The following is a 144,179-nucleotide window of genomic DNA, read 5'->3' on the forward strand; positions in this document are numbered from 1 at the left end:
ACAGCGACACGAACAATCAATTTATTCGACCAACACTATCACACACGAACGACCGAAGCGCCAACTTGAGCACCAACCACCAAAAAATATATGGGGGTTTGTGCAACTTCACTACAAATGCTCAAACATATTCGACGAACCTTGACTCCGCCCCCGACAACTCAAACCAAAATCAAACCGTTTTAATTTTTTCCAACCGAGCCGCCAACTGTCAAATGGTTGTTCGAACAACTTCACACACGTTCAAACAAAGCAGCAACCGAAGCGTTTTCTTGGGGGCGGAGTCAATGTTCGTCAAACTGCTTGACTGGTGTGTACGTTGCGTAAAACAGATGGGCTGAAATAAAAAACGTACACAAGTTCCATTATTTTCAATGTAGAAGTCAATATAAAATCTACTGTGAATTTTGAGCAGATTGGTATCGTGTCCGGAGAAAGTTAAATCAGATTAAATGCTTACCAAAAAAAAATTATTTTTCTATTGATTTTGCTTTCTCACGTTTTTTTTTGCTTCAACAGAAATGGAACACGCCGCTAGAAGTTCTGCGTTTGACAGATGGGTATGCTGAAACTCGGTAAAGTTTCGAATTACCGATCGCTATGGCAATCTCGATTGCCGATTTTCAGTGAACCTGGGAAACGTCATATTTATTAACGAGATATCAGTAAAATAAGCCTCAACGATCATGTTCGTCAATTTATTTTACCGAGAAAAAAACGTCGATTAAGTGTGAGAAAGCGCGGTGGTACATTTCCTGAAGGGTACGCTGCGTGCAATTTTGATAAAATCATGCAATATCTCAAGCATGCCACATCGTTATATTCGCGAAGTCGAAGCAAAATTCTTCACACAAACAATGACAGTTCTTTATGGGTTTTTACAGTAGAGCAACAGAGAGGAGGAGATGGCGGCCATGTTTCACTCAAACTCTGAGTACTCTGACAGATAGCAATGGGGTTTCCCATAGGAGGGAAGAGCAGAATTTGCTTCGACTTCGCGAATTGCATTGTCTATCCGGAACAAAGTTATACCGCCTTTTATACCGAAGTTGGATTTTTCTCCAGATACAGGCAACTTTCCCAACTTCGGAAGTAGTGCGCTGGATTCGTCTAAAGATGCGCTAAACAACGCATCAATTAGTTTGACAGATAAAACTTCGGAAGAAAGTTCGGTTCGGAAGTCCCGACTTCCGAATTCTAAGTTGGTGCTACGCCGACAATATTGCTGCATGATTGAGTGTTTGATTTTGATAAAATATTTATCGAAAACAAAAGCGTGCATAAAAATTGCCTCGCCATAACAAAAAGGTGGTAGAGAATTAACACTGTTGTTTACATTTTAGAACCAAATTCAGACGTCGCACATGTCGGGGTAGGGCTTCAGTGCTCCGCCTTCTCCCCTTGCACGGAGCAACACGTTTATTCATTAATGGGTACTTTTTCTTTGCTATCTCTTTCCCTCTGCTGAAAAATTTACCACTTTTGGGAGTGTAAATGAGTAAATCCACTTATTCTCCCAAAATGGGTAAATTTTTCAGCAGAGAGAAAGAGATAGCAGAAAAAAGTACCCATTAAATGAGTAAATGATTTTTACCGGGTGCGCATTACAAAAAGATATTTTAGTTATGCTACGTTTAGACAAGGCAAGTGAATTGAGCAAGTCGCATGTATTGAACGCGAACTAATGCTACGTTTTGACAGGGCAAGTGAATTGAACAACTCAGTTGAATTCAATTGACTTGTCAAAAGTTGAACATGTTCAACTTTCTTTTCGTTCAAGTGAATTGAATTAAGGTGTTTACACGTTCAGTTCGCGTCCGTTTCAAGCGACTTGCTCAATTCACTTGCCTTGTCTAAACGTAGCATAAACGTGTAAACACCTTAATTCAATTCACTTGAACGAAAAGAAAGTTGAACATCCCCATAAAAAATCCTCCCGACTTTCCCCCAGACTAAATCGGTTCACGTCGGTAGGGTCGACCGATCTTGTTCCCGACGAATTTATAGATTGTTTCACCGAGGCTAATGGGAGTTTTCCAGGGGAGCCTACCGACGCGACGCCAAACGAAATCGGTAGACTGACATCGACTAAATCGAATGAATAATAGGTCAATTTCGATTTAAATGACGTGAGACGAAACCAGACGAAATAAAGTGATTAATCGACTTATTAACTTTTATTATTGAGCAAACCAGATTAAATCTATAGATTGATCATTGTATAACATAATGAAATTAGACAAAATAGGGTGATTTATCGAATTATCAAATTTCATCATGAAGCGAGTTAGACTAAATCTATAGATTGATCGGTGCGGAAAATAATAAAATCAGATGATATAGGGTGTTTAATCGGTTAAACTCATTTAATCACGGAGCAGATCAGACTAAATCTGTAGATTGATTGGTTTGGAAAATCATAAAATTAGACGAAATAGGTTGTTTCATCGGTTTATTTAATTTTATTGTTTAGCAAATAATACTTAATCTATAAATTGATCGGTGAGGAAAATGATGAAACCCGACGAAATAGGGGATTTCATCGGTTTTTAAAATCGGGTGGCATGTCTGATCAGTCTAAAAATACCGTAGACTTTTTGTGATCACGCAGGGACGTCTCGATCTTCATGGTTCTGTAAAGAAAAAAAGTAGATATTATGAAGTTATTAGGGGGTATTTGCTCCATTCAATGAAACCACGGAACACAGCACAGTGAATCTCCTGAGGAAGTAACTATACTATAAGATTCTGAATCCTGTAGTCTCATGCCTCAGAAATTTGGCGATGAAAAACTCCATCGCGGAAAGTAAAGATTCGGGCACCATTTAAAATACAAGCGGAACAAAATCCGGCAAGATGTACGAGGCACTGTTTCTGAATAGTCACTCAAACTTCATGTTCACGGAATTAGTTCCCATGTGAAAAAGTAAGATTGCGAAATGTTTGCGCGGGCTCTTTTTTCGTTCCGAATTGTGACCAGTTTAATTACTTTTTAGTAAAAAATGAAAAAATACAGATTGTATTTATAATATTTCACTTTGTCTGGGAATCTGTAATTCTAACATATGTTAAAATCGATCGCAAGTAATCACTTACCTTTATTATCCTCTTACTACCGGAAGACCATTCTTCTGAGATGTTCCGGAATATGCCAAGCGCTAAAGAATTTACAAATAAAAGGTCATATTCACTTAATTAAATATAAAATACTCACTTTGCTTTACTCAATGTTCATAAGCACAGGAACCCGATTTCGTCTGTTCATTATTCAGACGATCAAAATAAACACCAAATACAAAATCAATCGATTATTCTACCGATGAAATAGGCAATCGATTGCTCGTTCAATAAATCTGGCGACGAAAATATGTAGCCTACGACAATCGACGTCGTCGGTGTAAAAATAGGTCGATTTGGTAGGCACCTGATTTCGTCGGGTGATCGTGAAATTTCGGAACTGTCAAATTTTTTATGGGGATGTTCAACTTTTGGCAAGTCAATTGAATTCAACTGAGTTGTTCAATTCACTTGCCCTGTCAAAACGTATAGCATTACCAGATAAAGATTCGCTTTGACGAAGCTGCGCTGTTGCCATCTAGCGGAGACGGACGTGTGCGTGAAATCACTGTATTTCAACATGGTGAAATATAGGAAGTATATTTTAAAATGCTTTTAAAATGTTATTAACAGTGATATATCGAAAGCTTTTTAATAATTAGGATTAGAAATTTGAAAAACTACATGTTAGACTATTTATCTACACATGTTTTTTTAATTAAAATATTTCTATTCTCGTGTTGCTTATTTAAAAGAAAATTAAATTTCTAACCCGAAAAATCTAACTATTTTTAGCTAAAATGTGTTTTAACGTTTTAAGAAGCGTTTTAAAATTGACGTCCTATATCCCTTGCCGGGTGAAATAGAAACGCATCATCCGGCCACCATTTTGTTTTCTCGCTTTCGTCAGGGCCAATTGTCGCTTTCGTCGCTGTCCAGAACATCTTTTGCTGGCGAGGATAGGGGATCTAAATGTCAATGAAGGAAAAATACATACGATTTGACAGTTAGGTACCACACATGTTTCGGACAGCATAACAAAGGGAAGTGAAGCGACAATCTTTATCTGGTAATTAAATAAAATATCTTTTGCATTACCACTCGCGGAAAACGTATATAAATAGCTGTTAGGGCCGATTTCTTCACCTCCGCTTAACTCTTAAGCGGTGCTTACCCATACGCTTAAACCTGGTTTAAGCCCTAAGCGGAGGTGAAGAAATCAGGAGGGTGAAACGCCTGTCATCCGCGGTACAATGGCACTCTACCCAACATCGTTTTTGGTACTTCTGTTTTTGGTACCCAGTTTCTGGGTGGTATACCCGAATTCAACGCTCATTTTGGGTGATTGGTTCGTTCGCAGTTAGTGCTTATTATCGGCAATTAACTTCTCCTGGCGAGAACTTGCATTTAGTTGAGGTACATCGAGCCTTTTGTGTTTGTATGGCTTCTTTATGTCGAAAAATAGCTCGTCGATACTTCCGAAGTTTTGTTATCATGAATTAAACGAAATTGAAACAAAAACATTGTACGCCATATTGAATGAATGGTGGGTAGGCGTATTAGCCTTCTCTTCAGTCCCCTGGAAGAAATCGACCCTTAGTGATATAAGTCTTCTTGAAATGTTATGCGAAAAACTATGGCCCTTCAGAATTCTATAATGAAACATGTGTTGTCTGGATCAATGAGTATTATACAGGTTCGGTGAACGGTTACGTTCACTCGATGCTCGTGGTTGTATATACACGGTTAGAAAAAAGTACCTAATTTTAGGTACTTTTTTTCTCTTGCATCTCCCTTCCTCTTCCCTTTGTTGTCATAAAATTAAGAGCAAAACCACTCAACAAGGGCATTAAAGTGTGGGAACCCAACGTTGAGTAATCTCATGTTTACAAAAGTTGAGTGAAATTTACATAACTTTTGGTTAGTTTCTATTTAAAATTAAGTATATTTTGCGTAATATTAAGTGAATTTCACTTAATTTCAAGAAAAAATTACTTAATTTTGGGTTCCCACACTGAACCCCCGATTTGAATGAAAAGTACCTAATATTAGGTACTTTTTTCTAACCGTGTAGACAAACTGAGTAAAAGTGTGAGTGAAATGTGCACACGCTCGCAAAAAGCCTACACTGTTAGATGACTTTACCCATTAATGGGTACTGTGTTATTGTTGATATTATTCCCACCGTGAAAAATTCACCCATTTTCTTGAAAAAGTGCCACTACCCATTTTAATGAGTAGTGGCGCTTTTTGAAGAAAATGGGTGAATTTATCACGGTGGGAATAATATCAACAATAACACAGTACCCATTAATGGGTAAAGTCATCTAACCGTGTAATGAAATTTAAAATTGTGTGTGCGAGATTGACGTCACCAATCAACTGATCAGAAATGTTTACACTTTTCAATTTACTAATACGGACAAAAGGCACGGTCAACTGGACCTGTGTAAATAAAAGGCATTGTCTGCCGATCACTGTCAAACAATAAAACAAAAACACGTGCGTGCATCAAGATTGAACATCAGAATATTTAACTGCAAGCGATCAAAGAAGTTAATAATATTTTGTTGACTTGAAGCCATCAAATATCCGTAAAATGTATTTAATGTACACCTTGAATGAAAATGGGGAACGAGTCTACACCTTAAAGGTAAGGAACCAATCAGCTTCAATATTTTGTTGCTTTTTAACAAACTTATGTTACAGAAAAATGATGCCGATGGTAATCCCACCCAATCCGCGCATCCTGCGCGTTTCTCACCGGAAGATAAATACTCTCGCCATCGTATAATCATCAAGAAACGATTTGGTTTGCTACTAACTCAACGACCCGAACCAGTTTATTAGATAAAATGTAAATTAGATTTGAATAAAAAAGATGATCAAAATATATTATTTCCTGTATAGGTTTTTAAATGTGTTTTACCACAAACCCCCCTTCCAACTTTAACTTCTCATCATTACGAATTATTTTTGTAATTAAATTGACTTATGCCAATATAGCTTGGTTTACAACAAAATTTTAATGAATGCCATCACTTCTGTTTAAGGTATTCTAATGAAAATCTAGAAGTTGATATGCATTGCTCGTTTACCCATGTAAAACGAGTCGGATTCGCTCGAAAATATCGGTCGTGTGTAAGCAAGAATCATAATTACCTAAAAAAAAGAACTCAGTTCAATAAAGCACTCGGGAATTGGGTTTTACATTAGTTTATCCGATTTTCTTTCCTATATAAACCAGCTAACATTATTCCATGATGATGAATCTATATTGGACTCATCAAATGCTACTTCAAGTTTCGTCTCATTCCAACAGTATAGTCATACAATCGCCCATTTTTAAATTCTCCTTTTTTGTCCACAACGAAGAAAAAGGACCGGTTCTTAATTTTCAAAGGTATTGTTACTCGGGCAGCCTCTCTGGATTCTTGAGCCGAAATGCATTTCAAGGGAACTTCCATTATTCGATTCTTACCGAACGGAGTGTATGTGACCACACTGACGAGATCTCCACCCTTTCGGAGGATTAAGAACCTTACGGATCGTAATGTAAACATCCACGAAGTGAACAGAATTCCGTATCCTGAAACATTAAAAAATATAATGTAATGTTGTTAGATCTAGAAATAATAACGTGACGAATTAGCTAAAAGTTTAAGCTAGTATTTATAAGGCGACAAGAATATTATAATAATATTAACTCTTCCTTTAGACAATAGTTTATAATATGGAATACGGGTGGCGCAAACCCATTGATCTTGTCATTTTATTCATTCTAGAAAATGATTTGAACTTACCAATAAAAAACGACAGAATTGTTATCCCATTCCGGTATTTATTTTCTCCTAAATTGATGCGTTTGTACCAAGGAAGTTCGTCCCTATTATCCTCCGGAACTGGTGCATCTCGCAGGGTAGTGTAGGAGAAGTGGGACACATATACCCAAAAAAAGAACTGACTTATGGCAAATACGTTCAAAACTCGGTAGAAGCGTGGATTTTCATACTTGAATAGTATCACATCTTTGACCACTTTCGTGTTGATGTCGTAGATGCGTGTTGTCTCAGAATTGGCTGTCTTGAGCCGGCCAAATGTGTTCAGATTGGCCTTGAGTTGAACTTTTGAAAACTGTGATTGAATACGCGTAAGTACGTTTCCTGGGGATGAGCTGGCGCGCTGCTGGAAGGTACTGCTCAACAACCGTAATATCATAATAACGAAAAAATATATGCTTTGTAATATTAAAATTGTTGCTGCAATATTATATTATTTATTATTATTATCTAACGTACTCTAATCAATCTCGATGTATACAAGACTAATGCAAAATTAACTTATTCGTGAATTTTGACGTTTCAGAGCATTATATTTGAATCAAAATATACTTTCTACGCTGACATACCCCGCTTCAAAGTCATAATCCTCTGAGTGAGTGAATGTTCGGTTATCTACTGCCCTGACGAATACAACATTATGGTCCAATGCACCGAGTTCATCATTGACGTTTGAGACGGGCGCTGTTTACTTAGAATGAATACTTTTTCATTCATCGAGTTCATGCAAGTGTTCATTTTTAATAAACAGCGCCCGTCTCAAACGTCATTGTGTTCATTCGGTGCATTGGACCATTGGCGATTTGATGTAGCATGAAGAAAAAACAAAAAAAAAATACGAAAAAAATAATGCACCAGGCTGCATTATTCGAAAAAATGTTTAAAATCCTTCTGTAAAACTATGAAAGAAATTTTATTAAAAATGTTGTTAAGCTGGTTAAACCAAAAACTATAGTTAGCAGAGGTTAGCAGTTTGGGGTTACACTTGCATTTCCGTTTCTTTTTCTTCATGCAACATCAAAGCGCCAATCGATGTGTATCGACAAAGCTTTTGAAGCTTTGAGTTCAGAAGCTTTGAAACGAACCTTTCAAACAGATGTTTTTGTTTTGTAGCACATACCATGTTGCATGGGATGTTAGACTGGTCCACAAATCAAAAGGTTGATGCTGGGTGGTGCGGATAGAATCGATTTGGTTGTCAAACTGAAGCCAAAATTTTCTATTGTGCCGGAGCCAAACATTGAAGATTGTGGTTATGTTCGTTTCTGATTTAATATTGAGAAGTATTGTTATTATTTGGGGAAAAAAATAAAAATAAACTTTGTTTGAGTTATGTATTCTTTGTAACTAATATTCTCACATTATATTTCGGGTGGAAAATTGTTGGAATATCAGGTAGTGTGCGACGCTTCGCTGTAGATCGAAGATGGATAAGAAGCGGGCGCTGGTTAGTTGTAGTTGCTCTTTGGGTATAGATTAAGGAAGTTTGTTATGGATTATTGTATATACCTATTGTTGAATAAAGAGAACTGCAGCTGCTGGCAGAATTATCAGTCAGTAGCCTGCCGTGGTGTAGAGAGGGAATTCTAGTTGTTATTCTTTGTGAGGGGGTTCCCTTGTCTTCGGCCAACAGGTTATGGGCCCAGGAACGATTCCCGTTCTCCATCTTAGTGGGATGTTATGGCCGTCGACGTTATCGCAGTGGGATCATGGATCGGCCGCATAAGTCGCGTGGCGCAGTGGGATCATGGATCAGCCACGTAAGTCTTGGGTAGCGCCGAACGGAATTCATCAGGAGGTTGGAACGTTCGGTAGGATGCTGGCTGGTCGGCGTCCAGGAGGAGCGTCGGAACATTCAGGAGCTGGTCAACAGAGGGTGCTGTGCAAACGTCGGATAGAGGCCATTTGTACGGGCAACGGATTGGGCCAGGAGGAATTGTTCAGCGAGAAGAAGCTCTGGACGGGAGGCTCGGTGTTAGAAGGAGCCAGGAGAGTGGCGAGGCGTGCACACTAAGGAGGAGTGTTGGAATATCAGGTAGTGTGCGACGCTTCGCTGTAGATCGAAGATGGATAAGAAGCGGGCGCTGGTTAGTTGTAGTTGCTCTTTGGGTATAGATTAAGGAAGTTTGTTATGGATTATTGTATATACCTATTGTTGAATAAAGAGAACTGCAGCTGCTGGCAGAATTATCAGTCAGTAGCCTGCCGTGGTGTAGAGAAGGAACTCTAGTATTTTTTGTTCTTTGTGAGGGGGTTCCCTTCCTATAGCCAACAAAAATTAGTAGGAATGCAACTAAAAAGCACTCGTTACGAAATTTCACGAGATTCAGCAACCGATTGGAGCATGAATGTATGTAAACAATCATAAAGTCATGTAGAGTCTAGCGCATTTGTGCGCCCTCCTGCAGCGTGGAAAGAGAAATTCGAAGAGCGGGAAATGTTTGACAGCCAAGTAACTGCAAAATAATTTTGTTTATGGGAGTAATTTCAAAATATCCCTCTACTCGCTTGAGCGCAGAAAAGCGGCTCTATCCGCAGCACCCAGGGTTGATGGCCCGTTTACATATTAGCTATATAGCGGGTGCGGGTGCGGGCATTAGCGTGACCAATTCCAAACAATTATTTGAACAGCATGGATTAAAAATATTACCATCGACGATTCGAATTTGTACAGCAGACAAAACCAAATATTCATGTGTTGGTTATACCAATTTGCCAATAACTTTCAGAGGCATTACTAGGATATTTGCAGTAGTAATTGTCCCGGAAACATCCAGAAGGTTGATATTGGGAATAAATTTCTGGAAGGCCTTTGAAATCAAACCCATGATGCAAGGAACCAGTCTGAAAGAGATTTCAGAAATAGGTAATATTGAAGAGACCGAATTACAGTGATCGTTCGCTAATTGGGCCACGACCTCACCCCAACTAGCGAATGTCGTTCGCTAATTGTGGCGTTTTGACAAGCGTCAATGTTGTTTACTTTTTGCATTGAACAAAAGAAAACTTTACGCGCCAAAAAATATCGATCCCGCCAAACACGGAAACAAAACGTCAACGCGTTTTTGACATCACATTCTGACGTTTAGCTGCTTTTTAATTGGGTTTCGCCCAATTAGCGAACCCCCAACCAAAAAGCGCCCCAACTAGAAAAAAAAAACAATCAGCGAACGTTCACTGTAATGCACACTTAATTTTTTTCGCCGAGGCCGGCGAAATAAATTGCCGAGAATCCAACAGCTGATATCTCGGTAAAAATCTCGGAGAAAGTTCAAATTACCGATTGGTCGTAAAATGTTCGACACCACCCAGCTGTCAAACTTTACCGGCCGCTCGGTAGTACGTTTTGCCGATCAATTCGGTAAAGCGGTTTGCCTAAATTCAGTGAATTATTTTTATTTATTTTCAGATGAATCAAAACAAAAAAGAAAACCGTTATAAGTGTGAAAAGAGATTATATTCAAAAAGTTTTTTTTTTGCGAAAAACAATATGAACATGTTAAATAAAACGTTAATTATACGGATTATTTCTATTCGCTATGGCAGTCATCTAATTATATTATCCCACTATTCCGTATAGAGAACAGGAACAATTGGGTAGCAAGATCTGTCCCAGTTTTCAACGTTGGTTACGTTTTCAATGTTTGTTATATTAAAACTAGATAATTAAACTTTTTATGCATGATTAGAAACTTAAAGAAGCTGATCGTGTACTATAAAGAACAATTTCTGTTGTTGCTTGAGAACGAGAACATGGGGTGCTGCCCAAATCATCCCTGTCCCTAGATCGGTTCCTGATTCCAACGACGTTTAGCGTGTTTATTCCGGCTTCTTCGTGGGGGGTGAGAGATTTCCATTCATCTTATTTGGTATTTTTTCCTGAAATACAGCTGGATCTGAAATTAATCCGGACATTATTTGTGCGAATTTCGAACAGATTATACCAAGATGAATACACAGCTAGGTGTTTCAACCTGCCCAGTTTATGGAAGAGAAGAAGGCGGGGGTGAAAAATTCATTTTCGGTGCAAAACATAAACAAACCGGCTGGCTCTCCCATACTAAAATCCAAGATGGCTAAATCGTGAATTTGGCAGATTGGAACACCTAGTGGTGTATTCATCTTGGATTATACTGTCCTGCTAGTAGTGGGAATTGAATTCAGATTGTATACTTACAAAAAAAAAATTGGAGATGTAATTTTTATTTTTCCACTGCTTTTGTTCCTTCACGTGGTTTTAACAGAGTACGCTAGAAGTTATACCAACAGTTATACGTTTGACAGTTGGGTTTACCGAAACTCAGTCAAACTTCGAATTACCGATTACTATGGCAAACTATACTGCCGAGTTTCAGTAACTTATGTAAGCGTCATATTAATTAACGAGATATCAGTTAAAATAAGCTTTTACGATCATGTTCGTCCGAGATAAAATTTTCTTTTAAGTGTGTGCATTTTTTTGCATTCATCCAATTGAAACACTTCCAATTGTGGGGAATTCAACTCCAGATGCAAGAACTAGATTTGCCCAAAGCCTCAACGACCACACCCGAAACGGAGGAAATTGAGCGCAATTTTAATGCACAAGAGCAAGATCTTCTTGAAGGAATTATCCGACATTTTCCATGCACTACTGAGAATGTTTTGGGGCGAACAACCTTATTGCAACATGAGAATGTTCTAAGGGAAGATGCAAAATCAAGGTGAAAACCGATTTATAAATGTTAACCAACCATCCAAGCTGAAATGGACCGCGAGATTGAGCGCTATAGAAGACTTGACGCGATTGAAGAATGTTCAAGTGAGTGGGCAACCCTCTAGTCCCTGTTCGAAAATCGAATGGCAAACTAAGAGTATGTTTAGACTCACGCAGAATTAATGGTTTAACAAAAAACCTGGATTAATCCAACTAGCGGTGATGGTGCCTTTCTCGTGCGAGTAAAAATAAATTTTGGTCATAACTCCGAATCCCAATGCAACTTGTTGCGAGCAAATCGGTTGAGGATAAGTGCCCGAAAAATGAGTGACACTTAGGCTACATTTTGGTACGTGGATGCACACATACACACACACGGGCTGCGAAATGGTGAGTTGACATTTGGGAAGGAGCGACCTACACAACTCTGGTCCTAAAAAGTTCCAATCTCACGCTTCCATGGGTCTTTCGATGACATTCGGCCGCCATCTAACCGCCATCTAAAGTCGAGTCAAGTACGAGACACTGAAGACGGCCTAACCTTTGAGGTCGAAATACGTATCTGTCAAGATACAATTAAGTGGTGGAATTCAATGGGATTGTATAAACTCGTCTTATGACAGGCGCCATCTAACGGTTTTGTACTTAGCTGGTAGTGCAGCCTGGGCACTGTTGTCCTTCTGACATCAGCTAGAGTCAGGGGGGACCAAGGGGACTATCGTCCCTAACCCCTAATCCCAAGGCGTTAAGCGACCCGTGCCGAGGGGATGCATGGCCAGGGGGGTGAAATATCGAGCTAGGCCTTTAACGGAGCCTGTGGGGTACCTGGGCACCCTCCACAGTAATTGTCCCTTACCGCGTCATGCTAGGCTCTGGCGTGGTGGACCTCTTTTCCCGAGCAACTCATGGGATCAAAATGGAAAACCAAGTCAATTCTTCTTCAATTAGTGGTAGTAGTGTAGGCGACAACCCAACAAACAACGACAAGCTACAAATAAGCATCTAGGTTGAATTATTGTTTATTTGTGATCTTCGTAGCTGAATAAAATGGATGCTGAATAATTCGCTAGACAGATTTCATTTCAGCATTTAATCTAACTAATATTTGATATGGTCTATTTATTTATTTACTACCTTTATTTGAAGTTGAACTAACGTTTTCGTTTTATCACATTTCAGCACATTGGGGAAGTTTAACAATGTGCTGAACTAATGATTTTTTAGGTTCCCTGTTCGACTGTGATGTGATGCTCTGAAAGGGTGGTCGAATTGAGTTTGAATAGTAAGTTAATAAGCAAGCATTAGCCATCCTTCTTAACCTTTGTTCTTCTTAACCATTGGATTTCACATTTATCTGATCTACCGCACAGTGGAAAAAAACATTAGAGTAGAGTGGGGCAAGAGTGCGCGTGGGGTAAGAGTACGTTTTCGATTTTTTGAAGTAATAAAAAAAGATAAACTAGCAGCACTGCATCAGTTTGACAGGTATTCTGGCCAACTATTATCATGTGTAATTGTAAACGATTTGAATAAACAACAAGGGAGATATGGAGTTAGATAACTTTTTGGTCATTTTGCTAAAAATAATTGGATTTCCGCAACTAGTATTTCATTACCATATATACGTTCAATCAGGTGAACATTATACCATTTCGATAACCTATTGTATAAAGTACTTTATGGTACAGAACACCAATCCGGTTGGTTTTCCAAGAAGTCAAAACCATTACTTGCATAATTTTTTGGGACTGTGGGGTAAAAGTACGCAGGAACCGGTGGGGCAAGAGTACGCATATGAATCTTCAAGTTATGATGTCAAACCCGTATCACCGGCCGAAATAAGACTTCTTCCAAAGCGTAAAGATCCACAACTAAGAAAAAAGGGACAGAGTTTGAAATCATCACAAGTTTTAGGATAAGTTGAAGTAATTCGGTTGTTAGAAAGGACTTGTGAACAAAGCACTGAAGCGAAATAATGAAATTGTATTAGGACTTGTTGTACACCTAAACATAGTACGAAAACACAATTTCATCTTGATGATAATTTCATTTAATCAAAAGAAACATTCATAAATTACGCAACGTTTAGTTGGGAGGGGTTGTGAGATCTGTGACGATCCATATAATTTTTAGAGGATTCATACAAATAGTGTAAGATAGGGGGGGAGGGGTGATGAAATAGCCAAATTTTACGTTACGTGATTGGTGGACTTTCTTTAAGGAAAATGACTTTGTATACGCCACGCGAAACCTGATATATATTTTTACCTCTGTAGTATATATAAAAAACAATGGTTTTTCGTATGAAAGTGCACATTTTTAGGACCCCCTCCCCCTTTAAAAGTTGCGAAATCTTTGAACATTCCCTAATATATGCTCATTAAACATCAATTAAATGTTATTAACTCTTATTTGTGTTAATATATACTTAAAGCACATGATTGGATAAATGCGTACTCTTACCCCACCCGATGCGCACTTTTACCCCACCGGTGGGGTAAGAGTGCGTTTTTCACTTGTCTTGCAATAATGGTTCTACTAAAACGAATCTCAATAATTTCAATATTTTTTCCACTGGGTAACATAAAGGAAGAGTATATAAATCTTCGACACTGATTTGATATGCAGAAGCTTGCTTCATAAGGGCCACATGATCGATTGAAAACTAAGTGCGTACTCTTGCCCCATTCTACTCTATGCTTTTTCAGTTTGAGAAAAAAAATCTGGATTCTAGATCTGGAAAATTTGATTTATAGGAAAATAAAGATTTATTTTCAAGCCAAGCTTTTTATATTCGTGATTTATTAAGCTGTCGGAGATTAAAACCAATAATACAGCTGGAGCAATGAAAAAAATCATGCATTCATGCGGAACTAAATTTACCTAAAGCCGGGCATAACGCCGTTGAATAACGTTGAAAATTATTGAATCTTTGAGTGTGGAATCCCAATATTATCGCATGGATGTTGATCTTTATTGCGGCGAAATTGGAATAATCTTACCATTTGATAATCATATCGCAACCGTTTATCAAGAGATTCTGAGGAAGGTCGAATATACATTGATATTATTGTAGTGGATAAGATTGGAATGAGGAGTTATTGCAATCTTATCCACTACAATTATTTTCATAAATTCATAAATAGTATTTTCCTAGTGTGCGATGGTTATGACTGCCTGAACAATGGTTGAAATAAAAATCTTGTACAGTTATTAACAAACTGTAGTTTGACAGATTGACTAATTGAATAAGAGTCCAATTATGATTCATATTCAGCAATAAGATTATTTATGTTATGCATTGAGGGAGCCATATCTAACAAATCAAGGATGGCGCGGATGGCAACGTTACCGGCGGATGATCAAATGTCAGCAGTTCGAGACCCGATATAGGAAAATTTTAAAATGATTATATGAAAATAGCAATTGCTTCAAAATACGTTCATTTGGAGATCTTGGTGATGTTACCTTCTATGCGTTATTATTTTCGAAGAATTCACATGTAGCTGAATTGAGGCTTAGTAAAATGCTTATTAAAGGTTTAACGAATCAGTTAATAAAGTTGTTTTTCAAAATGAGATGTTGTAGTTGTATAACTTCGCCAAAATTGTGTGAACAAAGCTTGAACAGAAGTTGTGATAAGAAATAGTACAGACATAATTCAACACATCGCTGAATTAAATCATCACACTGATGTTAGTTCAATTAGGGAATGTTTGTTGGGAACCCCTTCGCAAGAGGTGGGTTGTTCAGGTCTCCGCCTAGGAGGCCAGAGGCAATAGTCGGCAGCTCGGTGCGCAGCGCCAGCGTGGGTCACGTAACCTTCTCCCCGGCTACGCCGGTAGAGGTTATGGACGGCCCATGGCTTGTGAGGGCGATAAACTGCAAACGCGAAAGCTTTCGGCCTTCGAGGTGGCGACGGAACAGCTGGACGCCACCATCGACTTTGCGTCATCGAAGCATAATATCAGCAAGGACCTCAAGGGGGGCTTGCTGAAACTTCGAAAGTCGATGTCGGACGCCAAGCTGGAGAAGGCGGCCGGGACGGCCAAGTCCAAACCCGTGAAATCCGTGGAGTCGAGGTCTACCCAGACTGATGCCCAAGAATTCGCGGACTCGGGCAAGGTCGAATCAACCGAGGGCGTGCCAGCGAAGACGGTGGTGCCAAAGTCTACCCAGACTGAGGCTCAAGTATTCGCGGCCACGTCGGGGTGAACTGCTCCAATGGGGCAGTCACAAAAACGGGGGAGACAGTCTCCAGGGGATGAGCTCCCTGGGGGCCGCTCCAAAGCGCGGAGGGTTACTACTCTGAACAAGGGTGGTGGGGCTGGGAAGCCGAACTCCGGCCAGATACCGGGGGAGGAAGGACAAGGAAAGGTCCGTCCACCCAGGATAGACGGTGGTAAGGGGTTACGGCAGGCTGAGAGCTCTCAGCTTCCCCAGATCAGAGAAATATAGGGGGATGACGCCTCCTGGACCTTGGTCAAGAACAAGAGGAAACCGAAGACGTCAAGGGCCGAAAAGAAGGCCCAGGCGAATGAGGGTAGCAAGAAGTGTAGGGTAGGCGCCAATCGCTCCAGGGGCGATGCCCTAGTCATCAAGACGGACGAGGCTTAGTACTCAGACGTCTTGTAGGCGATGAGGAGTTACGTCAACCTCGGTGAACTCGGCGCCGACGTACGTCGAATAAGACGTACCCGGACGGGCGAGATGATCCTCGAGCTGAAGTGGGGCATCTTGCAAAAGGGCGCCGCCTACATGAAGTTGGCGGAGGAAGTCCTAGGCGAGACGGTCAAGGGGAGGACACTCACGACGGAGGTGAATCTAAGGGTTAAAGACCTGGACGAGATCACCGAAGTCGAAGAGCTCGTCCCGGCCGTTTGGCTACGGAAAGGTCCGACAGGGACGCAGGTAGCACTGGTTCAGCTATCTGCAGTGGACGCCTCCAAGGTAGTCAAGTTAGGGAGCGTCAAGGTGGGATGGTCGGTGTGCTCTGTGGGCATATACGAGCAACCCGAAGTTTGCTTCAAGTGTCTGGAACCGGGGCACAAGCAATGGGACTGCGAAGGCCCTGACAGAAGCAAGCTCTACCGACGCTGCGGATTGCAGGGACATAAGGCACAATGCTGCACGAACCCTCCCGATTGTTTGATTTGTTCCAGCAAAGCTGCGAACAGCAAGCACCCCATGGGGGGTTCGAAGAGCCCGACGTTTAAGCGTGCTGTAAAATCACAGAGCAGGTAACGCAGCTAAATCTGAACCGCTGTGATGCAGCCCAGCAGCTGCTGTGTCAGACAGTTGCTGAATAGGGGACGGATATCGCCATCATAGCGAATCCTTACCGGGTACCCGCCAGGAACGGTAATTGGGTCACCGATGGGTCTAACATGGCGGCGATATGAAGACACATGAGGGCTTCGTCATTGCCAAAGTCAACGGGGTCTTCTTCTGTAGCTGCTATTCGCCTCCTCGATGGTCGGTCGAGCAGTTCGGTCGTATGCTGGATTGTTTAACGGCTAACTTGATTGGGCGTAGGCCGGTGGTGATAGCGGGGGACTTCAACGCTTGGGCCGTGGAATGGGGAAGACGATCGACGAATAAACGAGGCCAGATACTGATACATGGGCAGCAGGGACTATGTCCAAGGGCTTGACGATCCCTCCCCAGCCCATCTGCGAGTTGTGGGGCTTGCCTAGGATGTGGTGGGGTTTGACAGTGGGCCCTGTTAAACCTCTATAAAAAGCTGCATGTATCCGCAAGTAGGCCCCACCAAAGCGACCGTGTGCCGCTCAAAGCGCACAAGCCCAAGTCCTGGTGTTAGGTGGGACGCTAAACAGCCCTGACACGACGGCCCTCCGACGAGACAGGAGGTTTGCGCAGGCCCAATAAGCCGCCTAGAAAACCAATCATTACGAACAATATAAGAGATAATGCGACTCGATATAATCGGCAAAGACCTAGGCGACGAATACAGGATCACGATTGGAAGCTTGGAACATGGAATTGCAAGTCGCTAGGTTTCGCAGGTTGCGACAGGATGATCTACGATGAATTACATCCCCGCAACTTCGACGTCGTGGCGCTGCAGGAGATTTGCTGGACAGGACAGAAAGTGTGGAAAAGCGGGCATCGAGCGGCTATTTTCTACCAAAGCTGTGGCACCACCAACAAACCGGCTTCATAGTGCTGGGTAAGATGCGCCAACGCGTGATTGGGTGGCAGCCAATCAACGCAAGGATGAGCAAGCTGAGGATTAAAGACCGTTTCTTCAACTATAGCATCATCAAAATGCACTGCCCACACAAAGGGAGACCCGAGGACGAGAAAGAAGCGTTCTACGCACAGCTGGAGCAGACATACGATGGATGCCCACTGCGGGACGTTAAAATCGTCATCGGTGACATGAACGCTCAGGTAGGAAGGGAGGAAATGTATAGACCGGTCATCAGACCGGATAGTCTGCACACCGTATCGAATGACAACGGCCAACGATGCATAAACTTCGCAGCCTCCCGCGGAATGGTAGTCCGAAGCACCTTCTTTCCCCGCAAAAATATCCACAAGGCCACATGGAGATCACCTAACCAAGAAACGGAAAACCAAATCGACCACGTTCTATATCGACGGTAAATTCTTCTCCGACATCACGAACGTCCGCACTTACCGCAGTGCGAATATTGAATCCGACCACTACCTCGTTGCAGTATGCCTGCGCTCAAAACTCTCGACGGTGTACAACACGCGTCGAAGTCGGACGCCGCGGCTTAACATTGGGCGGCTACAAGACGGTAGACTAGCCCAAGAATACGCGCAGCAGCTGGAAGTGGCACTTCCAACGAAAGAGCAGCTAGGCGCAGCATCTCTTGAAGATGGCTGAAGAGATATTCGATCCGCCATTGGTAGCACCGCAACCGCTGCACTTGACACGGTGCCCTCGGATCAGAGAAACGACTGGTATGACGGCGAATGTGAGCAGTTAGTGGAAGAGAAGAATGCAGCATGGGCGAGATTGCTGCAACACCGCACGAGGGCGAACGATGCACGATATAAACAGGCACGGAACAGACAAAACTCGATTTTCCGGAGGAAAAAGCGCCAGCAGGAAGATCGAGACCGTGAAGAAACGGAGCAACTGTACCGCGCTAATAACACACGAAAGTTCTATGAGAAGTTGAACCGTTCACGTAAGGGCCACGTGCCACAGCCTGATATGTGTAAGGACATAAACGGGAACCTTCTTACGAACGAGCGTGAGGTGATCCAAAGGTGGCGGCAGCACTACGAAGAACACCTGAATGGCGATGTGGCAGACGAAGATGGCGGTATGGTGATGGACCTGGGAGAACGCGCGCAGGACAGAATTCTACCGGCTCCGGATCTCCAGGAAATCCAGGAGGAGATTGGCCGGCTGAAGAACAACAAAGCCCCTGGGGTTGACCAACTACCAGGAGAGCTATTTAAACACGGTGGTGAGGCACTGGCTAGAGCGCTGCACTGGGTCATTACCAAGATTTGGGAGGAGGAAGTTTTGCCGCAGGAGTGGATGGAAGGTGTCGTGTGTCCCATCTACAAAAAGGGCGATAAGCTGGATTGTAGCAACTACCGCGCAATCACATTGCTGAACGCCGCCTACAAGGTACTCTCCCCAAATTTTATGCCGTCGACTAGCACCAACTGCAAGGGAGTTCGTGGGACAGTACCAGGCGGGTTTTATAAGCGAACGCTCCACCACGGACCAGGTGTTCGCCATTCGCCAAGTACTGCAGAAATGCCGCGAATACAACGTGCCCACACATCATCTATTCATCGACTTCAAAGCCGCATATGATACAATCGATCGGGACCAGCTATGGCAGCTAATGCACGAACACGGTTTTCCGGATAAACTGACACCACAGATAAACAGACATAACACTCGTCAAATTTCCATCGTTCACTGATTTACTGGTCAATTCAAATAATCATTAGTTGGCCAATCGATCACTCGTGGCGCGCGCATCGGATTTGCTGGAGTTTGACGTTTGCTCCTGTCGCCATCTGGTTCGTGCTTTGCCCAACTAACTGAAATCAACAGATGTCGTTAGTGTTTGAACGACGATGAATTTGATAAGTAAATGTTCAATGTGTTATGTCTGTTTGTCTGTGCTGACACGGTTGATCAAAGCGACGATGGATCGGGTGATGTGCGTAGTTCGAGTTTCAGGGGCATTCTCGAGTCCCTTCGAAAACCGCAGAGGGTTACGGCAAGGTGATGGTCTCTCGTGTTTGCTATTCAACATCGCTTTGGAAGGGGTAATACGAAGAGCAGGGATTAACACGAGTGGTACAATTTTCAATAAGTCCGTCCAGCTATTTGGTTTCGCCGACGACATAGATATTATGGCACGTAACTTTGAGAAGATGGAGGAAGCCTACATCAGACTGAAGAGGGAAGCTAAGCGGATCGGACTAGTCATCAACACGTCGAAGACGAAGTACATGATAGGAAGAGGTTCAAGAGAAGACAATGTGAGCCACCTACCGCGAGTTTGCATCGGTGGTGACGAAATCGAGGTGGTAGAAGAATTTGTGTACTTGGGCTCACTGGTGACTGCCGAAAATGACACCAGCAGAGAAATTCGGAGACGCATAGTGGCTGGAAATCGTACGTACTTTGGACTCCGCAAGACGCTCCGATCGAATAGAGTTCGCCGCCGTACCAAACTGACAATCTACAAAACGCTAATTAGACCGGTAGTCCTCTACGGACACGAGACCTGGACGATGCTCGTGGAGGACCAACGCGCACTTGGAGTTTTCGAAAGGAAAGTGCTGCGTACCATCTATGGTGGGGTGCAGATGGCGGACGGTACGTGGAGGAGGCGAATGAACCACGAATTGCATCAGCTGTTGGGAGAACCATCCATCGTTCACACCGCGAAAATCGGACGACTGCGATGGGCCGGGCACGTAGCCAGAATGTCGGACAGCAACCCGGTGAAAATGGTTCTCGACAACGATCCGACGGGCACAAGAAGGCGAGGTGCGCAGCGGGCAAGGTGGATCGATCAGGTGGAAGATGACTTGCGGACCCTCCGTAGACTGCGTGGTTGGCGACGTGTAGCCAAGGACCGAGCCGAATGGAGAAGACTCTTATACACCGCACAGGCCACTTCGGCCTTAGTCTGAATAAATAAATAATAATAGATACTGCTGGAATCACTGGCCATGTTGGATGTGGATCTGGCCAATGTCGGTACCAAAATTACCTACATACAGCTGGAACGGGACCGAGTCGATTATCGACGTTACGTTCTGGAGCCCTGGCCAAACGAGTAGTTCAAAGTGGAGGGTAGATGTTGGCTACACTCACAGCGACCACCTGACGGCTCGCTACAGTATCGACTCTACGACCAGCATTCAGCGGACGGAAGAAGGGGCGAGGCCTAGCCCTCGTATGTTTAAGACATCGTACTTCGACGACGAGGTGTTTAAGGAAACGCTCCGCCGCGAGCACAATACTCTCGGAAATGACACAATTTCAAAGATGAAGGTCTTATTTATGAAATAGAAATTCGAAATGGGCTTCAGTTATTGATAAACCGGTGAAATTTGCCATTTTCTGAAATAAAAATATTCTTCGTTTTGGACAGTGCAACAAATGTACACATTTTGGACACCCCCAATTTAGTTTCTTCAAAGTCGAATTTATTATTTACCCTGGTCAATTGAGCCGAAGCAAAGTCTTATCTTCAATTGGCATGCATCAATGAGAAGATTCCTACGTTTTAAATTCACAATTTCGACAAAAACTTATTGTGTACGTTCTGAGATTTTCAGTGATGTGAATTTTTAAGCGTAACGCATTGTAACGCTCGCCTTCTTGAACAAACTAATTTCCTCGAATTTAAATACATCTAAATATCGCTATTTTTGCACGGGAAACCAGTGGAACAGATGCTGAACAATATTATTTTTCTGAAGCCAATGGGGGAATTAGCAGCGGCATTGATTTTAGTTCAGAAATCAAGAACATATCGCCAGGAGGGTCCAAAATGTGTAGGGGTCCAAATAAAGTTGGTTACCCTATACCGGTTTGGACACTCGGCCTCGCCTGAGTGTCCGGTGTGCGCAGGTTTAGAGGAAACGGCGGATCACGTGTTTTTCGTGTGCCCACGTTTTCGCACAATGCGTGACCACATGCTTGCCACATGTGGCCTGGACACTACCCCGGACAACCTAGTCTGGAGGATGTGTAAAGATGAAGTTGGCTGGAACGCCGTTTTATCATCTATCGTCCAAATCGTCTCGGAGCTACACAGAAGGTGGCGCGTGGACTCGAGGAATGGCTAGTTCAGGCGCAAATAAGAGGTGGTCCAAGGGTTCGGAGTCAGCTTCATGAGTCATACTGGTGCCCTGTGGTCGAACTCGATCCTTTTATCGAACAAGTGGCCGCGCGAAGAACAACATGGTATCGTCGCTTTCGCGGCGTCGGTCAACCGGGCGGGTTCCGAGCCCAAAGACGGAAAGGGGTCCTCGTCAAGGCTGGGGCAGGCGTAGGCACCGCGTCGGCAAGTCCCTCTGTGTGTTGGCGAATAGGCCCTACACGCAAAAAAGCGTTCCCAAATTCGTGAACCAGAAAAAATACATCGTGATTTAATTCATGGATTCGGGAACACCAGTCACTTTTTCCAGAACGTTCTAGAAAACGTGACTGTATTCCCGAATCCGTTGTCCCCGAAAAAAATTCACCGTGAACTCGTTAGTTCATGAAGGCTTTTATTGCGTGTATCGCAGATAGGTTAATTTGGGGTGCACGCGGCATCATCATTCTTGATACCAGCCGTGCAGAGGGAAGCAGGCGCGAAGTCGACCCCTCCCACCTTCCGAGGATATAGGGCGTGGTAAGGCCACCTGGAAAGCCGGCAATGCGCTGGCACAATACCATGGTGTTCTTCTAAAAAAGCGAGTCACGATGTTCGGTGCTAACCGCAGCTAACCTCGAGGGTGCGTTGTGCACTGGCCCCTTTTTGAAGATGTGTACTCCAACTCCAGATGTGTACTCCAAAAGAAAAAATGAAACTAAACATCTAATTTATGACAAAATATTCCGAAAAAAACGTATTAATTATAATACTACTTAGACTTCTGTGTGTGTATGTGTGTGTACAAACTAACCCCCACTGTCTGGCTACTTAGACTCCTCCATCAAAATTCAAATATTCTATAACTTATTCAAGCGTTCCTAGGTTCGAACTGTAGTTGGGCGCCAGATATAGCCGCACGAACAGAGCTGTTCGTGACAGGACATTAATTCCTACTGTGGTTCAGCAAAACTGTTTTTATAAAAGCAGGAAGCTTATGCGCCACCTCGTTGAAGGACCTCCCGCTAGCGTTTTATTGTTGCCCGGTCTGAGACTCGCCGAAGTAAGCCCATTGAAAAACTTTTGGAGAAAAGGTTCAAAAAACAATTCTACCGGCCCACTTTCCTAGCGTCCGACTTACCAGAATAAAGAAATCTGAGACGAACATTACTCTCTAGACCCTAACGCAACACCTTGAAGCTGAACTTTCCTATAAAAGTTTAAATTATCATCATTGGCACTCTTACACAGATGGCGACACCGGCCTGAAAGTGTGGGACTACTCATTCAATACCCAATTCATTAATCGGTTGCGTTCAGTTCAAGTAAATAGCACGACGGAAGAATCAACAGTCAGGGGGGTAGAAAAGGGGATTACATAACTTTTTTAAATTCACTCTCGACTTAACGCGGATCACGGAAAAACTCTCAAGTCGCTTCTTACTATCAGGCAAAGTGATTTCGGATGAGGCGGATTTCTTATTCGTCCTCTGGTTTTCGACTTTTCGCTCCCATCAGTATTCGCCAAGCCGGGCTTCCTTGTTCTTATCCCCTGTCCCCAAGGTTTTTCTCCGAACTTGATCTTCGGCTAATCCCCGATCGCGGGCAATCAATTAGTTCTCCCGAGAGGGTTAACGGTTAATAGTGGTTCAGGTGTCATGTAAACCGATGGCGCGTAGGCGTAGGCGCGACTCAAAATCGTGTCAAACGATGGTACATACTGGCAGTGCTGATACGGGTAAAAAATGCCTGGTAGGCAGAAACGTTGAGAGGAAGAAGTCCCCTCCAGTAGACCTTGTTGGGTAATACAAGATCAAGATGCCGACACACTAGGGGGTGGTGGACTTTCGATTTCGATGTGACCAAGAAATGCCAGTTCACATCCAAGACTGGTTAACCCGGGTCCCCGTAATGTCCAAATAGCGTTAGTATGCTTTAAGAAAACAATCAAATTTAGCAGTACTAAACTATTGCAAAATGTACCCAATTGATTGAACTGATACACGTTGGTACGTATACCATTTCAGCGCCAGTGCTTGTCAGGGCCGTTTCTCAATCACGTAAATTTTCACGTCTGCTGTTGGCACGTACGCGTTTCTCGCTCAAATTACTCAATGCTCATACATTTCACGAGATTTCATCAGTGAAATGGTATTTAATTAATACTAAAAGTATGTAATATATGATAATGTGTTATGTACTACATTATTATATAATTTGCTTTATTGTAAAACAATTTATTTAAACTCAAATAGCTACATATATAAAGTTTGTTTCATTCATAATAATTAGAACATATGAAGTGTCGTTTAACTTGTGAATAGTTGATTCTAAAATTTCAAACTACTCCACCCAACAGATTGAAGGTGTGTTAGGGCTGTCGTATACAGCCGAGTGCATCGGCCAGGGCAAACGGGTAGAGAGATATCAAGAATACCAAAAATAGCAGAATGCTGAGGCCTGTGTACCTCTGTGTATATGCCGTATATGCGGTTTGCATGCTAGTATTGGTGAAGTGGTGATTTCCGCATATTGACGAATGCGCAATGTGTGGAATTTCTCGTAGGCTGTAATTCAATGTAGACCTCGAGTAATTCAATGTTGATAACTGGTTAGATTTTTTTCTTTCATTACTCTAGCCGCCTTTCCCTATTGGAACTTTGGTTGCCTCTTGATTGCTTCTTATATATGCGACATTGTGTTTTGTATGACAAGCACAAGGACATGGCTATTCTAAGGGAGTTGAGAATCTTTCCCATCATCAAAATATCTCAGACCGGACAGAGAATAGAACACACCAACGCCAGATTGACTAAGGGTTACTGGAGATTTTCTTTCAAGCAAAGTCCACATTTCAATCTCATGATTCGAAAACATTCGCACGAACGCCTGTGGTTATCTGCTATTCCTACAGCTGCATTCTCTCTTGGGATTGGCAGCTAGTGGGTGAACTCGTAACAAGGAACGAAGGATAGTATATTCATTTGGATCTACATATTCGTTGATTCCATTGTTTACCATTGTTTATTTTTGAAGAAATGTTGTACTGTTCGTACTCTTTGATTGTGATATGTTTATGGACAGGAGAAAGCAGAGCTTATTTTTTAAAGATAATTGACCGTATAAGAATAATAATAAATAAAAAGAGAAAAAACCCGGGTTGGAAATTTAATTGCTTTTTATTGGCTTGGACAAAGTTAATGTTAGCCACTTGGATGCATGATTGAAGTTTGGTAGCTCCTCTGTAGGTTATTACCGAGGTCATACCACAATATTTCTATAAATAGACGCTGTGGTTCTGCGATACTAATTAAAAATCATAATAAAGGGAGTGCACAATTAATACTACGCTTTGAATCAGAATGGTGCCAGATTGGGGGATGTAAAGCCAGTGAAAAGAGAACTTCCATTGACTTATTTGGCACCTCTTTCGCTTAGAAGCATGTCGTAATTTATTGAGTTATACGGAAGTTAACGACTGTTCACAAACTACGTAACGCTATGCAGAGTAGGGGGGGGGGTCAGTTCATCCATTATGGTCCGCACAAATAAATTGAAATAACACAAAAAGCGTTACAAGGAAGGGGTCAATTTGCCCAATTTCACGTTACGTAATTTGTAAACTGCCTCAAAGTTACAATACTAAACATTTATTCACATTTGTTTTTAATACTAGTTATATAATTTACAAAAAACCTTTATTGAAATATTCACAAAAATGACTGTCGACACAAATTATAAGGAAGCCAAACCGTACAAGCGGACCTAATAAATTAATCCCGTGTTCGTACACCTATATGTACGTTTTATTTTCATTTACACTGCTTTTCGCTGTGCTGTATTTGATTGTTGACGAGGTTACTAAATTCTCGCGGAATGAATACAGGCAATTTGATTATGCTATGGAAGCGTGAGTACGTAATTTCGTAGTAATGACATTTTCAAATTATTAGATACTTTTAACGAAATGAGGAGTTATATTCCTACAACCTAATTTTCGTAGCAAAAACTTGTTTTACTCTTTCATACTTTCATTTAAAGAAATACTATTAAAATTGATATATACATTAGGCTATATGAAGCATCTATCTATCAACACTAAGTTCAAAATCTTCCAAGTAGTTAAGTTGGATACAAGTTTTAACTACTTTTTTCACAGTAATGAACTTTCGGGCTGACTTCGGGTTTTGTTCGGCTGAGCAGCCGAATGAGGGCAGTAAAACAAGGGAAAATCGGTGCCGCTTGCTGTCCGGATGGCTGCCAGCGTTGCTAGTGTTAGTGCAGTGCTGCTAGACATAAGACGTACTTTGTGAGCTGTCCCAGTGTACAGGTTTCAGGCACCGCACATCCCCGCGTTCGTGTTCCTTCAACCCTGGTTCCCCTACTGTGTGGACCTATGCATCGCAGCCGTTTCCCGGTGAGTCTTTAATCGAGCAGCTGCTACGTGGCTATTGTTTCTTGCTGCTCGGGGCACTGTTGTAGTTCGAGTATTGAAATGAGAAGTGATTCGAGGGGTTTCTCTACGTCGAGCGCCGGTGCAAGGTGGATGGCAATGGAATATTATTTCAGCATTGGTGGCACGTGCTTGGGTGGCAGAGGTGGGATGAGCATCAGCGCAATGTTGCTGTGGTGCAAAAACGAGAATTTGATTGAGTGGCGCGGGCCGCGTTTCTAGGTTTTTATATGCTTATATACGTTAGTTAGATGCGACGCGTCAATGTAGGTATCTGAATTATGACTAGCTGTTCAAGAGATGTTGTAATAACTAATTTTATTGCTGGGGCTTAAATCTTTGATTAGTGTAATTTGAAATCCTAATTCTTATATTGTATTAATTGCGTATATACCGCATGTTCACATTAAATAAATACAATATTTGTCATGTTGATTATATCTCAGTAGTTTGTATTGACAGTTTAATAGACTTTACTGGCAGAAAAGTGCCTTAACTTTTTATTTTATCTCAGTGTGACTATTTATGCTTTGTCTTAAGTAAAATTCACGCAGATTGTATTTTACTTGCTGTGATCAACTGATTTTGAATAGTATGGAACTAAGGTAACTAAAATAACATTCAAAAGTGTTATGAACCATATTACTGAATACTATTCCCGATTTAAAACTGAATAAAGATGATGTTCATTAGATGACCAAACAACTTCAAATCTGAAACGATTTGATTGTCTGGCTTCAGATAGAAACCAACAAAGAGAAAGTTGAAGAGCGAGGTTTGAGGATGTCCTGGAAAATTAATCTTATTTAATATAAAATGTTGGAAACGGTAGCCAATGGGTTCTTATTTTTTCTTTTACTGGCTTTGCGTCTCTGCAGCGGCAATGTCTCGGCTGCCTCGCAGTGTAGTTTCATTGAGATGAATCCGGGAACGTGAAGCACTACACACCGTGTATTTTTCCTATACCTATCTTTTGTTTTAGGTTTATGCAAATTTATGTAGAGGTCTCCAGTTAGCATTACGTGCAAATCCGGAAATGGCGAATTCGATTCTCGATCCGGTCTAGGATGTTCCCGGGTGGGAGACGAGTTGTTTGTTTCATCCCATATCATTCCACTCCTTGATTAAAATTTTGCAGATACGCAATCCGCGCTAATCCTAAAATATGCGTAAAAACGACCCTCGTAATTAGTGACTCCAGTGCACACTCTAGCAACTTGCATATAAGAATAAAACAGCACTCACTTGTCATAAGACACAATCCACGCACTTCTACACCAAGGGACCAAAATTTCAAACTGAAAATTAGGATCCAATATCTGTAGGTCAGGAAAACATACATATTGTATTACAAGAAAAACATTTCTTCCACTGAAAAATGTTTTCGGAACATTGTTTAATAGCCAATCAAAGTAGCAGACTTTTAGTATAAAAAAAGACTCCCTAATCATTTTTTTTACAAATGTGCTCTATCGCACCTATTTGGGTGAAAATGTATTGATGAATACGTAATTAAATACAGTTTTTAATGATCTTTTTGTGTGCACATTGTATTGCTTCGAAAATTTTAGTTTACATGAAATATTTGTACTTTAAAAACAGTGACATTGAAATGGTGTCGCGTTACGAAAATAGTCGTATAATTGATACTAGACAAAAGGTACAAACATTGGAAATGTAATATTTCGGATTCTCTTAGTACTCGTCAAGAGCTTTCTTTTCGTGTATTAAGATCCAAAATCGGACCATTTTCCATGAAGTTACACTAGGTACAAAAATATGGTGTCGCGTTACGCGAATTGAATGTGCTTCTGTAATAAGGGATAAAATGCTTTCGGTTTATTGATACAGTATCAAAATGGTTTCTTTCAAGTAATTTAGGGCTTGTACATGAATAGCGTAACAAAATTGGGGGTGTAACGGGGTGTGTCATTTGGTAACTCTCCATACTACAAAAAAGGTTACCATACAAAAATGTTACGGAGTGGTGGGAAATTACAAATGTTTGGTGTTTGGTGGCCCCTTTGGGGTCGTCCGTTAATAAGTCACGTGAGACTGAGTTTTTTTTTTCGAATAAATTGTGAGGCTTTTTTAATCCTCTCTCTTTTCCACGCAATATCACCATGCCACTCATATGAGTAAACGTAACTAACAGTTTGCTGACGAACACGGTTTCCTTCTACCATGTCACGAACCGTCAAACTTGTTTGTGGATGCCAAGTATGATTATATTTTTTTCAATGGTTCGTTTATTTGAAAGGCTCATCTGACGTGAAGCGTTACGGAGCCGCAGTTATGTTTTTAATACAAGTTTTATCTTGATTCTTAAATATATGTTTAGCTTTGACGAACCGAAAGATTCGTGTTTATTTTTTCTCCATTTAATTTGATGATTTTAAATATTTTAGTTAATTTTCCTTTCGTTCACTCTGACTAGCTCGGCATTTTTTATTCTTTGAACAAGATCGTCACAGCCGAGTACGTCAGCGCTCAAAGAAGATGCTGTGAACATACGTCAATTTAGTCGATATTTCATCTTAATAAATAACAGAGATTTTCACAGTCAATATCGGTGAAATAATTTAGTGTTAGTGAGTGTTGGTTGCCGGTAGTCGAAAATATAATGAATAGCGTCAGGCAAAAAACTTCACCAAACCAATGCAAGAATAAGGGCCTATCGAAAAGGGTTAACAGAGAGTTGCTGAGTGATATAATGAAAAAAAAAATCCATTTTATGTTAATCGAAATGAACCAGCATTGGGCTGGTTCGTTAATAAAGACATATTATGTCAGGCATCCTAATGAACTTCGCTTTGACCCGAATGAATATACAATAATAAGACAATTATTTTACACCACGATACAAACACTATTTTAAAAATTGAGTAATTATTTTCTGAGTAGTGTTGATGATAGCGTAAAGATTGCAAATGCAGTTAAAAGTAGTGCACTCAGGGCACGACGCATACGTTCTTGTGATAAACATTGGTTGAGACATAAGTCGTATTCCAATCTTTTCGGAAATAAATAAAAAGTTGAAAACAGACAACGTTCCAGTAGAAACGTAGAATAAAAAACGACAGAAATATTCCTCTTCAACATTGCTGAGCTTCTTGGGCCATCATAACCTTTCAAAATGGTTAACGTAGAAAAAAGGCAATATAGAACTTTTCAGTGTAAAAAAAACTCACTTCTAGGGGGATCGATCGTCTGATCACGTACTTAAAAACCGATCCGGGTCATACTTGGGTGTGACTAATATAAAAATAGGAAAACCCATTACCATTTAATTGTTTCTAAAACTGAATATGTGATACTAATGGAATTGGTTCAGTTCTATATTTGTGCCGGTTAGTCCCACAAACTTTAATAACTGAAACTCCAGATCGTAACCACCAACTCGAACTACATTCAACGATAGATAATGTGATATGTAGTATTCTGTGTCGAATATAACATGTCGCATCGAAATCGGCTGAAAATACGTATTCTATCAACGATAAACACGTTTGCGTAACGCGACACCATTTGCAGGAGACTGTTTGTCGATCAGCGTAACGCGGCGGTGTTCATATCAATTCAGTTATTTTCACTAGAATTTCCGTTTTTCCTGCGATTTTAATTCACAGCCTCATTTCTGTTGATGTATACGAGAAATGCTTAGAATAAATCGAGACTCAAACCATATACCAGAGCTGAAAAACGCAATTGCATTTCAAAATGCGAAAAAGTGCAATTCAGCGATGGTGTCGCGTTACGAAATGCAGCGCGCTATATTTATCATATTCAAAGCGAAAAATCTCAAAATGAATATTCTTTCAAATATGAAATATAGTGTGGATAATTTTACACCTGTTTTATCATATGTCCCCGAGGCTAATTTTCGAATGCAGACCCAATTTCTCGATGAAAGTCGGCTCCTCATGGTGTCGCGTTACGCTGGAATGTGTCATAAGACGAGTTTGTACAATCCCATTGAATTCCACCACTTAATTGTATCTTACTGATACGGCCTTACTGTTGAGGTCGAAATACGTATCTGTCAATATACAATTAAGTGGTGGAATTCAATGGGATTGTACAAACTCGTCTTATGACAAGTGAAGACATTCCACTAAAAAGTTCAAAATAATTTTCTTAACAAAACAGCACTGTTGGATGGATAGGACCGGGAAGTGATAATTCACTTCATCGTACCGTTTGACTTCTCTCAGTTAGATGGCTTCACAAGAAGATAAGCAAGTTTTTGCCTTTCTCGTATACGAAGTATACGTAAAGGATATATGATCACTCCAAAACCACACTTTTGATAGAAAGCTCGGAGACCCATAGTGTTATATATACTAATCGACTCAGCTCGACGAATTGAGGTAATGTCTGTTTGTGTGTATGTATGTACTGCCGCTAACCGCAAGTCGAGCACATCTGTATATGGGCCTCCATATACAGATGTGCTCGACTTGCGGTTAGCGGCAGTGTATGTGTTTTTTTTTCTTCCTAAGCAATGAAGGGGGAATCTGCTCAACAGACATCCTGGGTTTTCCAGGAAGTGCGGGGTTAGGGACCACCTTCAACAGCAAACGAGAGAGGGAGGACTACATCCCCGACCAGCTAAACCGTTTCCATTGCCGCCAAGCCCATCGTCCTTTCGGTACAACCAGAAAGTAATGCTTCAAAGGGGAGCCAGTGCACAACGCACCCTCGAGGTTAGCTGCGTGTCCTTGCAGCATCGAACATCGCTTTTTTAGAAGAACACCATGGTATCGTTCCAGCGCATTGCCGGCTTTCCAGGTGGCCTTACCACGCCCTATGTCCTCGGAAGGTGGGAAGGATCGACTTCGCGCCAGCTTCGCTCTGCACGACTGGTATCAAGAATGATGATGCCGCGTGCACCTAAATTGACCTCTTTGCGATCGGGCCTATTCGCCAACACAGAGGGACCCCTAGCAGCACAAATGTTGCACATAGGTGACTGCAACTGCTATGTGACCAGATTTAGTCACATTGAAGTTGCTGCAACCATTTTTGTCTGACTTGTGCTGCTCGGGACTTGCCGACCCGGTGCCTACGCCTGCTCCAGCCTTGACGAGGACCCCTTTCCGTCCTCGGGCTTGAAACCCGCCCGGTTGACCGACGCCGCGAAAGCGACGATACCATGTTGTTCCTCGCGCGGCCACTTGTTCGATAAAAGGATCGAGTTCGACCACAGAGCATGACCACCGGTATGACCCATGAAGCCGACTCCTATCCCTTGGACCACCTCTTGTTTGCGCCTGAACTAGCCATCCTTGAGTCTACGCGCCACCTTCTGTGTAGCTCCGAGACGATTTGGGCGATAGCCGATAAAACGGCGTTCCAGCCAACTTCATCTTTACACATCCTCCAAACTAGGTTGTCCGAGGTAGTGTCCAGACCACAAGTGGCAAGCATGTGGTCACGCATTGCACGAGAACGTGGGCACCCGAACAACACGTGTTCCGCCGTTTCCTTTAAACCTACGCACACCGAACACTCGGGCGAGGCCGAGCAAGCTGCGTTACTTGCACTGTGATTTTGCAGCACGATTAAACGCCGGGCACTTCGATCCCCCCATGGAGTGTTTGCTGTTCACAGCTTTGCTGGAACAAATCGAACAATTGGGAGGGTTAATGCAGCATTGTGTCTTATGTCCCTCCAATCCGCAGCGTCGACAGAGATTGCTTCTGTCAGGGCCTTTGCAGTCCCATTGCTTGTGCCCCGGTTCCATGCACTTGAAGCAAACTTCGGGTTGCTCGTATATGTCCACAGGGCACACAGATCATCCCACCTTGACGCTCTCCAACTTGACTACCTTGGAGGCGTCCGCTGCAGATAGCCGAACCAGTGCTACCTGAATCCCTGCCGGACCTTTCCGTAGCCGAACGGCTGCGGTGGGCGTCTCCACTTCACACTGTCGCCGTGACGAGCTCTTCGACTTCGGTGATCTCATCCAGGTCTTTAACTCTTAGATTCACCTCCGTCGTGAGTGCCCTCACCGTATGTATGTATGTGTCTATGTGTACAAAATTTTCTAGACACACTTTTTGAAACTTAGCATTGGCCGAATTACTCGCAACAAGTTCCATTCGACTGAGAATCCTGTCCCATTGTTTGCTATTGAAAATTTTCTATACGCAAAACACGCTAAAAACACTCACTCATATTTTTCAGTATTTTTTTTGCACAAGAAAGGCACCAACACCGCTAGATGGATTAATCAGGGTTTTTTTAAAAGAACTGGACCAGAACTTGCACGGCTGTAAAACCGCAGGTACCGTAATCAAGGGGAACATTGAACAGCGGGGAAACATTGATCAGTTTCACCATTTTCAAGAAGTGAATAAAATATTTCTTTCTGTTATCACAATTACTTACTGTGAGTTAGGTATCTCACTCTTGACTAAATTTGCTGCTGAATGATATAATATTCGGATGAATTTAAATTTATTGTTCAACAAAATTTAATAAAAATTAAATAAAATCAACAATAATTTTTGAACTCACAGCAAGCTGCCTAAAAAGCATTCAAAATAAGTATAAAAACAAGAATAAATCAGCTCGTACCTATAGTTATGTGATAAGTAATCCTATTTTCTTGGTAAATCCATAGTTTTTGTTTCGAAATTTTGATATATATATATTGTTGAAAAACCAGATAATTCCACTAGCGATGATGATGTCTTTCTCGAAACAATCGATGTACATCGCTTCAGCGTAAGAGATTCCAACTATAATTGCCTACCTTAAGACGTTTGCATACGCTTTCTCTAAAGACAAATGATTGATCAAAGTTACCCCAAATGGAAAAATCAAAAAACTCGACAAAAAACATTTTTATAACAAGTTTAAAATCATCAAGTAATCAAGAACAACAGCCTTATATGTTCTACATGTAGCAGTACTAAAAATATGAAAAAAGCTATGGCTTCACTTACGGGGGAAATATTTACAAAACAAGTTAAAAAATGATCTATGTTCTCCCGGATTACGGTACCACCAACCATACACTGATTACTTGAGGATTTTTCGACCCCCTCCCCCAGGTAAATTTATTTTATACAATTTTTTTTATTTGGAGCCTAAGAAAATAATAGACCCCTCCCCTAAAAGCCCTTACATGGTAAGTGTACCATTTCTAGCTCGATAAATTTTATGTTTCAATACAAAAATGTATTTCTTCTAGCAACACCTTGGTTTTTACGCGGTTGGAATTAATTAATTTCTGGTTTAACTTGAACTAGCTTTTTAAATACCCCTGATTTTTTATAAATTTTTTGTGATTTCTTTCGTGGGCTTAACTATTATTTTCATTGACGCTGACTAAACTTAACGACTAATACCAAACCGTGTGAAAAAAAACCTGGGTGTACAGCAATATTCCGATTTTATGACCTTCCTGGTGAACTTGGGGTGATAAAATAGGGAATGTGACAAAACCGTTTTTTTTTTTAATTTTATGTTCTTTAATTCATTTCGCTTATATAAGTCAGTTTATGCCTTGGAAAGTCAAAATGCGTGAACGGTACCTGTTATTTCTTGTTGAAAATGATTACAAAATCCTTGATAGGTACTCAGAAGTGATTTATAATAAACCACAGGCGGTGAAAGTTATTGCATGAAAATCATTATTTACAAAATTTAAAAGAACGACTAAAATTTTCAATTTTTCTTGCGGTGACAAAATTGGGTCAAAACGTAACAAAATCGGGTCGTGATAAAATCGGAAATGTGATAAAATCGAAAATGTGATAAAACCGGAGGTAGACAAAATCAGGGAGTGACAAAATCGGGTCAACACACGGATCGATTTGCAAAACTAGATGTAGGACTGAGTTGTATACATTTACAGAACATTAACATATATATTGCTGCATAAAAATACAAACCCATACAAACAACCCCAATCATCTATTATTCAAATTTAAGTTCACAATTGTATTTACTTGGATGACGACAAAAAATATTCAGTAGTTGTATACACAGTTTACGTCATTAAATAAAAAAACGTCGGGAGAATCTCTTGATTATCAGGAAAATACTAGTGACATGTTTTTATGATTTCTTTTTTAAGAATTCGATGGAATATAATGTTAAAATTTCGAAAAGAATCCATAAGTTTTCAATATAATATGAATATACATTTATTCTCATGACAAAAATAACTTTTGCGTCTTCTACTATTTATAATCAGTAACGTTTACAGTTTCATATATTATAAATTCAGGGCTGTCATAAACTGAGCAAATTTCAATCCGTGAAATCCGCGACTAACAAAATGAAATCTGCGACTGCAAAAACAAAACCGTGACCAGCATGAATAATGGTCAAATTACTCAAAAACACATTTCAATGCGAAACTTCAATACATTTCCTTTTCATCTGTCGACATTGACGACATATTGAACAATAAAAGAAAAAATAAGCTGTACTATACACAATGGCATAGTTGACGTATCAATCATAAGCATCATGTTACAACAAATCAATGTTAAACGTAAAGATATGCCAGACAAGGATGTTATCGATCATTTAGTAATCTGCCTTCGATCATTTAGTAGTTTGTCAATAACTCATTCCAGAGGCTAAATTTCAAAATGTGTTGTATGGTGGACATCTAGTGCAAAGGTTTTTCTACAACTCTTCCTAACAGTTCGTTGTTTGAATTTCACTAATAACGGAGCTATAGCGCTAGTAGCAGTAACTTAGACTAAATGATTGCATATTTTGTTATCACTAAGTATAAGTATAGAAACTAGCACCGTAACTCCTTTAATAGTGGAATTCGAACATCGACCTGTTAAGGAGAGTTGTAGAAAAACCTTCGCACTAAAAGTCCACCATACAACACATTTTGAAATTAGGCCGGTGGAATGAGTTATTGACAAACTACTAAATGATCGAACGCAGATTACTAAATGATCGATAACATCCTTGATGCCAGAAGTAAAAAAGTAACATGATATTCGGAGTAGAATCAACTTGAAATTTCTAATGATTTCTACGTTTACCTTGATCTAATATATACAGAACGATATAGCATAACAAATATGATTTATATAGATCATTGCATTACTCCGGGAAAGAATAGCTAGAATTTGAAATCTTCTTTGAAATCGAAAAGTGCAGATTCTTTGAGGTATTTCTAAACCTTGTGCGATTCTTCAGAGAGTTTCAAAAATCCTAACCAACAAAGCTTGAAGAACTCTCTGACAAAAGGATGCGAGGAACGGCCTGAAAGATCTGCGGTTTTTCGGACAAATTGGACAATATTACAATTAATTGCATATTATTCGGCAACTCGGCCGTACGAAAACCATTTTTTTGTTAAATATCTTGACGTGCATATGCACAGCATATGTTTCGAAATGGACAAATTGATATGAAATTTGCAAAAAAGCATCCACGTGTCTTGGAGGGACTCGAACCCTCAACCTCATACTCTCTAGATAGGCGTGATAACCCCTACACAACAAGACCACTTAAAGGTCACGTTTGCGGAAAAGCCATCAGAATCCGAGTACCAACCTCCACCGCGGTTAGCTCTCTTTTTTGCAAATTGAATATCTTTCGGATGCTTGATTTGTCCAATCTCCACATGTGCTTTACTGTTGTATATCCACAGTCAAGCAAGTGCACATTGCATTGTTTATTAAACGAGCAAGCAAGCCCTTGGCACAGCAGAGTGCGATTGATTCGCATTCTATACCATCCCGCGGTTCTTCTACTTCTAGCTCCATCCTTCGCCTAGTGTTAAGGCAGGTTGACCGAATGTCTGAAATATCGGTGCTCCACCAGTATATCGGTAGAACCTTCCTCGGGATAGTGGCGTCGCCGGCGCGATAGGACAGCATAAGCACATTCTCAATTAGATTGTCGGTATCAACCTCCAATCCAGATAGTCGGTCCCAGGACTTGTGACCAGACTCGATAAACCTAAAGCACCTTTCGCTGGAGACTTACGCCCTCACCCAGGACCTCTTGGGCCAGGTTCCTATCCAGTTTTACGCGAGCGGTAATGGCCACCTGCTTGCCTGATGCTTCGCACGTTTATCTGTTTATCTGTTCTGTGATATTATATTTGCTGCTTGACTGGTAACGTTCAGTTATGTACCGAGTGAATGAAAAAAAAAGTTCATATACGTAGTCAATACCAAACTTTTAAAACGGCTTATCTGCTTTTGTAAGCAAAAATTCAATCGTCGATTTGAGGTATCTGATGGAAATTCCACGCAAATTCATGGTGTTGGTTTGCGTGGGAGTGCTATCAGACTCTTCAAATCGACGTTTGAATCTTTGTTCACAAAAGCAGATAAGTCGTTTTGAAAAATTGGTATTGAAGTCCGAATTGAATTATTGAATGACGATACGTTTCATCCATTTCTTCTGCATGTACTACTTTCTAGCTACACGCATGCCTACATATAATGCCATTTGGCCTCATCGGGGGTGACAAAGCGAGAATGCTTTCAACACAGCGTGTTGAAGGAGATCTGACTGTACTAATATCTAAAGAGGCTGCACTCAAATCGGTTGTTCCAATCGAGCACAAGGTTGTTAAAGGTAGGAGTATTGCGCCTCTTTGTTTTTAATCCAGGCTCGTTACTAATATCTATGCTATCTGATTCTGATTGCAAAAACGTGACAAACGCTATTATATTATGACAACTTGAACATTAAGAGAGATTGACTGATCTGTTCAGTTGTTATTTTTCAATTTCATTACTGGGATAATTCACGGGGCGCAACCACCAGAAACTGTACTGAATGTACATTCATTAATTATGTTTTACACGATTAGCGAAACGAGTTTAGAAGCCCTTCAAATGTAAGCGATTTCATCGCCGCAACGGTGACAACTATTCGCCGCGATTCTATATAACTTGGTTACTGCATGCGACGTGAGGGTTTATGGAAGGGGGGTGGTGTCTGGCTTTTGCCATTCTCTTACGATCCGCATAAACAAACAAACAAATATTCGAAAAAAATAATTTGTAGGGTATCGGCAGATATTCCCGGCAGGTTATTGCACTTCGGCACACCCCTCTAATAATGCTGCAATTGCATCTTTAAGTTCAATAAATTACCCTCTTTGGGCGTGCTTAGAGTTGCAAACTAGAGTAAGCTTTCTAAAATCAGTATCGCGAAAGGTTTCAAATGATGAATTTCTCAAAATTAAACTTCTTTATCAAAAAAGTATCAGGTAGGTGTAGTAGTGGACACTTCCCTGTATAACTGGTACCAAATATATGTATTTTCGAAAAAAGTTCTCACTTTTGAGAAAATCCGCGAGAGATGTCTTGCGCCATACATATTCCTGGCGTATAACTTCATGTTGCTATCTATACATTATATGTTAGCCACTGGATGCTAGCAGCGGCGGACAGGAAAGCAGCTTCTGTTGGTAATTCATTCCAACTAGCTGCATCGTAAATTCTCGAATGAGCACACACGATTACGGAACTGCTATGGCAAAATAATATTTCTATATTTGATTTTCGAGGACCAGTGCCGGGAATACAATCCGTAACCCTATATTCTGGGAAATACTTTTCGTAATTGACGTACCGCCTTTATATCAATCATGTGGGCTTAAGCACGGAAAGTAGCCAAGGAAATTTTTCACCTCAAATTTCATAGACCAGGACCTAGATTCGAACCCAATATCTTTCAGAATAGTGTGCTTAGTAGCTGAGAGCTTCAACGCTGAGCAACGGAAGTGTCCCGTTATTTTATTGACACTTTTTCTAAGGTTGTGTTGTATTCGATTATAGCCATCGGATAAAAGGAGAAATCAAAATTGAAAAAACCTCATACATGTGCTATTGAAAAGGTTGTGAAAAATGAATGGAACTCAACCACGTAAACCACGAATTTGATAAAATGTAATAATTCGTCCGTGAACGAACTGGCCCTATTTTTTTCCTAAAGCGCTTGGTACAGTACTGCAAAACGGAATTCTATCAACAACTGCTCTCTCATAGAGGCAAAACTTCTGCTTCCGATGTCGTGTTTTTCGTAACTTGGTTGTTCTGCTGCCTGTTCATGGCTTGCCTCAGTGTGCGCCACAGCCTGCTGCGATCGGAGCGGAGAGCTGTACGCTGTTGAATGGGTGAATACTTGAAAGAGAAATAAAACGCCACTCGACGGTTTCTAGGCGGAGACTGAATTTATTACAAGTTTTTTGTATTGATTATGTTTTGAATGATATTTTGTAATATGGATTGATATAGCTTCGTGGGAGCTTTATGTAATATTATCAGCTGGGTGGATCCTAGGTCATTTCGGTACCACACCTCCCCCCCTTCTTCCGTTACACTTTCATATCTACGCCCCTGAACTATTTGTAATTCCTATGCCAAAAGCCAGATGACGATGAGGGACAACTCAATTATGACGTCCACTACTTTTTGATATTTCTAGAACCCCCTCCCCCTCTGTTACGCTTTTTTGTATACCTAGTATATGTAGTGTCACACAATCTTAGACCCCTCCCCCATAAAACCTTTGACGTAATTTTTTAATGACCCCTAATCACTGAAAAGTTAGAGTATATAGATTGCCATATTTTTAGGCGTTGGTTAAAAGGAACTTCAGAGACGAAATTGCCTTTGTTTCTCTTTGAACACTATGGTGTCGCTACATTTCCATATTTGCTTGGGACAGTAAAGCCTTCATGTGGAGTATAACAGTAAAAGTTTTTTGAATAATATATTAAATGTGATCATACATTATATTGGTTCTAATTATGATGGCTTTGGCCCCGATTCTGGATTTAATTAGGTTCAATGACGACAGGCAGTTTGCCGCCCTGGCTTGCTCATAAAAAATACAGCCTGAAAAATGTTTAAATCATACAATCAATGATTCGTTTAAACAACAAACAGAATGGCATGCTCGTGAAACAGAACTTTCAACGTTGTGCACGTTGGTTTCGTACATTTCACTTAGACGGAGCGTTATTTCTCGAGGAAACTAGTTTGTCTTAATGCTATTGATAGAGATTGAATCATGAAAGTTTTTGAAAATTGAAACTGTTTGCAAATTTTAAAATTTAAAGAAAAATCATTTGAAAGCAATTGGGAACAGAAACATCTAAAGTTTCGTTACTATTATACCGTCCATGATTCAATTAAATATTAACAAAATCAAACTTAAGCTCCTAACAGAGAATTACCTTTTATACAGTATTCTAAAAAGTTTTAAACAAATAATGAAGTAAAATGCTAGCTCGTTTTTGCTCATTCGACTTCGGCTATCTTCGGCGTCGACACGAATCTCCGGGAAGAAAAATAAGGTTGCGCTGAATTCCTCGGTCGACACGTTACACGTTAGTATTAGTGCAGGGCTGGTAGCAATCGGACGTGCGAGTTCGTTTGCCGTGTAGTGAGTTTGCATTTCGGCATTTCGTCAGCTTTCCTTTAGCGGTGAGTTTTTTTTATTGCTGTTATATTTCTAACAACTGGGTTAACATTTGGTGTTGCACACATACTTATCTTAAACAATACGGGACTCACACATATGGCAATATATCGCACACCAAGATGAATACCAGTCAGAGTAACAGTAGTCAGCTCCTGTTAATTCATGAAAACAAACGCCTGCTGCTTGGCTGTGTTAGCAAACGTGTTTTGCTGGTGCAGAGAAGACGCGACCTGCGGGTTGTTGATTTGGTTTTTATTTCTACATGCTTCTTTATAACATTTTGCTGTGTCGATGCGGACTATTCGTTCGTTCGCGTACAGTTGCGCTTAAAAGGCGAGGCCTGATATGGCATAGCTTGTTGTTGTATCACGGTACTTAATTATGGATTCGAAGAAGTTTGTTCTTTAAAAACATATTGAATCAATGCGTTTTTATTGACTTATATTAGTTTTTTAAAATAATGTTATTTATTTATTGTTGGTTTCTTTTTTAATTTTGTTTTTTTAGTTGTTTATTATTAAGTTTTTCTTCTACATATTACTAACCCTTACTTTACTATTAAAACAATAGAATTAGTATTTTTAGCGACGCGATGGTTTTATCAGATTTAGTTGATATTTGTCTGGGAATGATTCCCCTTAATTTTCTTTCACGGGACAGTTAGTTTGGGTAAGCGGGCATCACACGGTTACTTTATATAGCCCTAGGCAAGATGAGCACATGCGTGATTGGGTGGCTACATTATCAATGTATACCGTCCACTTGAAGGATAACCCGAAGGTGAAAAGGAAACGCTCTACGTTCTGCTAGAGCAGACATAAGGAGATTCGTATTGCAAAGCAGGAAAAGTATTGGACGCTGGACGGGATGTGCTGACCGTATCGAATGAACCTATCGAACACATTTTTATCGTCGATCGATTCTTTTCCGACATTACCTATAGCATAGCATAGTTACGGGTACTTCGTAGATTGGACACTAGTGATACTCATGTTTTTCTTTTGAAATCCTTATCAGAAATCAAAGTGGGTGTGGTCTTTGATTTCAATCTAGGATAAAAATCACAAAAGCATGAGGATTACTACTCCTGGCTACGCCCATCTTCACCGTAACTTGGGAGGGGAAGGAAGTGTTTGTGTAGTACTTACTTAACGAGAGGCCCCCGACTCAGCGACACCCTCATAATTACCACGGAGTTGGATATTGGGGAAGGTATTCATTGGGTCAGGATTTGCCTGTAGCTGACAATGTGACCGTGGTAGATCTTACACCGTAACACAGATTCTTTTCCGACATTACCTATACCGCACTAACTTTATTTAGCAGTATATGTTTGCGTTAAAGGTGATAGAAAAAATTGACGAAGAAATTAATCTTGCTTCTTCTGTAAAACCCGGAAAACTCGTCATCTATATTCAAAACGTGGTAGCTTTTCCTTTTCTACTTTTTTACAACAATTGTTGCGTTTTGCACGCGTTCATCTGTCAGTCTCTGCGTTTTACTCTTGTAAGCACTTGATAATGGAATCCATTCTCACCGTCCTTATCGTGCTGCTTTTTTTTCTTTCGTCGGTATAATCCGATATCCGCTAAGGTTGTAAAGATGGGAATAATGTCAGTGATTCCGTGTTGTGCACACATTCTTCCTCTATAATGGGACTACTTCCAACTGAAACTTGACATGCTTTCAACTTGCTGTTCTATAGGCATACTTGCAACTGCTGTTCTTTAGCATATTTACAGTTATTGTCAATCCTACGCCTTTGCTCGCAAGGTTAACTGGAGACCTTCTCCCCCCCTCGTAACGTTTATTGTACAGTTGATTTCATTTATTTGTAGGTAGACACCGTTAAGCTTAAACTGTCCCCTCCCTTGTCTTTATTGCGTTACGTAATTTGGGAACAGCTCCTTAAATACTAAGAGCGTCTGACTAAATAGTTCTGTCAGCACTGGTTGATCAGTTTGACTCAGATTCGTTTTGTACGGAAATTCCGTTCTTAACTTTCGATGTTGAAACACAACCTAAGGTGCCGGCCAGAGTAAACGCGATGGGACACGTCTCCCGTAAAGGAATAACATTTATTATCAATGAACTGAACTGTCAAATTGCACTGTCGCATCGCGTGGTTGCGTTTACTCCGGCATCCCTCTAAGTTCCCCACAATACAAGGTTCGAAGCCGCATCTCTCCATCCTCGAATGCCCCCACGCTCGCCAAGTCGTTTTGCACCTGGTCTGCCCACCTAGCACGCTGTGCTCCACGCCGTCTCGTACTTGCCGGATCGGAAGCGAACATCATCTTTGCAGGGCTGCTGTCCGGCATTCTTGCAACATGTAGCATCCTTCCGACTTTAGCTACCTTCTGGATACTCGGTTCGCCGTAGAGCTGCGCGAGCTCATGGTTCTTCTTGCACGCCGCCAAAGATGGTCCTAAGCACCCGTCTCTCGAATACTCCGAGTGCTTGCAAGTCCTCCTCGAGCATGGTCCATGTTTCGTATCCGTAGAGGACTACCGGTATTATTAGCGTCTAGTACATGATAACACATTTGGTACGGTGGCGAATCTTTTTTGACCGTAGTTTCTTCTGGAGTCCGGCATTCTTGCAACATGTCCTGCCCATCGTACCCTTCCGGCTTTAGCTACCTTCTGGATACTGGGTTCGCCGTAGAGCTGGACGAGCTCGTGGTTCATTCTTCGCCGACACACACCGTCTTCTTGCACACCGCCAAAGATGGTCCTTAGTATCCGTCTCTCGAATACTCCGAGTGCTTGCAAGTCCTCCTTGAGCATTGTCCATGTTTTATGTTCCTAGAGGACAACCGGTCTTATTAGCGTCTTGTATATGACACATTTGGTTCGGTGGCGAATTTTTTTCGACCGCAGTTCCTTCTGGAGCCCGTAGTAGGCCCGACTTCCACAAATGATGCGCCTTCGTATTTCATGACTAACATTGTTATCAGCCGCAAGCAAAGATCCAAAGTAGACGAATTCCTCGACCACCTCGAAGGTATCCCCGTCTATCGTAACATTGCTTCCCAGGCGGGCCCTGTCGCGCTCGGTTCCGCCCACAAGCATGTACTTTGTCTTTGACGCATTCACCACCAGTCCAACTTTTGTTGCTTCACGTTTCAGGCGGGTGTACAGTTCTGCCACCTTTGCAAATGTTCGGCCGACAATGTCCATGTCATCCGCGAAACAAATAAATTGACTGGATCTGTTGAAAATCGTACCCCGGCTGTTACACCCGGATCTCCGCATGACACCTTCTAGCGCAATGGCACGAAAGTCCATCACCTTGTCTTAGTCCCCGGCGCGATTCGTACGAACTGGAATGTTCGCCCGAAATCTTCACACAGTTTTGCACACCATTCACCGTTGCTTTGATCAGTCTGGTAAGCTTCCCAGAGAAGCTCGTCCATAATTTTCCATAGCTCTACGCGGTCTATACTGTCGTATGCCGCCTTGAAATCAACGATAGATGGTGCGTTGGGAACTGGTATTCACGGCATCTTGAAGGATTTGCCGTACAGTAAAGATCTGGTCCGTTGTCGAGCGGCCGTCAACGAAGCCGGCTTGATAACTTCCCCACGAACTCATTCACTAATGGTGACAGACGACGGAAGATGATCTGGGATATCACTTTGTAGGCGGCATTAAGGATGCTGATTGCTCGAAAGTTCTCACACTATCCAGCACGTCGCCTTTCTTGTAGATGGGGCATAAAACCCCTTCCTTCCACTCTTCCGGTAGCTGTTCAGTTTCCCAGATTATGACAATCGGTTTGTGCAGGCAAGTGGCTAGCTTTTCCGGGCCCACCTTGATGAGCTCAGCTCCGATACCATCCTTACCAGATGCTTTATTGGTCTTTAGCTGTGGATGGCATCCTTAACTTCCCTCAAGGTGGGGTCAAGTTGGTTTCCATCGTCCACTTAACTTACGTAGTCATCTCCTCCGCTGCCTTGACTTTCACTGCCTGTACTCTCAGCGCCATTCAAATGTTCCTCGTAGTGCTGCTTCCACCTTTCGATCACCACACGTTCGTCCGTCAAGATGCTCCCATCCTTATGCCTGCACATTTCGGCTCGCGGCACGAAGCCTTTGTGAGATGCGTTGAGCTTCTGGTAGAACTTGCGTGTTTCTTGAGAACGGCGCAGCTGTTCCATCTCCTCGCACTCCGCTTCTTTCAGGCGGCGTTTCTTCTCCTGAAAAAGGCTGCCTTCGCTTCCGTCTACGTTCTGCCGGAAACCTTGCTGCAGCGCGACCGCCCGCGCTGCGTCCTTCTCCTCCAGAATCTGTCTGCACTCTTCGTCGAACCAGTCGTTCCGTCGACTTCGTCCCATATACCCGACGTTGTTCTCCGCTGCGTCGGTAATGGCTGCTTTGAATGTATTCCAGCAGTCCTCAAGAGGGGCCCCATAGAGCTCACCGTCTTCCAGCAACGCTGCCTCGAGGTGCTGCGCGTATGCAGTGGCGACATCAGGTTGCTTCAGTCACTCTAGGTCGTACCGCGGCGGTCGTCGGTACCGAACATTGTTGATGACGGATAGTTTCGGTGCAGTTTCACCATCACCAGATAGTGGTCAAAGTCGATGTTAGCGCCACGATATGTCCTGACGTCGATAATGTCGGAGAAGTGCCGTCCATCAATCAGAACGTGGTCGATTTGTGATTCTGTCTGCAGTGGTGATCTCCAGGTGTACCGATACGGGAGGCTGTGTTGGAAGTAGGTGCTGCGAATGGCCATATTCTTGGAGGCGGCGATATCAATTAGTCGTAGGCCGTTTTCGTTCGTCAGCCGGTGAGCGCTGAACTTCCCAATAGTCGGTCTAAACTCCTCCTCTTGGCCAACCTAAGCGTTCAAATCTCCTATGATGATTTTGACCGAGTTTCCAATCGCTAGTCCCTTTTCGTCGCGGTGGTCTTCGCCGATGGTTCCGGTCCGTACTCTCTTGTTGATTGTTCGTTGCCTATGTTTTTTTAAAGGCTGGCTTGCAGAACCTGACACCAAACCCCATAACATTTCCGGAGGACCATCCCTCCTTATTCCCGGTGGCCAATGTTTCACAGTTTCACTTAGAGTCCCTTGCTGACATTCGGGCGATGGTCAGCCGCCCCTAACATGGAGAACAGACGCTGTTGTGAGCCGATCCTGACATGGAGAACAGACGCTCAGTAAGATTTGCACTTCCGGAGAGGAGCGAACCCCCTCTTCCCTGTCAGCATACGACCAAAGTTCCCACCGGGGTTGGTTACGCGATCTTTCCTAAGGATGCTCGTATCCCGTCCAGCACCACGGGGAGGTAGGGATAGGAGTAGCAGGGTAAGAGGCTAAGGACCGCGAGATAGGGTCTATTTTAATCCTTCAGGTACGCGAAGTACCAATGGTACGCTTTACCCAGCATTTGCCCTGCCATTTTTAACCATATTAGCTACATAATTAAACAAAACAAAATTAAAGAAAATATAGTCAAAAGTCCAAAATATATTCAGATGTCCAAAATACTTCATTTACCCTATTGTGACACACTGACACTTTTTAAGTGGATTTTGAAATTTAAGCATCTTTCTTGAAAAAAAAAAACTTTTTATGCGGTTTTTAACACGGTTTTTTACGCTGGTTTTGATATTTAAGCATTTTTATTAAACCAATACCAAATTTTCGAAATAACCTAGGGGGAAAGACGGCTTTGGCAGGTTTTGTTCTATTATTGGAAGGGGGGTTTTTATCGACCAAATTTTATGAAATTTGGCCACAATATTCTTTGATATGCAAAGAATGTTTAGGCCAAATTTGAGCCTAGTCAGTCAAAACCCTGCCAATAATAGAACAAAACCTGCCAAAGCCGTCGTTCCCCCTATTTGCTTTCCACTCAGCGAACTGGACTATCGAAATTCATAATTGGCGCCTTATGAATCTTCGACTGATTATTCCACCAACAGTGCTTCTTATACGCAGTTACCTTCCCGAGTAATCAAGCGTCGATGGGCGTGTGGTCTACATACCGGCCTCCCGACCCCGACGTCCATGGTTCGAACCCAGTCTGCCGCACTTCACTCTTTTTCAAATAAAAATCATCAATTATAAGGCAACATATTGAAATTCATACCGATTCCTTGTGGCAAATTTTCATAAGGCGTTTGATTGAAAATCATCCGTACGTTTTCCTCAGTGTCTAAAAACAAAGATTCAAACGTTGATTTGACGAATCTGATAGCACTCCCATGCAAACCAACACCATCAATGGACAGGCTTGAACTACCTGTTGGTGGTGTTGGTTTGCGTGGGCTGCAGGGAATCAATATTCGAGCAACGCCCAATATACCCTTTGTCAGAACCTGAACACAATATGACAAGAATCATTTGCCTTGCATGCTCTAATATTTCCGAGAATACGAGACTATTTTTGTAATCAGCGTTAGATTCTCGAATATTTCCATGAAAGTAGAAACTACGATAGCATAAAACCGAAATTTGCTCTAGAGAGAATGCAAAATAACGGAATGAAAAGTTAGCAACAAAATTGTGTTCTTTTTTGTCGTGGACAAAATTTTTCGGATCTTTGTCACGCTCATGCCCGTTTGTTGACAAAAAAGAACGAGCAGGACGGGAACAACTTCGAGCTACTTAGAGCTGCTCATTGGACAGCACTATTATCTCTGACAAAAACAAAGCTTTGTCGTTTGTTCTCTTTTGTCGTTTGTTTCGTATGGGCATCGACGAAAAATGGATTCCCTGGTGGGGTGCTATCAGATTCGTCAAATCGACGTTTGAATCTTTGTTTACAAAAGCAGATAAGTCGTTTTGAAAATTTGGTATTGAAACGTAAAATAATGTCGAATGTCTAATGTCGAAGATAATCAGTTGCCGTTGGTGAAAGACACCAAATTGGCGGTCAAAACTGAAAAAGTACGACGGAAAGGGTGCGCACCTATTCGCCATCGATGAGTTCTTTGATAGGCTGTCGTGTGATAATCAGAATATCGAAAGTTCGCTACAGGTCGCGATAATCTACCGGAGTTTGTCAGAGTCGTACGACAGTCTGGTGACGGCAATGGAGAGCCCGTCAGAAGCGGACCAGACGATCGAGTTTGTGAAGCAGCGGTTGGACATTGGACATTGAATGTGCACAGAAGAAGAAGCGAACGTACGAAGAAACGAATTTGTTACCAATACCGAAAAACGGGACACAACCGGACAAATGGTCTGGTGCTTCGATATGAATTCAGCCGGAGGCGAAAAGGTAGTGAAAAGGGACCCCCAAATTTGATTCGGTGTGGGAGGTGATCAGCAGGGAAACTGGTACGTGGATAGTGGCTGTTCGGCTGCATGACCAGTGACCGGGGGCATTCTTCAGCAAAATCAATATGAGCGTGAAGCGAGATGTGACGTTGGCGAATGGTTCTGCCGTGGAATCTGCCTGATAGGCGAAGGCACGCCAAAATGTATTGATGTTAAAGATAAAGTGAACGAGGTGATCAAGAGAAGTGTTGTACGTTCGGGGACTGGACAGTGGCTTGATTTTGGTCCGGAAACATGCCCAGGGAAAAAATGGGAATGAACTTCGACTCAGACAAAGAGTGGAAGCCGTTGGATATCTGTGTGAAGGATTGCATGCCTTGATATCTGAAAGAGGCTTGAGAACATGGTGAAGCGGAATTGTCGTGCTGACGTGCAATGAAGCTAACGAGCGTTTGCTTGAGGAGGATCGCCTTAAGGGAGAAACAGAAGATTCTGACTATCAGTATGTGCAGACAAGTAGCCAGCTTTTCCGGGCCCATCTTGATGAGTTCACAGTAGTAGTTCAATCAGTAGTCATCACCGGCCGCCACCTTGGTGCTTAATGCCTTTGATTACAGTGACATTTAAGTGTTCCTCAAAGTATTGCTTTCACCTTCCGATTACCACACGTTTATCCGTCAAGATGCTCCCATCCTTATCCTTGCAATTTTCAGCTCGCGACACGAAGCCTATGCGGGATGCGTTGAGGTTCTGAGGTGATAGAACGTGTTTCTTGATAACGGCACAGCTGTTCCATATCCCCGCATTCCGCTTCTTCCAGGCGGCGGATAAGGCGGATCTGCTGTCGCCGCTGCCGTTAATAGCGTTCCACGTTCTGCCAGGTCCCTTGCTGCAGCGCGACCTTCTGCGCTGCGTCCTTCTCCTCCAGAATCTGTCTGCACTCTTCGTCGAACCAATCGTTCCGTCGACTTCGTCCCACATACCCTCAAAATAATTCGCTATCCTGCAAAAAAAGTTTCGTGGGGGGAGGAAGGGAGTCAACAATTCCATAACTGCACCCATGTATCACATATGTTGCCCCAACTGATATGTGACCAGATTTAGTTACAATCATGTTGCTGCAAGCATTTTTGTCTGACTAGTGCTGCTCGGGTTGGCCTAATTTGCGTTACGTAATTTGTGAACGCCATTAGGCCGAATACCGTTTGCCGAACGGGTCGTTTGGCCGAATGCCCTTTGTCCGAATAGTTATAAAATTTGAACTCAGATTACGAGTAGCGAAGAGTGAGAAATGTAACGTGAGTAATGAGAAGTAAGAAGTGGGAAGTGAGATGTGAAAAGTAGGCAAAGAAAAGTGAACTAAGAACTTCTTACTTCTTTTCCCTTCTTCCTTCTTTCTTCCCCTTTCTTCCTTCTTTCTTCTTCCTTATTTTTTTCTTCTTCTTCCTCCTGCTTTCTTCCTTCTTCTTTATTCCTACTTCCTTCTTCCTTTCTCTTCTTCCTCTTCATTCTACCTTTTTCCTCCTTCCTTCTTTCTTCTTCCTCCTTCCTTCTTCTATCTTCCTTCTTCCTCTCTCTTCTTCCTTATTCCTTCTTCTTCCTTCTTTCCTTTTCCTTTTTCCATCCTCCTTTTTCCTTCTTCTTTGTTTCTTATTCCTTCTTCTTTCTTCCTTTTTCCTTCTTCCGGCATTCGGCCAAATGACCTCAAACCCTCTGCATCGCAGTGTTCATGCCTCGACCTCGATGATTATGTCCAGCCTTTTGCACTAGACTACCTCAAATGTTTAAAGGGCTCTGACCTAGCTTTGACGATAATTGCCTAGCCTCTGTATTGGGGCTTACCCACGTTGTCTTGGAACATCTTCATTCTTACGAGTACCTCCTCTCATTGGGCATGGATCTCTTTTTCTCTCCCTTAACCCTCTTTAAGTTGATAACCTTCCTCCAGAGCAGGTTATCCTCCAGGTGAACTTCAGTATCCTTACTTGTCGTTGATACTGGAACACTCGTCGTTTTCGTTTCAGCACCCTGCACGGCTATACACATCACACTCTTTGGAAAGCGGGCTGACGACTACGCACGGCGCCTCTCATATATGTCGTATATTTCTCTGTTTAGATGTGTGCGCTTATGGCGATGTTGATAGTCTAAGCAAAATGCATGGTTCTGGGTTCTGGTAGCTACAATATCAAGAGTTTTATTTCGAATATTCCGGATCATGATTTGTGACAAAGCACTTTAAATTTTCGTAAACACATGAGTGCAACCTACTTTTATTTGTTCATTTCATTCATAAGGCCAATTTTAATGAATTATTCAATTATAAATGAATTAATTATAAATTACGCAACAAATTAACATGGATGTAAGTACTGGACTTTCGACTGAAAAAAATGCACGTATAAACGCAATCAGTTTTAATTATCTACGAACCTCAAATGTACCATTCATAAAATACGTCATGCTACATGAGGGGGCGGCACCAGACGAATCTGTATCTGTAAAAAATATTAAAGATGTAGCACAAAAAAGTCATCTTAGTCTCACTTCTGACGTCCTTTATCTACCACCCAGGCGCCATTTTGTTTCTACAGCACTTCTGTACAGTACTGCAAAATCGATTCATATCAACAGCTCCTACAGCTACAGTCGTTCAGCTGGCTCGCTTCTGCTTCCAATGTAGCACATGACGGCAAGCAGTGCAGCTTGCTGCTGTTCGTCCTACATGTCAGCGTTTGCCTCTGAGAGCGCGGCCTGCTGCGATCGAAGAGTTGTGCGGTGTTGATTGTGGGGGAAGGAATGCTTGAAAGGTAATAAAACGTGTCCGACCAATCGCGGTACCCCAGCTGGAGTTTATACATTTTTTGAATGATTTTATTAAAAGTTGGATGAAATTTGACTTAGAATACAAATTGTCTAAAAGATTAGTAGGTGTATGGGGACATCAACTTTATAACGTTGTTTGTTATACACGGATAAATTGGCTAGGGAATGTCCATAGCTTACATCACGTTTTCACTTAACTTTCATTTCTAGAGAACTCGTCTCTGTTTTTTTGTTGTACCTTTACGCTTCTACTGGAGCTTGGCTTTGTATGTGTGGATTCATTGCATCAATACGGTGCCAAGAATCGAGTTTGCCCTATCCGCATTGGCAATACATCGCATGACTAACTGGAGATGTACAAAGCACTATCGCGTGGCTAAGGCATTTCCCACAAACCACGCCACGCGGTTTCAGTGTGATTGGTCAATTGATTATAATTAAAAACCACGCAGAATGCCTTACGAAGTTCTGAACTGCATCATCATGGTTTATGTTAGCGTTACGTAATTTGTATAAAAATACGTCAGGAGAGTTTTAAATATGTTGTGAACATTAAATGTTTAACATGCTTTTGGAAATTATCTTTAGTCAGCAAGTAATGCGATTATCAGCGGCTGGGGGGCCATACACAAATTGCGAAGGGGATTGTTATAGGCTCTCTAACCCCGCTTCCCCCATAGGTTTTGTTTTCTGAAAAACATATTTTTTGTATGGAGCTTTAAAAAAACAGAACACATTCCACACCTCCCCCTCCCCCCTTCCCTCATAAACATACGCTTAATAAGTGATAAGTGTATGTTAAATGTTAAGGTCCTGCCTGACTGAGTCAGCAAAAATGCTAGTGACTATAGCTGCTGTATTCATTTATAGTTAATTACCTCCCCTTTTTCTCTTCATCATCAGTACCTATGTGAGGGAGCGGCCGTAACGTAGATGATCGATATATGTAATTTCGGAAAATTGGAACTGGAATTGCCACCGACCGTAATAACCTAAAAAAATCAAATCTGAAAGGGTGGGTTGAAGGGGGGGGGGGTGTAATGGTGGGAGAGGGGGAATTTATCGATTTTATGACATAGTTGAAGTAAGTTAACTAACGTTTTTGCTTAGTGTATTCGTAAATAAAGCCGTGTGTTAAAAAAGCGAGTTTTCAGTGAAAAACGACCAGAAGAGTGCTTCAAACCAGTACATGCCACTCCTACACAGCAAACAGTTGTATTCGAAACGTTCCTGCAACAAAACCAACAACTTTGTGCACACTTGCTTCACTCATTTGATTGAGCGCAATCACTGCCCGATGGAAACCTGAATGTGATATTTACTGATAGGGGTTAAATAAAAAAAAATGATATCAGTTGTACACCAGCCGGGATTTATTGTTAAAGAAAAACAATACTGCAATTTGGATCCATCGATCAATTAGATTTAATTATGATTTATTAGGTCTAGAATATTATCTAAAATATTTAAAAATGTTCCAAAAACTAAAGAAAAAATGTGCTCGTATTTATTCGGGTAACTTCGGCTCTTCTCGTGCTCGACGTTTCTCCTCGAGTGAGAAATGAGTTTCTATTGAATTTGATTGCCGCCACGTTAGTATTAGTGTGACGCTGCTAGCAAACGGACGTGCTGTCTTTGTTAGCTACGCTGTGAGTTTGTTGTTAGCTCGGTGCCTGTGCTTCACACCGGTGAGTTAATTTGAAGCGTTATATTTATAACAAGTAGATACACATATAACAGTAGCTCGCACACTGTGATGATCGTTAGCGAGAATCAAACAGAAGTCAAAGCTATGGGAATTGTTAATTTGGTTTTGGCACACAGGGAAGTTTTCTCTTGCTGCGCTGTGTTAGCAAGAGTGTTTCGACTGTACGAAACAAGCGGCGGATTGATTTCATTTCACTTTTTCCCTATGTGATGTTTTATAACGTTTTGTTGCCTCGATGCTGACCGTTCACTCGTTCGCGAGTAGTTACGGTAAAAAGGGAGAGGCATCGTGGTAGCGTAGCTCACAAGGTCATAACGCATCGCTGTTGCTTTATTTAGGTGTGATCGGTGTAGATATGTTTTTGAGTGTGTTTTGCTTATAATTTGGGGCTCATAATGCATTCGGTTATCTTTTTAGCTTTCAGTTTTTCTAACATCAATCATTTATATTTATTATATACATATTTCTTTTTATAGTTTTATTCAATGTTCTATATGTGCGGATTTATATACTATTATTATTCATGAACTGAAATACACTTTAGGCTATTTTTTCAGTTATTGGAAAAGTGGCTTCATAACATTCTACAACGGTATTCCCAATTAATTGAAAACAAAATAACATAAAATATTCGACGAAACACCTACCGTCGAGCCAACGTTCCCAACGAATTCTCGTGCATTGTTGCCATTGGTAATGAGCATAGAGCTTGCTTCGTTCATTTAATTTTCGCTTTTCAGAGCTGTTAGATGTGTACCGTTTTGACTCAGGTCCCGAACATTTTGTCTCAGTTAAGAGTTTGGGGGTTTTTGTCTCGTGGTTAAGAGCAAATTTGGTTTTGTCTCATTTAAGAGCTTTGATTTGTCCCGTGTACGGAGAACCATGCCGTTTTACCTCGTATCGAAGCAGACTACCTCATGACTCAAATTCCGAGCCCTTTCAAAGCGAGTGTTTGCGAGTGAAATCGCGTAACGTTCGGAATATGATTCAAAACTGTACTGTCTTTGATAGCGGATTACTTATGCAAATTTTAGGTGTAGTTGCATTGCAACAGATGAATTTTTTTATTAGCCGGAAGATGGGGCGTGGCGGCGTTCACACGTAAGAACGGTACTACATAAATTGTACATGAATTAACTGCCATTGTCGTTGTATTGTTACCGCCTTGTCTTTAAGCTTTGTGATGAAACAATCTACAATGTTTACTCCTATGCGTGAGAAGGTGTGGGGCTAGACATTTTTCTTTTAATAAAATGTCGACTGGAATTGAACCCAGGGTCACTGGATTGAGAGCTAGGCATGCTCACCACTCAACAATCAGCGCCGTTCATTTGGAATTTGTTTGCTATCATTTAGCACGTCCGAAATGCTTGGGATGTATTTTTGCTCATTATTGTAGGAGTGCCAATTAATTTATTTTAATGGAAAATACGAAAAAAGAGATTTCTGAACAAATCACTACATGTGGTGTGACTTTTGTTATTATTCTTTCTCTGCAAAACCGCAATCGTTATAATGAAACATGAATGCACCTTGATGGCTCGAAAACAAAATGGGGGCTGGGTGATGCTTTTTTATTTTACCCGGCAAGGCATATAGATACCCCCCTTCACAGCGTGGACATTTGCTCATATAAATTTTCAAAAATTTGTATGGACCGTGGACAATCGACATACTCCCTCTCCCTCCTAAACTGTCCTCGTGGTATATGGACAGCCCCTTTAAGGTGGGGCTATTGCAAAAAATTATAATTGCGACACGTATATCATATATAGTTATTTTTAGCTGTGTGATAGTCAGAATCTGGGAAACAGAACAACTACCACAGGAGTGAAAGAAAAAGGTCATATGCCCCATCTACAAGAAAGGCGATAAGCTGGAGTGTTAGAACTTTCGAGTGATCGCTCGACAACGGGCCAGATTTGTACTGTACGGCAAGTCCTTCAAAAGTGCAGTGAATATCATATCCCAACGCAATATCTGTTAATCGATTTCAAGGTTGAATACTAGTAAATTACTAGTATTCAACCTTGAAATCGAATGAATGAAATCGAAATCTAGTAGTAATACGACGTATAGTTATGGAAAACTATGGACGAGAACAGCTATCCCGGGAAGCTGATAAAGACTGAAATCAACGGTGAGTGATGTGCAAAAGGTCTCCAGTAGCCTTGCAAGCAAATGCGTAGGATTGTCAATCCGGAGATGGCAAGTTCGATTCTCGGTTCGGTCTAGGATGTTTTCGGGTTTAAAATTTTATCGAATTCCTGGGCATAGTGTATCCATTGTACTTGCCACACAAGATACATACTCATGCAATGGCGGGCATAGAAAAGCTTTCGATTAATAACTGAGGAAATGCTAATAGAATACTATGTTGAAAAGCCCGCCGGGACTACGACAAGGAGACAACACAAGTATGACTGGTGATGAATGCGTCGAAGACAAAGTACAAGCCAGCGGGTGAAACCGAGCGCAACAGGGTCCGCCTGATGAGAAGCGGTTTTATGGGGATACCTTCTGGGTGGTTGATGTATTCGTCTATAATGGATTCTCGTTTATAGCTGATAATAATGTTAGTCGTGAAATACGAAGGATCATCATCTGTCATCTACTACCGGCCCTAGAAGAAACTGGTGTTAAAAAAGATTCACACCCGCACCAAATGCATCATAAGATCGGAGATCATAAGATCTCTGAGTATTTAAAAGACGGCTTCTTAGGACCATCTTTGGCGGTGTGTGGCGCGAAGGATGAATTACGAGCTTGCCCAACTCTACGCCGAACCATGTATCCAGAAGGTAGCTAAAGCTTGAAGAGTACGATGTGTTACAACATGCTGGACACTGGAAAGGAAACTTGCAAAGATGGTGTTCGCTTCGACCCGACAGGTAGAAGAAGGCGGAAAGCTCAACAAGCAAAGAGGGTCGACTAAGTATAAAACGATTTGGCGAGCGTGAAAATTCGAAATCTTCATATAACGTATTTACCCTCCACTTGTGGAGATAAATAGAGTTCCTAGATGTCTTGAAGAAACCATTCCTGAATATAATATTTTCAGTGCATACTATGTTTAATGAATTCACTTGTTAGAAGCTTTTTTATTTAATTGTAGTTTGTAGTTTAATTTGATTGTAGTTTTACAACTTTAGCAGTAAGGCCGTTCATTCCTGTTGATATTTACTGTAAGGACGTGGCCGGTGAAATATGTGAAAGTAAACTCAGTTCAATAGATAATCCGATTTAATTCTAGTTTGTTCGTGGAAACATATGACGCCATAAAAATTAAGTGGAATAAACACACAAAAATCCTTTTTAAAGAAATGAAGATAGAACTACAGAGAAATAGACCTCCTCTTATAACAAAATGCAACCCAAATCACCGTTACGAAAACATTATTACCCAATGCCAAATGCACTGTGTGTAGACAAGCTAATTGCCGCTTGTCTACACATGGCGGCAGTGTGCAAAAGTCAAGCACAAGCAAAATCGTTGGCAGCGCCAATGGTGGCCTACCGAAAAACTACGAAGAATTGAAGCCATCGTTTGAAAGGCTAACGAGCAACATGTGTTAAGTGAGACGTCTGTTTCTCTGTGGTACATCGCAGGTTATATTTACGTCACATACATGCTTTCGTATTAAATTACAATCAAATAATTCTCTGTATCCAGAGACGATAGTATGGATGAATCTATGACAAAAGGTCTACAAACAAGAAGTCGAAAGGACAGATGGTCGAAAGACAAAAGGTCAAAAATACATAAACACACATACACATAAATACAAAGGTTCGAAAGGGACAAAAGATCGGAAGCAAAAAAGACAAATGAACGCAGAAAGAATAAGGAAGAAGGAAAAAGGAAGAAAGAAGAAGAAAGAAGGAAAGGAAAGATGAATAAAGAAGAAGAGGAAAGAAGAAGGAAAAAATAATAAAGAAGATGAAAGAAGGAATAAGAAATAAAGAAGAAAAAAAGGAAGAATAACTAAGAAATAAGGAAGACAGGAGGAAGAAGAAAAAAAGACAAAGAAAGACAAACAAAAATAAGAACAAAATAAAAAGAATGTAGAAAATGATATAGAAATTAAGAAGCACGATGAAGAAGGAAAAAATGAAAGAAATAAAAAAGAATTATAAGGAAAAAAAGGGAAGCAACCAGCAAAAAAGAATGAAAAAGGTAGAAAGAATATGAATAAGAAAGAAGGAAGGAAGAAAAAAGAGGAGAGAAGGAAGAAGAAAGAAGACAATATCTAAGACGGAAAAAGGAAGAGGAAAGAAAGAAGATAAGAAATAAGAAAGAAGAATAGGAAAAAATAAAAGAGAAGGGAGAAACTAGAAGGAAGAGCACAGAAGGATAAATTAATAAGTAAGAAGGAACAGGGGAGAAAAAGGAATAAGAAAAAATAAGAAAGCAGAAGGAAAGAAGAAGAAAGAAGGAAAAATGAGGGAGAAAGATGGAAAGAAGAAAAAGAGGAAAGAAGAGAAATGGAAGGAGAAAGAAAGAAGACAGAAGAAGGAATAAGGAATAAGGACGAATTAATAAGGGAGAAGGAAAAAGGAAGATTGCAGAAGGAAGATGGAAGAAGGAAAAAGGAAGAAGGAAAAACAAAGAAGAAAGGAGGAATTAAAAGAAATCCTTTTCGCTTTTTTACCATTCGACCTTTTATCACTTTCGACGTTTTGTCCTTTCGACCTCCTGTCCCTAATCCGGTTAGGATATAGATTGTTGGGTATTGGTGGTATATGATAAAGATGTTGATAACAAATTATTTGTCGTTAACACCTTCGTACCCGACCCCCAATTTCATGGAAAACTAAATTTTCAAAATGATGTTTCTCAGCACTTTTTAATCAATTCTGAAATTCTGGAATGCTGGATTTTTAAACAATCCTGAAGTACCTGGCTTGCGACGCTTTATGATTTTGCAAATCAAGTCCATAGGAATGTGTTTTAACGGAATTTGGTTCATCTGGTCAAATTTCGGAGCATTCTGGAATGCTGGTTTCCACGTGGAAGTGACAACTTTTTATTCAATTCTGAAACCTGGCTTGCGACATGTCAAACTTAATTATTTTACAAAACAAGTCCATAGAAATGTGTTTTGAGGCTGATCCATCTGGACACATTCCAGAACGCCCTGGAATGCTGGTTCCTTGGTGGCCAATTTTCGATCGGTTCTGGGCAGTGCCAAGGGCTTGACGATCCCTCCCCAGGTCATCTGCGAGTTGTGGTGCCTGTCTAGGATGTGGTGGGGTTTGACAGTTGGTTCTGTTAAACGTCTATAAAAAGCTGCATGTATCCACAAGTAGGCTCCGCCAAAGCCAACGTGTGCCGCTCAAAGAGCACAAGCCCAAGTCATGATGTTAGGTGGGCCCTCCTTAGCCGTGCGGTAAGATGCGCGGCTACAAAGCAAGACCATGCTGAGGGTGGCTGGGTTCGATTCCCGATGCCGGTCTAGGCAATTTTCGGATTGGAAATTGTCTTGACTTCCCTGGGCATAAAAGTATCATCGTGTTAGCCTCATGATATACGAATGCAAAAATGGTAACTTGGCTTAGAAACCTCGCAGTTAATAACTGTGGAAGTGCTTAATGAACACTAAGCTGCGAGGCGGCAATGTCCCAGTGTGGGGATGTAATGCCAATAAGAAGAAGAAGATGTTTGATATGGGCAGCAGGGACTATGTCCAAGGGCTTGACGATCCCTCCCCAGGCCATATGCGAGTTGTGGCGCCTGCCTAGGATGTGGTGGGGTTTGACAGTGGGCCCTGTTAAACCTCTATAAAAAGCTGCATGTATCCGCAAGTAGGCTCCACCAAAGCGACCGTGTGCCGCTCAAAGCGCACAAGCCCAAGTCCTGGTGTTAGGTGGGACGCTAAACAGCCCTGACACGACGGCCCTCCGACACACAGGCCCAATAAGCCGCCTTTAAAAACAACTATTACGAACGACATAGAAGATAATACGACTCGATACAATCGGCAACGACCTAGGCGACGAATAAAGGATCACGATTGGAAGCTTGGAACATGGAACTGCAAGTCGCTAGGCTTCGCAGGTTGCGACAGGATAATCTACGATGAATTACATCCCCGCAACTTCGATGTCGTAGCGTTGCAGGAAATTTGCTGGACAGGACAGAAAGTGTGGAAAAGCGGGCATCGAGCGGCCACCTTCTACCAAAGCTGTGGCACCACCAACCTACTGGGAACCGGCTTCATAGTGCTGGGAAAGATGCGCCAACGCGTGATTGGGTGGCAGCAATCAAAGCAAGGATGTGCAAGCTGAGGATAAAAGGCCGTTTCTTCAACTATAGCATCATCAACGTGCACTGTTCACACGAAGGGAGATCCGACGACAAGAAAGAAGCGTTCTATGCGCAGCTGAAGCAGACATACGATGGATGCACACTGCGGGACGTCAAAATCGTCATCGGTGACATGAACGCTCAGGTAGGAAGGGAGGAAATGTATAGACCGGTCATCGGACCGGATAGTCTGCATACCGTATCGAACGACAACGGCCAACGATGCATAAACTTTGCAGCCTCCCGCGGAATGGTAGTCCGAAGCACTTTCTTCCCCCGTAAGAATATCCACAAGGCCACATGGAAATCACCTAATCAAGTAACGGAAAACCAAATCGACCACGTTCTAATCGACGGTAAATTCTTCTCCGACATCACGAACGTACGCACTTAACGCAGTGCGAATATTGAATCCGACCACTACCTTGTTGCAGTATGTCTGCGTTCAAAACTCTCGACGGTGATCAACACGCGTAGGAGTCGTCCGCCGCGGCTAAACATTGGGCGGCTGCAAGACGGTAGACTAGCCCAAGAATACGCGCAGCAGCTGGAAGTGGCACTCCCAACGGAAGAGCAGTAAGGCGCAGTATCTCTTGAAGATGGCTGGAGAGATATTCGATCCGCCATTGGAAGCACCGCAACCGCTGCACTAGGCACGGTGGCTCCGGATCAGCGAAACGACTGGTATGACGGCGAATGTGAGCAGTTAGTTAAGGAGAAGAATGCAGCATGGGCAAGATTGCTGCAACACCGCACGAGGGCGAACGAGGCACGATACAAACGGGCGCGGAACAGACAAAACTCGATTTTCCGGAGGAAAAAGCGCCAACAGGAAGATCGATACGGTGAAGAGACGGAGGAACTGTACTGCGCTAATAACGCACGAAAGTTCTATGAGAAGTTGAACCGTTCACGTAAGGGCCACGTGCCACAGCCCGATATGTGTAAGGACATAAACGGAAACCTTCTTACAAACGAGCGTGAGGTGATCCAAAGGTGGCGTCAGCACTACGAAGAGCGCCTGAATGGCGATATGGCAGACAGCGGTGATGGTATGGTAATGAACCTAGGAGCACGCGCGCAGGACATGCGACTTCCGGCTCCGAATCTCCAGGAAATCCAGGAGGAGATCGGCCGGCTGAAAAACAACAAAGCCCCTGGAGTTGACCAACTACCAGGAGAGCTGTTTAAACACGGTGGTGAAGCACTGGGTGATTACCAAGGTTTGGGAGGATGAGGTTCTGCCGCAGGAGTGGATGGAAGGTGTCGTGTGTCCCATCTACAAAAAGGGCGATAAGCTGGATTGTAGCAACTACCGCGCAATCACATTGCTGAACGCCGCCTACAAGGTACTCTCCCAAATTTTATGCCGCCGACTAACACCAATTGCAAGAGAGTTCGTGGGGCAGTACCAGGCGGGATTTATGGGTGAACGCTCTACCAGGTATTGCAGAAATGCCGCGAATACAACGTGCCCACACATCATCTATTTATCGACTTCGAAGCCGCATATGATACAATCGATCGGGACCAGCTATGGCAGCTAATGCACGAAAACGGATTTCCGGATAAACTGATACGGTTGATCAAGGCGACGATGGATCGGGAGATGTGCGTAGTTCAAGTTTCAGGGGCATTCTCGAGTCCCTTCGAAACGCATAGAGGGTTATGGCAAGGTGATGGTCTTTCGTGTCTGCTATTCAACATCGCTTTGGAGGGAGTAATACGAAGGGCAGGGATTGACACGAGTGGTACGATTTTCACGAAGTCCGTCCAGTTATTTGGTTTCGCCGACGACATTGATATCATGGCACGTAACTTTGAGAGGATGGAGGAAGCCTACATCAAACTGAAAAGCGAAGCCTAACTAATTGGACTAGTCATCAACACGTCGAAGACGTGTCAATGTAAGCCACCCACCACGAGTTTCTATCGGTGGTGACGAAATCGAGGTGGTTGAAGAATTCATGTACTTGGGCTCACTGGTGACCGCCGATAACGATACCAGCAGAGAAATTCGGAGGCGCATAGTGGCTGGAAATCGCATGTACTTTGGACTCCGCAAGACGCTCCGATCGAATAGAGTTCGCAGCCGTACCAAACTGACTATCTACAAAACGCTTATAAGACCGGTAGTTCTCTACGGACACGAGACCTGGACGATGCTCGTGGAGGACCAACGCGCACTGGGAGTTTTTGAAAGGAAAGTGTTGCGTGCCATCTATAGTGGGGTGCAGATGGCGGACGGTACGTGGAGGAGGCGAATGAACCACGAGTTGCATCAGCTGTTGGGAGAACCATCCATCATTCACACCGCAAAAATCGGAAAACTGCGGGCACGTAGCCAGAATGTCGGACAGTAATCCGATGAAAATGGTTCTAGACAATGATCCGACGGGAACAAGAAGGCAAGGTGCACAGCGGGCAAGGTGGATCGATCAGGTGGAGGACGATTTGCGGACCCTCCGCAGACTGCGTGGTTGGCGAAGTGCAGCCATGGACCGAGCTTTTATGTGCAGCACAGGCCACTCCGGCCTTAGTCTGATAATAAATAAAAAAAATATTTGATATGATATGATAACAATAACGCACTTTCGTTTTGTTTTCTCCTAGATTTGTAGTAGTAGATAAAATATCGTTTAGGATGAATCTCATTTTTTTGTAATATATAGGGGAACTGCTCCGTTTTCCATCTTACTGAACATATATTCATCTCATAATAAAGAAATACGGCACCAATCATTCTAATCATTCTAATCATAAATTAACATCTTCATAGTAGGTAGGCATAATTTAATCTGTTGGTGTTTTTATAAATCGGTTCCCATATCGTTTTACGTTGAGCATAAATGCGCTGCTCTACAGCGAACACTTGAATAAAGTACAGTGCTGCAAAGTGTCACCGTACAAGTCACGCAAAGCGTGACAATAACAAAATCCAGGTCATGTGTCAAGTACTCAATTGTGATGCTCAATGTGGATCTCACATGCTTGGTGTAACGATCACCATGAAAGCGACATTTTAGCAACTAGCGCTTGGTCACTCACCATGTCTTCACTTCTTCTGCCTGTGATTACCAGCATGAATGATAGGAAAACTTTCCTGATGTTGTGGTTGTCATATCCATGTCATCTTGACTATCGTGATGATCACTTGACCTATGCGGTGTTTGGTTCGAAATCAACGCTCGACAGCAATGGAATAATCCACTTAGCGGAATTAATGGATTTTGCTGTGATAAAAATGCATGAAGCCAAAATAGAATTTTTGGGAACATTTAAGTGTTCTTATTGTTTATATTGACTTCTTGTACAATATTTTAAGAGGTGCTATTAAAAGAAAAGTACATACATAGTTTTTCCAAATTTGATCCATACTATCTTTTAAAAAGGCCAAATTTTTTATTGATTTTTTCAAATGGATACAATTAAAAACGACGCATCCTACAAAAAATGTTGTATGGGTGACTATCGCAAAATCAGTCAAAGTTTCTAATAAAGATATCGGAAACAATTCAAATTGAGCCCTACACTGAAAAAATCAGTTTCAACAGTTTCAAAAATTAAAACTCGATTTGCGAAAAAACGCTTTTTGATTTGTATGAAATTGTGTCTCAAGATAGCTGATTATGTTCCCTACCAACCGTCCATACATCGCAAGCTTGACACTTTTAAGGGAAAAAGTTTTTCTAACAAAACATTTTTCTTGTCGGAATTGATTTTTTCTCAGTGTCAAGGAGTGCCAGTGGATTTAACATATACATACATATATTTAAATATTCCTGTACAGTCAAGCAGAGTACAATATTTAGGTCGTAACTAATCGCAACGGATAAAAATACACTGAAAATAATTTCGACAAGAAAAAGTTTTTGTTATGAAATTTTTTTTCCTTCAAAGTGCCCAGCTTGCGATGTATGGACGGTTGGTAGGGAACATAATCACCTATGTTGAGACACAATTTCATACAAATCAAAAAAAGCGTTTTTTCGAAAATCGAGTTTTAATTTTTGAAACTGTTGAAACTGTTTTTTTTTTCAGTGTAGGGCTCAATTTGAATTGTTTCTGATATCTTTATTAGAAAATTTGATTGATTTTGCGATAGTCACCCATATAACATTTTTTTTGTAGGATGCGTCGTTTTTTTATTGTATCCATTTGAAAAAATCAATAAAAAAAATTTGGCCTTTTTCAAAAGATAGTCTGGATCAAATTGGTAAAAACTTAGTTAGAGCCATTCACAAATACGGCCCATACAAATTTCAGAACCCACCCATACAAAATACGTTACGAGAGGGTGGGTGGGGGCTTTCAGCCCCAGGTCCATTTTAGCGTTATGTAATTTGTGAATGAACCCTTAATTTAACTATTCAAGACAAAATTTTCAAAACGACTTATCTGCTTTTGTAAACAAAGATTCAAACGACGATTTGTCGAATCTGATAGCTCTCCCACGCAAACCAATACCATCAACAGGTAGCGGAAACCTTCACCTACCTATTGGTGGTGTTGGTTTGCGTGGGAGAGCTATCAGATTCGTGAAATCGTCGTTTGAATCTTTGTTTACAAAAGCAGATAAGTCGTTTTGAAAATTTTGTCTTGTATTGGTTTATCCAATTTATCAATTAAAAACGACGTCAGTCCAATCAAACGACAACAAAATCAATCAATAACGGTGCTCACCTGCACTTTTGACAGCTGACCGACCTGATGCTCTTTATGGCTCTCAGCTTGTGGTTGTCAATCTGGGTGTCACGCTTACCGAAGGTCCTCACGTGTCAGCTTCTACATGTCACGATGCGCTTGCAGTGATTGTCAGTAAAGAACATCGTTTAAAAGCGTGGTGGTTTTTGATTTCATATCTGATCATCTGGTGATGGTCACGACATTTTGCAAGACTGATTAAAAGTAAGCGAGATTCGTTAACCCATCTTCGCTAATGATGTGTTGTATTAGCATTTCATCAAGAGATTAGCGCACCACTAGCAAAGTTAGGTTCAACATATGTATTGCGAGAATAACAACTTCGCTTGTCGCCCATTTCGGTTAACAATAACTCAGGACAAATTTAGAATGAGCTTCATATTTCATTTCTATAAATATTTGTCACAAGTCTATGTACAACACAGCGTAATGCAGTATGGCGGCATGAGTTCAGTGCTGCAAGCTGCTTCGTGTAACCATTTCTCGCTTAACTTTTCAAAAGGTCCTAAGTAACATTTTTTTCATGAAATAATTTGAATAGCGCAATCAACAGAACAACATGAAAGCTATTGATTGCAGTATTCAAATTAATTCATGAAAAAATGTTACTTAGGACCTTTTGAAAAGTTAAGCGAGATTTCGTCTTTTCATAGCTGTTCAATTTGTACTTAGTCGATAAGTGATTCATCCTTGCGGTTTTCTTTTTTTATCATCATCTGGATTATGGAGGACCATGGTATATATAAAAGTTATGGTTATAACTTTTGTTATATTATCAATGTAATTTAGTTATTCAGGTGAATGGACATTGTAGGCAAATACATACTTCCGAACCGGGTTGATTCAGTGATCAACACTTCTACCCGTAGCCATTTTGTTTCCTATAGCGCTTGGTACAGTACAGCAAAATCGATTTCTCTCCACGACTTCCCCGGACAACCAAGTTGTGTCGGTTCTGCTATCGTTCGATGTCGTATTTTTGTAGTCTGCTTGTTCGTCCGCCACGCGTTTGTTATGTGCCTTTGCCTTGCACCACCAGTCTGCTGCGATCGATGGTGTGCCTGCGCGAGGTCGAATGTGGGGCATGTTTGTAGGAGAATGGAAACACTTCTGACGCTCGTTCGCCTCCGGACGGAGACTGAATTATTTGTATGAAAGCTTTAACACGCTTTAATATCCATATAGGTATTCAGGCCTCATGGATGATCCTCCATGGATTCATCATTATGGTCAATATGACATTTCTTCTGCGTTCAGGCATGATATTAGACTATCTTGAAGACATATTGATTATTTGATTTTCATGTTTATACTAAGCATTGACTGTAATCATTCGCACCAATTATTATAAATTGAGTGTCACATTGATTTGTGTTGTCCTGTTTCATTGGAAACATTGTCTTGCCGCCTTCTAGCATGGTACGAATACCACCAGCCTGACTCTAGTATAATACTGCATAGTATGTGTTACATAGCTTCACAAGTACACGGACAACTCAATTTATGATAGAGTTCACACTGTTTGTATAAGTATACGAAAACTTATTTTAATCGATATAAAATTTTATATAGTTTATCTGAATTTTTCAATTTTAGACACATCTCAATCTGTAAGTGCAGTTTCTGACAGTTTCTGAAACTTTATGTCTAGTTGTAAATTATCAGAAGCATCAGAAAAATACTTAGTATACGAGAAAGGCAAAAAGAAGTAAATTATATTAAATTTGTACACGAACTTTTAAAATAGTTATCGAAAACAAGGAAAAAACATGTCTTAAATAGATAGCAAAACGACTCAAACACACGTAGCAAAAATCTCCCCTCGCGTCACGTATCTACATGCAACAAGCAACAACATCAATAAGATAAAACCTGTTTCACTCTGGAAAAATGTGCGCTATCGCGTGGTGTGAAACCTGTGTGCTTGCTTGAGTGCTTGAGGTATGATTTATTCGAGGAAAATTCTTCGCTTCATTTAGAACTATCAATCCAATACATCATTGGAGTTTCATTAGAAAGCTTCCATTGAGGACGACTGGGATGATGTAATATTCGTCAGAGTCGTTTCACCGAGTTAGATCTAGAATGTCCTAATGGAGCATCCTTAAAATACGCTTAGAGGGGAGGGGGGGATTTGTCCGAAGTGTGACAATGAATACAAACATTTTCATTGATTCATATAAAAAGTGTGACATCGGGGGAGGAAGGGAGGGTTGAAAATGGCCAATTTTTTGCGTTACGTAATTAATGGATCTTCCCTAACTGGTCGGAATTTTTACCAAGTATCTATATTGTTGTAGTTTGTATGCCTGTTCCGCCTGTTCATCGTTTCAATCATTGTTCAAGGCTTTTCTGACATCGGTGCAGGGATTTTGGATAAAGACTTGTTCCGTCTGAGGTAGCTGACTCGCGTAAGTTGGTGGAAGGTTGAAAGCGTGCACGTTGCGTCAAAAATACGCATGTGGGCTTCGGTACGGTGACTCTACGTTACCGCATTTTCCTGATGCACACCGCCGCGTGCACGCAGCATCGAGAAGACGTTTCCTACGTGGGCTAGAGCCCCAACTCATTTTTTACGCAGTTTTTGTGTAACAGATCTAATTTATTACCTACAACGTTTCGGATATCTCTCAGTCTCAAAACTGAGGAATCCTACAACAAATGTAGGCATGAATTGATAAGGAATAATTAACGTTTACCTTTTTGCCTTTCTCGTACAACAAAGTTGTACCGAAAAGCTATTTTACTCTCAAATCGATTTTTTAGGACTCCATTCCCCTCAAGCCATGGACGTCATTTTTGAACGACCCCTAAGTGTCCGTAAATCGTCTTCCACGCGTCCAAGCTGCTCGTCTTATCTCGCCTTCTCGTACCCGTCGGTCATAAATCCATTATCACCGGCAAGTTGTCCAACATTCTGGCTCTATGTCCTGCCCACCGCAGCAATTTCCGCGATTTGAATGATGTTCAGTTCCCTAACTAATGATGCAATTGATGATTCAATAGCCTTCTTCGTGTACCGCTTTTTCATTAAAATCCACTATAGGAGGCCGTACACGTATTACGATTATTTTTCTGGGTTTTGAACCCCTTTCCTCCCATGTCAGATTAAAAAAGGCCTTTTTTATTTATATGGTGCATAAGAAAACGACAAACGACATAACAAGCGACAAGTTACATAAGCCCCCACAAGTGCTTATGTAACAAAAGTACGACCACTACGCCCGACTTCCACAGATGATGCGCCTTCGTATTTCACGACTAACATTGTTATCAGCCGTTAGCAAGGATCCAAGCTAGAAGAATTCATCGACCACCTCGAACGTATCCCCGTCTATCGTAACACTGCTTCCCAGGCGGGCCCTGTCGCGCTCGGTTCCGCTCACAAGCATGTACTTTGTCTTTGACGCATTCACCACCAGTCCAACTTTTGTTGCTGCGCGTTTCAGGCGGGTGTACAGCTCTGCCACCTTTGCAAATGTTCGGCCGACAATGTCCATGTCATCCGCGAAACAAATAAATTGACTGGATCTGTTGAAAATCGTACCCCGGCTCTCCGCATGACACCTTCTAGCGCAATGTACAACAACAGGCACGAAAGTCCATCACCTTGTCTTAGTCCCCGACGCGATTCGCATGAACTGGATTGTTCGCCCGAGATCTTCACACAGTTTTGCACACCATCCACCGTTGCTTTGATCAGTCTGGAAAGCTGTTCTCGTCCATAATTTTCCATAGCTCTACGCGGCGCCATTCAAATTTTCCTCGTAGTGCTACTTCCACCTTTTGATCACCATACGTTTGTCCGTCAAGATGCTCCCATCCTTATCCCTGCACATTTCGGCTCGCGGCACGAAGCCTTTGCGGGATGCGTTGATTTTCTGATAGAACTTGCGTGTTTCTTGAGAACGGCACAGCTGTTTCATCTCCTCGCACTCCGCTTCTTCCAGGCGGCGTTTCTTCTCCTGAAAAAGGCTAGTCTGCTGTCTCCGCTTCCGTCTATAACGTTCCACGTTCTGCCGGGTACATTCAGTCGCTCTAGGTCGTACCGTCGCAGTCGTTGGTACCGAACATTGTTGATGACGGATAGTTTAGGGCGCAGTTTAACCATCACCAGATAGTGGTCAGAGTCGATGTTAGCGCCCAATATATCCTGACGTCGATAATGTCGGAGAAGTGCCGTCCATCAATCAGAACGTGGTCGATTTGTGATTCTGTCTGCAGTGGTGATTTCCAAGTGTACCGATACGAAAGGCTTGTTGGAAGTAGATGCTGTGAATGGCCATATTCTTGGAGGCGGCGAAATCAATTAGTCGTAGGCCGTTTTCGTTCGTCAGCCGGTGAGCGCTGAACTTCCCAATAGTCGGTCTAAACTCCTTCTCTTGGCCAACCTGAGCGTTCAAATCTCCTATGATAATTTTGACGTCGTGGATTGGACAGCCTTCGTACTCACTTTCCAGGTGCGCATAGAATGCGTCCTTATCATCAAACAAACAAACCTCCTACAGCGCTACGATGCCGAGTCCACGGTCCTTAAGCACATCGGCGAGTATGCATGTGCTCCCGATGAAGTTGAGAGATTTGCAGTTCCACGAACCGAGTTTCCAATCGCTAGTCCCTTTTCGTCGCGGTGGTCTTCGCCGATGGTTCCGGTCCGTACTCTCTTGTTGATTGTTTTCGTTGCGTGAGTTTTTTTTTAAAGGCTGGCTTGCAGGGCCTGACACCAAACCACCTAAATTTCCGGAGGACGATTCCATCTTATTTCCGGTGGACCATGGTGCACAGTTTCACTGAGTCCCTTGCTGGCACTCGGACGATGATCAACCGCCCCTAACATGGAGAACAGACGCTGTTATGAGACGATCCCAGCATGAAGAACAGACGCTCAGTAAGATTTACACCTCCGGAGAGGAGCAAACCCCCCCCCCCCTTCCCTGTCAGCATACGACCATAGCTCCCACCGGGGTTACCCGATCTTCCCTTAGGTTACTCGTATCCCGGCCAGCGCCACGAGGAGGTAGGGACCTCAAGCTAAGGACCGCAAGTTGGGGACTATTTTATCCCTTCAAGTACGTAAAGTACCAATGGTACGCTTTACCCATTATTTGCCAACCAAAATTTTGCAGGTTTTGAAGATCGGAGCTAGCTGCTTTGACGTGTAGAGGGGTGCGGAATCTCTCAGAGGTTCGACTTCGGATGGTGTTGAGGCTGTTTTTGGTAGCGGTTTCTGGCGGATTTCACAGAACGCTTCGGGTAGGTCTTCGTGGCGGCCTCGTGATTTTACCCATAGTTACTTGGAGCTTGCTTCTTCCATTTGCTCGGATTCCTTGACTCCGTGTTTTCGCCACTGAATCAAATCGAGCGTTCATGAAGCAGTTCCGAGTGTCGTGGCCTAAACGGAGACAGTGCACACAATGGCAATGGAGGGGGAATCTGCTCAACAGACATCCTGGGTTGTCCAGGAAGTGCGGGGTTAGGGGCCACCTCCAACAGCAAACGAGGGAGGCAGGACTGCATCCCCGACCCGCTAAACCGTTTCCATTACCGCCAAGCCCACCGTCCCTTCGGTACAACCAAAAAGTAATGCTTCAAAGGGGGGCCAGTGCATAACGTACCATCGAGGTTAGCTGCGTGTCCTTGCAGCATCGAACATCGTGACTAGCTTTTTTAGAAGAACACCATGGTATCGTTCCAGCGCATTGCCGGCTTTCCAGGTGGCCTTACCACGCCCTATGTCCTCGCCCTAAGGGTCGACTTCGCGCCTGCTTCCCTCTGCACGACTGGTATCTAGAATGATGATGCCGCGTGCACCCCAAATTGACCTCTCTGCGATAGGGCCTATTCGCCAGCACACAGAGGGACTTGCCGACGCGGTGCCTACGCCTGCCCCAGCCTTGACGAGGACCCCTTTCCGTCCTCGGGCTCGGAACCCGCCCGGTTGACCGACGCCGCGAAAGCGACGATACCATGTTGTTCTTCACGCGGCCACTTGTTTGATAAAAGGATCGAGTTCGACCACAGAGCACCGGTATGACCCATGAAGCCGACTCCGAACCCTTGGACCACCTCTTATTTACGCCTGAACTAGCCATTCCTCGAGCCTACGCGCCACCGGGCTAGGTTGTCCGGGGTAGTGTCCAGACCACATGTGGCAAGCATGTGGTCACGCATTGTGCGAAAACGCGGGCACATGAACAACACGTGTTCCGCCGTTTCCTCTAAACCTCCTCACACCGGACACTCGGGCGAGGCCCCATGGCGCCTTTTGATCCGCGTACCTATCTCCGGTATCAACCTATGTGTCCATCTACCCTTAGTGGCACTGTCCCACGCACGCTGCCATTTGACCATTGAGGCCAACCGACGGATGCCTCTCGTGCCGCGCATTTCGAAGCACTCTATGTCTTCACCGATAACGATGTCAATAGGCCGGTGATGACGCAAAGTGCATCGTGCGACACGGGACGGTACGCGCTCGCAACTTTTAGGCACATGAACCTATACGTACTTTCTAACTTCGTTCTGTAGCAGTTAATACGCAGGGTCGTGCCCCAAGCTGGCCCCCATACCTCAGTATGGTCAGAGCAACGCTAGCCAGAAGCTTGCGCTTGCTGGCATAAACCGCAGAGCTATTGGACATCATCCGGGACAATGCCACTATAAGCTGTGGAGGCACGCTTGCAGGCGTAATTGAAGTGGCTACCAAAGGTGAGCTTATCGTCGATCATTACCCCCAAGAGTTTGATGGAGCGTTCAGTGGTGACCGTGCAGTTGCCTGCCCTTATCACCGCTTGTTGCTCCGACTTTCGGTTGTTAACAACAACCACCTCAGTCTTGTGGTGAGCCAGTTCTAACTTCCTGGAACTCATCCACTCCTCCACAATTGCGATCGAGTGGGCTACAGTCAACTCACCTCTTCGATCGATTCGCTATAGACCTCCAGCGTAATATCGTCAGCAATGTCGACGATTACCACGCCCACCGGGAACTTCAACCCCAAGACACCGTCGTACATGACGTTCCATAACACCGGACCCAGTATGGAACCTTGCGGTACCCCTGAGGTTATGTCAACGCACTTCCGCCTAACCTCTGTGTCTTATACCAGTACTCGATTCTGGAAGTAGCTTCCGAGAATCTTGTACAGGTACTCGGGAATTCCAAGACGCAGGAGCGCATCTGCAATAGCTGCCTAACTGGCACTATTGAATGCATTCCTCACGTCGAGAGTCACTACTGCACAATAGCGAACTCCCCTCCTCTTACGCTGGATAGCTATCTCCGCGGATTTGGTAACCGACAAGATAGCGTCTACCGTCGACTTACCCTTTCGGAAGCCAAACTGGTTACTCGATAGACCATCCGCACCCTCCGCGCGTATCAACAACCTTCTCGAGCACCTTCCCCGCCGTATCAAGAAGGCATATTGGTCTATATGCCGACGGATTCCCGGTGGTTTTCCTGCCTTTGGCAATAGGAGCAAGCTCTGCCTTATCCATGCCTCAGGGAAGACTCCCTCGTCCAGGCATCTCTGCATGACAGATCTGAACATCTCGGGAGCCTTAGCGATGGCCGCTTTGATGGTCAGGTTCGGAATACCATCCGGTCCTGGCGCCATACCTACACTAAGGGACTGTGCAATCCCCGCAAGTTCCGCCACAGTTACTCTTTCGTCGTCGGTCACCCTGGCCTCTGGCAGCTCCACAAAGGGAGGCCAGGGACTTGGGTCGTGACGTGGGAGGAGCCCCGCGATGATCCTCTCTAGCATCTCTGGAGACCGCTCTGTAGGGGCCATCGCCCCACGTGTCTTGGCCATTACGACCCTATAGGCGTCACCCCATGGATTCGCGTTGGCACTTTGATACAGGCCCTCGAAGCAGGCTTTTTTGCCTTTTTTGCTCCCCTTCTGTGCGTGCTCGCTGCATCCGCCTCCTTGCCCGTAGGCAGGCGCGTCGCTGGTTCGGAATTGCTTGAGTCCACCAGTAAGCCGGTGGCATCCCATTCCTAGGGTGGACTTTCCTAGGCATGGTGGCATCGCATGCACGCGAGAGTACTGTTACCAGCTGCTCGCCGCTCAGACCGAGAGTATTGTGCTCGCGGCGGAGCGCTTCCTTAAACACCTCGTCGTCGAAGTATGATGTCTTCCACATACGAGAGCTAGGCCTCGCCCCTTCTTCCGTCCGCTGAATGCTGGTCGTATAGTCGACACTGTAGCGAACCGCCAGGTGGTCGCTGTGAGTGTAGCCATCATCTACCCTCCAGTTCGAACTACTCGTTTGGCCAGGGCTAACGTAACGTCGATAATCGACTCGGCCCCGTTCCAGCTGTAGGTACTTTTGGTACCGACATTAGCCAAGTCCATATCCAACATGGCCAGTGATTCCAGCAGGATCTGCCCCTGTTGATTCGTGGATCGGCTTCCCCATTCCACGGCCCAAGCGTTGAAGTCCCCCGCTATTACCACCGGCCTACGCCCCATCAAGTTAGCCGTCAAACAATCTAGCATTCGACCGAACTGCTCGATGGACCAGGAGGAGGCGCATAGCAGCTGCAGAAGAAGACCCCGTTGATTTTGGCAATGACGAAGCCCTCGTGTGTCGAAGACACCAACTCTTGGACTGGGAATTTCCCCGTTGTCCATATCGCCGCCATTTTAGACCCATCGGTGACCCAATTACCGTTCCTGGCGGGTACCCTATAAGGATCTGCTGTGATAGCGATATCCGTCCCCCATTCAGCAACTGTCTGACACAGCAGTTGCTGGGCTGCATCACAGTGGTTCAGGTTTAGCTGCGTTACCTGCACTGTGATTTTGCAGCACGCTTAAACGTCGGGCACTTCGAACCCCCCATGGGGTGCTTGCTGTTCGCAGCTTTGCTGGAACAGATCAAACAGTTGGGAGGGTTCGTGCAGCATTGTGCCTTATGTCCCTCCAATCCGCAGCGTCGACAGAGCTTGCTTCTGTCAGGGCCTTTGCAGTCCCATTGCTTGTGCCCCGGTTCCAGGCACTTGAAGCAAACTTCGGGTTGCTCATATATGCCCACAGGGCATACCGAACACCCCACCTTGAAGCTCCCTTACTTGACTACCTTGGAGGCGTCCACTGCAGATAGCCGAGCCAATGCTACCTGTGTCCCTGCCGGACCTTTCCGTAGCCGAACGGCTGTGGTGGACGCCTCCACTTCACACTGTCGCCGCAGTGACGTGACGAGCTCTTCGACTTCGGTGATCTCGTCCAGGTCTTTAACCCTTAGATTCACCTCCGTCGTGAGTGCCCTCACCTTGACCGTCTCGCCTAGGACTTCCTCCGCCAACTTCTTGTAGGCGGCGCCCTTTTGCGAGACGCACCGCTTTAGCTCGAGGATCATCTCGCCCATTCGGGTACGTCTTATTCGACGTACATCGGCGCCGAGTTCACCGAGCTTGACGTCACTCCTCATCGCCTTCAAGACGTCCGAGTACTTAGCCTCGTCCGCCGTGATGACTAGGGCATCGCCCCTGGAGCGATTGGCGCCTACCCTAGACTTCTTGCTGCCCTCATTCGCCTGGGCCTTCTTTTCGGCCCTTGACGTCTTCGGTTTCCTCTTGTTCTTGACCAGGGTCCAGGAGGCGTCACCCCCTCTATTTCCCTGGTCTAGGGCGGCTGAGAGCTCTCAGCCTGCCGTAACCCCTTACCAACGTCTTTCCTGGGTGGACGGACCTTTCCAGGTCCTTCCTCCCCTGGTTTTGCAGGTACCTGGCCGGGGTTCAGCTTCCCAGCCCCACTACCCTTGTTCGGGGTAGCAACCCTCCGCGTTTTGGAGCGGCCCCCAGGGAGCTCATCCCCTGGAGACTGTCTCCCCCGTTTTTGTGTCTACTCCGTTGGAGCAGTCACCCCCGACGTGCCCGCGAATACTTGAGCCTCAGTCTGGGTAGACTTTGGCACCACCGTCTTCGCTGGCACGCCCTCGGTCGATTCGACCGACATCTAACATCGGCTTTCGAAGTTTCAGCAAGCTCCTCTTGAGTTCCTTACTGATATTATGCTTCGATGACGCAAAGTCGATGATGGCGTCCAGCTGTTCCGTCGCCACCTCGAAGGCCGAAAGCCCATCGCGTTTGCGGTTCATCGCCTTCACAAGCCATGGGCCGTCTATAACCTCTACCGGCGGAGCCTGGGAGATGGTTAAGTGACCCACGCTGGCGCTGCGCACTGAGCTGCCGACTATTGCCTCTGGCCTCCTAGGCGGAGACCTGAACAACCCACCTCTTGCGAAGGGGTTGTCGCCTACACTACTACCACTAATTGAAGAATTGACTTGGTTTTCCATTTTGGTCCCACGAGTTTCTCTGGAAAAGAGGTCCACCACGCCAGAGCCCAGCATGACGCGGTAAGGGACAATTACTGTGGAGGGTGCCCAAGTACCCCACAGGCTCCGTTAAAGGCCTAGCTCATTATTTCACCCCCCTGGCCATGCATCCCCTCGGTACGGGTCGCTTAACGCCTTGGGATTAGGGATTAGGGACGATGGTCCCGTTGGTCGCACTCACTCTAGCTGATGTCAGAAGGACAACAGTGCCCTGGCTGCACTATCAGCTAAGTAAGCAACCCTTAGCTGGCGGTCAATTGTCATCGGAAGACCCGTGGAAGCTTGAGATTGGAACTTGTGAGGACCAGAGCTGTGTAGGTCGCTCCTTCCCAGATGTCAACTTACCATTTCGCAGCCCAACATTGAGTAACGTCTCGATGCACCGGTTTGTATTTGGTGCACTCGATCATTATGCGGTTGATGGTCTTGATCCTTCAATGTGGTTGTTCCGTGCTCCTGGTGTACCAGGTACAGCTGATCACGGTAGATCCGGTATGTGTCATGCCGGCGGATTTTGAAAGTGTTGAAAGGCACTTCTCTTTCCGCTCGGGTGTTTTACATTGAAACAGCGGTTGCTGCTTATTTCTCTTCTTGGTGCTTGGTGCTTTATCAGCGGATTGCCGACGTTCCCGTCCTTCAACAAAGAAAACTTGTTGCTCGAGAGAGGCTTTACACTGCTCTCGTCAGAAGCAACTTCTTTCGATGTACGCCTTCGCATTCTATTCGCGACCCAGCTGGCCACTGTGTCTTCCATAACGGGACTGGGTGATGAACACGCCAAAGCGCGCACGTCAGACAACTTTTGAAAGCGTCAGGCAAAAATAAAACCATGCGTTCAGAAGGACAGCTTACTTGGAAATGTCTGTAAATGTTTTTAATTGCAACATACAGTAGTAGAACAAAAACATGTTATGTAATGGCATTTTTCAAAACTTGCGGGCACGGCGGGTAAGCTCGTCACCCGTAGGAAGTAGCTCTGTCGCATAGAAAGCATGGAGTTTTATTTTCATGCATGGATTTTTGTAGCTAACAGTTTCGGCACACCTCTTTAAAACGGCAAGCTTACCGTAAATTTCAACAAGTTGGATCGTGTAAGTTTATAGTGGGCACAAACGGCAATGGTAAAGTTTTGACTATATAACATCGCTATCATTTTGCCAGAGGTTCTTTGTGATATGTAAGAAGGTTTTTTTTAATTCTGTACGTTCCTATTTGATTACATCACATAGCAGCTTGGTTTATGCATGCCTGTTCGAAGAGTAGTTTTGGTCATTTGAAGTTACGTTTACCGGTTGAATTTTATACCTAGTTGACTTCTAAATAAAAATATATTTCGCTCACTCTATAAGTTATGCGAATATCCATAAATTACCTAACGCGTGATGTGGAAAGGGGGGTGAGTGAACTGCGATAATCCAAACAAAGTATACAACATTTAAAAAAAATCAAATGTTTCATACAATACAGGGATAACAAGGGGGAGGGGGTGCAAAATAGCCATTTTTTGCGTTACGTAGTTGATGGACCTTCCCTTGTAGAAACCGTTCGTATCGTTCCTATAGTGATGCGTTACGATACGAGCCACTTTTCAAGTGGGGTTTCATTTGCAGCACTTCTAGTTTTCACTCAATTCGACATTACGTAGATTTTTTTGTTAGATTTCGATTTAAAGCATATGCAAAGAGAACGACGAGATTCAACGACCATTATGATCTATACATTTTTTCAAATGCTGCAGTGAAATAAGGTGGAAGGGGTGAAAATAGATAGCGTGGCGAAATTGACCTTATTGCTTGTTTGTGGTTACATTACCAGATAATCTGTATTTGAAATTCGTATTATAATAAAATTCTAGACCAACATTTGAAAAGGGCGTAACAACCATAATTCCTTCTGATTCTTCGTCTACATGTATAGCTATACAATATTATTATGTGGACAAAGAATCAGAAGGAATAAATTTTGGCTGTTACACCCTTTTCAAATGTTGGTCTAAAATTTTAAATAATTATTTAAAAAATTTGAAATTTAGAGGAAGTTAACTTCTAATTATCAGATCATTTTATAAAAGTAAACTAAAACATCAAGCACCGCTGTAAGAGTTCAGTCTATTTACGATGTGATCATCACTCACCCAACGCCATTTTGATTCCCGCAGCGCTTGGTACAGTACAGCAAAATCGATTTCTCTTAACGCCAGCTCGGCTATGGCCAACTGTTTCGTTTCCGTTCCCGTCCGATGTCGTGTTTTTCGTAGCTTGCTCGTTCGCCTGCCATGCGTCTGCTTGGTACTGTTGCCTTGCATTGGCGGTATCTGCGGCGATCGAAGAGCTGTGTCTGTGTATTGTCGAATGTGGGGCAGGTTCGGAAGAGAATCGAAATACTTCAGCTACCGACTCGTTGGTATCTGGATGAGGACTGGATTCGAGTGGAATTGAAAGCTGCATTTCGGTGTGTTTGTCGTGCGTTGCCTATGTCCTCGATATTAAATTCAAGGGGTTTTCCTCCAACTATTTTGAAAATATTTAAATATGTGATATTGATGTATTCTTCCAAATTTCAATGATTAATGTCTTTTTGTTATACATTTTCAACCAATCAATAAGCATTATACATGCGGGCAGGTTACGTCATCCTTCAATTGACAGCACGCTATTCGTATATATCTACGTATTTTGACAAACAATATGCATTAAATTAATAACTTATATAGCCCAAAATTTAAGACAAAATTCCAAGGTTTTAAGTCTTTCTAAATATTTCATAGAAAAAAATAATTTTGTAGAAATTGTATATTTTAGCGTTATGTAATTTGCGGGTGGGCGCTATATCAAACTCTTGTCCTGTAACAATTATTTATTACAACAGATTACAACGATTTCACATTACATAAACTTATTTTTGTAGCATTCAAGCCCATGCAACAAAACCAACAAATCAATTCTGTGTCGCTCTGACGAAATGTGCAATACATACGACCTCACGTGGTAACAGAATGAGATTGTGATGATGAGCAATTTGAGCGGAGGCATTCAATTTGTTCAGAGTTTTATTACATCTTTCTCTTTCTTTTTTTAATTTTAATTAAATCCTGTTTTTATCAAAAATATTTTTTTATGTTAAAGGCGTGATTGAAGGCTAATTGTATGTATTGTTAAAGAAATTCATTTAAATTTTGATAATAATTGGATAATTTATGGAAATTGATTTTAATTGGACAAAAACGATATTCGTGCTTATTCGGCTATCATCGGCTTTTCTCGGTTCAGATGGGGGTTGCTTCTGTTGTAGGAAGCAACCACGATTTCATGAACAACACATATTAGTATTAGTGCAGTGCTGCGAGCAAGCGGACGTTTCGTGCTGTTCGTCCGCCGTGTTTTGTATCTGTTATCAAAATACCTCACTGCTGCTGATCGGTTTCATTTGCCTGGTGAGTAACTTTGCTTTGTTCTTTACACTTTCAGCGCATTGGTTACACCATGCGAGTGTGGCACTCACACTGTGACATAGTTTTGATGTCATACATTCAATACATCGAACATATGTATACATAATATATTAAGTATAGGGTAAAAATCCTAAATCGATCGTTAGCCTTAATTGATTTGAATTAATGGGGTGTGTCGAAGCACAATAGTTAACTGTCGAAATAGCTCTTCGCCCTATATGCTTATAAATCATTTGCATTTTTCTACTGTGAGGCTCGTCTGTACAAAAGATATTTTAGTTACTAGATAAAGATTGTCGCTTCGGTTCCCTTTGTTCTGCTGTCCGAAACATGTGTGGTACATACCTGTCAAATCGTATGGATTTTCCTTCTTTGACATTTAGCTCCCCTATCCTCGCCAGCAAAAGATGTTCCGGACAGCGACGACAGCGACAATCTTTATCTAGTAACTAAAATATCTTTTGTCTGTACCTCTCTCTCTCTTCGCAAACTATGCGGCGGTTTTTTTTTGTATGGATAAGAATTCATGGGAAAATGTGCTCTGTATATTGATGTGCACAAAGCAGAACCATAATTTAATAAATCTTATGATGGTACAAAATCTAATGAAAGCTTCAAATTTGACGTTGTTTCATTTAATTTTTTTATTTAAATTTTTAACTTTCTCAAACTTTTCTTGAATGAGAATATTTTATTTTTTTACTAAGGGCCGATTTCTTCACCTCCGCTTAGTGCTTAAACCAGGTTTAATCGTATGGGTAAGCATCGCTTAAGAGTTAAGCGGAGGTGAAGAAATTGGCCCTAAAACAAATAATCAAAACTTGTATTTTAAGCCTAAATAGAAATTTTACTTGCACATGTTTTGAGAGTATTTTAAGTATATAAAGTTTTATAAGACTTATGTATACATATTTCGCCTTTAACCTGACAGAAATAAAAACCACCACCAACTAATAAATTATAAATGACTAAGGTATTGTTTTATCTAATCTAAATGTGTGCGCAAAAATGATTCTATACTACGGCGATGAAACGTGAGCCATTAATACTTAACTGGGACAAACCAAAATACTTCACCGCAACGTATCACTCGCGAATGCGCGTGTTCGACGGTCGTGAAGTGAGCGTAGCAAGTAGAGTCGCTATGTCTAAGAGTGTGGCTCTTTTTCTCCTGTTGCCAATAGCTTGCGAGGACGGTGGTATGCTTGCTTTTAATGATTCCCAACGAACATACATTCGAATGGTGGGTTTATTTTATTTCGAATGTATACCTAATTGATGTTTGGTTATTTGGTTATTCTTTTTTATAACAATTAAACTCACGTATTCCTGTTGTGTTGTATCAGTGATTGTATCAGCCATACGGTATTCTGTTAATTTATTTGTGCTTATTCTGCGTCTCGTATGAGGTGAGGCGTTTCGAATGAAGTGACAAATTGTCGATACCTCCCATTTAAATTACACGGTCGTCTCACGTGAGATGTGTCGAATTCGACTATTCTCGAGTCATTCGAGACGCAGAATAAGCACAATTGTTTGTTAGTAGTGTAGTATGATGAACTCTTTACATAAGAAAAACCACTTTATTAAGGGCATGAATGTTGTTTAGATCCATCCTATTGGACAATAGAATCTATTGTATGTCTATTGGAACAACAATAACGCAACTAAATATGTGTACGATCCCTATAGAGCAGCGGTTCTCAACCTGGGGTATATGTACCCCCAAGGGTACCTTCCCTGGGGGTACCTCGGACGAACATGCGTAATGGCGGACGTATTACGATTCCAATAAAAAAATATTGGTAAAGTTTTAATAATTGTATAAATTAATATTGCAAGACTTTGTATTGTACATTATATGCATAGCAATCCGGTAATCAAAACATATCGAATCATGTCCACCACCAACACAGGGTGTGACAGAAGATCGAAAAAACTTCAAAAGCAATCTACTTGATCGGAACAAAATTAACAAAAATATTAAATTTGAAGGCGCAGAAGTCTTGAGGCATGAAGGTTTAGGACAACTCTTGGAAACCTTCTTCTACATGGTTCGAAAGCGTCCTTCCAAGACCCCTTTTAAGAGGCTTGGAAACATCCTTTCGAGAGGCTCGGAATTCTTCTTCCAGTCAGCCCCCTTTTCAAGTGGTTGGGAAGCCTTTTTTCAAAAAGCACCCTTTCAGGAGAGTTGGAAGCTCTTTTTCCAAAGACTCGGAAACTTCCTTTCAAGTGGCTCGGAATTCTTCCTTCGAGAAGCTTGGAAGCCTACTCACAAAAAAAGCTCAAAAGCCTCCTTTTAAAAGGCCCGGAAACCTCCTTTCGAGGAACTTGAAATTATTTCAGCCAACTCCCACAAGGGATCGTTCAAAAATTACGTTCATCGTTTTTCGGCATTTTCAACCCCCCTGTCACAAACTGTCACAAATCATTGACTCCCCCCCTCCCCCTGTACATACATGTGTCATTTTTATTTTGGAGATTATTTTCGTTTTTCTTTTTTTTACCATATTTTTTTTACATTTACATAATGAGTTATGTCCCTTACTAACAGTATGAATATGTTTTTAAAATGCAAGTTGTTCCTAAAATGCTTTCAGTATTTTTTTTTTCTTTTTTCTATGGACGTCACATAAGACGAACGCCCTCCCTCTCCCTGTCACAAACTATCACAAAACTCTGACCCGCCTCCCCCCTCAAACGGTGGAAGGCCCCCAATTGGTTTCGGACGCTAGATTCAAAAGGGTCAAACCCAGTTTCAGGATGCCCGGACGCTCCGTTTTCAAGCCCCCTTTCAAATGGCTGGACAACTTTATTTCGTGTGGCTCGGAATTCTTTCAAAAAGTCTGGCAGCCTACTTTTAAACGGCCAAGCAACGTCATTTCTACATGATCAATGCCTCTTTCAAGAGGCTCAGAACAGTGGCGTAGTCATGGGGTGGTTTTGGACATACCCCCCAGAGACAAAATTTTTAGAAGGCATTTTTTTCGAACCTTCTCGAATTAAAATTTTCTGGCTACGCCTCTGGCTCAGAAGAACCCTTTTAAGAAGCTCAAACACCTCCTTTCGAGAGGTTTGGAATTCTTCTTTCAACCAGCACATTTTGAAATGGTTCGGAAACCTATTTTGCAAAATAATTGGGAGCCCCCTTTTCAAAAGGGTTTAAAGTCCCCTTTCATGAGATACGGAAGCCCCCTTTCAAAAAGATAGAAGGCCCTCATTCAAGAGGCTGCGATACCCCTTTTTTAAGAGGGTCACAAGCCCCCTTTTCAAAAGGGTTCCCAGCAAACACAAGATCGTATATCATAGCGAATAAGTATACAAAGTGCACGCAGTCAAATGGAGGAATGCGCCTATATCGCATCCACCTTGAACATTTATTCGCTAGCATATGCGATTTTGTGTTGGCTGGGTTGGAAGTCCTCCTTCAAAAAGACCCGGAAGTCCTCTTTCAAGAGGCTTGGAAGCACCCTTCTCCACCCTCTTTCAAGTGGCTCGGAAACCCAATCGAGGGGCCTACTTTCAAAAGGCTCAGCAACGTAATTTTAAGATGGTCAAAGCCTCCTTTCAAGAGGCTCGAAGGACCCCTTTCATCAGGCTCGGAAACTTCCTTTCGAGGGGCTCGGAATTCTTCTTTCAGCCAACCTTCTTTCAAGTGGTTCTTAAGCCTATTTTCAAAAGGGTTGGAAGCCCACATTCAAAAGGGCTCAGAAGCCCATTTTCAAATTTCTCCGGAACTTCCTTTGGAGGGACTCGGATTTCTTCCTTCGAGAAGCTTAGAAACCTACTATCAAAAGGCTCAGAAACGTCATTTCAAGATACCCAAAGCCTCATATCAAGAGGTTCGAAAGACTCCTTCCATAAGGCTCAGATGCCCTCTTTCAGAAGGCTTAGAAACCTCCGTTGGTGGGGCTCGGAGCTCGGAAGCCTCTTTTCAAAAGGGTCAGAAGCCCACTTTCTGGAGGCTCGGAAGGCCCATTTTCAAGAGGCTTTGGCCCATTTTCTTCTTTGAAGAAGCGTGGAAGCCTACTTTCAATAGGTTCAAAAACGTCATTTCAAGATACTCAAATATCTCGTTTCAATAGGTTCGAAAGCACTCTTTCAAGATAATCTTATGAGTTACGCTTATTAACATAGGGGGTACCTCAATGAATACAAAAACACAAAGGGGTACCCCTCAAGGAAAAGGTTGAGAACCGCTGCTATAGAGGACATAGGGCCGATGTCCATGTAGCGTTTTTTCAACGCGACGTGCACGCAGCGTTAAAATAACGCAGGTGTTCATCGGTGTGGCGACGCTGCGTTACCGCTTTTTCCCGATGCACACCTGCGTCCTTTTAACGCCGTGTGCACGCAGCGTTGAAAAGACGCTACGTAGACATCGAGCCATAATGATAAGATTTAAAATTGTCAAAGTTAGTTGCCTATTTTCCGAGTGTTGAACATTAGACATGTACGTTAATAACAATGTCTGAAAACTCGATGTGCACATGCGAAGTGAAACACAGTATGTGAAAGATTTAATAAATTAAAAAAGTTTATGCAGTGATATGCAGATTTTATCACCCCCTGGTGAATTTCGAGGTGATAAAACAAGAAATGTGACAAAATTGAAAAAAAAAGCACCTGATTAATCCACCTAGCGGTGATGGTGCCTTTCTTGTGCATTATAAAAATAGTATTTTGGCCATTACTTTTGAGCCCATAGTCCGATTTGACCAGTTTTCAATAGGAGAGTATTCTCCGGCGAAATCAACTTGTTGCAAGCAAATCGATTAAGGATAAATGCCTAAAAAATGAGTGAAAATTTTTATTGTAAAAAAATGTATTTTGGCCATAACTCCGAATCCCATAGTCCGATTCGGCCAATTTTCAATACGAAATAATGGGACAGGATTCCGCGTTGAATGCAACTTGTTGCGAATCGGTTAAGGATAAGTTGCTGAAAATGAGTGAGAAATGTGTACGCTTAGTTGGTTAAAGCACCAGTCTAGCGTGGTCGTGGGTTCGAGTCCCATCGAAAGGAAAGTGGTTACCTCCAATACATTTTTCAAATTAATATCTTCCACATAATGTACATATTCACATATGAGTTTTCTCAACATTGTAAATTAATATCCAAGGTTTAATCCCCGGAAATAGGCAATTAACTTTGATTGATCCGAAATACCAGTTGATTTTTCCTTGTTTTTGTTTGACTTCTTCTTGTGGGACCCATTGTTTCCGAGATTGTTTCATTGAAGTTGAAGATCTTAGTCGATTAAAATCAAACCGCGTAAAAACCTGGGTATATTTTCTAACTTTTTGGAGAATTCTTCAAGCAATATCTTGAAGGAAAAAAAACCAAAACAAATTATAGATGGAGATTTTTTTAGGAGGCATTTTTCATAAACAAATTTAGAAGAATGTTTTCATAGTGCACCCTTCATAAGTCGTTGTTCCATGACTTGATATTGTAGTTCCTGTTGAAAACCGAAGTGAGCTTCCGCGAAAATCGAATTTTCATCCATTTCTTGATGTCGCAACCAAGATGAATACACCACTAGGTGTTACAATCTGCCAAACTCACGATTCAGCCATCTTGGATTTTAGTATGGAAGATCCAGCCAGTTTGTTTTCGTTTTGCACCAGAAAATGAATTCTTTTCTTCCATAAACTTCTTCTCTTCTCTTCCATAAACTCTTCCTTCTTTTCCATAAACTTGGCAGATTGGAGCACCTAGTAGCAACCTAGTCGCAACTGAATTGCGAGTAGTGTGCATCTATGCCATAGCCGTGCGCTATCACGCGTACTACTCGCAACGTGCGACAACCGGGAAAAGGAGAACGATTGTCGTGAGTGTTACTTAGCAGATTTTTCACCCCAGTAAAATTTTCAAAAAATTCTGGAATAGGGTGAGAACCATTTGGGCAGTATTCCTATTCCCGTCCACAACGTTCATTACTCGATCTCATTACAACCGAATTACTTGTTTTTTTAGTACGTTGTTAGTTTCTGTCGACATCTAGTGATGTACAAAAAATCAAGCCATTTGGTTGGAACGCGGTCGAGTTATCAACGTTGCGGACGGGAATAGGGGGTGCTGCCCAAATGGTCCCGCTCCCTACTGTAAATTATCCGTTTTTTTTCTCGCAATACGAAGAAATCTTGTTTAATGTACAAGAGTTAGACCAAAAGGTTCAGATAGGAACATTATTGTCGGACTTCAAATCAGCACAACTTTGCTTAATATTAAACGTTTTTTTATAAAACCAGAACTATCCGACGCAGAAGGTCTTCTAAAATTTTGTCATTATCCTAAATCTCAGATCGTTCTACGGGGCATACAACTAGACGAGTTTATGTGTCCGATGGACCCAGTTTTATTGAAATTGGATTAGTTATGCTAATTTGAGTTTCGACCAACATTTCTCAACATTTTTTTTGACGTTTGTAATCACAATCCATAGCGCACTAATCAATTCGCTCTTCATTGAAGATACGCTCTTTCACTTCTCGATTTTCAAACCGAAGGACAAGTTGCCCTTCTTCATATTCACGATTCTCCCGGATACGCTGACGTGCCAAATGAAAACACGACACGGTTTGTTCCTAATCAAAGCAGAAATTGCGCCTCACTCGAGTCTTTACGCTTCTTCTGAACACTATGACATGCTAAACGAAACGCACTAATTGATTAGCTCAAAATCGGGCAAGAATTGCGCTTTATTTCTTTCAATTGCAATTCTCCCGGACACGATATCGTGCCAATGAAAACATGACCCATCGCGCACTAATTGATTTGATTCTAATCGAAACAGAAATTGCGCTTTCTATTTAACGAACACGCTGACTATTTGATTCTACTGAATTGAAGTAGAATTTGCGTTTTTTCACTTCTCGTTTCTTCCGGCCATGCTGACGTGCTTAATGAATACACGATCCGTCACGCATTATTGATTGTTTTTTAACACGCATTGTTCATAACCTAAGCAGAAATTACGCTTTGCCACTTCTTGTTTCTTTCGGCACCACGCTGACGTGCCTAATGAAATCATTCATTGATCTCTCCTTATCTTGATGCACACTTCAATATCGAGATGTAGAGATTCGACTGTAGAAGCGTTTAATTTATATCGTCATCAATGAAATTTTCATTTTTTGAAATGTTTCTTAGGGGAGACTACAGCCTGAAGGGCCTTACGCAATACAGCGGAACGGCGACGGAAACGGCAGATTTGACAGTTAGCCCATAAACCATTATTGAAATTGGATTAGTTATGCTAATTTGAATTTCGACCAACATTTCTCAACATTTGTGTTGACGTTTGTAATCACAATCCATAGCGCACTAATCAATTCGCTCTTCATTGAAAATACGCTCTTTCTCTTCCCGATTTTTTCGGACACTAACCTGATTACAACGTGTCAACAAAAACATGACCCGTCGTGCACTAAGCGATTTGTTTCAAACCGAAGGAGAAATTGCCCTTCTTCATATTCACGATTCTCTCGGACACGCTGAGGTGCCAAATAAAAACACTACACGGTTTGTTCCTAATCAAAGCAAAAATTGCGCCTCTTCACTCGAGTCTTTACTTTACGCTTCTTCTGAACACTATGACGTGCCAAACGAAACGCACTAATTGATTAGCTCAAAATCGAGCAAGAATTGCGCTTTATTTATTCGCATTGCAATTCTCCCGGACACGATAACGTGCCAATGAACGACCCATCGCGCACTAATTGATTTGCTTCTAATCGAGACAGAAATTGCCCTTTCTATTCAACGAACACGCTGACTATTTGCTTCTACTGAATTGAAGTAGAATTTGCGTTTTTTCACTTCTCGTTTCTTCCGACCATGCTGACGTGCTTAACGAATACACGATCCGTCACGTATTATTGATTGTTTTTTTAACACGCATTTTTCATAACCTAAGCACTAAGCTTTGTCACTTCTTGTTTCTTTCGGCACCACGCTGACGTGCCTAATGAAATCATTCCTTGATCTCTCCTTATCTTGATGCACATTTCAATATCGAGATGTAGAGATTCCACTGTAGAAGCGTTTAATTTATATCGTCATCAATGAAATTTTCATTTTTTGAAATGTTTCTTAGAGGAGACTTCAGGCTGAAGGCCCCCACGCAATACAACGGAACGGCGACGGAAACGGCAGATTTGACAGTTAGCCCATATATTTTCTGTCAAATTTTCCGTTTCCGTCGCCATTCCGCTGAATTGCGGCTTGGGGCTGGCTTATATCTCTTACATGAAAAAAATCTAAACGTCTGCCTCATTCTAACGGAACTATCAAGTCTATACTTTCGCGTCTAATTCTGTAATGAATATGTACGTTTATGTTTGGAAGATGAGACATTTCCTCATAATATTAGTTGGCATTACGTTTTCTTGACATGTTCATGTTTTCGTCTCATTTCTTCTATTCCAAGACCAAGATCAGGGTTTGAATCCAAAGGAGAATGAGAAAATCTTTCACTTATCATGTCTGTATACACTCTCGATAGGTAGCATACCGTGAGAGACGTTTTTCGGTAGCTGTTACGATAATAAACTGATTCGGGGGGCTACAACCCATGATAAATTTCTTTTAATAAGCCCCAATTGCGGGGGCACCGGTTCTGATGATACATTTCAACTTGTTTTACACAGCTGTGCGAAAAAAATATGAACCCCAACATAAAATGAACGAGAACAAAGCGTTTTATCAAACCCCCTCGGTGGGGCCGCACATCCGAATAAGTTTTTTTTCCAACTTGTATTCAAGTGCGACAATTTTTATTTCATGGCTTGTTATGATTCGAAGAGATTTTCGCCTCTCTTCTATCGTCGTTCGTTATCTATGGAGAGCGATTTCTGCAAACCCTGACCAAGATAGATTGAGAAATTACGACATCGAGAGACTGAGAAAAATATTGTTTTTCAAGAATGTGCCGGAGTGATTTCATATTTACCAGGAAAGCAATCGCGATAACCGAAATTAGTACTGCCTATCGTTACTTTAAATACTTCTGTGTCTGAGAAGCTCGACCGGGATCTCGTCCTTCCCAGCAGCTTTACTGTTTTTCAGCTAGTTTAGAGCCTTCTTAACCTCGTCCAGCGTTGGTGGTTCCACAGCTTGACCGTCGTCGACTATGTCTATCATGCTCCATAATACACCTTTATTTTCACCGTTCAACAAATCTTCGAAGTGCTCCTTCCACCTGGCTACCACCATAGTCTTGTCTGTCAGCAAGTTCCCCTCTCGGTCATTGCACATGGCGAGCACTGGCGCAGTCTTATGCCGCGCGCCATTGACAGTTTCGTAAAACCTCCGCATATCGTTTCTATCCATGTTCTCCTGCGCTTCAGCTATCACACTCTCTTCGTGTTGCCTTTTTTCTGCGGTGGATTCGTTTCTCTTCTGCCCTTGCTACACTGTTCCTCCCTTGGCACGGGTACGAGTCACTAGCATTCGACTCCTAGCAGCATTTTTCTCGTCCGTCACTCGCTGGCACTCCTCATCAAACCAACCATTTCGTTGGCATCGCTGTGCAGTGCCTAACACTTCCTGCGCTGTTGTAGTCACAGCTTCGTGGATATTTTCCCACAATCTGTTGACGTCGCCAAATCCGGTGGCATCTCCTATCCGCTCGTCCAGCTTCTGGTGGTACTGTTCAGCAACTCCTTCAACTGACAAGCGTTGGATATTGAAACGCATCGTTCTGTTGTTTCGTTAATTCGTGACGCTGGAAAGTCGCGCCCGAATTTTTGCAACTACAAGATAGTGATCCGAGTCGATGTTCGGACCTCTGTAGGACCTTACATCTATAACATTCGAGAAATGTCGACCAGCACGTGGTCTATCTGTGAGCAAGTGTCTCCATTCGGATGTTGCCAGGTGTGTTTGCGGATATTCTTACGTGCGAAGTAGGGACTGCTTATTGCCATCCCTCTAGCAGCAGCAAAGGTTACAAGTCGCAGACCATTATCGTTGGTAGCGGAATTAAGGCTTTCCGTATCAATGACAGGGCGAAAGAAACTTTCTCTTTCGATCTGCGCATTTGCATCCCCGATGACAATGCAATGTTTACATCGTGTGTTGGGCACTCTCCGTAGGCCTTATCAAGGCTTTTATAGAAATCATCCTTCACGTCATCAGGATTATTCGTTGGGGCATAAATGCTGATCAGGCTATAGTTGAAAAATTTGCCCTTCATTCTCAACACGCAAATGCGGTCGTTTATCTGCTTCCACCGGATAACACGCTTCATCTGCTTCCCGATCACTATGAAGCCAACTCCTGGTTCTGCTCTGTCACCGCCGCTATAGTAGATGAGGTACTTGAATGAAGTGTTCGCTATGGGATCCACCGCCCAGAATTCACGTCCCAGTTCTGGGCCACCGTATTTCCTGGTTTGGGGGCCATCCACAAAGTACGTCACGCTCTTAGGGGAGAGGGGGGGTTCCGAGAAGCGTGACGATTCATATAAAAATTTTAGAGTTTTAATACAAAAAGTGTGACGAAGGGGGGTGGGGGGGTTGAAAATCGTCAATTTTTGCGTGACGTACTTTATGGATCTTCCCTTGCTGCCATTCACGCCGACCTTCTGCAGCTCACGAGCCAGGAGCTCAACACGTGCGGGTTGATTCAAAGTTCTCACGTTCCAAGATCCGACTTTCCAATCGTTGTCCTTTATTCGTTGCCAGGTCTGTTGCCGTTGAATCAATCCATTTGCTCTACTTTTGCCTTTCTTGGTAACTGTAGAATCTTCGGTAGGCTACCTTACCAGGGTTGCGCTACCTACATCGCGTTGAAGGGGCTGACTTCTCGATGCTGACACGATGCAACATGGTGTGCATAGTTTAGTTTAGAGTCCCTCGCTGGCACTCGGACGATGATCAGCCGCCCTTAACATGGGGAGCAGACGCTGTTGTGAGCCGCTCCTAACATGGAGAACAGACGCTCGATCAGAGTTGCACCTCCGGAGAGGAGCAAATCCCCCCTTTCAGTCAGCATTCGACCATAGTTCCCACCGTGGATGGTTACCCGATCGTCCCTAAAGTTGCTCGTATCCCGACCAGCGCCACGAGGAGGTAGGGGAAGGAGTTGCTCAAGGTGACGTCACTATTTGCGTTGAATAAGATCAGCGAGAGAGTAAAAGAGACAAGTAGTGGCACGCAACGCTGATCTGCGCCACCTTAGTAAAGTCTAGCTCATTGGGAGTTGCTGGTAAGAGGCTAAGAGTAAAATCAGCAGTGATTCAAATCGTTCGGGGCTGTCAGTTTGAATATGAATCAGAAACATTAATTTTCCCAGCAGCTGTTCTAGATTCATTTTTTATACCAGTCAAATGTCAAAAAAATAAAACTGGTATAACGCTCCGTTCTATTTTCTGCAGATTTGAACCACGATTGAATCACGAGATTCAAATGTTTTTCAATTGTTTTGGTGTATGAATACGTCATTTTATCAACGGATCAATCCACTTTGCAACTACGGCGTCTTTCTTGGCAGCAACATAATGATTTCATTTAATTGAAAATTTGAAAAACATGAATGGTCACTGCTGGGGAAACCAGAGAGTTTGTTCTATTTTGCTCCAGATTCAAACTAGAATAGTGGTCGAAAATTTAGAATGAAACTGAATCATTACTGATTTCACTCTAAGGACCGCAAGATGGGGTCTATTTTATTCCTTCAGGCACGCGAAGCACCAATGGTACGCTTTACCCAGCATTTGCCGTGCCGTGGGTTACCAATTCTATAACTCTCACCTTATCGCTGAGTATATACTTTTAAAGAAGAAGGCATCTACTCTTTTGCCTTATTCCAGGCAAATACATACTTCTAAAGATGGAAATCATATATTCATACGATTAACTTTTTTTGTTTTGGGCATTATGCTAAACGGTATACACTGTATTTGGTACATCTTTTCAACGATTATACCAGATGGCCTCGAGGTACCCAACACATTATGCCAATTGGTCTTTATGCTAAATGGCCTTTAGACATTTAAGTCCTAATGCCAAATGGGATTATGCCATGTGTGCTTCCCCCTGGGCGTCGCCCTTTTTGGACACCTTCTCTAAGTTATTCTGCATCCAGTCTACCGGGAGAGTTTGGTATCTCAGATATTGCGAAATAAGCGGTGCAACATTTGAGCGGATGTCATTTATGTGTAGGTTGATCTCAAAAAATGATGAGCTGATACCCATAGCACTAATCTGCCGCTAACCGCAAATCGAGCACATCTGTATATGGGCCTCCATATACAGATGTGCTCGACTTGCGGTTAGCGGCAGTAATGGTCTGAACTTCAGGACGATTTGGAGAATCACAAAGGTCTTACATATAACATTCGAGACTTAGTTGATTTCATGAAACTAATTTTATGAATACAAGAGCGTTTTGGATTCGGACCTTTTGGATTATTTATCGGAGTAAAAGTATAACATTCATGTGCTGGATGATCTCATGGAACCAGTGAGCTGATTTGCCGGACCTTTTGGATAATCTTAATGGTCTGAGTAAGAAAAGGAATCATTTCGATTTAACGAACCTCGATGAAAAATATAACATTCGAGACTTGATTGACCTGACGTTATAGAACTCTTGAGCTAAACTCCAGGACGTTTTGGATAACCTACAGGATCTGAAGTAGCTTGAAAAATTTGTGGATACTCATTATAAGATTTCTGTTATATTTGTCGGTTCAAAGATAATCCATTCAAGATTTAATTGTTTGGATATATTAGAAATAGAATGTTTTGAACTCTAAGACGTTTTGAAGAACCAGAGAAGTTCTAATTACACTCAAAGATCAATGTGTTTATGTTCAAATGGATGCACTCGGACAAGTTTTTGATGTTGGGACATTGTTCTAGATATTTTTCATTATACCTATGTCCATCCCAGAAAACGTACTCCAGAACAGTTTGGATGGCCTAGGACATAGCTTCCCAAAGTTGGGGGTCGCGACCCCCTTCCATGATTTACACAGGCTGGGGGGTCGCGACCCACAGCTTTGGGAAACTCTGGCCTAGGACAAACCAATAAATATTTCAAAGCATTTTTTGTTGTTTCATCATTTTTGTTCAAATCTAATGAAAATACACCAATTTGGGCCATAACTGTGCCTAGGAAAAAAATGTATTGAATGAGTTAAGAAACGAACACAAATTGGAACATGGGTCCAGTAAATCTTGTGAGCAAAGGCGTATGAGGATTGCCATTCAGGAGATGGCGAGTGGACTGTACCTGGAATGTGAAGTGTACCTGATTCAGATCAGTGCCAGTTTCCTGATGTAGTCTGCACGCCGTCTTCATTTATCGAAGATCTACTGATGCTACCTGAAAAAAGTTGTATGATAATAAACAAATCAATGGAGATGATTGACTACACAGTTTGAACAGTTTGAATTTAACCCTTAAAGGCGCAAGGCGATTTTTTTAGAAATCGACAAAACTATTTTTAACGTAAACAACCATTAAAATCATTAACATTGAACGTATTTTCGGTTTGTTGTTTTAAAACAACATTGCGCATTTAAGGGTTAAAATTTCGCGAAATCGCAGGCGAATACCTTACAACATTTCCCTCTGTGAAAACTTTCAAATAATTTTTTTCTGGTCATTTGAATCGCCCGTAGTTCAATGACCCAATTATTTATTTACTTATTATTATATACTTTGTTCTGTCAAGTGATTGCGATAAGATTATATGCAACATATCGTTATCAGTTCTTTTTTCATCATCAGTGTTGCATGCACTATGGCTCAAATTCATCCGAAAACAGCATCAAGAGCAATATTTCTAAATTAACAATCTATATATTCGTTTCCTTTTGGCTTACAATTTGTGCTCACTATCAACAGTTTTGAATAATTGCAGAATTTAATCTGGTATTGAGGTTTAATTAATTAATTATTAGTTTAGTTTACCATTCGAATGTATTTCGTTAATGATACAACATGCTCGTCGCGCGACAAACTTTCAGCGCATCAAGCAACTTTTCGTCTAAACAGTTTTGCCACGCACACTCACGCCTGTATCTGTCAAAAATCACCTTGGGTGTATGTGGTTGTGACTTTTGTTCGCGTCCCCCCATCGTAAAGTTTGCTGAAAACATTGCAGACAGACAGTGGGAAAAATTTAGCAGCTCGGTTTTAGTTTAGTTTAGTATTTTTTAATGTCCTATTTATTGAAAATTAGAAAGATTTAGCATATATTATATTAATTGCTGGTTGTGCGGATCTGTGGCAGCGGTTCCTATTATTTTCCGATCAAGAAGTGCAATTTTAGAGAAGTTTATTACCTCAAGGTTCTGCCTGTTCAAAGCTGGAATCATTTTTTTCGGCACTTTGGATAACTTCCGAAAGGTTGTATAAATTAAAACATTTTGATGTAATTCTATTTTATTTAAGTAGGTGTGCTAACATTTTTAGACTATTATTGTTCTAATGAATATTAATTTATTATATTAAGGTACATAACCTCAAAAATGAACCAAAGTTCACAGTTCAAGATCATTGTTGTACGGACATTCAATAATATTAAATTTTAATTTTATTCACATTTTCTCATTGCAGAAATGAATTAAAAGTACTTCAGCAAAACCGATTAGAGAGTTATTAACTAGAAAGGATGATGGAAATTGACCAACCTATCACGGAGAACGGATTGTCAAAGATGAGCCCAACTAATGGGGATAACGGCAGTACCGAATCCGTGCAGCAAAATGGTGCGGCTCATCAAAAGCAGGATGTGGTTATGGAGAAAATTACTAAAGGCGCTGTTCTAGCAACAGATGAAGAGAGCAATGAAGCCAAAGGCTTAGAAAATGAGGATACAATGGAACGATTGATGTACACCGAACTGGACGAAGGTGATGATGAAGGTAAGAGTTCGAAATGATTCAGATTTTAGTGTTATTATCAACCATGGGTGTGACGGTATCGTGGAACGTCGGAAAGGCAAACCGTTGAAAAAGTAGAATGATCTCCCCCCAAACACATTGTCGCCTTTTGCTAAAATTTTATATTCTAATCTCAACTAGGTATTACTACTAATTAAAGTGCTGGAAACTATTATTGCTACTAACTAAATTGTAAAAAAAAAAACAAAGTATAGTGAATTCCCAGTTGTCTGTTAAATATCCACAGTTAATGTTTCGAGTTTTCAATGCCTTTGTATTTTGCTTTGCTCCCCTAAACTTAGTGTTTATCAACCGTGTCTTTGTGGGTCTCGAACAAGTCGCATAACACTGTTTGGTCCATAACCACCTTGAATAATTCAATTATTGTTCGATAATTTACAACGTTTTACGTAAAATTAATGCTCTGAAAAACTTCAACATTTTATGCCACTTAGAGGTTTTTTTTAAGTAGAAACTACCAACGAAATCAACCTCCTAGTTTTGTTTTGGTCAGACAAAGTGTTATGGCAGAAAATGAAAACTAGAGCTTAGAATATTTGCTAAACTATAATTACTTCCTCAGATTTATACATTTATCTAATACATAAAACGGTGCTATCAAATGTTTCTTCCTTCCTCAGATGCACAACCAACATCCTCGGAAGCACCAGCGGATGAAGTAGTGCAAAATCTCTCTGACACATTGATCGAAGATATTATCCAACTGAACAAAGACTCAGAGCGAACCGACGCAGATGCAGGAGTAGATCCAGACCGGTTAGAACAAAGCGAAGAAAGTTCCGACACTCCAGCGCCCTCCTCTGGTCAATCGTCAAATCAAATCGTGACCGATGACGCTGACGGTTTAACGAGCATGATGGAAGATGAGACATCTATTGGAGTGGAAGAAGATCTCACCGCTGATACCGGAAGCGAGACGAAGGGCTTGGCAGACATCGACGAAGAGAGCGAAAGCATTCTCCTGCAGGAAGAGGACCATCATGATTTGGATGATGATCTGGACGTGGATGAGAACCTCTTGCTGGGTGACGATGTGGAAATGGAGGAAGGTGAATCCACTCAGAGCTCGGCCATTCAAATTGAAGATAGCATTGTGGTGAGCGCCGAAGCTACGACTGTTGAAATAACAGACGGAAGCGTGACGATCGACGAAAGCGGATTGAGCATATTGAACACCGCAGCTGTCGACATTGGCGATATGACGGTTGATGACTCTGCGGAAGTAAGCGATGAGTCAAAGTTGGTCACCTCAGCTGCGGATAGTTTGAAAACATTTGAAGAAGAGTCTGCTGAGAAACCGGAAGATAGCGCAGAGGATCAGGCAATTATGGCTCCACCACCTCCACCCAGTCAACTGGATGACATAGCCCCTGACTCACCGGACATAAGCGATCTGATTAAGTTCCCAGATTCTTCAGAGAGAAAATCTACTACTGAAACAGCAAAAGAGAACGATCCTATTCCTGAGTTGTCGGATTTGATCAAATTTCCAGACGACAGCTGCGCAGACCAGCAACAAGCTGCACGTTCTCCTAGTCCTGAATTATCAGATTTAATTAAGTTCGACAGTGCTACTTCGGTTGCCGACGAGGAACAGAAGGATGGAGCAGAAAGCGATATAACTGTTGAGCCAGCTTCCGAGAAATCGGATGAGGAAGCAGCCGTAGAATCTAGTGAGCTTGTTGAAGTAGAGATCCCTGAGAGCTCAGAAGTTGAGGAAGATGAACACGATGAAACATTAAAAAGTGAGGATAAGAAACTTGTTGAAAAAACATCAGAGGAGTCGGCTGGCGCATTGGAGGTAGAAGTTTCAGATGCCTCACTGGATAAAACTAAAAATCCCGTTGAATCACCGAAAAACGAAGAACAGAAAGAAAGTGGTGAGGAAAACAAGGATAAAGTGGACAAGGAGAATGATGGTCACAAGCCGGAAACTGAAGAAGAAACAGAAGAAAAGAAGGACAGCAAGGAAACCGATGCAGATGAGGGTGAAGTGGATCAGAAGAAGGAAGCTTGTAAACAAGCCTTGCAAGCTGCTGACGAAGAAGATCTGCTGGAAATGATGGAAGAACCAGACCGGATGGATGCGGATGATGAACAGGCGGATGAGGACTTGGACGACAACAGCAGCGAGTCGGGAAGTACGAAGCAAAATGAGGATGGGGAGGAGGATGACGATTATGAAGGATCGGATTACATGGGAGCAGATGAGGATGAGAGTAGCAGAAATGTAGACGATCAGGACGAAGCGAGGGGCGAAGACGCCCAAGTCGAAGAGCCGGAAGTGGATGATGGAGAACCACCATCCAAGCGGAAGTGCTCGGTTGATGTGAGGGATGTCCAGGACGAACCAGATGTGGAGGGAGAGAAGAAAGATGAGGAGTCGAAAGAGGGAGAGAAAACAGAGGAAAAGGTTGTTGAAGAGAAAATTAAAAAAGTAGATCCTGTAACAGAAGAAAAAGCACCTATAAAAGCATCAACTGAGCCGGAAGAAGAAAAAGAGAAAAAATCTGAAGGCAAAAATGAAGCTGCCAAAGTAAATCAAGATAAGGAGTCAACTGAAAAGGATGAAAACAAAACAGAAGATGTTGTGGCTAAAGTAACTTCCGAAGTGACGGACGAGGAAAGTAGCAAAGAAAAAAGTAAGGAAGTTAACGCTTCTTTAGAGAAAGAAGAAGAAAAAATGGATATTTCGCAAGATGCATCCACTGATGTAGAGAAAGAGCCAGAAACGGCTGCTAAAGAGATCGTTGAATCGGATGCAGCTGAAAAGAAGCTTGTCAGTGAAGAGAAAACATCGGAAAAGAAAGATGATCCAGAAAACAAGGAAGCACAAGCCACCGAACTTCCGAAGGAATCAACTACGGCAGAGAAAGATGACGGCAAAAAAGATGATGATGCGGAGATGAAGGAATCTGAAGTGGATAAGGAAAAGGAAACATCAACAGTATCCGAGCCAAAGCCAATCGAGGAAGCAGGGGAGAAGGAAAAGAAGCCTACGCAAAAAGCTAGTGATGAAGTGTTGGTTATTGACGACGATGATGATGACGTTGCCGATACTAAAAAAGAAGAAGACAAATCGGAGAAAAAAGCTGAGAAGCGGCCATGCCCGGACGAAGATGCCGAGCAGAAGGAAAATTCAGAGACTGCTAAAAAGATTCGACTGTCCATCGAAGAGAAGGACAAGAAAGAAGAAACTAAGCCTGATGAGCAGCAGAAAGAAACCGAAACTGAAGCGCCAGCTGAGAAGAAAGAAGAAAAGAAATCCGTCCTTGAGTTAATAGAACCGATCAAGGTGACCCTGGAACCTGAACCAGTGGCACCAAAGGAAAAGAAGTCGGTTCGGTTGGACTTCTTGGAAAAATTCAAAAAGCCTTTAGAGAAGATGAACCGTTCAAATTTAGAAGACTTTGTGCTACAAAAGATTGTGGAGGGTATCGCCTTCAAATCGGCACTAGCTGAAATGCGGACGCAGTTGGATGCTCAAGACACTCTTCTTCAAGGCTATCGCCAGAAGGTGCACGATTTGAACAAACAGTTTCGTGATCTTGAAATGGTTCACGAACGTGTGGTCAAGGATTTAGAAAAGAAAAATCAGCACTTCATAACTCCGGTGAAGATTACTAGAGCTGTAGGTCTGCAAGTTTCTCAACCAAGATTTTTGGCTGGAAATCGTCCTGCTGGTAATGCGACACCTGTCCCAAGCAGTCCGAAGAACGCTGTCAGCCGATCACCGGCAGCTACTCCGCCTGGTGGTTCACCCAATAAAAACACCCCGCAGAACAACGTTCAAGTGCGGCGAAATCGGGTGAATTCGAATGCTTCCACACCTGTGACCCAGAAACCAGCTCAACAATCAGCCGTCGTATCCCGACAGTTGCCAACATCCATAGCCAACAAGTCAATCGGTACTCCAATAAGCTCCCCGCTGAACAAATCTACTCCGGTTCAAGGTCAAAGTCACCCTTCATCGCAAGCACAGACCAACATGCAGCCGGCTCAAACCTCTCCCGCAACTGCCAGCGCAACGCCGCCTTTGTCAAGGAAGAAACCACTGCAGAAATTCACTCCCATGAGGCCACCCCTTTCCATCACTCAACAAGTGCAGCAGCAGCAGCAAACTCGGCAAATGCAGGAACAGCTTATGCGGCAGCAGATCCAAGAAGTGCAAACCAGCAATAGCGGAGGACAGAGCCCTCTGGCGCAGTCACCGCAGGGATCACCACTGTATGTATTTTTTGTATGTTTAGATTATTTCCTATATGTACTAAATTTTTCGTTTTGTTCACAAACAAATCATTATTGTTTTTATAAAACTTTTTTGTTTTAGTTTTCCATTTTATTTACTAATTTTAGGTTTTTGTATTCTTTCTCTTTTTATTTTCTTTAGTTCATACATTCTTTTATTTATTTCTTTCGTTTAATCCCAGACACAAAATTAGCAAAAATGATTTATTACGAAATATTATTTAACTAAATACCATTATTTTTTATTATTTTGATTCTTCATCTTAAAGTAAGTTCATCACCTAATGAATGTATGTATAATGAATTATATTTGACTTATGCTTTTTCCAGTACACGTACACCCGAACCTGTATCGTCTACTGTTGGCACGCCCGTCAGTCGAGGACCGCAATTGGTGATGAAGAAGGTTATCACACCTCAAACAAAATCCACAACCACCAGCATGCAAGCCGTGAATAGGCAAACACCCGCAATGGTTGCGAACAGCAATGCGAGAACCGCACCCACAGTTAGCCCAGCTCCTGCTGTAGACAACTCGATGATAGATCTCACCGACGATGACGACGTGCCAAGACCGCCACCAGTCGCGGCAGCACCACAACCTACAGCAACGGTGGTTCCCAAGCCTCCCATCACAATTCTGAACGGGCAGCAACAGCAGCATCACCAACAACCGCAGTATGGCCAAAGGCAGGCGGGATTGCCGCCCCTGGTTGTCATTAATCAGCAACGAATGATGACGAGGCCAACGCTACAACAGCGACCCGCTGGCATGGTCAACGGAACAATGCAGCGGCCAGTAATGATGCAGCGAGCAGCTAACGCGATCAACGGATTCCCTCGGCAACAGACTTACCGAGCGCGAATGATCAACGGGCAAATAGGTATGTTTCTATTTTCATTAGAATTTCTATTTCTATTCTTTCAAAGTATATATGAAACTTTCGGAAAAAAATAACACAAAGTTAGTACTGCGGTTCAAAATTCTGCGAATTTGTAGAAAAAAAAACCCACCTTAATCCACCTAGCAGTGATGATGCCTTTCTTGTGCATTATAAAATATGTTTTTATTAGAAAGGTCAAAGATGCTCTTTATAGAATAGAAAAAAAAGTTATACGTATTATACCGTCTTACCCAACTTTGCAACATATTCGGAAAACCATTCGGGTCTGGTTCAATCAAAATTAATTGCCTATTTCCGGAGATTAAACCACCCGACTTGGACATTAATTTACAATGTTGTGAAAACTAATTTGTGAATATGTACGTTATGTGGAAGATATTGATTTGGAAAATGTATTGGAGGTAATCACTTTCCCTTCGATGGGACTCGAACCCATGACCTGAGTACGCTAGACTGGTGCTTTCACCAACTAAGCTACGAAGGACCTCCGTCGGCCTTCGCAACCTAGCGGCTACTGAATGAGCTCGAGATTCCCAAATTAGACTCATAGTCAAATCACTCGCAATCCATTTCTCAAGCCAACTATTCCACATATGAGTTTTCACTACATTGTTATTTAATGTCCAAGTCGGGTGGTTTAATCCCCGGAAATAGGCAATTAACTTTGATTGAACTGAACCTGAGTTGCGTACTCGTGCCAACGCAATGCGGTGGTCTGAGCTTGACGACCGACTGGCAAATAGCTTACACAACCTCACTTGATCAGTACAGTTGCTGATGAAGAATGTGTATAGCCGCCAGACATTCTAAATACTCACGCTCCTCTAATGTGAAAGTGTACAGCAACTATTCGATAACTGGGCTAAAACATCAGCCAAGTTAACGAACGCCGCTTTTTAACTGACTGGGGGATTCGCGATGCATTGAAGGGAAAGCGTTTTACGTGGAGCGAGAAAAATATACAACTTAGAATCCCCTCTCAGCCGAGTCTTTGTTGTTGTTTTTTGCTTTTTAACTGGGCTTTGCCCAAGTAACCATTAGCACTATATTACGCCAAACCGCCATATAGGGCCACCATACGGCTATTTAAAAACTTATAAGCATTGAAGTAGCACTATATGGCCGATTTGGCGGAATATAGTGCTTATTGGTTACTGGTGGTTTGGCCCAGATAGCGAACGCCCAGGTAAAAGTCGGTCCAGTTAAGAAGCGCCCAGTTAGCGAACTGTTGCTGTACTACACACATGTTGGCTTGCGAGTGATTTGACTATGCGTCCAATTTGGGAATCACGAGCTCGTCCAGTACGCCGACGGAGGTCCTTCGTAGCTTAGTTGGTTAAAGCGCCAGTCTAGCGTACTGTAGGGTCGTGGGTTCAAGTCCCATCGAAGGGAAAGTGGTTACCTCCAATACATTTTCCAAATCAATATCTTCCACATAAGGCATAAAGACATTTGATATTAATGTCTAATGTTAATGGCCTAATGTTGTTTGACATAACGCAATGAAAATGATCTTATTTTCAATAATCATATTCTTTACGCAACTTAAAACTGGACTTCAACATAGACTTCTTGATATTTACAATGAAGAAGGCAAGATGCATGCTTTTAAAGAAGGCATCATCAACTCTTTTCCATTATCCAGAGCAATCGCGTATATCTAAATAAGGAATGATCTCCACCCTTTTGGCATTGCTCCGTGATTTAAAAGAAGGCATCATCAACTCTTTTATATTATCCCTAGCTATTGCGTAATTTGAAAGAAAGAATAGTCTCCTCTCCCCTTTCGCATTGTACCGATCAAACGCATAAAGAAAGCCTACATCACGCGTTTCGCCTTATCTCGAGCGACCGTTTGATTTAAAAAGTTGTGCGAACGAAAATTCAATAAAATAGAATTACTTTTACTTTCATTTTTTGGGGAATAAAACGTTCTGAGGAATGGACTCCTGGGAATTAGTAAATGTATTGAGCTAAGTGTGATTGACGATACATACAAAATTTTCAGATGGTTCATACAAAAAGGTGACAAAGGGGGGAGGGGGGTTGAAAATAATCGTTTTAAGCGTAACGTAATTAATGGATCTTTCCATATTGCAATTATAATTTAAATAAATTTCAATAATAATAATAACTATTCTGAAAGAATTGTAATTTATCTGATGTTATATTATTTATAATCAATCATGCCAAACGGCTCTTATGCCAAACAACTATTATGCCAAATTATTGTATGCCAAACGGCGTACCCCGATAGAAAGTAGACAAATATACGGAGGGGCGTGCTTTTAAAGAAGGAATCATATCCTCCTTCAACTTAGACCGGGCAGATGCGAGCCTTCAAAGAATAAAATATGTTCTCCTTTATCTCAAGCAGGCGCCTGTGTAAAACTAAGAAATTACTGAATTCTGCCTTTTGAAATTCCGCCTTTCGTATTTCCGCCTTTTGTAATTACGCCTTATGATATATTCCGCCTTTTGTTACAAGTATAAGAACGTCTGCCTTTCGAGATTCCGCCTTTTGTGATTCCGCCTTCCTTTTGTTAGAGTCCCATCATCACATCTTGACACAATGAAACTGTTTCCTCTTGTTCTAATTCTTTATTATGATTAACCATCATATTTTCGTCAAAGATAACATTTCTTACTATTTCAATCGACCTTGTTTCAGTGTTCCATAACCTGAAACCATTATTTGCGTATCCTACAAAAACTTATGATTTTGTTTTAGGATCTAACTTTCGACGTCTTTCTTTAGAAATTTGTTTAAAGGCTTTGCACCCAAATATTTTCAAATGATCGATTTTTGGCTGCTTCTTGAACCACATTTCATACGGAGTTTTATATTCTGCGAGTGCACTTGTAGGTGGACGATTTGTAAGATAAGTAGCAGCATGTAATTCCTCGGCCCACATTTCCTTCGATAGTCCACTCGCGTATAAAAGGGCTCTAACTTTTTCCATTAAGGTTCTACTTAACATTTCGCTTACACCATGCTGCTGAGGTGTATGTGGCACTGTGTATTTAATCTGAATGCCATTTTCGTTGCAGAATTTGAGCAATTCATTACTCGAATATTCTCCGCCATTATTACAACGCAACATTGACACTTTTTGCTAAAAATATGCCGATGCGATTGCTTCGTATACTTTCAATTTTTCAAATATCTCAGACTTGTGTTTTATTAGGTAAGCGAAATCGTCAGTGAATGTTACGAAGTAACGATAGCCATCATATGTTTCTTGTTCCATGCTGCCGCATACATCAGAATGCACTATTTGCAAAGGTCTCTTAGATCTAGGCAATCCCATCTTTCTGAACTTTTGAGTTTGCTGTTTCCCAGCCGAACACCCATCACATATGGCTTTATCATAAAAGTCTTCAGGATCAAGATTGATTCCCTTAACCATATTTTTCCTGATAAGCTTCTCCATCCCTGAATAGCTTAAATGCCCAAGCCTTTCATGCCGAATTTTAGGATTTACACGCTTGCTCGTGTATGCGCTTGTTGCTGAATCTTCACCGAACTTTTCTTCCCAAATAAGTTTCAAGTAGAACAACCCATCTATGAAGTTTCCGAAGGCAATCACTTCATTATTGGACTCAAAGATGATCTCTTTATTGTTAAAAATAACCCTTTTACCCATTGTACTTGCTTTTCTAACCGAAAGTAAATTCTCTTCCAGACAAGGAATCAAAAGAACATTGTACAATTTTAAATCTTTTATTTCACATTTTTCAACAACTGACCGTAATCTCATCTTTCCTCTCTTCGTAGCCCGAAGAGTTTCATCAGATTTCGCCGTGGTTTTGGTGAGAGCTTGTTCCAATGGTGTAACATCATCTAACAGCGATTCATCATATGGTCAACTATGATCTGTTGCACCAGAGTCAACGACAAATTTCACCTTCTTCGACTTATTCGGATTTCCAGCCATCATCGCATGCTCTTTCCTCTTTTGCTTTTTTTCTTTCTCTTGCTTCACAAACTTTTTCATCAATGGGCATTTGTTTTTGTAATGCCCAAATTCGTTGCAACCAGAACATCTCGTCATTTTCTTTTTAGATTCCAGTGCTACGTTTTTCTGCTCCTTAGGTTCTCCTTCCCAGTGTTGCATTTTGAACTGAACGGGAGCAAAGAGCTATCAGTGCGTTCCTACATTCTGAACTTAATCTCAGCAGTCTTGGATCCAAGATTTTTTTATGTACAGGTTATCCGACTTGTCAATATTCCAACTCAGCCATCTTGGATTTTTGTATGGAATTTATGCTCGTTTGTTTAGGTTTTGCACTGAAAATGTATGTCCCCCCCCCCCGCGCTGGTTATTCCCATCTACTGACGAAGTAGGATAACCTGTACATAAAAAAATCTTGCTTGGATCATCGTTCAGAATTTTGCAAGTGCCCTTGAACTTCGCGTTCAGTTTTCAAAATAGAACGCGTTCAAAAAATAGGGCCTTGAAATATTCTAGCTTGAAATAAAGTCAGCGGATTTGTTAATCAATAATGTAAATCGCTGTATTTTAAAACGAAGACTTTGCTGAGTGGAATATAATCATTTAAATATCCTCACCATCCTCTCATTTTCAATAAGAGATGTCACGCGATGTTTACATATCTGCCCCTTTCAAAATCTATTGAAACGCGAAGGATGAATGGCATGCTACAAAAATCTCACAAAATATTTGTTCCGTGACAGGTCATGAAAGTGTGCAATATCTGCTTGATTTTTGTGTTTATTTTCACTTTCAACACGGTGAATTAAAGAAGTATGATTAATTTATCGACTAGTCACTATTTTTCGCATGTATCTATTAAAATAACTTAGAAATTTAAATTTTAAAATAAAGCACAACATCCTTTCATGACTGCCTTTCATGCGAAATTGATCAAAGTACCCACGATTCTTTCATTTGGTCGCCTGAAATAGAAAAAGGCGCTTTGTCTTATGACGATCACGACCTTTTCCAGTACTGATCCTCACATATTGTCAACCAAATTTTATGAAATTTGGCCACAATATTCATTGACATGCAAAGAATGTTTAGGCCTAATTAGAGCATAATCAGTTATAAATGACAATAATAGAACGAAACCTGCCAAAGCCGTCATTCCTCCAAATAATATATAATCAAACAAAATTAGGCATTCAAAATTTGACCTCTAGTTTCATCTTCATAGTACTGTGTTCATCGTGTTCATGGATTGACTATCAAATGTTGCACCAAAGTTTAAGGGAAACGTATTGAAAGTAGACAAAAGCAAAGACATTTAGAAATACGATGTTGATGGGAGTTTAGAATCAGTCGATCAACCTGACGACAAGAAATTAGGTCTCGGCAAGTTTATATCTAACCTTGTGAAAGTGGTGTTCAAGTACACTTTGAAATTTGGTCACAACATGTTTAATTATTGACATTCAAGGAATATGAACAACATATTTTATAGTAATCCGCTGAACAAACCCGTCTAATCTTAGAGAAAAAAAAATAATTGCTACGTTTTAGAAATCCTCCTTAGATTTATTAAGTTATACTCAAGCTTAAACACACTAATTTATTATTCAACAAAATTTAACGGAACGCAATTGAATAAATCATCATTCAATTTAACGAATAAGATGTTGGCAAGATTTTCATCTAAACGTTGAAGTCGTCTATCGGTGAGAATTACACTCAATGCACTGAAGGATCTTTCAACTGAAACCTGTGTGCATGGTGCAGCTAACACCATTTGCGATAGCTCATATAATTCCGGTTCAGCTGACTTCATTGCTTTCCAGTAAGAGAGAATATCCGTATCAGCTGAAAGTCGGGGCTGCGAGCAAAGATTTTCTAGTTTTTGCTCGAAAGTTTTTTGGGTCAGGTCCACTGTTGATTCCTCCATACGTAACATCTGTTCTATCTTAGAAACCGGAAAATACTTATCTGCAAGCTCCTCGCCGTTAATAGATCGATTCGAAAAGCGATGCTTTATCTTCTCCCAAACGTTCAGCAAATGCAGCCGAAATTAATAATATAATACATTTATAATTGGAATTCAGGATTAACTTAATTCAACAACTTGAAGTCAAATTCAAACATAAAAGTCATAGATAATTACTAACAGATAAATATTATTTTAGACATTCATTGAGTTTTTGTACAGATGGTCCATAACTTTTAAGTTCACTTTGAGTTTAGAGGACCCTTAATAGAAAATTAATATTTTGTTAGCAAACCTTCGCAGTAGTCTTCTCTTGTTGTGTAATGAGCTCAATTCCTCCATAGTTTATTGGAGGGTTCATGAAAATCGCTGCAAGGAACACTTTGTTCTCGAAAAGATTCTGTTGCCGCTTATTCATCGCTTGAAGCAAGCTTATCGTCAAAGGTCAAAGGTAACTTCTTCCAATTCAATGCGACATGTCATCCAAATTAAATAGAAATCACCCATGGTTATGGATTCGGTTTGCAGCTTCACTGTTGCCGAGTAAACCGGTTGAAATGCTTTAGAAAAATTTTCAATAAATTTCCACATTTTCGCGCCAATTTTTAAAGTTTTCTCGTTTCTCAATATGTTCTGTAGAAAATCCTTATGCTTCATAAAATTCTTCACCATCCAAAACGCTGAGTTCCATCGTGTATCACATTCGAGTGTAGCTATTGGCTTTCGGTGTACTTTGAAGATACGCCGCCACTTATGAGTGCGAAGTATAGATGCAATGCTTCTAATGAGCCCTATCTGTTTCTTGATCCTTGGAGATCTTATAACATCATAAACTGCTAATTGTAATGTGTGTACTGCACATCGAACTCCGTCTAAGGGTGAAGCCAGAGTAAACGCGACGTGCGATGCGATGCGACGCGACAGTGCAATTTGACAGCCTGTTGATAATGATTGTTATTCTTTTACGTGAGTCGCGTCGCGTCGCATCGCTCGTCGCGTTTACTCTGGCGGGCACCTAACATAGCAGCGGACACTAACATAGCAGCGATTCGGAATCTTCATCACTGCTAGTATTAGCTTCTTCCTCACTATCCCAATCAGCAACCAATGTAAGCTCATCACTACCACAGCTGTCTTCATCTTCAGAATCATCGAAGCAATTCTCGCTTAACTTTTCAAAAGGACCTAAGTAACATTTTTTTCATGAATTAATTTGAGTACTGCAATCAAAAGCTTTCGTGTTGTTCTGTTGATTGCGCTATTCAAATTAATTCATGAAAAAAATGTTACTTAGGTCGTTTTGAAAAGTTATGCGAGAATTGTTCATTTCTCTATTACTATCGATACTTTCGAAGTGGGTGGCTTGGTCCTCTTGCAAGAGTGTTATCGCTTTGACAAAATTAGCTCCGTTATCCGTCGTAATCGAGTAAACATTATCTAAACCTATATCAAACTTGTCCAAAATGGTTAAAATTTCTTGCCGCAAATTCTCCGCTGTTTGAGCCACTTTAATGTCCACAAGTCCAAGTGTTTTGATGGTTATTTTACCATCTTTCAGATATTGGATATTAACACCCAATATGCTTCGCCCTTTCCGTGTCGCAGAGTCCAACTTAAGTCATACAAACTTGAACTTAAGATCTTCAATCATGCGGTTTTGTAACTTCTCCGCAGTGTACTTAACTGGATGGTATATTGTTTCGATTGATTTTTATTTTAAGAGCATCTTGAATTTTGTGCAATATATCACATACACCTGGTTGCTCAAACTCGGGCAACGACATGCCACCAGATGTAACCATTTTGACACAGGATTTATTGAAAAAAATTACATCAATTGCGACTGACATTTTTGGTATCTTCTTGGGTTCCGGTTCACTCTCTTCAATTTCTTCTTCAGGATCCAAACCTAATTCTTGGAATTGCTTGGGATGCATGTCCTTTAGATGACGCTTCAAATTACTCTTCTTTGTGGAGTTTAGGCTTTTCTGACATATTTTGCATTTGGCAGGAGGAGCATCGATATCGTCGAATTGACTGGCGATTATTGCTGTTGATTCCTTAGCAGGGAGCTTACGTTTTGTTGGGGTAATTTTGGACTTGAATTCCTAGTAGTTATGTATGATTGTATAGATTTAGGCAATAAAATTCGGAATTGTACCGCTGCACTGGAAACAACTTTGAACATACTAGAAAACGATATCTTCGTAGATGTAGCTAGTCGGTTGGTATGGTACCAGAAAAAACTTTGAACTACAGGCACAGGAATGACGGAAGCTTTGAATGATTCTTCTGGTTATCGCTCAGTGAAGTTGAAATTAATAAGCCAGGCGAATATAAGTATTGACACAACTATTGCCAAATTATTGTTTATCTGACACGAAGTTTGCTTCGAAAGTGAACTTTGATCATTTCATGTTCAGTTCAAGCCTGCTTTGAGTTCCATTTTTTGATCAGAACGCACAATCATTCTATAAACTCGTAAGTTCAGTTCAAATTTTTTGCTCGCAATTTGAACGCGTTCAAATGCATCACTGCAGTCCTTCCCCAGCTTGGGCATCCAAAAACATGCGTTTCACCTCGGTTACTGGTTTTGCACACAGCTCTTCATTGGACAAAACCATTAGAGCTCCCTTCACATGGCGATGTTTGTCCGGTATGGCAATCAGTAACGCGTGCATCTTTTCTGAGGTTGTCATCCTGGATCCCATTCTATCCAACTCATGGATAATGAGGTCGTATTCATTGAATATTGCTGACAGCTTTCCATGGTTCCGGTGTTTGATGATATACAGACGGTCCCGCATATTGACCATAGCGGCAGTACCAGCTTTTTGGTACGTTTTGACCAATGTATCCATCGCCTCCTTGGCGTACTCCAGACCAATGAGTTTGTTCAACACGTCGTTGTTGACCATCATCACTATTTGATCCAAAGCCTCCACGTCATCTTCAATTCGCTTTTTCAATTTAGCCTTCCGTACCTCTGCTGCAGCTGCGTCTTCACCCTGAACATCGGTAGCATAGTCCTCTTCGAGCGGCGTACGCAACAGCGTATGTGTGAGGTCCACCCGCGCCAGATGATGCTCTACGCGCCAGAATTTTGATACCCATCTTCTTCTTCTTCTTCTTATTGGCATTACATCCCCACACTGGGACAGAGCCGCCTCGCAGCTTAGTGTTCATTAAGCACTTCCACAGTTATTAACTGCGAGGTTTCTAAACCAAGTTACCATTTTTGCATTTGTATATCAATGAGGCTAACACGATGATACTTTGATGCCCAGGGAAGTCGAGACAATTTCCAATCCGAAAATTGTCTAGACCGGCACCGGGAATCGAACCCAGCCACCCTCAGCATGGTCTTGCTTTGTAGCCGCGCGTCTTACCGCACGGCTAAGGAGGGCCCATTTGATACCCATATTGACAGGTTTTCTTCTAAATGAGTTTGTGGTCAAATTATCAGATGGTCCCAATACGTTGTGAAGTTATAATCTCAGATTTTTCTGCGAAACTGGTAACTCAGGATACAAGAAATCATCATTTGGTTTCTCTAACATCGAATTATTAATTTTTGAGACATAGTCCAGCAAATCCGGAATTCCGGTTACCAGGTAATCCGTATCGGTTCTATGTGGCATTTATCGGATAGATACGTATTTCTAAATCCATAGCAAATGTAATCGTCCAAATTGGTTGAAAACTGAAGTTATGGTCATGCCAAGAACGTGAGTATCCGGATACCCTGTAGGTATGTTACTGGGTAAAAATATTCAGAAGGAGTGAGTATTTAGAATGTCTGGCGGGTACACACATTCAGTTGCTGATGAAGAATTCCGTTTTGACCATGTTAAAGTGATTTCCAAGCTTTTAAGTGCATAAAATAACTGTTTCATCTGGAAGTCATTGTTCTACAAAATTCTTGAATTTATTGCAAATATTTGATAATTTATTTTATTATTATCTCTATTTTTCCTGGACATTTGAGTAATATAATTGCCTATGTTCGATTTACCGTCAAATTCTTAAAAATCAGGAGCTGAAAATTTGTCATAAATTTAAACGCTAGGATTTCTTCGAATAAGTTATTCGAACAATGAAGAATTGGTTTTCGATCATATTTAATGCTTAAAACAAACAACTTCCAAATTTGGTTCATTGCACCATTATACGTCTGTATGCTTTTGCCATTGAGTGCACCGTAGTCAAAGGTCAAAATATGAAGAGGTGTAGTAAATAGATTATGGATGAATGCTAAATGTTAAATGAATGAGTTTTTTGGCCATAACTTTGAAGCACATATTGCGATATGGCCATTTCAAACAAAAAACTGTAGAACAGGATTCCTCGTCCTTTACAACTTGTTGTGAGTAAATAGGTTAAAAGTAAGGGTTTTAATTTTTAAATTTAATGTACGGGCCTCCCAAATTGCGAAACCTTTTTAAATTTTTTTTTTTCGCGAAATGTATATTTTAATTATGACACCTTATTCCCAGACAAGCCCTTCTTTAGCGTGGTCTTGCTGATGGACGCGCAAGTAATTAGTTATAACAGTGTCGCGATAAACTTTTTAGAATTTCAAACAATAGAATACATCAACTGAAATGAAAAACGAATCGTATCCTCGTTGGAGTTATCATAATAGGCACCTCATAAAATGACGTTTACCTCTTATTTTTATTCAATTCACAGGAGCCCCTCGTGGCATGATCGCCCGAGCCCCCCTTCGGCAGCCAGTTGCCGTTACCTTCACTCATCCTGCCCCACTGCCGCAACCAGGCACTCAACTGTTGAATCCCTCTTGGAAGCAGACCCCACCGCGGCCATCTATCCGCATCAACAACATCGAAACGGGCATCGTTATTTCGTGGACTATGGACGACCTGTCGGATGCACATGCGACCATCGTCAGCTACCAGATCTACGCCTACCAAGAGACGAACGCTCCGCCAGCGATGGACATGTGGAGGCACGTTGGTGATGTGAAGGCCATGCTTCTGCCGATGGCGGTTACGCTGACCCAGTTCCAGGAGGGACAACGGTATCACTTCGCCGTGAGGGCCGTCGACGAGCATCAGCGGGTTGGACAGTTTAGCCCCCCGCGAACCTGGAACGAGTCCACACCGGCGAAGGCTTAAACTATTTAATGTCCGTCAAGCACAAGTTTTTCTTTTAGTTAAATCATAGTGATAGTTTTATAATATTTAAACGAAAATTTTAGAGAGATAAGAAACACAAACAAATTCGTTTAGCTGTAATAGAACCATAAATTAGGCAAACGTGTATCAATCTCGATGTAGTTCTATTCCCTTGAAAAAAGGAAATAATGCAACAAAAATAATACAATTGAATACTAATCACATCTACAGAAAGTTTTAATTCGAATTTTTGTTTTTGAGAGCGTGAGAAGTTTGTGTTAATTTATTCTTGTTTTTATTGTATCGATTCCTTCCGGTTCCGGAATTGGTGTTTGTAGTTGTGTCATTCGTTCCCTTACACATTAGTTGAAAGTTTTGTATCAGCATCGCTTTCCAAGAGAGATAGGATAAGATTTCCACTTCAATCCGGTGTTATCGTACAGACAGCAGTGTGTAACTCCTTTCAATCGACACGTATTTTAAGCAGATTAACGAATGCAAGAATATGTACTACCTAATAACATATAATGAAAACAGTTATAATTAAATGTAAGGTACGCTTTCCAGGCAAATAGCAGAGTTTAGAAATAAAATCTGCATCTGAATGCTAAATGAAGTACCGTTTTTCTTATTATTGCTTCCGAATATTGAATCCTGGAGGTTTGCTTCGATCCGAAAAATATGTTTTATCATATTTCTTATATGTTGCAAGTGGTTGACCATAAAGGACCTTCATCTTTGGGTTGTTGGTTTTTATTTTAACCCTTTCCTGCCCATGGTGTCAGTTGAGCACCATCAAATTTTGCACCTTGTTACCTTAATCAAATTGTTATGACAGTCTCATAAAACCTCCACATATCATTCTGCTCCATTTTTTTCCAGCGCCTCGCGGTGGGTTTGTTTTTCGGCTCTTGCTTTCTTGTACCGATCTCTATTCGATCGGGTACCCGACACCAACAGCCGACTTCTGGCAACGTCACTCTCTGACTCTTCACATCGAACCAACCCGTCCTGGGTTGCTCTGTGCAGTGCCTACCACTTCTCGCGCTGTTGCGCTCATTGCTCCATGGATCAACTCCTAAAGATCGTTGATGATGTCGATAACGTTGATTGCACTTATCCGTTCGACGAGCTTCTAGCGGTACTCAGCCGATGCTCCTTCCGCCGACAATCGCTGGATATTGTAACCCATCGTTCGCTGTGATCTTTCGATACAGTTGACAATCGTGATCGAATTTTACTGACAACGAGGTAGTGATCAGAGTGCGTAAACGTTGATTATAATTGTGGACGTATGACACGCGTCAATACCGAAGCTCCATTACCGGTTAGAGATCTAAACGACCATCGAAAGCATGAGATCGAACAAAGCCCTAGGGTCTATTGCATTCAGCCGAGATGCTCAAAGATGATCCTGTGAACTTCGTTCAACTATTGCATCGTTTATTTCGTAATATATGAGACACCGCGACTTTCCCAAGCGACTGGATGCAGGATATTTGAGTAAAAATACCCAAAAAAGTGACCTGACTGCGTGCGATAACTGGCGAGGTATAATGCGGCTGCCTACCGTTCTCAAAGTCATATGCAAAGTTATTCTAGCACGGAATAAAGAGAAGATCTCCGGCAGCAGCAAGCCGGATTCTGTGTCGGAAGATCCTGTGTGGACTATTTTGTCACAATCTATATCATTATGAAGCAGGTCAAAGTACTCCAAGAGTCTCTTTATTTAGCTTTCATTTACTACGAAAAAGCATCCGACCGTCATCTCGAGAATACGTGGGGCGACCTAGAAGAGTTCCTGATCCTCCTCGAGGTTAGCTGCGTGTCCTTGCAGCATCGAACGTCGTGACTCGCTTTTTTAGAAGAACACCATGGTATCGTGCCAGCGCAATGCCGGCTTTCCAGGTGGCCTTACCACGCCCTATGTCCTCGGAAGGTGGGAAGGGTCAACTTCGCGCCTGCTTCCCTCTGCACGACTGGTATCAAAAATGATGATGCCGCGTGCACCCCAAATCGACCTTTCTGCGATAGGGCCTATTCGCCAGCACACAGAGGGACTTGCCGACGCGGTGCCTACGCCTGCCCCAGCCTTGACGAGGACCCCTTTCCGTCCTCGGGCTCGGAACCCGCCCGGTTGACCGACGCCGCGAAAGCGACGATACCATGTTGTCACCATGAGGCCACTTGTTCGATAAAAGGATCGAGTTCGACCACAGGGCACCGGTATGAGCCATGAAGCCGACTCCGAACCCTTGGACCACCTCTTATTTGCGCCTGAACTAGCCATTCCTCGAGTCCACGCGCCACCTTCTGTGTAGCTCCCACACGATTTGGACGATAGCCGATAAAACGGCGTTCCAGCCAACTTCATCTTTACACATCCTCCGGACTAGGTTGTCCGGGGTAGTGTCCAGACCACATGTGGCAAGCATGTGGTCACGCATTGTGCGAAAACGCGGGCACACGAACAACACGTGTTCCGCCGTTTCCTCTAAACCTGCGCACACCGGACACTCGGGCGAGGCCGAGTCTGTCTGAAGCAACCATGGCCTGTAAGGACCTGGGTCAGGTGAAAAGTGATTTCCCCATGGCGCCTCTTGACCCACGTACCTATCTCCGGTATCAACCTATGTGTCCATCTACCCTTAGTGGAACTGTCCCACGCACGCTGCCATTTGACCATTGAGGCCAACCTGTCAGTCCTACGGATGCCTCTCGTGCCGCGCATTTCGAAGCACTCTATGTCTTCACCGATAACCATGTCAATAGGCATTATACCGGTGATGACGCAAAGTGCATCGTGCAACACGGTACGGTACGCGCTCGCAACTCTTAGGCACATGAGCCTATACGTACTTTCTAACTTCGTTCTGTAGCAGTTAATACGCAGGGCCGTGCTCCAAGCTGGCCCCCCATACCTCAGTATGGACAGAGCAATGCTAGCCAGAAGCTTGCGCTTGCTGGCATAAACCGCAGAGCTATTGGACATCATCCAGGACAATGCCGCTATAGCTGTGGAGGCACGCTTGCTGGCGTAATTGACGTGGCTACCAAAGGTGAGCTTATCGTCGATCATTACCCCCAAGAGTTTGATGGAGCGTTCAGAGGTGACCGTGCAGTTGCCTGCCCTTATCACCGCTTGTTGCTCCAACTTTCGGTTGTTAACAACAACCACCTCAGTCTTGTGGTGAGCCAGTTCTAATTTCCTGGAACTCATCCACTCCTCCACAATTGCGATCGAGTGGGCTGCAGTCAATTCCACCTCTTCGATCGATTCGCCGTAGACCTCCAGCGTAATATCGTCAGCGAAGCCGACGATTGTCACGCCCACCGGGAACTTCAACCTCAAGACACCGTCGTACATAACGTTCCATAACACCGGACCCAGTATGGAACCTTGCGGAACCCCTGAGGTTATGTCAACGCACTTCCGACCCGCCTCCGTGTCGTATACCAGTACTCGATTCTGGAAGTAGCTTCCGAGAATCTTGTACAGGTTCTCGGGAATTTCAAGACGCAGGAGCGCATATGCAATAGCTGCCCAAATGGCACTATTGAAAGCATTCATCACGTCGAGAGTCACTACTGCACAATAGCGAACTCCCCTCCTCTTACGCCTGATAGCTACCTCCACGGATTTGGTAACCGACAAGATAGCGTCTACGGTTGACTTACCCCTTCGGAAGCTTAACTGGTTACTCGATAGACCATCCGCACCCTCCGTGCGTAACAACAACCTGTTGAGGATGATCTTCTCGAGCACCTTCCCTGCCGTATCAAGCAGGCATATTGGTCTATATGCCGACGGATCCCCCGGTGGTTTTCCCGCCTTTGGCAATAGGACCAAGCTCTGCCTTTTCCATGCTTCAGGGAAGACTCCCTCGTCCAGGCATCTCTTCATGACAGATCTGAACATCTCGGGAGCTTCAGCAATGGCCGCTTTGATGGCCAGGTTCGGAATACCTTCCGGTCCTGGCGCCTTACCTACACTAAGGGACTGTGCAATCCCCGTAAGTTCCGCCACAGTTACTCTTCCCTCGTCGGCCACCCTGGCCCCTGGCAGCTCCACAAAGGGAGGTCAGGGACTTGGGTCGTGACGTGGGAAGAGCCCCGCGATGATCCTCTCAGCATCTCTGGAGACCGCTCTGTAGGGGCCATCGCCCCACGTGTCTTGGCCATTACGACCCTATAGGTGTCACCCCATGGATTCGCGTTGGCACTTTGACACAGGCCCTCGAAGCAGGCTTTTTTGCTTGAACTAATCTCAGACTTCAGAGCGGCTCTAGCAGCCACGAACGTCACCCGTCGTTCAACACGCTCCTCTTCTGTGCGTGCTCGCTGAATCCGTCTCCTTGCCCGTAGGCAGGCACGGCGCAGGTTCGCAATTGCTCGAGTCCACCAGTAAGCCGGTGGCCTCCCATTCCTAGGGTGGACTTTCCTAGGTATGGTGGCATCGCATGCACGTGAGAGTACTGTTACCAGCTGCTCGCCGCTCAGACCGAGAGTATTGTGCTCGCGGCGGAGCGCTTCCTTAAACACCTCGTCGTCGAAGTATGATGTCTTCCACAAGTTAGCCGTCAAACAATCTAGCATTCGACCGAACTGCTCGATCGACCATCGAGGAGGCGCATAGCAGCTGCAGAAGAAGACCCCGTTGATTTTGGCAATGACGAAGCCCTCATGTGTCGAAGACACCAACTCTTGGACTGGGTATTTCCTCGTTGTCCATATCGCCGCCATTTTAGACCAATCGGTGACCCAATTACCGTTCCTGGCGGGTACCCGATAAGGATCTGCTATGATGGCGATATCCATCCCTCATTCAGCAACTGTCTGACACAGCAGTTGCTGGGCTGCATCACCGTGGTTCAGGTTTAGCTGCGTTACCTGCACTGTGATTTTGCAGCACGCTTAAACGCCGGGCACTTCGAACCCCCTATGGAGTGCTTGCTGTTCGCAGCTTTGCTGGAACAGATCAAACAGTTGGGAGGGTTCGTGTAGCATTGTGCCTTATGTCCCTCCAATCCGCAACGTCGACAAAACTTGCTTCTGTCAGGGCCTTTGCAGTCCCATTGCTTGTGCCCCGGTTCCAGGCACTTGAAGCAAACTTCGGGTTGCTTATATATGCCCACAGGGCATACCGACCACCCCACCTTGAACCAATGCTACCTGTGTCCCTGCCGGACCTTTCCGTAGCCGAACAGCTGCGGTGGACGCCTCCACTTCACACTGTCGCCGCAGTGCCGTGACAAGCTCTTCGGTGATCTCGTCCAGGTCTTTAACCCTTAGATTCACCTCCGTCGTGAGTGCCCTCACCTTGACCGTCTCGCCTAGGAATTCCTCCGCCAACTTCTTGTAGGCGGCGCCCTTTTGCGAGACGCCCCGCTTTAGCTCGAGGATCATCTCCCTCTTCCGGGTACGTCTTATTCGACGTACTTCGGCGCCGAGTTCACCGAGCTTGACGTCACTCCTCATCGCCTTCAAGACGTCCGAGTACTTAGCCTCGTCCGTTTTGATGACTAGGGCATCGCCCCTGGAGCGATTGGCGCCTACCCTAGACTTCTTGCTACCCTCATTCGCCTGGGCCTTCTTTTCGGCCCTTGACGTCTTCGGTTTCCTCTTGTTCTTGACCAGGGTCCAGGAAGCGTCATCCCCCTTTAATTCCCTGGTCTGGGGCGGCTGAGAGCTCTCAGCCTGCCGTAACCCCTTACCACCGTCTTTCCTGGGTGGACGAACCTTTCCAGGTCCTTCCTCTCCCGGTTTTGGAGGTACCTGGCCGGGGTTCTGCTTCCCAGCCCCACTACCCTTGTTCGGGGTAGTAACCCTCCGCGATTTGAAGTGGCCCCCAGGGAACTCATCCCCTGGAGACTGTCTTCCCAGTTTTTGTGTCTGCTCCGTTGGAGCAGTCACCCCCGACGTGCCCGCGAATACTTGAGCCTCAGTCTGGGTAGACTTTGGCACCACCGTCTTCGCAGGCACGCCCTCGGTCGATTCGACCTTGCCCAAATCCGCGAATTCTTGGGCCTCAGTCTGGGTAGACCTCGACTCCACAGATTTCACGGGTTCGCACTTGGCCGTTCCGACCGCCGTTTCCAGCTTGGCGTCCAACATCGACTTTCGAAGTTTCAGCAAGCTCCCCTTACTGATATTATGCTTCGATGACGCAAAGTCGATGATGGCGTCCAGCTGTTCCGTCGCCACCTCGAAGGCCGAAAGCCCATCGCGTTTGCGGTTCATCGCTTTTGCAAGCCATGGGGCGTCTATAACATCTACCGGCGGAGCCTGGGAGATGGTTAAGTGACCCACGCTGGTGCTGCGCACTGAGCTGCCGACTATTGTCTCTGGCCTGAACAACCCACCTCTTGCGAAGGGGTTGTCGCCTACACTACTACCACTAATTGAAGAATTGACTTGGTTTTCCATTTTGGTCCCACGAGTTGCTCGGGAAAAGAGGTCCGCCACGCCTGAGCCCAGCATGACGCGGTAAGGGACAATTACTGTGGAGGGTGCCCAGGTACCCCACAGGCTCCGTTAAAGGCCTAGCTTATTATTTCATCCCCCTGGCCATGCATCCCCTCGGCACGGGTCGCTTAACGCCTTGGGATTAGGGGTTAGGGACGATGGTCCCGTTGGTCGCACTCTAGCTGATGTCAGAAGGACAACAGTGCCCAGGCTGCACTACCAGCTAAGTACGCAACCCTTAGCTGGCGGTCAATTGTCATCGGAAGACCCGTGGAAGCGTGGAAGCGGACAATTTCTTACGAACGAGCGTGAGGCGATCCAAAGGTGGCAGTAGCACTACATAGAGCACCTGAATGGCGATGAGGCAAGAAACGACATACGTTTTCTTGCTCCGGATCTTCAGGAAATCCAGGAGGAGATGGCCCGGCTGAAAAATAACAAAGCCCCTGGGGTTGACCAACTACCATGAGAGTTATTTAAACATGGTGGTGATGCACTGGTTAGAGAGTTATACTGGGTGATTACCAAGATTTGGGAGGAGGGGGCTTATAGCTGCAGGAGTGGTTGGAAGAAGTCGTGGGCCGCATCTACAAAAAGGGCGCTAAGCTGGATTGTAGCAACTACTGTGCAATCACATTGCTGAACGCCGCCTACAAGGAAAACTCCCAAATTTCATGCCATCGGCTAACACCAATTGCATGAGAGTTCGTGTGGCAGTACCAGGCGGGATTCATAGGGGAACGCTCTACCACGGACAAGTTGTTCGCCATACGAAAAGATATTTTAGTTACTAGATAAAGATTGTCGCTTCGGTTCCCTTTGTTCTGCTGTCCGAAACATGTGTGGTACATACCTGTCAAATCGTATGGATTTTCCTTCTTTGACATTTAGCTCCCCTATCCTCGCCAGCAAAAGATGTTCCGGACAGCGACAACAGCGACAATCTTTATCTAGTAACTAAAATATCTTTTGCCATACGCCATACGAGCAATATTACGGCAACATCAGACTGAATAGGGAAGCAAAGCGGATCGTACTATAGTCATCAATACGTCGAAGACGAAGTACATGATAGGAAGAGGAGAGATGACGATGTAAGCCACTCACCATGAGTTCGCACGAGTGCCTTTACTCTGGTTTGTTTACTTAGAGACAACTAAGTTATTTGTGACGAGACGAACGCATAGAGAAAACAGAACTGCGCAATACAAATTATGTTCGACTAGAACCTGATGTCATATTAGAAATGTTTGACGAGAAAGGTTAGTCGTCAATAGAAAAGAAACCCTTTCCGCACGCGATGGTACATGAGCCAATCAAACCACCTTCTTACACTTACAAAAAACTCCGTATAATGCAGGGGAAATGTTCCGATCTCAATCTCACTGTACATATATCCATCTCATCGCTAAACAAAGAAATACGGCACCAAATTCGTCGCTTCTTTTTGTCAACATGCGTGCTTTTCATTCATTTATTTAGTTAACATCTAAACAGATAACACTGAATCAACAATTTGACGCCACAATACACGGTTCGAGGCCGCATCTCTCCATCCTCGGATACGCCCCACGCTCGCCAAGTCGTTCTGCACCTGGTCTGCCCATCTCGCTCGCTGCGCTCCACGCCGTCTCGTACCTGCCGGATCGGAAGCGAACACCATCTTTGCAGGGTTGCTGTCCGGCATTCTTGCAACATGTCCTGCCCATCGTACCCTTCCGGCTTTAGCTACCTTCTGGATACTGGGTTCGCCGTAGAGTTGGGCGAGCTCATGGTTCATTCTTCGCCGCCACACACCGTCTTCTTGCACACCGCCAAAGATGGTCCTAAGCACCCGTCTCTCGAATACTCCGAGTGCTTGCAAGTCCTCCTCGAGCATTGTCCATGTTTCATGTCCGTAGAGGACAACCGGTCTTATAAGCGTCTTGTAAATGACACATTTGGTGCGGTGGCGAATCTTTTTCGACCGCAGTTTCTTCTGGAGCCCGTAGTAGGCCCGACTTCCACTGATGATGCGCCTTCGTATTTCACGGCTAACGTTGTTGTCAGCCGTTAGCAAGGATCCGAGGTAGACGAATTCCTCGACCACCTCGAAGGTATCCCCGTCTACCGTAACACTGCTTCCCAGGTGGGCCCTGTCGCGCTCGGTTCCGCCCACAAGCATGTACTTTGTCTTTGACGCATTCACCACCAGTCCAACTTTTGTTGCTTCACGTTTCAGGCGGGTGTACAGTTCTGCCACCTTTGCAAATGTTCGGCCGACAATGTCCATGTCATCCGCGAAGCAAATAAATTGACTGGATCTATTGAAAATCGTACCCCGGCTGTTACACCCGGCTCTCCGCATGACACCTTCTAGCGCAATGTTGAACAACAGGCACGAAAGTCCATCACCTTGTCTTAGTCCCCGGTGCGATTCGAACGAACTGGAGTGTTCGCCCGAAATCTTCACACAGTTTTGCACACCATCCACCGTTGCTTTGATCAGTCTGGTAAGCTTCGCAGGGAAGCTGTTCTTGTCCATAATTTTCCATAGCTCTACGCGGTCTATACTGTCGTATGCCGCCTTGAAATCAACGAACAGATGGTGCGTTGGGACCTGGTATTCACGGCATTTTTGAAGGATTTGCCGTACAGTAAAGATCTGGTCCGTTGTCGAGCGGCCGTCAACGAAGCCGGCTTGATAACTTCCCACGAACTCGTGCATGCGTGCTTACTTCAGGAAAAAATCACAAAAATAATAATCAAACCAAATTCCTTTCCATTGCTTTGTTTTTGATGGGATGGAAATAGGAGCTATGAGATGAAGTGGCGAACCGTTCCCCTATATTCATGATTTTTGTACACATGGATTTTTGCAATGGGGGTAGCGAAATAGATTCCATATTTTCGACACATATATTCCATGCGCCCACCATGAGTGTTCACACATACTATCCATGTGGGTCATAGTATTCAGCACTTTTTCAGTTTTTGTTTTCGATTTTTAAAATAGTCAGAGGCTTCAAAACATATGGGTTCTTTGGGAAATTTGACCTCAGATAAGCCAAAGAATCGAGTGAGACAATAAAACGAAATACAATTTTTTAGCCCTTCCTAGAAAAAATTAGCCCCTAGGATTTGAAAAGCCAGTTAGTAATGGTATAAATTTTTAACATATAGCATAATGAAGTACAGTATACCCCCGCTGATCCGACAAATATATGGCCGGACTATCGGGGTTTCTCTCGTAAATCCGACTGTCAAATCCATACAAATGAACCAAAACAAAATCACAGCACAAATTTGAAAACTGACAGCATAATGTGTTTAAATGGGTGTTGATACTTTTTAATCCGGAAAATTTCGAATTAGCGAGATCCGGACTAACGAGTCGTCGGACTAGCGAGGTCCGGATAAGCGGGGGGATACTGTACTGAAAAAGTTTGTAGACGAAAGAGTTATTCCCTATATTCATCCTATCATAGTGAAATTAGTGGAAGACTTATGAGCTTGTTTCTTATTTCTGAGAAAGTTTCCCATTAGAACCCGAGAAGAGTACTCACCAGACTCCAAGAAAAATTTCTATCAGAATCCTAGAAGAATTCTCGTTGGAATCTCTGAAGAATTCCAAACTTTCGGTATCGTTGAGAGGTACCCTTGAGAATATGTGGCGGATACCCTTTATAATCCATGGAGGATTTGCTTCAGAATTCCTGCTTCGGAATTCATTGGCGTTTTGCCTCGGAATCCCTTAATGTTTTGCTTCCGAATCCCTCAACGAATTGCTTCGAAGTCCGTCGATGATTTGCTTCGGAATCTCTCAACGCCTTGCTTCAACATTCCTGGAGAATTCCCTTCGAAATCGCTGGAAGATTCTTTCCGGAATCGCTAGATCACTAGACAGATTGCTTCAGAATCCTTCAACAATTTGCTTCTACTTCCCTGGTACATTGCTTACAAAATCCCTGGAACATTCCCGTCGGAATTCCTGGAGGATTCCAATAGGAATTTTAGGAAGAAGATTTTCATTTGAATCTCTGCAACATTGCCGTCGGAATCAGGAATGTTCAAATTCCTGAAATATTTCAGTTGGAATTCCTGGAGGATGGGGGATCCCCTCATAGTAATGCTTGGAGAATTACCATCGGAATCTTTGAAAGAATGATGTATTTTTTTTTTCATTAGAGATAGATAGAATATGATCATGAAATAGAGATTTTTGTTTTAATAAATTGGTTCAGAGTTGCAGAATTACCATATGAATCGAGCCCTATACTTGATTTTTAGGGAGATGTTTATTAAATTTATAATAACGGACTATCGGGGCACCGTGAAACGGCGTGGGTGAAGGATACGATAGGCAGGGGATGTTGCAAGAATGCCGGTCAGCAAACCTGCATGGTGTTTACTTTCGATCCGGCAGATACAAGAAGGCGGGGGTGAGCTAGGTGAGCGGAGCAGGTTCAAAATGATTTGTCGAACGCAGGGGTTTAACCGAGGATGGAGTCAAATTGTTGATTCATTTAGATGTAAACTTAGTAACTTATTTAAATGAATGTCTATCGCCATACAAATTTCTAGCGGTTAACTTTATGCTGGTATTAGCGCATATACTTTAGTGCCTGGATTCCAGCAGCGGTGGGTAGAAACCAGCCATTGCTAGATCCATTGGTTAACATTGATGACAGAGGAAGCCCAACAACCTTACCGAACACCCCTCTTTGCCAGGATTAGTCATCAACGTCAATAAATCCAAATCTTTGGATTTGGCTACTCTTCACAGCTTTACAGTAGATGGGCAATTCGTGGAAAATGTGCAAAGCTGTCAATAACTGGTAACTAAATGGCGTCAGACGGCGGTATCAGGATCGACACAGATGCACGGATAGTCAATGCAAGGGCTACCTTAGCGAAGAAACGCTTGATAAAAAAGACGTTTACAGTCAACGCACAGAAGTCCTAATTTGTATTTCAACGTGAAATTGGTGCTGCTATATATGCTAGTGGAACATGGAGTGAGTTAGCGGAGAACACCTTTCGAACCTGGTGGCCCCATAAATTGATCTCTAACGGTGTTACCAGCGACCGATAGCTATTGGAATTCTGCAGCAAAAGTGGGGCTGCGTCAGCCATACCTTATGTTGAGCGGAAACGAATTCTGCAAACAAGCGTTAGATTGGAACCCAACAGGACATCGCAGTAGAGGCAGACCCTGAGGATCATGAGCTCTCACAGCAAAATAAAAGAAGTCGATTGAAATCTAACCTGGCAATACGTTAAGGCGATAGCAAGAAATCCCAGGATTCCAGACCTTTCAAGACCATTTGTACTGCTTGGGGTGTATGAGAAGCCTGAGTAAGTTTGTGAATAAATATTTGTGTCAAATTATGAATCACAATCAAACGCATATGACATCAAACATGTAATTAACCCTTGACGACAAAACGCCATCAATTTGTTTTCGCGATTTTGTGAGAGATATTGAAGAACCCTGGTCAGTTTCTATTGCTAGGGATTAATTTCGAAGTGGTTTACTTTGCTTTCAGTTTGTTCTCAAGTACCATTTCAAACTATAAAATCACCATGCTTAACTGTAACCTCATCAGTCACCTCTTCAAGCCCTTCTAAACTAGTAATCAGAATGCAGATTTTAGACGTATTATTAATTTTTGGTCTTGTGGCCTCGGTTGCTTGCTACGAATGCAAGTCGACCGGCAATACCAATGTAACTGCCAATGGTGAGCAGACGCGCAACGGCCAGTTTCCGCATCACGTATTGGTAGTGTCCACCTTCTCCGAGGGTAAGCGCTACTGCAGTGGAGCTTTGGTGAGCCGCAAACATGTCGTCACTGTTGCGCAGTGTGTGGAAGGATCCAGCAAAGTGGAAGTAACTCTTGGCGCCCAGTGCCTATTGGCTGATTCTTCAAGTAATAAATTCCGTTACACGTTTACTGCCTTGGAGCATTTCGTCAAGGAAGGATACAACAGCGATACGTTTGAAAACGATGTGGCTATCATTAGGTTTACCGATGAGGACGTTCGTTTGCCTCCGTGGATCAAACCGGTAGCCCTACCAACGGCCGATGAACAATACGTCCATGATGAGGTATACTCCAGCGGATATGGGCTGTTGAACTACCAAACCACCAACGCGGCCGATTATCTCGAATTTACGACATTGCGTGTGCTCAGCTACGAGCAGTGCCAGCAGGAATTTGAATTTGTTACTCCGGAAACCGGAAGATTCTGCGCCCAGCGAGATGAAGAAGAACCGAATTGTGTCAGTGATGTGGGAAGTCCGTTGGTGTTCAAGCGTGAGGGATACAAGCAGTATACCTTGCTGGGATTGACAAGCTTCGGACAGAAGTTCGCTTGTCAGTTCGGCAATGCTGGTGCTTTGCAGGAGGTTAGAAATCACGTTGAGTGGTTACAATCGTTTTTGGTGTAGGGTGACAAGTAGAATTTGTTTTAAGGAATAGGTACATTATTGAAGATTACAATAATATTTCTAATAAACATATTACCAATAAAACTCTAGTAAATTAAACATATTTCCCCTCTAAAATTTCATATTGAATGACAGCTATTTTGAATGAATTGCAGCCAATCATGCTTAACCTTTGACCTTTCCGTCCCTGACGTCTGTTTTTAAGGGCTTCCAAAAATCAAAACAGCTGTATAAAACCACATTTCTTGACTCCCATCGCCAAAAATTGCATTACATCCGGATGAATCCAGTAGAATATTACCAGTATGGTAAATTGGAAGAACCTTCTATGAAATTGTACATAACTCGACAACAGAAATGTAATTTGTATTGAGTGGAAATACATATTGGGGCATGAACTGACATAGTGTATCATTGTATTTACAACACAAGATACATATTCATGCAGTGCCGGGCATAGGCAAACTTTCATTTAGTTACTGTGGAAATGCTACTGGAACACTAAATTGAAAAGCATGCGAAGTTGGAATGTAAATCCATTGAAGAAGAAAAAGGTTCCAGAATTATTCCTTAATCCGTTGGGGTCAGTTGTCCCTGGAAAAATTGGCCATTTATTGCAAATATAAATAAAGCAAAACAGGTCGTGTAACACCTCAAACCCCATGATACAAAGCAATGATGGGAATACGCCAACGGTGGTAGTCATTGATCGTTATACTGGTTGGCCGCCTTTGTCGCCCGCATTAGAACGACACTCTTCAACCGCATTTGAGGCATTCCACGGGAGCATGTCAGTCGATCCTGAGCGACCATTTCGAAAATATTTGAACCTCTGCACAGTTTTTCAATTTCATCTAAATCGTCATTTTTCGATATCAAATCTTCATATTGAGTCACGACTAACTTTTCAAAACGGTGTATGTGAAAATGGTTCAAAAATATTTAAAAAGCTGCACAGCAAAAACGGAATGTTCGATTGTTATGATTTTTTCAGCAAAGTTAGACAACTAAATGGTGATTCTTAAGAAAATGTGCACAGTAAAAAAAAATTTTTTTGCCTTTAAAAATATCATTTTTGTCACAAAAACTCAAATATCTCAAAACCCTATCCTTTTTCGAACGTAATTTTTTTAGGGAAAACGGTCCATTATATTAGCTATCTACCATAAAAATTTGGTGATGGTAAACTAATAAACAAAAATGTTATGACATTTCAAACATTTCACAATTTTCACATTTAGTAAAAAAAAATTTTTTTCTGTGTAAGTTATTTCGAGAATTGCAGTTTGATGCAGATTTTATTGTTAAGGGACGTGATTTAAACAAGTTGTTTTCATGATATTTTGATTTAATTATTCATAGCATCTATAAGAAACTTAGACACGATCCAGTGTTGTGATCAAAAGTATTGATAGTGTCATAATTTTCATTGCACGTGACTGGCGAAAAATTCTTTTAATGGTGTTGAAACCTGTTGATAATAACGTTGATAGAAACATATCAGAAATGTTATTTTAAGACAAAAGCTGCAAAATCAAAGATTTATATACACGTGTACGTCTATAGTTTACCTGCAAAAATATACCTCTTAGAGAATAGACTTTATGATCGGGAGGAAACGGGTATCTTCAACAACAACAAATGCATGATAGGTACATACCATGACAATGCTCACGAAAAGCAAAAAATTACTACTACTAAGGTTGTTAAAGATCTTATAGTAATTTTTTTCTTCAGTCAAGCAAATGACACCAAACTAGTCAGTAAAAACTTAAAAGTGATTTTGTTTATTGAAATATTACGAACAACATGAGTAGCCGCTTTCTCAACTGTTGTAGGCCGTTTGATGGAAAAAAGTGTTCAATCTCACCGAAAGCACCATAGATAAACTGAAAGCGACTGGTTATGCTCAATGTCCACATTGAATACAAATTTACGCATTTGCACGTCCTGCCGTCTAAACGTTGACAAAAGAGCAATCTGTATATCATCGGTTGAGCAGAGCGCAGGAAGTTCGAAAACGACAGCAACTGAGGAATTGCCAGATGTATCGACAACAACTGAGGAATTACCAGAAGTATTAAGTGCTGAGAGCCTTGCCACCGTACCATCAGCGAAATCTGTTTCAACAAATCAATCGGAAGATGAGTGTATCCAAAAGGTCAACATCGAACGCTTTAACGAGGGCATAGCTGGGATAAAAGTGACTCCGATTAAATGGAGTAAGATGGACTACGTTTATTACCCGGAGAAAAAATACCGTGAAATAAACGAAGCTGTACGAAGAAACCTCTTCAAATTAGGACCTGATGATGTGGAAAATACAGACTACGATGAGGTAATTATAAATATGAAGGAAAGGTTCTCGAATGCAGCCACGACAAGGAAAGAAAAATTATTGATTTTGTCGATGCTGCCAAGTTCGTGGTCTATTCAGGATGCCATTGATGAGTTCAAAACCAATAGAAATACAGTAAAAGAGGCAAAACAATTGAAGAATAACTGTCTTTCAACCAAAAATACTAGGTCTAGTACTGCATTAACAGATGAGACAAAAGAAATAGTAGTTCAATATTTTGAAGATGATGAAGTAAGTCGAGCTATGCCTGGTCAAAAAGATTATGAATCAGTAAAAAAAATGGAAAGCGTCAAGCAATCCAAAAACGATTAATGATGACGACTTTGAAAGAAGCGTACACACGCTTCAAGGAAATTCACGATAATATTAAAATAGGTTTTCCTCATTTGCAAGCCTTCGGCCAAGGCAATGTAAGCTTCTTTCCAATTCAGGAACATATAATGTGTGTGTGCACAACCCATGAGAATATTAATCTTATTTTACATAGTTTGAAAAGAATCAATTTAACAAAGGATATTAAAATGTTAACTGGTAGTCTTTGTGTGAAAATACAACATCAAATTGCTATCTACGATCTTGTTCGGATTGTCCAGATTCTTCATCATTGGAAAATACTTTATTCGCTGAGTTTGAAGAAAAATATATTGATCAGTTATCATTTTAGCAATGGGTGACCACGGATAGGTGTGACATAGAAACTATTGTAAAACCTGTAGATGAGTTTGTGTCATATTTTTGCTTGAAATTAGAAAGTTTAATCCCTCACGATTTCATTAAAACAGAACAATCCAGCTTTTTAAAAAATACGAAAAATACATTACAAAATGGTGAATTTTTAGTCATTTGTGATTTTTCTGAAAATTACAGCTTTGTATTGCAAGATGAAGTGCAGTCCCATCACTGGAACGTACAACAAGCTACAATTCATCTATTCGTTATTTATTTTAATGGAAGTACGCAAATTGAACACTTAAGTTTTATTATAATTTCCGAAGATTTAAGACACGATTCAGTATCCGTAAACTTGTTCATTGAAAAAATGATTAACTTTTTACGCGTTGATAAGCATAAAGAAGTCAAAAGATATATTTCATGTCTGATGGAGCAGCGTCGCAGTACAAAAATCGTAAGAATTTTTTCGAGCCTATGTCAATTTAAATCAATGTACGGAATTGATGCAGAATGGCATTTTTGCTACATCACATGGCAAAGGTCCTTGTGATGCTATTGGAGGAGCAATAAAGCGCATGGCCACAAGAGCAAGTTTAGCCAAAGAACGTGAGCATCCAATTAAAACTGCGAAAGAACTTTTGATTAGGCAAATCGTAGAAAAGAAAAGATTAAACAAATTATCATTTTGTTTTACTACTACTGAAGAGTACGAAATAAAGGCTTCAGAGCTCAGCGAGCAATTTAATAACGCGAAAACGATCCAAGGAACCCAAAAATTTCACTGTTTCATTCCATTGTCGGAAAATAAAATTAAAGCAAAACTATACTCAAACTGTGCTGATAATAATTCAAAAGTGTTCGATATTTTAAAAATTTGAATAAAAATAAATAAAAAATAAGTATTAATAAACTGTTTTCATGATATCATAACCCATACCAAAATTCAAACCCAAAACTCTTAGAGTTTCTATAACAACATTGTGTAACTGCCACATTTAATTTAATACTTAGGATAATATTAATTCATTTTTATTTATTTATACATATAATATTTATACATATAATATACATAATATCGATGAATACATAAATATGGAATATCATACAAACAACTTGTTTAACTCACGCAAGGCCCTTAACAATAAAATCAGCATCAAACTGCGATTCTTGAAAAAAAAAAAAATACACGGAAATTTTTTTTTTTTACTATATGTGAAAATTGTGAAATGTTTGAAATGTCATAACTTTTTTGTTTATTAGTTTACCATCACCAAATTTTTATGGTAGATAGCTAATATAATGGACCGTTTTCCTAAAAAATTACGTTCGAAAAAGATAGGGTTTTGAGATATTTGAGTTTTTGTGACAAAATGATATTTTTAAAGGCAAAAAAATTTTTTTACTGTACACATTTTCTTAAGAATCACCATTTAGTTGTCTAACTTTGCTGAAAAATCATAACAATCGAACATTCCGTTTTTGCTGTGCAGCTTTTAAATATTTTTGAACCATTTTCACATACACCCTTTTGAAAAGTTAGTCGTGACTCAATATGAAGATTTGATATCGAAAAATGACGATTTAGATGAAATTGAAAAACTGTGCAAAGTTTCAACTCAATAGAAAATCATGAATTAAAAATTTTCTTAAATTTTGATGCTGTTGCTTGGAATCGCTCATTTATTTGTTACAATCTCCGACCGCATTTCCGAGCCAAATCTAAAAGAGGACTTCTTTGCCCGCCCCGCTAAGCTGCCGTGGCTTAACCAGTAGCTTGGGGTTTAGGTCAGTGCCCTTCTGGCAGTTAGCTGTTCCGAGGCCCTTATAATTGTATCGTATACCTTCTAACTACTTTCATGTTATTTCTAACTTTTTCCCTTTTCCATCTTCCTTTTTTTATTCCATCTTTTTTTTTCCTTGCTTTTTCTTGGCTTCCTTTTTCCTTATTCTTTCTACTTTTTTTCTTCCTTCATTCTTTTTTTCCCCTTCTTTCTACTCTTTCTTCGCACTTCTCTTTCTAAAATTTCGCTTCTCTCTTATCACCTCTCATTCCGATTGAAGTCCATTTGGCCTTCACACAATGTTCGTTCGATGGTTTTATCGTGCTGAAGAGGATCGCGCTTATTTCGACCAAAGCAACGCTGACCTAATAACTATTGAAGCTGCGAGACGGAAATGTACCAGGGGATGTAATGTCAATAAAAAGAACTTGGAAAAAATGAAGAAATTCCAGTAATATTTTTGTTAAAGTTACGAAAAAATTTAAAAAAAAGTTCCGCAGCAATATCAACTTTCCACGATTTTTCTCTGGAAAATCAGAATAATTTTCCCAGAATGCATTAATGTTTCTCCGGAAATCTTTCGGATGCACCAACAGGAAATTATTCAGAAGTTCCTCCAGAAATTCGGGAAGTTTCTCCAGGAATTTCTCCGAAAGTTCCTCAGGAAGTTGCTAAAGAAGTTTCTCCGAAAATTCCTCCAGGAATTCCTTCATGAATCCCTCCGGAGGTTCCTCCTGGAATTCCTCCGGGAATTTTTACGCAGAATCTTTATGTTTTCTTCGAATTCCTCCGAATTCCCATAAGAATCCAAAAATCAATCCAGAAATTCCACTATGAGGTTATTTCTCCAGACATTTCTTCAAGAATTCTTCTAGAAATACTACATATTTTTTTCCCGAAATTCTTTAAGAAGTTTAATCAGGAATTTCTTCAGAATTTCCCTCGATTATTTACTCAGAAATTCCACCGGGTATTCTTTGTTTAGATGTCCTACAGGATATGCTCATTTTTTTAGAAGAAAGTCGTGAAGGAGTTTTCGGATTCCGGGTGGATTTCACAATGGAGGAGCACTTCTCGGAAAAAAACATGAAACAGGTAATTGTTGAAGAAAATCAAAGAGAAGGATTGTTGGTTTGAACCCCTGATGGAGAAGTTTTTGGATAAATTCTTGAACGAAGTTTAGATGGTAGATTTGGTAGATTTTCCGATGGAATCCTACTAAACACCCAGTAAACATCTTAATTCAATTCACTTGAACATGTTCAAGTTTTGGCAAATCAATCGAACTCAACTGAGATGCTCAATTCACTTCAATTCGACTTCCCTATGAATAAAAGTTTCATCATGCTATAGCAATGCGAACAACTTTTAAAATTCTGAGAGGATTTTGAAATTATGAAAATTCAAGAAAATAGTTTTGAAATATAGGATCCCAAGTCAAACTTTGGAACTCTAATTGATATTCCAGGAATTGAATGAATATATTACTAGGTGTCAGTTTCTGAAAAATTAGATTCTGTTCTCAGAAATATTAAATTATGCATTACTACAAAGTAGATTATGTTGAAACTGACAGGCTTCGAGACGAGACCCGGTTTGGGGCTGTCCGTAAACAACGTGGACCGATTTTCACATTTTCAAATCCCCTCCCCTCTAGTAGACTTTCGTAGACATTTCCAAACCCCCTTCCCCCTTGAAGCCTATATAGAGGTACATGTAAACTTTTCCAAATTTCATATCAACGAAATATCATAGTGCTGTGCTTTAATGGTGATTAATGACATGTTAACCCTCTTGTGCCCAAGACCGCCTTTAGACGGGTACTTTGATTATTTTTTTGTAATTTTCATTTGATCGGATTTCGAAAAGTTTTTGATGTTGATCAATAATATGAACTTGAATGCATGTTAAATGTAGTTTAAAGTCAATTTTCAAAGTTGTACACATTTAGGGGAACGGTTCGGCACTTCATCCCATAGCTCCGATTTCCATCCCATCAAAAACAAAGCAATGAAAAGGAATTTGGTTTGTTTCTTATTTTTGTGATTTTTTGAAGCGACAAGATTGGTGTTGTATTTCTTTGTTTTGCGATGGGATGAATATATGTTCAGTGAGATGGAAATCGGAACAGTTCCCCTATAAAAAATATTGAAAATTGAGTAATATTTTGTTCTTTCGTGTTTTCGCTCGTATACCTTTGAAGAGTGAAATATTTGTAGCTTAGTATTTTTCTACTGTTTGTGTGACGACTGTTTCTTTTGTATTTTAGTAAAAAACGGCTACTCAGTCTAAATTTAGTAAAATCCAACGTTATTTTCCCAACGTTTCGACACGGGGATTGTGTCTTCCTCAGGGGGAAAATATTGACAATATTTAACCGTGACAGTTAAAGTTAGACCAAACAATAGACAAAAAACGACAATATTTTCCCCCTGAGGAAGACACAATCCCCGTGTCGAAACGTTGGGTAAATAACATACTCGTTTTACTAAATTTAGACTGAGTAGCCGTTTTACTAAAATAAAAAAGTATTTTTCTACAACTAACCGTATTTAATAATGGTATAATGTTACACTCTATGTTATAGCGGTGAATGTTACACTCTAAAATATTTATCCAACTCGTTACACGAAAAACAAACAAAAAATAACTCTGAAAACTTAGGAATTGAAATAAGTCAGCATTGGATAGGAATTTTGAAGCTCTAAATATGTTGAAAAATCAAAAATTAATTAATAGATTCAAGCAACTATTTCATTGGATAAAAATCTTGAAAAACAAAATTCTAAAAAATCAAAGTGTGAAATTGATAAAATCGGGAATTAAAATTTTTTGATGCAAAAACCGTGTTTAGATCTATTTTAGAAATTAAACAAATTTTAAATTATAAAATCTAACAAAACAAAATCAAATTACTCCTGCTGCTGAAACTGATGGACTTTCCGGTGGATTCAATTCCTTCTAGAGGAAAACTTTCACTGTAGACTGCGATAGTTTACCACATGCATTTGACTGATGGTGAGTTGCCAACGATTTTTTTATTTGTAATTGGCTCTCCGTTGTGGGTCATAGGAAGCCTACTTCGATGTTTTCAAATCTATTGGATATTTTTTTTCCATAATTCACACCAAGTCCTATCACTATTACCAGAATTGTTAATGCAAATTTCGAAGAGTTTCAAGTCGAATTTCCTAATAATTGTTCTTGGAAATTTCTTAGAATTTGCTTATATTTCTGAAACTTCCTGTTGGTACTCTCAATTCATCAATAATTTTCTTAAAAATTTCATGCAATATCCCGTTTGAACTTTGTACATTTTTCAGAAAACAATAAGAAGAATTACCTGTGGAATCATTTGAAGAAGCATCTGATGAAATTCAAAAAACTTCCTTCTGAATTCCTAAAGATTTTCCGTTAAAATTCCTGTGAATGTTTCCGAGATACCTATCTTTACAATTTCAGAGGATATGTTCCGAAAAGTTTTCTGCAGAAATGAAAAATTTCGATGCAACTTTCGAAAAATTTGCCGCGAATTTTCCCACAGAATTTTCGAAGAACTCCTCATTTGAATACTGAACACTAGCAAATTTGAAAAATTTCCGTCGAAATTTCGACGAATATCCCGTGGATATTCTTAAGAACATTCTATAATATCGAAAATTTTGCTTGGAATTTTTCGTTTTATGTTATGTTATGTTATTTTTTATGTGGAAAATGTTTAATTTCCAAAGAAGTTTTTGTGAAAATTATTCAGATGGAAAACAACATTTTTTTTTCCAAAAGTTTTCTAAACTGAGAAGAATTTTCCTGCTCGACATAGAGGAGTTTCTTAGGGAAATCCAGAATATTTCTACACTCAGCGAACTGGACTATCGAAATTCATAACTGGCGCCTAATGAATCTTCGACTGATTATTCTACCAACAGTGCTTCTTATACGCAGTTACCTTCCGGAGTAATCAAGCGTCGATGGGCGTATGGTCTACATACCGGCCTCCCGACCCCGACGTCCATGGTTCGAATCCAGTCTGCCGCACTTCACTTTTTTTAAATGAAAATTATCATTCATAAGGCAACATATTGAAATTCATACCGATTCCTTGTGGCAAATTTTCATAAGGCGTTTGATTGAAAATCATACGTCCATTTTCCTCAGTATACGCCAACATTCAAACTTTTACCTCAGTGAAATTCATTGTCCTGTTATTCTCCGCAAAAAGTAAAGTTCACGTAGACTCTTGTTAAACCACGTAGGCAAACGTAGACTTGGGAACCCTCCCCTTTCAAGAGTCTACGTGGTTTATGGACGCTTAGGACTAGTATTTTTTATGCCTAGAGAAGTCCGGTATGAATATCGATTTATAATTTTTTTTATCCACAAACCGATGCATCGTGATGTGGCTAGAACAGTGATCATGTTGAAAACCTTTTCCTGCGGCCCGCAAATGATTTCAGAACAATAACTACATGTGGATCCTTGATGAGCATTATATAATAGGAAAATCTTTTCATCGTGACTATTTGTTCGTTGTACCCGGGGAACTTTATAAACCATGAATCCTTTTATTATCATGATTATTGAAATTTATCACCTCTTAAATGTTATGTGGGCCAACAGTAAACACATTACGAGTATGTGTTACGAGGTTATTGCTCCAGGTTATAAAAATGATATACGTGTAATTTTTCGCAAATCCAAGCATGCTTATAATTGAGAAATTCATATAAACATAATAGGGGTATTCACTAAACGGCATAGGTTGTTGTGTATCTGTTTATAGACATGTTTCATAGGCGATTTGAAAAATGTCTCTTGTGATTGTGTATGAAAAATTTCAATAATCAGATTCGCAGCTGTTTACGCTGTTATGTGAATACCCCTAACGTTATCATTTATTGCTCCGTAACCAGAATGCTTTCAATCTTCAAAATAAATTAGGATTGAGAAAAATTCAATTGAAAAATTGATGAATTATTAACTCCAGAAAAGACGTTAACTGTTTATTATCCTAATAACGTACTTTACGCTAAAATTTCTTTCAGCGAAATCAAGATTTTCTATGCTTTCATGAAGAAAAGGCTTAAGTAAAATTCAATTGATTGCACAGCATGGAAACACAGTAAATAGTTGGGAGAGCAGATTTACACGATTTCCCTCGCGATTTCCATTGAACACTGCTGGCAAGTTCAACTGGTTTCAAAATCACGTATGAAACATGTAGGGTAAGATTGTATAATATGCTCCCTCTAAGACAATACCTATGATAACTTTTTACTTTTCAACTCAATTTATGCAAACTTTGTGTTATTTGGTAGTACAAAAAGTCGCAAATACATTGCCTGTACATTAAAATTTTTTTAGCGGTTTTTTTAACGCGGTACCGACGTAAAAAAAACGGCGTTATTTAAAAAAAACATGTAAAAACCCTGTTTGGGGACTGAAATAAGGCCTTTAGGTCTATACGCGTAACCAAAGATCTGTCCGCCTGTTTCAAATACGGTACATGCTCTGTGTGACCATAGAATAGATTGTGTTCAAAGCATAAGTTCTTGGTCATCCAAAAAAATCCCGAGGACCTGACACGACGGCCCTCCCACGAGACAGGAGGTTTGCGCAGGCTCAATAAGCCCCCCTGGAAAACCAATAATTACGAGCAATATGAAAGATAATACGACCAGTACTGGAAAAGGTCGTGATCGTCATAAGACAGAGAGCAAAGCGCCTTTTTCTATTTCAGGCGACCAAATGAAAGAATCGTGGGTTCTTTGATCAATTTCGCATGAAAGGCAGTCATGAAAGGATGTTGTGCTTTATTTTAAAATTTAAATTTCTAAGTTATTTTAATAGATATATGCGAAGAATAGTGACTAGTCGATAAATTAATCATACTTCTTTAATTCACCGAGTTGAAAGTAAAAATAAACACAAAAATAAAGCAGATATTGCACACTTTCATGACCTGTCACGGAATAAATATTTTGTGAGATTTTTGTAGCATGCCATTCATCCTTCGCATTTCTATAGATATTGAAAGGGGCAGATATGTAAACATCGCGTGACATCTCTCATTGAAAATGAGAAATTACAGTACTGAATACGACTCAATATAATTCGACGATCACAATTTGAAGCTTGGAACGTGGAACTGAATGTCGCTATGTTTCGCAGGTTGCAACAGGATGATCTACGATGAATGACATTCCCGCAACTTCGACGTCGTGGCGCTGCAGGAGATTTGCCGGACAGGACAGAAAGTTTGGAAAAGCGGGCATCAAGCCTTCTACCAAAGCTGTGGCACCACCAACGTGCTGGGAACCGGCTTCATAGTGCTGGGTAATATGCGCCAACGTGTGATTGGGTGGCAGCCAATCAAAGCAAGGATGTGCAAGCTGAGGATAAAATTCCGTTTCTTCAACTATATCATCATCACCGTGCACTGCTCACACGAAGGGAGACCCGACGACGAGAAAGAAGCTTTCTACGCACAGCTGGAGCAGACATACGATGGATGCCCACTACGGGACGTCAAAATCGTCATCCGTGACATGAACGCTCAGCTAGGAAGGCAGGAAATGTATAGACCTGTCATCGTACCGGATAGTCTGCACACCGTATCAAATGATATCGGCCAACGATACATAAACTTCGCAGCCTTTCGCGGAATGGTAGTCCGAAGCACCTTCTTTCCCCGCAAACATATCCACAAGGCCACATGGAGATAACCTAACCAAAAAACGGAAAACCAAATCGACCACGTTCTAATCGACGGTTGCGACGAGCGCGAATATTGAATCCGACCACTACCTCGTTGCAGTATACCTGCGCTCAAAACTCTCCACGGTCGAAGTCGAATGCCGTGTCTTAACATTGGGCGGCTACTAGCGGGTAGACTAGCCCAAGGATACGCGCAGCAGCTAGAAGTCGCACTCCCACCGGAAGAGCAGCTAGGCGTAGCGTCTCTTGAAGATGGCTGGAGAGATATTCGATCCGCCATTGGTAGCACCGCAACCGCTGCACTTGGCACGGTGTCCCGGATCAGAGAAACGACTGGTATGACGGCGAATGTGAGCAGTTAGTGGACAATAAGAATGCAGCATGGGCGAGATTGCTGCAACACCGCACGAAGGCGAACGAGGCACGATATAAACGGGCGCGGAACAGACAAAACTCGATTTTCCGGAGGAAAAAGCGCCAGCAGGAATATCGAGACCGTGAAGAGACGGAACAACTGTACCGCGCCAATAACACACGAAAGTTCTATGAGAAGTTGAACCGTTCACATAAAGGCCACGTGCCACAGCCTGATATGTGTAAGCACATAAACGGGAACCTTCTTGCGAACGAGCATGAGGTGATCCAAAGGTGGCGACAGCACGAAGAACACCTGAATGGCGATGTGGCAGACGAAGATGGCGGTATGGTGATGGACCCTGGACGCGCAGGACATAATACCGGCTCCGGATCTCCAGGAAATCCAGGAGAAATTGACCGGCTGAAGAACAACAAAGCCCCTGGGGTTGACCAACTACCAGGAGAGCTATTTAAACACGGTGGTGAGGCACTGGCTAGAGCGCTGCACTGGAACATTACCAAGATTTGGGAGGAGGAAGTTTTGCCGCAGGAGTGGATGGAAGGTGCCGTGTGTTCCATCTACAAAAAGGGCGATAAGCTGGATTGTAGCAACAACCGCGCAATCACATTGCTGAACGCTGCCTACGAGGTACTCTCCCAAATTGTATGCCGTCGACTAGCACCAATTGCAAGGGAGTTCGTGGGGCAGTACCTGGCGGGTTTTATGGGCGAACGCTCCACCACGGACCAGGTGTTCGTCATTCGCCAAGTACTGCAGAAATGTCGCGAATACAACGTGCCCACACATCATCTATTCATAGACTTCAAAGCTGCATATGATACAATCGATCGGGATCAGCTATGGCAGTTAATGCACGAACACGGATTTCCGAATAAACTGACAGTAACACATTGTAGGCACTCGTTCATTGTATCACTTTTAAAAATAAGTGCTGACAGAAATTGGACGCATGCGTTGGGTGTTTCGTTCACCGAAAATGGACTTTTTTCATTTTCCCCCCTAAGGAATGGATTTTCGTCTCCAAAATTGAGTGGCTGGTAAATAGACTATTGACATTGGAAACGAACCAAATTGCGATGGTCACGTTTCACGGAGCATTGACAATGAAGACCGCCTGTTGCATGTCACTAACAAGTAGTTGACACTCACCCACCACCCAGCTTCATACTGCCCGACAGCACTGGTTTCTGAAGCGTGCTCTTCTTCGACGGGTCCTGCAAAATATAAGGATATGGTTGAAATAACGTATAGTGTCGAATATCCCTGCAGGACTCTGGCAACGAAACTCCTACTCGCAGATGACTGGCGCTTATGATGGCTTCTGCTAACTGTCGTACACGCAAAAGAAACGACGTTTGACAGGTCCCTTAGGAGCGTTCGAGGTTCGCAACTCATTTTCCACGGCGAGTTAATTCGCCTTCGGCATCATGTGCCATGAATGGAATGGATGGGCTGCCGTTGTCGAGGTTCGCGTGGATGAAATTAGAGCACCCACTACAAGGATCAAGCCAACAACCACAGACGGAGGAAATGATTTGAATAAAACAGCCATTAAAGCCACCCACAAAAGCAATAATGATAGGATGACTTTAATAGGATAGTAGTTGAATGACTGCAACTGCAGTTATGAAATTGCCATGTAGGAGTAATTGTTATATGAAATAAAATTTATTTAAAACGATTACCGGTAAGTTAAATGAAACCGTTCTATGATAATTGGCGTTGACCAGCTATGCAAACTATTTATAAATCTGTGAGCATGTATATAAGTATCTCAATGGAATGTTTGAATCCACCAAATATGTGTCCAATAGTAACGCACGTTCATTGCATATCGTGCAATGCTAATTATCATATAGTATTAACTGATATTGCACTTCTCGCAAACTATTTGTTTGGTATGCAATGATGGGAGATAACATTCAAACTACTGCAATGAACGTACACTTTACTCATCATAACCATTCAGGATATCGACAGGTAAACATTGCTGCTTTTATTTGTTTCTATTAAAACTTTGCTGTTTTGAATTTTCTTATTTTTTGACACATTTCTTGACTTTTATTCAATTTGAAACTCTATAGTTTGATCCTCATAATTTATTCCAAATTTACTGGTAAGTTATTTTATTGCTCCCAGCCTTAAATTCATTTAATCTAAAATTCAAAAGTAGTTTTCTCGTTTCAGATCATGAAATTCATTATATTCTGATTATTTTCTCGTTCGACATATAACTTATTATCTCATAGTGAATACGATGTGACAAAACAAATTAGATTGCCCAAAAAACCAGGAATACGAAATATCGTTGGTTTATATGAATATTACTTTTTTCCTAAATGAAATTCAAAGCAAGTTGCAATGTTATATTTTTTTGAACTATTATTTTATACCAGATTTGAAAACAAACAGAGTGACCTTGCACTCACATTTCATCAACCATGGATAGTTTGGACAACTTGAAACACATCGATCACTTACTGGTACGCCGTCATAAGGAATCCCTGGAAACGGGAGAAGGACCACCGCTGACCAACCAGTACGTCATTGAGAACATCCCAAACGAATCGGTTTACCGGGCAGCCGAAGGTCCCGCATTCTGGGCTCGCACATGTTTTGGCCACAATAGACCCTTCAAGTTGGTTCTGTTGGACAATGAACAGCGGAAAGCAATGGTATTTAAGCGACCTCTTTTCTACAAATCATGGCGATTTCTGTGCCGACTGAAACGGATGGATATCATCGCACCGGGTGGAGAGCTTGTGGCACGCATTCAACAAGGTTGGTTTTTTGGAAAGCCATTGTGATGAATTCATCCGGAGAACGGGTGTTGCGAATCGAGGGTCCATGGTTGGTGTTCGACGTATTTGCGGATGTGAAGTTTAAGGTGAACCGTATTGTTTTTTTTCTTTTCAAATCTGCATAATTTTGACTGATTTATTTTGATCGGATAGTTGAAAAACTTTTTTCATTACAGATTGTATCAATTGAAGGTGAAGAGGTTGGTGAAATCGTGAAGAAAAAAATCGGATGTACATGTAGTGAAGTGCCTCACCATTTTGGAATATCGTTCTTTAAAGAAATGGATGCAACTATGAAGGCAGCACTAATTGGCGCATTGATTCTGATTGTATGCTGAATAAAGCAAATTTTTTACCATTCATAAATTAAACGCTTCACTTCATTGCAGGATTTTGCCGTATTCAACAACACTCGACGAATAGATTTGACAACTCTATTGTTGATGTGAATTACTGAGAACAATTTAAAACATGTTCTCTTTATCACACTTTGTCGAAATTTAATGAAACTTTGACTTTTATTTGGAAACATTTAAATTGACTTATTTGGAATCTTTGGAAACTTTTCATAAACAAATAAAAAAATATAAAAAAGCTTTTTATTTTGATAAATGTGTTTTATCCTCGTAAAAATATTCAAATCCAATCCAAATCCAATTCAAATCCAATCCAAATCCAATCCAAATCCAATCCAAATCCAATCCAAATCCAATCCAAATCCAATCCAAATCCAATCCAAATCCAATCCAAATCCAATCCAAATCCAATCCAAATCCAATCCAATCCAATCCAAACCAATCCAAATCCAATCCAAATCAATCAAACCAATCCAAACCAATCCAAATCCAATCCAAATCAATCAAACCAATCCAAACCAATCCAAATCAAACCAATCCAAATCAATCAAATCCAATCCAAATCAATCCAAACCAATCCAAATCAATCCAAATCCAGTCAATCCAATCAATCAAATCCAGTCCAAATCAATCAAGTCAATCCAGATCCAGTCCAAATCCAATCCAGTCGGTCCAGATCCAAATCAATCAGATCCAAATCAATCGGTCCAATCCAGGTCAGTCCAAGTCCAGTCAGATCAGTCCAGATCAGTCAGATCCAGTCCAGGTCAGTCCAGATCCAGTCAGATCCAGTCCAGATCCAGTCAGTCCAGTCGATCAGTCCAGGTCAGTCCAGATCAGTCCAGATCCAGTCCAGGTCAGATCCAGTCCAGTCAGATCCAGTCAGATCCAGTCCAGGTCGATCCAGATCCAGTCCAAGTCAGTCCAGATCAGTCCAAGTCAGTCCAGATCCAGTCAGATCAGTCAGATCCAGTCCAGGTCCAGTCCAGATCGGTCAGATCAGTCAGATCGGTCAATCCAGATCCAGTCCAGGTCCAGTCCAGGTCAGTCAGATCCAGTCCAGATCCAGTCAGGTCAGTCCAGATCCGGTCCAGATCCAGTCCAAGATCAGTCAGATCCAGTCAGATCCAGTCCAGGTCAGTCCAGATCCAGTCCAGATCCAGTCCAGGTCAGTCCAGATCAGTCCAAGTCAGTCAAGTCCAGTCAGATCCAGTCCAGATCCAGTCCAGGTCAGTCCAGATCAGTCAGGTCAGTCCAGGTCGATCCAGGTCAGTCCAGGTCAGTCCAGGTCAGTCCAGTCGGTCCAGATCCAGTCCAGGTCAGTCCAGGTCAGTCCAGGTCAGTCCAAGATCCAGTCAGGTCAGTCCAGGTCGGTCCAGATCCAGTCCAGATCCAGTCCAGGTCAGTCCAGATCCAGTCCAGGTCAGTCAGGTCAGTCCAGATCCAGTCCAGATCCAGTCAGATCCAGTCCAAGATCAGTCCAGGTCAGTCCAGATCCAGTCCAGTCCAGTCAGATCCAGTCCAGGTCAGTCCAGAGTCAGTCCAGATCCAGTCCAAATCCAGTCCAGGTCCAGTCCAGATCAGTCCAGAGTCCAGTCCAGGTCAGTCGATCGATCCAGGTCAGATCCAGTCCAGGTCCAGTCCAGATCGGTCAGGTCAGTCCAGGTCAGTCCAGATCAGTCCAGATCCAGTCCAAGATCCAGTCCAGGTCAGTCAGGTCCAGTCAGGTCAGTCAAGTCCAGTCCAGATCCAGTCAGGTCAGTCCAGATCCAGTCAGTCAGTCCAGGTCCAGTCCAGGTCGGTCAGGTCAGTCCAGATCAGTCAGATCCAGTCCAGGTCAGTCCAAGTCAGTCCAGGTCGGTCCAGATCAGTCCAGATCAGTCCAGAGTCCAGTCAGATCCAGTCGGAGTCAGTCCAGATCCAGTCCAGGTCCAGTCCAGATCGGTCCAGGTCTGATCCAGTCAGGTCGATCCGATCGGTCAAGATCCAGTCCAGGTCAGTCCAAGATCCAGTCCAAGGTCAGTCAGATCCAGTCAGATCCAGTCCAGATCCAGTCCAGGTCAGTCAGATCCAGTCCAAGTCAGTCCAGATCCAGTCCAAGTCAGTCAGATCCAGTCCAGGTCAGTCCAGATCCAGTCCAGATCGGTCCAAGGTCAGTCCAGGTCAGTCCAGGTCAGTCCAGTCCAGGTCAGTCAGGTCCAGGTCAGTCAGTCCAAGTCCAGTCCAGGTCCAGTCCAGATCAGTCCAAGATCCAGTCCAGGTCCAGTCCAGATCCAGTCAGATCAGTCCAGATCCAGTCAGGTCAGTCCAAGTCAGTCCAAGTCAGTCCAGATCCAGTCAGGTCAGTCAGGTCCAGTCCAGTCCAGGTCAGGTCCAGTCCAGATCCAGTCCAGTCAGTCCAGGTCAGTCCAGGTCAGTCCAAGTCCAGTCAGATCCAGTCCAGATCCAGTCCAGGTCAGTCCAGATCCAGTCCAGATCAGTCCAGATCGGTCCAGGTCAGTCAGGTCAGTCCAGATCCAGTCCAGATCCAGTCCAGGTCAGTCCAGGTCAGTCCAGGTCCAGTCCAGTCCAGATCCAGTCCAGGTCAAGATCCAGTCAGGTCAGTCCAGGTCAGTCCAAGATCCAGTCCAGGTCGGTCAGGTCAGTCCAGGTCAGTCCAGATCCAGTCCAGTCAGTCAGGTCAGTCCAGATCCAGTCCAGATCGGTCCAGATCCAAGTCCAGTCAGATCCAGTCCAGATCCAGTTCAGATCCAGTCCAGGTCAGTCCAGGTCCAGTCCAGGTCCAGTCCAGGTCAGTCCAGATCCAGTCCAGGTCAGTCAGGTCAGTCCAGATCCAGGTCCAGGAGTCCAGTCCAGGTCAGTCAGATCCAGTCCAGATCCAGTCCAGATCCAGTCAGGTCAGTCCAGATCCAGTCCAGATCCAGTCAGATCAGTCCCAGGTCAGTCCAGATCAGTCCGATCCAGTCCAGATCAGTCCAGATCCAGTCCAGATCCAGTCCAGGTCCAGTCCAGGTCCAGTCCAGGTCAGTCCAGATCCAGTCCAAGATCCAGTCAGATCCAGTCAGTCCAGTCCAGGTCCAGTCAGATCCAGTCCAGTCAGGTCAGATCCAGTCCAGATCCAGTCCAGGTCGGTCAAGTCAGTCCAGATCCAGTCCAGGTCCAGTCCAAGGTCAGTCCAAGGTCAGTCCAGATCCAGTCCAGATCCAGTCCAGGTCAGTCCAGGTCCAGTCCAGATCCAGTCCAGATCCAGTCAGGTCGGTCAGGTCAGTCCAGTCCAGTCGATCCAGTCCAGATCCAGTCCAGGTCAGTCCAGATCCAGTCCAGATCCAGTCCAGATCAGGTCAGTCCAGATCCAGTCCAGATCCAGTCCAGGTCAGTCCAGATCGGTCCAGAGTCCAGTCCAGATCCAGTCCAGAGTCAGTCCAGGTCAGTCAGTCCAGTCCAGGTCGGTCAGATCCAGTCCAGATCCAGTCCAGGTCAGTCCAGATCCAGTCCAAGGTCAGTCCAGATCCAGTCCAGGTCAGTCCAGATCAGTCCAGGTCCAGTCAGGTCCAGATCCAGTCCAGATCCAGGTCAGGTCAGTCCAAGTCAGTCCAGTCCAATCCAGATCCAGTCAAGATCAGTCCAGGTCCAGTCCAAGTCAGTCCAAGTCCAGTCCAGGTCAGTCCAGGTCCAGTCCAGATCAGTCCAGGTCAGTCCAAGATCCAGTCCAGATCCGATCCAGATCCAGTCAGGTCCAGTCCAGATCAGTCGATCCAGTCCAGATCCAGTCCAGATCAGTCCAGATCCAGTCCAAGGTCAGATCAGTCGGGTCAGTCAGTCAGTCCAGGTCAGTCCAAGATCCAGTCCAGATCCAGTCAGATCCAGTCCAAAGGTCGGTCAGATCCAGGTCGGTCAAGATCCAGTCAAGTCCAGTCCAGGTCAGTCAGTCCAGATCGGTCAAGTCCAGTCAAGATCCCAGTCCAGGTCAGTCAGTCCAGTCAGGTCAGTCCAGATCCAGTCCAGATCCAGTCCAGGTCAGTCAGATCCAAGTCCAGTCGATCCAGTCCAGGTCAGTCCAGGTCAGGTCAGATCCAGTCCAGGTCCAGTCCAGATCAGTCAGTCCAAGTCAGTCCAGATCCAGTCAGGTCAGTCAGATCCAGTCCAGATCCAGTCCAGGTCAGTCAAGGTCCAGTCCAGGTCGGTCAGATCCAGTCAAGTCCAGTCCAAGTCAGTCCAGGTCCAGTCCAGATCGGTCAGGTCGATCCAGTCCAGGTCAGTCCAGGTCCAGGTCAGTCCAGGTCAGGTCAGTCCAGGTCAGTCCAGGTCCAGATCCAGTCCAGATCCAGTCAAGTCCAGTCAGATCCAGTCCAGAGTCCAGTCAGGTCAGTCCAGGTCCAGTCCAGGTCAGTCAGGTCGATCCAGTCAGGTCAGTCAGGTCAAGTCCAAGTCAGGTCAGTCCAGGTCAGTCCAGATCCAGTCCAGGTCAGTCAGATCCAGGTCAGTCCAGGTCCGATCCAGGTCCAGTCCAGGTCAGTCCAGAGTCCAGTCCAGATCCAGTCCAGATCAGTCCAGATCCAGTCCAAGTCAGTCAGTCAGTCCAGATCCAGTCAGAGTCAGTCCAGATCCAGTCAGATCCAGTCCAGATCAGTCCGATCCAGTCCAGGTCAGTCCAGGTCAGTCCAGATCCAGTCAGATCCAGTCCAGATCCAGTCCAGATCAGTCAAGTCAGTCAGATCCAGTCCAGATCCAGTCCAGGTCAGTCCAGATCCAGTCAGGTCGAGTCCAGGTCAGTCCAGATCCAGGTCCAGTCAGTCCAGATCCAGTCCAGGTCAGTCCAGATCCAGTCCAGATCAGTCAGGTCAGTCCAGATCGGTCAGGTCAGTCAGATCCAGTCAGGTCCAGTCCAGGTCCAGTCCAGGTCGGTCAGGTCAGTCCAGATCGAGTCAGGTCAGTCCAGATCCAGTCCAGGTCAGTCAGGTCAGTCAAGGTCAGTCCAGATCCAGTCCAGGTCAGTCCAGATCCAGTCCAGAGTCGGTCCAGATCAGTCCAGATCCAGTCAGGTCCAGTCGATCCAGTCAGGTCAGTCCAGGTCAGTCCAGATCAGTCCAGGTCAGTCAGGTCAGTCCAGATCCAGTCCAGGTCAGTCCAGATCCAGTCCAAGTCCAGTCCAGGTCAGTCCAGATCAGTCCAAGTCAGTCCAGATCCAGTCCAGGTCAGTCCAGGTCAGTCCAGATCCAGTCCAGGTCAGTCAGAGTCGGTCAGATCCAGTCCAGGTCAGTCCAGGTCCAGTCCAGGTCAGTCAAGTCCAGTCCAGGTCAGTCAGGTCAGTCCAGGTCAGGTCAGTCAGTCCAGGTCAGTCCAGATCCAGTCCAGATCCAGTCGGTCCAGTCCAGATCCGGTCAAGTCCAGATCCAGGTCCAGTCGGTCAGGTCCAGTCCAGGTCAGTCCAGATCCAGTCCAGGTCCAGTCCAGATCCAGTCAGGTCCAGTCCAGGTCGGTCAGGTCAGTCCAGATCGGTCAGGTCCGGTCAGGTCAGTCCAGGTCAGTCAGGAGTCCAGTCAGATCCAGTCAGGTCCAGATCCAGTCCAGATCCAGGTCCAGTCCGAGTCAGGTCGGTCAGATCCAGTCCAGGTCAGTCCAGAATCCAGTCAGATCCAGTCCAGGTCAGTCAGGTCGGTCAGATCCAGTCCAGGTCGGTCAGTCCAGATCCAGTCAGATCCAGTCCAGGTCAGTCAAGGTCAGTCAGGTCAGTCCAGGTCAGTCCAGATCCAGTCCAGGTCGGTCAGGTCCAGTCCAGATCAGTCCAGATCCAGTCAGATCCAGTCAGATCCAGTCCAGATCCAGTCCAGGTCAGTCCAAGTCAGTCCAGATCCAGTCAGGTCCAGTCCAAGTCAGTCCAGATCCAGTCCAGATCCAGTCCAGATCCAGTCCAGGTCAGTCCAGATCCAGTCCAGATCAGTCAGATCCAGTCCAGATCCAGTCCAGATCCAGTCCAAGATCCAGTCCAGATCCAGTCCAGATCCAGTCCAAGATCCAGTCCAGATCCAGTCCAGGTCCAGTCAAGTCAGTCCAAGTCCAGTCCAGGTCCAGTCCAGATCCAGTCAGGTCAGTCCAGGTCGATCAGATCCAGTCCAGGTCAGTCCAGGTCAGTCCAGTCCAGTCCAGATCCAGTCCAGGTCCAGTCAGGTCCAGTCCAGATCAGTCCAGATCCAGTCCAGATCCAGTCAGGTCAGTCAGGTCAGTCCAGATCGGTCAGGTCAGTCAAGTCAGTCAAGATCCAGTCGGAGTCCAGTCCAAGTCCAGTCCAGGTCCAGTCTGAGTCCAGGTCCAGTCCAGATCCAGTCAGGTCAGTCCAGATCCAGTCCAGATCAGTCCAGATCCAGTCCAGGTCCAGTCCAGGTCGAGTCAGTCAAGATCCAGTCCAAGGTCAGGTCAGGTCAGTCCAGATCCGGTCAGGTCAGTCCAGATCCAGTCCAGATCCAGTCCAAGATCAGTCCAGGTCAGTCAAGTCCAGTCAGGTCAGTCCAGATCCAGTCAGATCCAGTCCAGATCAGTCCAGTCCAGTCAGGTCAGTCCAGATCCAGTCCAGGTCAGTCCAGATCCAGTCCCAGATCGGTCCAGGTTCAGTCCAGGTCAGTCCAGTCCAGTCAATCCAGTCCAGGTCAGTCCAGATCAGTCCAAGTCAGTCCGATCAGTCCAGATCCAGTCAAATCGGTCCAGGTCAGTCCAAGTCAGTCCAGGTCAGTCAGATCGGTCAATCCAGTCCAAGTCCAGTCCAGATCAGTCCAGATCCAGTCCAAATCCAGTCCAGATCCAGTCCAGATCGGTCAGAGTCAGTCCAGTCAGTCAAGTCCAGTCAGGTCAGTCCAGGTCAATCCAAGTCAGTCCAGATCCAGTCAGATCAGTCCAGTCAGATCAGTCAGAGTCAGGTCCAGTCAGATCCAGTCGTCCAGGTCATTCCAGTCCGATCCAGTCCAGGTCAGGTCAGTTCAGATCCAAATTCAGGCCCAGCAAATAAACCCGGTCCAGTCAGTCCAGGTCAGTCGGTCCAGGTCAAGTCAGTCCAGGTCAGGTGATCCCAGAGTCCAAGGTCCAGTCAGGTCAGTCCAGGTCAGTCCAGATCCAGTACGAAGTTCCTGAACTTACGAATCTAGCAGAAACACTGCGGAAGTGATTTCTGAATTTAAAACGGACAAAAATGCCCCAATTGCAGGTTAGGATGTCGGTAATTTATAAATTATAAATTTTGGAGTAAATTTAGGGTACTCCATTAATTACGTAATGCAAAACTGGACCATTTTCACTATTTCCCCCCATCACACCTATGTCACACTTTTTGTATGAAGCAGAACTTCTTTTTGCTTCGACACATTTCACCAAAAGCTCTCTCCCTTCTAAGTGTTACGTAATTTATTGACATTCCCTTACTAAACGAATGCAAATAAATTTTAAATTGAAGATATGTTTGTATGTTCGGTGAGTTGAACTCACTTGTAATCAAATTATCACAATTCGAACAGCAACTATTTGCAAATCATGCTCTGATTTCATTCAGCAGCGATCACAAATTGCTTCAATTTAAATTAATCAGTTTATTCTAATCGTTCTGTGCCACATGCACTTACTGCAATGCAAATCGCAATTTAATAATAATCTCGATCCACCACATGGATGCGCTCCGCAAACAGTCCAGCCAGGGTCCGTGTGTTTACTTTATTGAAAATGTTGCCGGACTCGGCTCCCGGCTCGACTAAGCGAGAGGCTATCTACACAAACAAATGCGAAGATCAGTGAGACATGCTTATCTTAAACAATATCATCCTCATCTAAGCGTCTTACCCCGCAATCGTCGCGCTTCGAGCCGTTGCGTGATGCGACCTCCCCACATGCTTTAATAAGCAATAAACTATAAGCAACACAAACTGATGAAGATTTCACTCGATATCGCAAATCTTCCTTCCCAAGTTGTAGTAAAATTAGTGTATTCCGTCGGCCACCATACGGTCGGTAGATTAGTATACTAATCTATGGTGGTAGCAGTCGCTATGGGTGGGAGTTGGGCTAGATTGATATGAGCGACACGGACATAGGTAGAGGAGAGTAGTCATAGACGCCCTGAGAGCGCTGGATAAATTATGTTTTTATTCCAAGCATTCCAATCAAATCCAACACTCAGAGTCAGAGACTAGTGATTTCGGTTTTAGGCATGGATGATGATTTCAATTATTTACTTAGAGTTTTCACTTATTTGTCAATAAATCATTTCAGAAACTGATTTAAAAAAAAAAAGAAAAAAAGTATCGCTTTATATAACGAATGATATTGAATTTCAATCATTTAGTATAAATTAATGTAACTAGCATTTCAGATTCGTGCAATTTTATATTCGTAAAACTTTGAATGTTAAAATGAAGTGCACAAGCACACTATATAAAAAAAATAATTCTAGACAGTTTTAAAATAAGTATTCTTGCCCTTAGATGTATTTATGTCATTTTCCCCTATGCTCAAACTACGTCACACGTATGGAAGATTTCGACTCGACTGGGATAGCTTATTTATTCCCGAGTGGGCGAAAATATGTCAATTAGTCTAAATTGTGGTGCTGATTACTTAAGCTAAAAAAACAGAAATATAGTTCAACATCCTATTTATAACAACATACTGAATAATTTCGATATAACAGC

The 144,179-nt window shown here is 42.6% G+C and overlaps 5 protein-coding genes and 1 pseudogene across 9 annotated transcripts; 4 read left to right on the forward strand and 2 right to left on the reverse strand.

Moving 5' to 3' along the window:
- The first annotated feature begins 5,518 nt into the window (after nt 1-5,518).
- On the forward strand, nt 5,519-5,964 carry LOC134215142 (H/ACA ribonucleoprotein complex subunit 3-like). Its single transcript, XM_062694393.1, has 2 exons — nt 5,519-5,710; nt 5,767-5,964. Exons 1-2 carry the CDS (start codon nt 5,657-5,659, stop codon nt 5,905-5,907), a joined length of 195 nt encoding a protein of 64 aa, XP_062550377.1. The 5' UTR covers nt 5,519-5,656; the 3' UTR covers nt 5,908-5,964.
- Nucleotides 5,965-6,257: 293 nt separating this feature from the next.
- Nucleotides 6,258-7,405, reverse strand: LOC134215141 (transmembrane protein 223-like). The gene is made up of 2 exons (XM_062694392.1): nt 6,861-7,405; nt 6,258-6,646 (listed from the first exon to the last, which is right to left on the reverse strand). Exons 1-2 carry the CDS (start codon nt 7,273-7,275, stop codon nt 6,351-6,353), a joined length of 711 nt encoding a protein of 236 aa, XP_062550376.1. The 5' UTR covers nt 7,276-7,405; the 3' UTR covers nt 6,258-6,350.
- Nucleotides 7,406-26,196: 18,791 nt separating this feature from the next.
- On the forward strand, nt 26,197-108,169 carry LOC134210871 (activating transcription factor 7-interacting protein 1-like). 5 transcript variants are annotated; one of them, XM_062687257.1, is made up of 5 exons: nt 26,197-26,352; nt 90,991-91,298; nt 91,958-95,564; nt 95,916-96,469; nt 107,108-108,169. In XM_062687257.1, the coding sequence occupies exons 2-5, from the start codon at nt 91,046-91,048 to the stop codon at nt 107,551-107,553; spliced, it is 4,860 nt and encodes a 1,619-aa protein (XP_062543241.1). In that variant the 5' UTR covers nt 26,197-26,352; nt 90,991-91,045; the 3' UTR covers nt 107,554-108,169. The 5 variants fall into 5 exon arrangements, with proteins under 5 accessions (XP_062543241.1, XP_062543243.1, XP_062543244.1 ...); XM_062687259.1 differs by lacking the exon at nt 26,197-26,352 and adding an exon at nt 39,682-39,830; XM_062687260.1 differs by lacking the exon at nt 26,197-26,352 and adding an exon at nt 51,486-51,581.
- On the reverse strand, nt 26,317-75,355 carry LOC134209254 (uncharacterized). The gene is made up of 2 exons (XM_062685236.1): nt 75,096-75,355; nt 26,317-26,559 (listed from the first exon to the last, which is right to left on the reverse strand). Exons 1-2 carry the CDS (start codon nt 75,264-75,266, stop codon nt 26,317-26,319), a joined length of 414 nt encoding a protein of 137 aa, XP_062541220.1. The 5' UTR covers nt 75,267-75,355.
- An 11,447-nt stretch (nt 108,170-119,616) lies between the features above and the next one.
- On the forward strand, nt 119,617-120,451 carry LOC134215143 (brachyurin-like). The gene has a single exon (XM_062694394.1). The coding sequence runs from the start codon at nt 119,642-119,644 to the stop codon at nt 120,446-120,448; it is 807 nt and encodes a 268-aa protein (XP_062550378.1). The 5' UTR covers nt 119,617-119,641; the 3' UTR covers nt 120,449-120,451.
- Nucleotides 120,452-134,365: 13,914 nt separating this feature from the next.
- Nucleotides 134,366-135,802, forward strand: LOC134215144 (phospholipid scramblase 2-like; annotated as a pseudogene).
- The last annotated feature ends 8,377 nt before the right edge of the window (nt 135,803-144,179 follow it).

Source organism: Armigeres subalbatus, chromosome 2, assembly GCF_024139115.2.
Source record: "Armigeres subalbatus isolate Guangzhou_Male chromosome 2, GZ_Asu_2, whole genome shotgun sequence".
Classification (NCBI taxonomy): domain Eukaryota; kingdom Metazoa; phylum Arthropoda; class Insecta; order Diptera; family Culicidae; genus Armigeres; species Armigeres subalbatus.

Excerpts from the sequence above, each read along its gene's own strand:
- LOC134215142 (XM_062694393.1), top strand. The coding sequence starts at position 5,657 with ATGTATTTAATGTACACCTTGAATGAAAATGGGGAACGAGTCTACACC. Across the intron at positions 5,711-5,766 it reads AACGAGTCTACACCTTAAAG|AAAAATGATGCCGATGGTAA; the intron begins GTAAGGAACCAA and ends CTTATGTTACAG.
- LOC134215141 (XM_062694392.1), bottom strand. The coding sequence starts at position 7,275 with ATGATATTACGGTTGTTGAGCAGTACCTTCCAGCAGCGCGCCAGCTCA. Across the intron at positions 6,647-6,860 it reads AATTCTGTCGTTTTTTATTG|GATACGGAATTCTGTTCACT; the intron begins GTAAGTTCAAAT and ends TTAATGTTTCAG.
- LOC134209254 (XM_062685236.1), bottom strand. The coding sequence starts at position 75,266 with ATGCAAGGCAACAGTACCAAGCAGACGCATGGCAGGCGAACGAGCAAG. Across the intron at positions 26,560-75,095 it reads GGGAATCAAAATGGCGTTGG|CAACATTGCGCTGATGCTCA; the intron begins GTGAGTGATGAT and ends TTTGCACCACAG.
- LOC134210871 (XM_062687257.1), top strand. The coding sequence starts at position 91,046 with ATGATGGAAATTGACCAACCTATCACGGAGAACGGATTGTCAAAGATG. Across the intron at positions 91,299-91,957 it reads GGACGAAGGTGATGATGAAG|ATGCACAACCAACATCCTCG; the intron begins GTAAGAGTTCGA and ends TTCCTTCCTCAG. Across the intron at positions 96,470-107,107 it reads AATGATCAACGGGCAAATAG|GAGCCCCTCGTGGCATGATC; the intron begins GTATGTTTCTAT and ends TTCAATTCACAG.
- LOC134215143 (XM_062694394.1), top strand. The coding sequence starts at position 119,642 with ATGCAGATTTTAGACGTATTATTAATTTTTGGTCTTGTGGCCTCGGTT.